Source organism: Lithobates pipiens, unplaced genomic scaffold, assembly GCF_037356315.1.
Source record: "Lithobates pipiens isolate NorthernLeopardFrog02 unplaced genomic scaffold, aLitPip1_a1.2 Scaffold_13, whole genome shotgun sequence".
Taxonomy (NCBI): Eukaryota; Metazoa; Chordata; class Amphibia; order Anura; family Ranidae; genus Lithobates; species Lithobates pipiens.
Window position 1 is genome coordinate 34,099,586 of NW_027507718.1, and position 125,036 is coordinate 34,224,621.

Consider the following 125,036-nt stretch of genomic DNA (forward strand, 5'->3'; position numbering starts at 1 on the left):
ATGTGTCCGGGTTTCAGTCCACCTGAAACCTGGACACATTATTCAAACAGGAATGTGGCTTGGAACAGGGCTTGACAGGTGAGGGGTCACTGTGTGCACCACAGTACTATTCTCTTTGGAGTGCCCAAAGGTGTCCCAGGTCTGCTACAATCCCATAGTGTATACTAAAGCAAAAAAAAAATGTACTGTGCGCTTCTAAAGTGTTTGGGTTTGGCTTGAAGAAAAAGTGGCAACCCTAGTTCGGAGACCCTCAGGAGCTAGTATACAGTGCCATCTTTATGGCTCCACTGTAGGGTCTACATTTGTCTGTCACTGGATACTAGGCAACGTGCATGACGGTACCAACAAGTTCTTCCTGAATCATTTTACACTATCAGACATTACTACAGTACATATCAGTACAGTACAGTATGACTGCTTCTATTTTCTAATGATGGGTCACTCTACTTTGTCTCCCTCTAGTGGCTTTGTCTGTATCATTAAGTATAGCCACGAGAACATTTAATGATTTGCAAACTGTATTTTATTTATGTATTTGGATTTTTTTTTAGCAATTCTGCCCACTGTATTTTCCATACCCTAGCAAGTCTATATATATATATATATATATATATATATATATATATATATATATATATATATATATATATATATATATAAATAAAATAATAGTTTCATTTTCTCATTTTGATAGTTATGAGGCTATATAGTTTGCTAGGTAAAGTGACACTAAACTCTGGTTTAAGAAAAAATATTCTATTCATTATTCTTAACTCAGCCTTAAAGAGTAACAATATGGCTTATGTCTCAATTGCATATGCTATATTATTTTTTATTTACTATTTTTTTCCCATTAACTCTCTGTTGCCTTCAGCCTGCTCCAAATTCTTTTTTCTTGCTGCTGTAATCCGACTTGCTGTTCCATGATCCCACTATATGTAGGAATATAACCACCCTTTCTTGCTTGCTCCTGTGGACTATGAGAATTGTAGTGTGCATAGAGCAATACACATGATCACAACTAATGTCGCGTACACACGGGCGGACTGTATGGCCTACTTAGTCCGCCGAAACACATTTCAGCGGACAGTCCGCTCGTGTGTGGGCTTCAGCGGACCTTTTCAGCGTGCAGTCCGGCGTACTAAGTATTTCGGATTTTTCGAAATACTGTCCGTCGTACTCGCATTTCGGCGGACAATCCGCCCGTGTGTATGCCAGTCCGTCGTACTTTTGAAATGAGCGGACTTTTCCCGCCCGGAGAAAAGTCCGCTCATTTAGAGCGGGTATCCAGGTAGGCGGGGCCCGCGAAGGAGACGTCGCTGGCCCCGCCGCCTGGTATGGACTTAAAGGGGAACCCCAACGCCGAAAAAAATCGGCGTGGGGGTCCCCCCCAAGTCCACAACAGAACCTTGTCCGAGCACGTGTGACATAAAGCCATGTGACACCGCCCCTTGTCCCTATATAAGTGGCCGCGCAGTGCGTCCCTGGCATTCCGGCCGGAGAGATCGTCGAGGCAACATCTACTGGAGAAGAAGAAGAAGAAGAAGAAGAAGAACGGAAGACGGCGGTGGCGGCAACAGAAGACCGGGCCACCGCCTGTAAAAGAGCTATAAGAAGGCGCGGTGGCCCGGCAGAAGAACCGAAGAGGGGGACAAGACCCCCGAAGTCGGGAGAAGAGGCCGGCGGCGAGGAAGAAAGCCGGACTCCTCCGCTAGCAAAAGAGCTACAAGAAGATAGTGGAGGAGTCCGGCGAGAAGACCCCCGAAGACGGAAGACCCCCGGAGCTGTGCAATAAAGTATTTTATCTCGTGTGTTGTGTTTTTTTTTTGTACTTTTATTTTACAGGTGAATGGGTAGGGGTACATTGTACCCCATACTCATTCACATAGGGTGGGGGGCCGGTATCCGGGGGCCCCCTTATTAAAGGGGGCTCCCGGATTCCGATAAGCCCCCCGCCCGCAGACCCCGACAACCAATGGCCAGGGTTGTCGGGAAGAGGCCCTTGTCCTCATCAACATGGGGACAAGGTGCTTTGGGGTGGGGGGGCCGCGCGGCCCCCCCTTGCCCAAGGCACCCCCCCATGTTGAGGGCACGCGGCCTGGTACGGTTTAGGAGGGGGGGGGGGCGCTCGCTCGCCCCCCTTTCCTGGCCGGCCGGGTAGCGTGCTCGGACAAGGGTCTGTTGTGGACTTGGGGGGAACCCCCACGCCGATTTTTTTCGGCGTTGGGGTTCCCCTTTAAGTCCATACCAGGCGGCGGGGTCAGCGACGTCTCCTTCGCGGGCCCCGCCTACCTGGAGACGCGCTCGAAATGAGCGGACTTTCCTCCGCGTGTGTGGGCGAGTCCGTTCATTTCAAAAGTAGGGCGGATAGTATGGCGGACTTAGTACGCCGTAATAGTCCGCTCAAAAAGTGGTGTGTGTGGTCAAGTCCGTTCATTCGAAAGTATGACAGACTGTCCGTCGGATTGTATGACGGACTAAGTAGGCCATACAGTCCGCCCGTGTGTACGCGGCTTAACATGCACTGCTCGCTTCCACACAAATGGAAGTGAGGGGGGAAAGGAGAGCTTCTGAATCTCATGAAGAATGTTACAAGGAGGCAAAAAAACACAATTGGAAATGATTTCATGAAAAATAGATTACAAGTCCAATAAATAGTGTATGTGTGTGGATCGTTTTTGGAGCATAAGGATATTGTTTAGTTCTACTTTAAGACCACAGTACACATGATGCTAGTGACGCTACAAATCTCTTACATCTCCGATAAAATTTAGACTTGATAAAGGATGGGGGCCAACAAAACAAAACCCCTGACACCCAGAAGTATCCAGGGCCATCTTTAACGCAGGGCAAAAGGGGCAACTGCCCTGGGCCCTGTCATTGTGGGGGGCCCGCCAAAGCAGCTGTCCCTTGTGCCTGTGCTGCCTGCAAATTGGGGCCCCAACCATGCCATGATAACCCCGCCGAGCGCAGAAATAAATTGCTGTATTCCCCGGCCAGAGATGGGGGCGGGGCCGGGAGCTCCACTGCCGCTCTGACCCCGCTCATGCAGCCTATATGCTCGGAGGCTTGGAGCTGACATCGGAGTAGGAGAGATGAGAGCCCCGCCTCCGGACCTCTTTGAGCCCCGCCTCCGGACCTTTGAGCCCTGCCCCCGGACCTTTGAGTCCCGCCCCCGGAACTTTCCAAGCTCTGCCTCCAGACCCCTGAGGGCCCCGCATCTGGACCCCTGAAGGCCCTATCCCTGAATCAATGAGAGCGGGTGGTGAGCCTGACTGGCTAGGTAGGTCATTCTCCCCATAGACTGCTTGATGACTGTTATATTAACCCTAACCTGTTTTTTATGAACAGTATAGCTGTACACTGCTATGAAAATTTTTAAAATGGTTACTTAGTTTATCACCTCCTGTACTCTGGTCATCTCATGTATTAGATTTGCAGTCTCTGCTCATCTCCTGTATTATATCCGCAGTCTCTGCTCATCTCCTGTATTATATCCGCAGTCTCTACTCATCTCCTATATTAGAGCCGCAGTCTCTGCTCATCTCCTGTATTAGAGCCACAGTCTCTGGTCATCTCCTGTATTAGATCCGCAGTCTCTGGTCATCTCCTGTATTAGATCCGCAGTCTCTGGTCATCTCCTGTATTAGAGCCGTAGTCTCTGGTCATCTCCTGTATTAGAGCTGCAGTCTCTGGTCATCTCCTATATTAGAGCCGCAGTCTCTGCTCATCTCCTGTATTAGAGCCGCAGTCTCTGCTCATCTCCTGTATTAGAGCCGCAGTCTCTGGTCATCTCCTGTATTATATCCGCAGTCTCTGCTCATCTCCTGTATTAGAGCCGCAGTCTCTGCTCATCTCCTGTATTAGAGCCGCAGTCTCTGCTCATCTCCTGTATTAGAGCCGCAGTCTCTGCTCATCTCCTGTATTATATCCGCAGTCTCTACTCATCTCCTGTATTAGAGCCGCAGTCTCTGCTCATCTCCTGTATTAGAGCCGCAGTCTCTGCTCATCTCCTGTATTAGAGCCACAGTCTCTGGTCATCTCCTGTATTAGATCCGCAGTCTCTGGTCATCTCCTGTATTAGATCCGCAGTCTATGGTCATCTCCTGTATTAGAGCCGTAGTCTCTGGTCATCTCCTGTATTAGAGCCGCAGTCTCTGGTCATCTCCTGTATTAGAGCCGCAGTCTCTGCTCATCTCCTGTATTAGAGCCGCAGTCTCTGCTCATCTCCTGTATTATATCCGCAGTCTCTGCTCATCTCCTGTATTAGAGCCGCAGTCTCTGCTCATCTCCTGTATTAGAGCCGCAGTCTCTGCTCATCTCCTGTATTAGATCTGCAGTCTCTGGTCATCTCCTGTATTATATCCGCAGTCTCTGGTCATCTCCTGTATTAGATCCGCAGTCTCTGGTCATTTCCTGTATTAGATCCGCAGTCTCTGGTCATCCCCTGTATTAGATCTGCAGTCTCTGGTCATCTCCTGTATTAGATCCGCAGTCTCTGGTCATCTCCTGTATTAGATCCGCAGTCTCTGGTCATCTCCTGTATTAGATCCGCAGTCTCTGGTCATCTCCTGTATTCGATCCACAGTCTCTGGTCATCTCCTGTATTAGATTTGCAGTCCCTGGCTATCTCCTGTATTAGATCCGCAGTCTCTGGTCATCTCCTGTATTAGATCCGCAGTCTCTGGTCATCTCCTGTATTATACCCGCAGTCTCAGGTCATCTCCTGTATTAGATCCGCAGTCTCTGGTCATCTCCTGTATTAGATCCACAGTCTCTGGTCATCTCCTGTATTATATCCACAGTCTCTGATCATCTCCTGTCTTACGTTTCTCAGTGAGCAGTAATGATGTGCAGTAACCTCTAGCAATGAATGAGGAAGCAGAAATTATGTGTTGTAACCTATAGCAACCAGTCAGTGATCGGTAAAAATATGCTGTATCATCTGGCAACCAATTGCAATTGCTGCCTGATCTGCTGCAGTAAACTGATTTGGGTCTTGCTGCTATTTGTTATATGTCTAATAGCGGTTGGGGGCCCCCAAGAAAATGTTTGCCCAGGGCCCAATCAACATTAAAGAGGGCCCTGGAAGTATCTTCCACACACATGTAGGGGAGTTCCACACATGTGCACACTGCTGGTATCTGAGACCTTGCTACTTGAGCATGTGTAGATGTGTCCTTCTAGGTCCCAAAATCCTTTGCCGTATCTGCTGCATACATGCATGCACTCATTATTAGCCCTTGGTTCACACCTATGCTTTTTTTGTGTGTTTTGCAGAAACACACTTTAGTCCATTTAACATGGCTTCCTATGGATCTAGTTCACATCTGAGCATTTTTTGTAAAGAGTCAGGGACATTTTTCTGCCAGCAGATTGTGTTTGCCTGTAATAAACTTCAGGACCTGCACCCAAAATGCAATTGTTTAGTTTTTTTAATGCATTTTTTTTTTGTTGGGCTATATGAAGGTATGACAGTTTTGTTCATGTAGTGCGAGTTTGATGAGACTTTACACTCTCTGGCACTCATGAAGCTTCAAAGTCACATCAAAGTAGTGCAAGAACCTTTATGTGTCCAAAGTTGCATGTTAAGGTTAGGGTTGTGGGTTAGGGTTAAATGCTAGGATTAGAGTTAAATCTTAGGGTTAGAGGTAATTGTTAGAGTTAGAACGCTAGAAATTACCATTAACCCTAACCCTATTGATTACTGCTAACCCTAAACCTAACTCTAACCCTAAACCTTTAACCCTTACAGTGCCAGAGAGTGTAAAGTTGCATCAGGGTCGCACTACAGAAAAAAATCTCTCATATTTTCCAATAATCAAAATAAAAAGCAAAACGCATCAAAAACACATCAATAATACATCGATAACACATGTTCAAAAGAGAAAAACAGACTGAAAAACGCATTAAAGTGATTGTAAAGACTCGTTTTTTTTTTTAAATAACAAACATGGTATACTTACCTGCACTGTACAAGGGTGCTGCACAGACATTGACACAGACGGCAGGACTCAGCCCCACCGCCCCCACTCCCGTGTCACTGGATTTGATTGACAACGGCGGGAGCCAATGTCTCCTGCAGCTATCAATCTATCCAATGAGGACGGAGACATCGGCTGGAGTCGCTGGGCTTGCACACATTGCTCGAACGGACGAGGTCAGGTAAGAAGGGGGGGGGGCTCTCAGGGCAGCTGCAGCACAGAAGGTTTTTTACCTTAATGCAAAAAATGCATTAAGGTGAAAAACCTGGAGACTTTACAACCCCTTTAACTGCAGCCTGCATAGATGTGAACCCAGCCAAAAACTGCTTCCTGGGATGTGATGTGGGCAGTGGTTCTATGTTCTATATTCTCGCCTAGGCAAAAAGCAGAAAGTACTGGGATTCAGTGCTAAAAGGGTTAGAAACCTTTCTAAAAATTAGGAAAGATTATGCAATTGTGGAAGAGGGAGGAATTACGATCAAAAAGGCTGTTTTAAATGGGTGAAGTCCACTTTAAAGTGGGGTGCCCCCTAAAAAAAAAAAAAATTAAAAGTCAGAAGCTACAAATACTGCAGCTGCTGACTTTTAATAATCGGAAACACTTGTCCCAGGGTCCAGCGATGCGGGGGAAAGAAGCACCCCCTCGTTCCCCGTTCCGCCGGCATTCTTACTGTGGGCACCCGGCTGTGGTTTCACAGCTGGGCACCCACTGCCCATGCGCGAGCGGCACCGCGCGCCGTGATACGCCGCACAGTCATCTGGGACACGTGACAGGTCCCAGATGACTGTGTGGCGCCGAGGGGAAGTGATGTCACCAGCCCAGGCAAGGAAGAAGGCAGACTAAGAGGGACCCCCTAGCAACAGGCATTTAGAGGTGAGTAAACATTTTTTACAATTATTTATTTTTTATGAATTTTGAGCTATTTTCTTTTTTTTTTGGTGGCAACACCACTTTAAGGATACTTGTGAGTGCGGTGTTGTTTTAGCCTTATTAAAGAGTACCTGTTTTAATGCACACCCTTTCTCTGATTGATTTCAGCACCGGAGACTAGTTAGGTAGGTCATGGCAAAATCTTTGTTTATTTGAAAAAAAATGATAGCATTTATATTGCTGATTTAATGAGTGTACTAGGTTTGTTAAAATATAAATTTATTATGAAATTGCCCTTTAAAACAGAGGAGGGCTCAGGTAATGTGCATTCAGGATCGGGGAGCTACTTGCCACCAAAAGAAAGCATATATGTCATAAATATAACATAGCATAACATACAATGAGAAGTAAGCATAAATCAAATGACATGTTCTTCATGTTTTTCAGCGCAATGTTTTGCTTATTGTTGAAACATGACAAAAATATATGAACTGTAAAAGGTTGTAAGTAACCCTGTTAAGCCCCATACACACTATCAGATTTTCTGCTGGTTTTTGTCTTCAGAACCATGTAGTGCAAGGGCCTGCCTGATTGCATACACATTGAAACTCCTAAGGTTAGTCCTCATATTATATGGTTTTGGTAAGTCTGAAGAAAAAGAAAAGTAAAAGAAAATCTGATAGTGTGTATAGGGCTGTAATATAACCCTGGCGGTACATCAATATCAATAATTACGTAGCAAATATTATTTTTGTAATAGTTTAAGGGAATGTTTGCTATTTTAAGCCCTGTTTTATTCTTAGTGGAGTTGACTGGTTGCATTCTTTGTATGCAAGTAATGAGAAAAGACGCACACAATTGCTTTCACCACATAATTGACAGTTGTTCCCCTCTTTACACTATGCGTGAGAATGTAACACCTCGAACAAATGTACACATTGCCCAGATTCAATAAGGATCTACAAGGTGTCAATGTGGTCCTAAAGAACCTTTAATGCTTTTTTAATGCAAATAGCTCATCACAGGACATGGATTCCTATAATTTATCTCTGTCATTAATAAAGAATAATGGTTCCATAAGCAATTGCATATTATTTATGAAGTTTGAATTTTATGAGTTATTATTTCTCAGAACTTTCATTGGCAGAGGGGCATTTATTACTCCCACTGGCTATGGATATAGGAACATTTTATATTTCCACTGATCACCGACCTTGGGGCTTTGTTAAAGGAGAAGAATGGCCAAAGCTTTAGCACTGGCCATTAAGGCATGGGCACCTTTAACTCTCATTGACCAACAACACAGGAGCATTTTATACTCTCACTGATATATATATATTTCTCTCATTGAATACCAATCTAGGGGCATTTTTTACACCCACTGATCAGTTCACATTGTTTTACATTTCTATAACCCTTTTACTACAGAGCTTAAAACGGTTGTAAACCCAGTCTAGCAAGTTTCTTTTAAATGAATCCATGCAGCCTACAGTTTTGTGTGCTCTGTGTTTATGTCTTCTTACCTGCTTGTTTTTTGTGTAATTTGTAAGTTTTCTTTTTAATGATGTCACTGGCACATGCGCTTTTAGTCCCATTTTTCTGGCAAGCTTTTCGTGATGGAAAAATGCTGTGTATATGCCGGGGCTGCGCCTTATCCCTAGGCCGACGCCAGCCCCGATATCCCGTGATATCGCCCATTCCCCATTCAGATGCTGAGCCTTAACCCCATGTGACTCACTACGTCACACGGGTTGTGGAGATGAACAGATGGAGAGACAGGAAGCGGAGCCGAAGACAGATGCGCATAGGTGGGATTATGGCCATGGAGACATAGTGAGGGTGGAAATACATTACTGCTGGGATGCGGAAGACAGGACTTAAAATGGTAGCGGTAATATGCCAGCTGGAGCACTCATAAAAAGTTTATCTGAGCAAGTATGAACGTTTTATTTGCATAATGTATGCAGCACAATGATTATAAAGAGCAACATGAAGTTACATATTGCAGATTTGGAGTTAGATCTGAGTTTGCTACCGCTTTAATCCTTAAAGCAGTGGTAAAAAAAAAAAAAAGCTTTTCCCCTGCAAGGAAACGCATACTAGCACATTATGTGAAACTTACCTTAAAACGATGCGTTCTAGCAGCATGCTATCACTGCTGACAGGGCTTCCATCTTTACCCTGTCTTCCTTTTGGGTTTGCGGGCTCTGGTCCTTTGAATGAATGAGCCGCAATGATGTCACTCCCGCACATGCGTGCAGGAGTCACTGTTTGTGACACAGGGTTTTGAAGGTTATGGTACGGGTTTGGCTTTGTGGCTTCACAAGTAAATATCTCCTAAACGGTGCACATTTAGGAGATATTTACAGTACCTACAGGTAAACCTTATTATAGCCATACCTGTAGGTTAAACATAACCAAAGGCCTTTACTTCTACTTTAATAAATACCTAAATCTGCAATAATTTGCCTTTTACAGCTGTGTTCCTTAATTATATTTCTTAAAGAATTCCCTATCATTAAAAGAAAAACACTTTAGGAACTTTCATATACAGTATGTTTTGTTGCCAGCAGTTTAGACAATAACGGCTGTGTGTTGAGTTATTTTGAGGGGACAGCAAATTTACACTGTTATACAAGATGTACACTCACTGCTTGACATTGTAAAAAAGTGTCATTTCTTCAGTGTCGTCACATGAAATGATAGAATACAATATTTTCACAAATCTGAGGGGTGTACTCACTTTTGGGAGATACTGTATATAAATTCAAATGTAATTTATCCCACTCCACCCTTATTTGAAACTCCTAGTATGCTTTAAGCTTATAAATATGTTTGGGATTTTAAATGGCAGCTATTTGGCTGAAGGAAAATCTATATTTCCTGCACATATGCTAGACATTGACAGTCCAAGAATATGTGTTTTAAATTATTTTTTTTGCTTGTTAATAATTTGTAATAAAGGATTTATGTGCATACAACTAGCGATATCTTCATTTTTAAGGACACGCATAAAATTATATTTGTTTGGTATTGAGACCAGTTGATTTTAGCATTAAACAGTACCATAGTAGTCCCATTACACAGTACCTCATGTCTCCAGGATTTTACTGTATGTGAAATTGACTAAGGGACCATTATACCTTTTGTTTACTCTAACTTTCTCAATTCTTTTAAACTCTTTTTTATTGTAGAGTCACATCTAGTGATTTTAGATGTATCCATCCAACAATTCCACCCAAAACAAATTCCCTTTAATTATAACTCCACCTTTAACTGAATCCCCAAAGTTCACCCACAACTACCTAATGTATTTATTCATGTTAATAAGTATCTTAAATGTGTTGGCTGTTGAGAATTTTCTTCAGTGCAAACCTGAAACTGAGATCTAAAACTGTTGCTTCATTTTTTTATATTTTATTTTTGGGGAAGACTGATGTTAACTTTTAACTCTTGTGAAGCTTATTATATTTGGACCATGAAAATTACAAAATATTTTTAAGAAAATAAAGCACCTCTAAAAGTGGTAGTAGGGATCTATTGTTTCAAAGCTTTTAAATTTAACACCAAACTTGCTGCGTTGATCAATGGCAGTTTGCTACCATCATGAAGAATCTATATAAAGTAGTTAGCAGAAAGTAATGGAAAGTACCTTCCCCTTCTAGTTATGTATTAGAGACCCAGGTCTTGACATTAAGTCAGGTAATAGGACATACAGTGAAGTCCTGGAGACATGAAGCACTCATTCTATTCCTCATTACAGCAGAGGCATCCAGGGGAGGATAATGTGCAAGGACTGTTCATGTATCAGCTCTACTGACTGTTCTTGAAAATCCATGTGGATAAGTAGAGTTCATAATTTTTCAATAGTGAAAAGATAGGGAATCAGTGTTTTAGTATAGTTTGCTTTGAAAATCGTTAAGGGCCCCCTCTCACATGTTCGCATTGGTGTGTAGCATTAACACACGTTATAATACATGTTTACATGTGTTTCAGTGGCCCAGTGGGACAGATAAAAAAAAAAAGTACCTGCAGCACATCACAATGACAAGTAATGCAACATTCTGGGGTTGATTTAATAACTGGTACTAAAGAGTGCAAAATATGATTTAGTTGTACGTGGTAGCCAGTCAGTTTCTTAAAAATTACGTTTTAGTAAATTCCTATGGCTGGCCATACATACTCAATTTTCTTGTACCATTTTCCTTTAGATTTACCTTAAACTATGTAGTGCAAGGGCCTGCCTTGGATACAATTGAAAGTTTTTGTAGTTTGGACCTCATATTATGTGTTTTTTGGTAAATCTAAAGGAAAATTGTACAAGAGAATTGAACATGTATGAACATGTATGGGCAGCAGTTTTGTGATGTACTGCAACAGCTGTGCAACAGCTGTGTTGTGGAGGTGCACTGAAGTGAAATCACAAATGACTGGCAGTTCAATGCACCAACATGCATAAGGTGTTTTACTGCAATGCATAGGTGTATAGCCAGAAAACCATACAGATTTCAAAACTTCTATCAAGTCAAAAGAATGGAAAAATTAAAATGTTCACCAGCATAGTCAGTCTGGGTAGCTTTTCAGTTACTGTTCAGTTACTGATATCAATACCAAAGGAAAATATCAAGCACTGTTTAACATTGTGCCAGGCACCATTAATACTAATATGCTATGATTGTTACTGCTATTTTTGGTTGAGTTAAATATGGTATTTTCCAATGGTTTTATTTTTATAAATGAAAAAACCCTATTTTCTCTACTATAGGTTTCTTCGGAAGGCTCATTTGCTAAAGGAGTACATTTTACCCAGCCTCGGCTCCCAGGGATGGGGATAGAACTAACCCTGATTGACTATATTTTCAGTGATGGGATACTTATATATTTTAGAGGCATACCCCACTTTTAAGTACACAATGGGGTTTATTTACTAAAGCTGGAAAGTGCAAAATCAGGCTCACTTCTGCCTAGAAACCAATGAGCTTCCAGGTTTTATTACCAAAGCTTAATTGAACAAGCTGGAGTTAGAAGCTCATTGGTTTCTATGCAGAAGTGAGTCTGGTTTTGCACTTTCCAGCTTTAGTAAATAAACCTCATTGTGTACTTAAAAGTGGGGTATGCCTGCACATGAGGAACATAGCAGCATATCAGCCAAGCACATGTGAGAAATGTAATCAGTGAATCGCCAGTATGTGATATGTCAAGTGAACAAATAATACAAGTATATCAAGGTATTTTTTTGTAAATCAAATTTTTTGTAAATGGACCATCTGGATCCACAATTGCTACAGTGGATCGCCAGTTTATCAATTAATAGATATTAACAGCTCTCTTATAAAAAAATTATTTACCTCTAGTATAGTTTTGTTTGCAGTTTGTATCAAATGATAAATACTAATGTTAAGTACCTGGTCTTAGATAAACCGCATTTCCTGCTACACATTACATTGAAAACTCTCATAATATGGAACATTGCTCTAACCTCCTAGGTCATTTTTGTTTTATAGTGTTAAATATAATTATAGGTCTGTACTCTTATTTTGCAAGGCATATTTATAAAACAGAAAGTAAATGATATAATAGTTCTGTTTCCTCAAATAAAAGAATACAAACATCTATTTTAAATTAAAAAGGACTAAAGGAAACCACCCATTTGTATAACTATTAGAAGGTTTAATTGTATGGACTTACCACACATGTTATTATTCTCTGACAATAAATACTTTATAGCTATGTACATTTCAATAAGCAATGAAACATCAAAGAAAACATGACAGCCATGCAAACATTTAAATACAACACTGTACCCACAGAGAGTCAAAAAACAAAACAAAACAAATATAGAAAAACACACAGCAACCACGAATATCCATCCCTTCCTCACCAACTGTGTATTTTAAGTCCTGATTATACAATGCGGTGAGGAAAAATGTGGGGTTTTATACAGAACAGTACATTAATAAATTATTTTCTCTAGATCAGACATTGGTCCATTAAATACAAGCCAAAAGCAGCGCAGTAAGTGTGATTGCTCAGGTTTCGTTGTGGTTAATTCTAGGACAGTATATACATATATATTTCAGAAGCTAGTAGGGAACCTCATATGGCAATACTGCCGGGCTCCATAGGATGATACCAGAGGTCCAGCATTTATGTTAAGTATAGCTGGCAGCATGGAAGCTGACCTTTGCTGAAAATGACTATAGTTCCAGGACTGGTGGAGGTCTGGGACAGAAATTTCTGGCTCCTTGGTTTTCTTCATAATGCTCTCTATGCTGAAGGAGCATTTGTTTGGAGGATGTTGGTTGCCCAAAGCCTGAGGTTTGAGCTGTATATTTAGTCCTTGGATGTTGCTGGGGAGTTTCCCCTGAGGTATATCCTGGTAAGGGACCTGCTGGTGTGCAGGGATCACTAGTCTTTCAGTTATGGGCATCGGGGTTACGACATGAGGATGAACATATGTCTGAGGGTGAAGAGCCCTGTAAGGTCTGTAGTAATGAAAGGGAGGGTAGACCATCAAGCTATCTTTGATGAATTCGTTGTGGTGTCTTTTAAATCGTTTCCTCCTCCTGAGGAAACTTCCATTATCGAACATATCTTCTGAAGCTGGGTCCAGGGTCCAATAGTTTCCTTTGCCTGGGTTGCCCGGTTCCCTGGGGATCTTGATAAAGCAGTCATTGAGGGACAAGTTGTGCCTAATGGAGTTTTGCCAGGCTGGGAATTTGTCCTTATAATAGGGGAATTTATTGCTGATGAAGTCACAGATTCCGCTGAGGGTCAGTTTTTTGTTTGGACTCTGTAGAATAGCCATGGTGATCAAGGCGATGTATGAATATGGAGGTTTTACCAAGGTCCTTTTTGATTTACCTCCAGTGTTCATGGTCTGTTCTGTAGATTCACTCTCTCCAGAAGAGTCACTCTCTGACTCTCCACAGCTGGATTTGGTGGGAGACATCTCAGTATCCATGTCTGAAGATTGAGGCTTTAGGCAGAAATGTTGCTGGAAGCCACAACTGTCATCTTCTCCCAGAATATCAATTTCATCTTCCTCATCTGAAATCCTTGAGAAGAACTGCTCCTCTGAGTTATTAGTCTGTTGGAAGAAGCTCATGGCCACAGGTGACCGTCCAAAACAGCTATGGGGAACTGTCTGGATGGTAATCTCTGCGTTGTCTTGTGGCTGACCAGGATCTCTGAAGGAATTCCCTCACAGCCTCCTCTTATAAGCAGAGCTGCGCTGAATTCCTGGTCACTGGTCTCTTCCCTGAAGACACCCAGCTCTGTCAGGCAGTCATCTGCAATTGAATTGGAGATAATCTGCTAGATAAGCTTTTATGAGTGGGTCCTGCACCTGGGAAGGAGGGACTAGGTCAACAAGACTGGTGGTCCAGAGGATGGGAATTAACACTTGCTGTGCACATCAATAGACTGTAGCAACTTTCATTATTTACAACACATGCAATGGTTTGTTAAGCTCACTATTGTGGATCAATGTTTGTCCAGGCTGTTTAAACTTTTTGTGGCTAAAGAACTGAGCTTTCAATGATTTTCTATGCATTAATTGTATCCTCTTCATTGAAAAGCTTTGCTTTTTTTTCGGAAACTAGGTATTCATTTAGCAGGTATACATTGCATTTATGTCGCAATCCAGTTATATTACTGGTATATTAATGCTTATTTCAGACATTTAATGAAGATTAAAATTTCCATATTTTAATGATTATATTTATATACACATGCCACATTTTGCACACATTTAAAAACAATATGCATTACACAACTGAGATATAGACCTGACTCTGTTACTATATGCCCTGAAGAATGTTATAGTAATGGAAGGGCAAATAATTGTGTTTTTTATTTTCTAGGCTTTTTTTATTTTAACAGATCAGTGCCATAACAAAATTCAATGTTTCAATTTCAATTTCAATATCAGTTTCAATTGCATAATAATACATTATATTATTCTAAAAAAAAATGTTCTAAACTATACAAAATAATGGTATATTTGTTATTATATTTGTTTTCCTCTGTTATGTATACTACTGTTTGAGCTTTTAAAAATAACTTATGAAATATCCTGGTTAGCTGTAATCACAGTATTTTTGTATAATTTTAAGTGCGGTAACAATAATAATAATACAAATCTGAATGCTACACCATGAAAAGATGTGTTCATTGTGTTTATGTACCACAAAATACATCAAAATCAGACAAACAGAAAACAAACATCCATATATTAGTACTATATGATTATATATATATATATATATATATATATATATATATATATATATATATATATATATATATATATATATTAAACATATATATTAACACATACATATACTGAATATATATATTTATATATAAAATATCCTACTTGCTGAAGAATATATAATTTATATGTATATATAAACCCTGAACCTGAAGAATCTCATAAATAATTTTCCACCATAAATATCTGGAAAAGCAGATATATACAAATCTATTTGTTTAGTTTTACAATTTTTGCTTTCAGTCTGAAAGAACATTAATATTGATAACAGTAATTTGTAGTAGTAGTAGTAATAGCATTAACAGAAGTAGTAGTAGTAGTAGTAGTAAATATGAAATGTAACCTGTTTTCTGTAAGTTTAGGTTGGAGTATGTGTGTAAGAGGTCTGGATCTGATTGGAGCAGTTACTTTGCATGTGAAGTGCCCAGTCCATGCCTGCTATTTAATGATGTGTGTTTGTAAAGTTCTAAAGTCCTGCAGGTGGTTTGGGAATGATGGCGTGAATAAAGGGATCTGCAGTGTGAAAGAAAAACATGCAACAGAGAACATTAGCCACCAAGCTCTGCATATGAAGACAGAGGAGGAAATGGTTCGGCAAGTAGGGTTTACTGATCACCACAGGAAGGCTTTCATGAACAGATAGCAATAACAACTAAAAAGAGCTTCAATCCTCTACTCGTCAATCTTAATGGGGATCACACTGATCTCAGTTATAGCCTATCCTTTTGGGGTTTCTTTTTTGTTTTTTTGTTTTTTTTCTTAAGATACAGAAAACAGCCATAGTTAAACTATATTTAATTGCTAAAGTGGCACCTTCTGGGGACTAATATCCATCTCACATTCATGGAGGAATAAAATAACCCCAACTGGACTGTTGTAAGAAGCCAATGGGCTGAGATGGATAGCTAGAACAGTTACGATAAACTGCCTGGATGGTGATGTACATTATTTTGTGGCTGGACCAGGATCTCTGAAGGAGTTCCTACACCCCCTCCTCTCATAGACAAAGCAGCACTGAATGCCTGGACACTTGTCTCTTCCTTGAAGACACCCAGCTCTGTCAGGTAGTCATTTGCAATTGAATTTAAGATACATAATAGACTGATTTAAATATAGATAGATAGATAGATAGATAGATAGATAGATAGATAGATAGATAGATAGATAGATAGATAGATAATGTGCTTCCTTGTTATATGTAATGGGTAAATATGTGTTAAACATTTAATCCTCTCTTTATAATAACTTGGTGATGAACTGATGATGATGTGTGAGAAATCTACACAATTTGTGACCTATTGGTTTCATTAAATACCCTGAAAAATGTTACATTAGTGGAAAGCAAACCATTGTCTCTAAAATAGCTTATGTTTTTCCATTTTCATTTTACAGATAAAAGATCAATTTAATATAACGTTATCTGTTTCAACTGCAATTTATATTATTGTACTAAATCTACAAATAATTTATAAATCTATTATTGCATTTGTCCTTCCTCATTATGTATATACTTTTTCTGAGCTTAAACATTTTTTTCAATTCAAATCATTGATTAGCATGGGTAGCTGTAAAACAAACAAACAAAAAAAAATGTATATATATATACACACACACACAAAATGTTGTGATTATTTGTGCAATATTAAATTACAATTGAATTACAATTAAATGTATTGAAACAAAGCAAGAAGATGTAGATATGTTTGTAGTAGTTTTACATAGTATTTGTACTCGTAGTCTAAGGTTTAGTATACAGTAGTAATGACCTATCTGTAGCCTCTCTTTGTAGCCCTGCTTTGAGTTGATGTTGATGTTTTCGGTGTACAAAGACCAGAAGCTATTCTTGAGTGTATGTGTAATAGGTCTGGATTTGAATGGAACTGCTACTTTGCATGTGAAGTGTCCAGGCCACTCCTGCTATTAAAATTTTGTGTGTCAGTAAAGTTCTAAAGTCTTGCAGGTGGTGTTGGCAATGGAAATGATAGGAAGAATGAAAGACATTGCAATGTAAAAAAATAAAAGCCTGCAATAAGAGAACATTAACCACAAGCTCTGCATATGAAGACAGAGGAGGAAATGGCTCAGCAAATAAGGTTTACTGATCACCACAGGAGAGGGCTTTCATGAGCAAATAGCTATAACAACTGAAAATAACTTCAATCCTGTACCAGCCAATCTGCATGGGACTCACACCGTTCTCAATTAGAGCAGAGCTCTATTAATTTAGGACCCAGAGAACTACAATGCTATAAAAGACATAACAAAATATATCTGCTGCAAATTAAATGAGAAACTAAAATATATGTGAGTAAAAGTGTATATGTTATTTCATTGGCTTTTAACCTTTTAGATGCCAAACCATTACTGTTGATTTTTCATAACATGCAAAAACATGCAGTTTCCCCATTGCAAAATGTCATAAAAACCCATAAAATAAAAAATATATTCAGTAGGAACCAAGGGATGTGTAGAATAAAAAGCTATTAGTGGCAATATTAATGCTTCACAATATTTGCACAAATGTTTTTAAAACCTATACTTTCAGTAAAAATATATTCAAATGAATTTTAGTGCACAAAACACAATATAATGTTTTTGTATCTATGAGTAAATAGATGCCAAATAGGTCAAAATGTTATAGATGATATGCAGTGCTATATTATACCCTCAATCTACACATTAAACGTATATGGAAATTTGCCCATTTGGGAACATTTATTTATATTATATTATATTTATTTATATTATAAATTAGACGCACATAAATTATTCAGGGATAGATTGAGGAATTAATATAGCACTGTATATCATATATGAAATCTTAGTATATATTATTGATACAGATAAAGCTGCTAAGTACGGTATTTATTTTTGTATTTATTTTATAGCATACATAGAAATATTTTTACCAAATATGTCTCACCTCAAAATTGCTTGCGTCTACAAAACAACAACAACAAAAAAAAAAAATACAATATCCAAAATGATCCATATGCAACACATCAAAAACCTTTACATGTTATTAATTTAGTGTCAACCATAAACATTGGCCATAGGTTTATTCCTCTGTCCCTGTTGTGCACAACAACACCCAATATGTGGTGAGAAATTGGTGTTTATGAATTTATGTGTGTTCTAGGAGTGCACATAATTACATGTGTAGAGTGGGGTCCTTTAATTTTTAATTATTTTTAAACAAGTTTATATGTTTAAAAAATTTTAATGTTTCAAAGGGGCTGACAAGCCCCCTATGTGAGAATATTGGGCAGTGACAGGTTCTTTTTATGGAGATAATAAACCCCTAATGCCTCCCCTTCATTTTCACAAAAAATGTCAGCTGGAGTGTAATCACTACTGATGTTTGTAGAAGTGGCTTTATGGATTTTTGCCAAGTTTTATCCAAAAAATCACATATTGCCAGCCATGACATATTTTTTGTGTATTCTTTATTTATAGAAAAAGCTCCATGACATATTTGTGTGGAAAAATTAGTCCCTTTGGTAACCCTTCCCACATAAGCACATATTAGATAGTATAGGGAAATGGTAACACCCTGTCAGGCATTATTTGCTGTCTGGGTCACCACTGGGTATATTCACTATCTCCATTTGACCTGATGACCATTTTTGCAAAGGCTGAAAATAAGGGAAAATTTCAAATGTTGAGTTGTCAATTGGCCAGGAATACCTGTTCCATTGACAACTGTCTAAAAAATGTATTTTCCTACTTTGGGGAGATTTATGCTTACTTCCTGTTGTGCATTGAAAAAGAAGTGAAGGGGAAATCTCTCCAATGGGAGACAGACAGTAAAAAAGGGGTTTTACCATTCCCTACTCTCACCAAAAAAAAATTTTTTGGGGGGGTTTTACGTACACTCCCATACAGGAATGCTAATATATACTTAGAAGGTCATCAGATCTTACAATCCAATGTGCACATTTCTAATTACACTTGTGTATTTACTGAAATGCCGTGAAATGCCTTGTACACACGGTCGGACAGTCCGACCACAAAATCCGTCTGATTTTTTCAGATGGATTTTGTCCTAAACTGGTGTTGCATACACACGGTCGGACAAAGTTGTCGGAAAATCCGATTGTTCGGAACGTGATGAGGTTCGTTCGTTACGACGGGACTACGTTGAGGCTAGTAGCCAATAGCTTTGGTCTCGTAATTTGATCTGAGCATGCGTGGCACTTTGTTCGATCGGAATTCTCTACAAATGATCAGAAAAAGTACGATTGGATTTTTTTTGTTGGAAAATTTGAGATCCTGCTCTCAAATTTTTTCCATCAGAAAATCCGAAAAAGAGCCCACACATGATCGGATTTTCCGACAATATAATCCGATCAGACCTTTCCCATCGGAATTTATGACCGTGTGTACAGGGCAAAAAAATTGGTGCTTGGACATGTAGCTGTTCACCAAACACATTAGTCAATTCACCAAAGCATAGCACATGCTGTATTTTCATCACAGTTTCATTTTTACAAGTGAAAATGTAAGGTATGGATCAGTTGAATTTAACAATATGCATATTTACTATTTTTATCAGCGTAAAAGTCACTAAAACTCCGTACATGCTTTTACTGCCTAAAACAACACTGGCAGCGGCAGCATGAATAAAAAAAGAAATAAAACAGATTTCCATATTTTTTTGTATATCTAAGCGCTATTTTATTTATTTATTTATTTTATGTGACATGATATTTCAAAACATTCAACCCACAGAGAAATGTATCAGAATACATCAGAAATATTTCCATATTAATCATGTTTAAAGTTTATGTAAAGACAAAACATTTTTTTAGTCTTGATAAAGTAATGAAGGGTTAAGCTGGCTATACATGATTTGTTATGTGTTTTGTTTTCGCGGGCTGAATAAAAAAAAAAATGATTCCTCCATCCACACAAGTGAGGTGGATAAAGGAATTTTCCCCGCTGAAACATTTTATTCTAATAGCAGGACCCTGCTGTATGATTGGCTGCATCTGTCTGATCGAGAAAAGTTTTTCAACATGCCAGTATGACAGAAGTCAATCTAACGATCAACTTTGTCGACCAGGCATGACCCCACATGGATCAAAATCCAGCCAGACCCTGCTGGACTGGCCAAATTTCAATACATATATGGCCAGCATTAGACTCTTTGTAAAGTTTTTATTGCTGCATGTCCTGGTGACCAAAGTCATGGGACAGAAAAGGATGGGAAATACAACATTTTGCAGAAAAAAACAAAACACAATAAAAACAATTGGCTATCACATTTTAAAAATAATTGTACCGTTACAGAATGTGATTAACCACTTCAGCCCCGGAAGAATTTACCCCCTTCCTGAGCAGGACATTTTTTGCAATACGGCACTGAGTCACTTTAACTGACAATTGCATGTTGTGCGACATTGTACCCAAACCAATTTTTATGTCCTTTTTTTCCCCACAAATAGAGCTTTCTTTTGGTGGTATTTGATCACCTCTGTGTTTTTTATTTTTTGCGCTGTAAACAGAAAAAGAGTGACAATTTTGAAAAAAAACACAATATTTTGTACTTTTTGCTATGATAAATATCCAAACAAAATTGTGTAAGTAATGTAAAAAAAACTAATTTCTTCATCAGTTTAGGCCGATAAATATTCTTCTACATATTTTTGGTAAAAAAAATAAAAAATCACAATAAGCGTATTTTGATTGGTTTGTGCAAAAGTTATAGCATCTACAAAATAGGGGATAGATTTATGGCATTTTTATTCTATTTTTTTTACTAATAATGGCGTTGATCTGCGATTTTTATCAGGACTGCAGCATTGCGACGGACATATCGGAACACTTTTTTGGGACCAGAGACATTTATACAGCGATCAGAGCTAAAAATAGCCACTGATTACTGTATAAATGTCACTGGCAGGGAAGAGGTTAACACTAGGGGGCGATCAAGGGGTTAACTGTGTTCCATATGTGTGTGTTCTAACTGTGGGGGGGTGGGACTGACTAGAGGAGAGAAATTGTTGTTCCTACTTAGGAAGAACACAATCTGTCTCCTCTCCCCTGACAGAACCAGGATTTGTGTGATTACACACACAGATCCCGGTTCTCGCTCTGTCATGAGCGATTGCGGGTGCCTGATGGGCAGTATAACTGCGCCGACTGGTTGGGAAGGGGTTAAGTAAAAGAGTCGTTTTTAGCTGACCCAAGAAACATGCTTATTTCAAACTCCCAATTAAACTCAGCTCAATGTGAATTTTATTAACCACTTCAGCCTCGGACCAATAAACACCTTAAGGACCAGAGGTCTTTTTACAATTTTGCACTGCGCTGCTTTAACTGGTAATTGCGCAGTCATGCAATATTGCACCCAAACGAAATTTGCGTCCTTTTCTTCCCACAAATAGAGCTTTCTTTTGATGGTATTTGATTGCCTCTGCGATTTTTATTTTTTGCGATATAAATGGAAAAATTTTGAAAAAAAATGATATTTTCTTCTTTTTGTTATAAGAAAAATCGAATAAACTAAATTTTAGTCATACATTGAGGGCAAAATTTATTCAGCCACATGTCTTTAGTAAAAAAAATGTCAATAAGCGTATATTTTTTGGTTTGCGCAAAAGTTATAGCGTCTACAGCTTTTAATTTATGACTGCCTATCTCATTTCTTGAGGTGCTAAAATGGCAGGGCAGTACAAACCCCCCCCCCCCCAAATGACCCCATTTTGGAAAGTAGACACCCCAAGGAAACTGCTGATGGGTATGTTGAGCCCATTGAATATTTATTTTTTTTGTCCTAAGGGATTGAATAATGACAAAAAATAAATAAAAAATTTACAAAAAGTTGTCACTAAATGATATATTGCTCACACATGCCATAGTTATATGTGGAATTGAACCCCAAAATATATTCCGCTACTTCTCCCGAGTATGGGACTTTTTGGGAGTCTAGTCGCGCACGGCACCCCGAAAACCAATCACCACCTTCAGGATTTCTAAGGGTGCAAATTTTTGATTTCACCCCTCACTACCTATCACAGTTTCGAAGGCCATAAAAAGCCAAAATAGCACAAAACCCCCCAAAATGACCCCATTTTGGAAAGTAGACACCCCAAGCTATTTACTGAGAGGCATGTTGAGTCCATGGAATATTTTATATTTTGCCACAAGTTGCGGGAATATTACAAACTTTTTTTTTTTGCACAAAGTTGTCACTAAATGATATATTGCTCACACATGCTATGGGCATATGTGAAATGACACCCCAAAATACATTCTGCTGCTTCTCCTGAGTATAGGGATACCACATATGTGGGACTTTTTTGGAGCCTAGCCGCGTACGGGACCCCGAAATCCAAGCACCGCCTTCAGGATTTCTAAGGGCATAATTTTTTTATTTTACTCCTCACTACCTATCACTACCTATCACAGTTTTGACGGCCATAAAATGCCAAGATGGCACAAAACCCCCCCAAATGACCCCATTTTGGAAAGTAGACACCCCAAGCTATTTACTGAGAGTCATGTTGTCTGAACGAAAAAAAAGAGATTGATCGGTGGGTATGCCCACCATTAGATACCTCCCTTCATCCACCCACTTCTAATGATGGACATACATGCACCATTTATATATGCCGAAGCATGGGGGCATCCTCCCGCAAAAAAGTTATGCCGCGTACATACGTTCAAACTTTTCCATGGGCAAGCCCTCCGTCAGAATTTTGACCGTATGTACGCGGCATTAGGAGCAAAATCGCTCCTCCACCCCTTATGCCCCCATGCTTCGGCATATATGCTCTTTTTTAACTGTGGTGGTGAAATCACCGCCTACAGCACTGGAGTCACGGCTTTATGTATCGTGGGAGCAAACGCTGTTGCTGTCAAGATAAATAAATCCACGCTGCAGCTGAATGGCGTACCTGCTAAGCAAATTATGGTTAACGTTAAAACAAAGTAACATCCCAGTATAACAGTAAAACTTTACCATACCATATCTGCAAAGCAATTGCCAAAAAAACTGTAAAAAAATAAAACATTTTTTAACACAACCTGTGCCTAAAATATATATATGCCGAAGCATGGGGGCATCCTCCCGCAAAAAAGTTATGCCGCGTACATACGTTCAAACTTTTCCACGGGCAAGCCCTCCGTCGGAATTTTGACCTCCTACAGCACTGGAGTCGCAGCTTTATGTATCGTGGGAGCAAACGCTGTTGCTGTCAAGATAAATAAATCCACGCTGCAGCTGAATGGCGTACCTGAAAACATGAAAAATGGTTAACAATAACACAGTAAACAGTAAAGTATAAAAAATTAGAGAGAAGAGAGAGAGAGAGAGAGAGAACAATAAAACGACAACTATTTTTGGTTTTTATATTTTATATATTTTTTGGTTTTTTTATTTAACTTTTTTTTTATACACTTTTTTTTTAACTGTAAACTGTAACGGTTCGGGTCTCTCAAAATGCGATGGCATCTTGGGAGACTCTGTGTTAGTGTGCCTAGCCTGTGAAATGCTGTACCCTACGCTAATACTATAGCGTTCAAAACACTCACCCTGACAAAGACCAGGATTGCCAGGACAGCGTGGACAATAAGAACGGGTGTCACGCCTAAATCCGCGCTTGCTACAGACACGACATCTTTTTTGGGGGGTTCGTTGGGTAGGGGTACTCGGGAGGACATAAGAATAATGCCTCTCATGCAGCCGGCTTACTGCATTTGGTTGGGAATGGTGAGGTGCAGAACCCTCTGGATACAGAAGCTCTGTGACAACCTCTCTTTGGAAGAAAAGAAAGGTTAATGTCCCGCCTGAAGTTTTGTATAGCACAAAAGCATTCAGCAAAGCCAATTGAAATAAGTAAGCAGACACTTTTTTGTACCAGCGTCTGGCCTTACGGGAAGCTAGATACGGCGCCAACAACTGGTCATTGAGGTCCACCCCTCCCATATTTTTGTTATATTCGTGGACACAGAGGGGTTTCTCCACAATACCAGTCGCCGTAGAAATTTGGACCGTCGTGTCTGCATGAAGGGAGGTAAGAACGAAAACATTCTTATTATCCCTCCACTTCATAGCGAGCAAATTATTACACCGATAGCAGGCTCTCTCCCCCAGCCTAAGACGGGAATCTACAAGCCGCTGGGGAAAGCCCCGGCGATTAGGTCGCACGGTGCCACATGCTCCAATCTGATGATCAAATAAATGACTAAACAGTGGCACGCTGGTGTAATAGTTGTCCACGTACAAGTGGTACCCCTTTCCGAATAAGGGTGACACCAATTTCCACACTGTCTTGCCAGCGCTTCCTATGTAATCAGGGCAGTTCCCTGGCTCTACGTAACTATCTTTACCCTCATAAACCATAAAGCTCCATGCATAGCCTGTGGCCCTGTCACAGCACTTATAGAGCTTGACCCTGTATCTGGTATGCTTGTTGGGAATGTACTGTTTGAATGACAAGCGACCAGTAAACTTAACCAGGGACTCATCAACGCAGACAACTTTTTGGGGAGTAAACAAGTCTGCAAAACGTTGAAGTGGTTTATGAGGGGCCGAATTTTGTAGAGCCGATCGTATTCAGGGTCTCCACGTGGACGACAAAGTTCATTGTCACTGAAGTGCAAGAACTGCAAGATCTGCTCGTATCGTTTCCTGGACATGGAGTTAGAGAACACGGGCATGTGGTCAGCCGGATGCGTGGACCAATAAGCCCGCATCCGCATGAATTTATGTGTGCCCATGTTGAGGGAAAGGCCCAGAAACGTCTTAAATTCGGAAACCGTAACTGGTTTCCAATCTCTGGCAAGAGACGGCAACTGGGGATTAGCGGTGATGTGTTGACCAGCATATAAATTGGTTTGGTCCACAATAGATCTATAGAGATCTTCCGTGAAATACAGAGAATAAAAATTGACTGGCGTAAAATCATCTGTATCCACCTGAATACCGGGTTGGGCAGTGAATGGGGGAAGTACTGGTGCTGCAGAAGTGGTGGGCACCCAATCAGGATTGGCGAATTCTGCAGGAAGGGCACTATGGGAACGACGGGCCTGTCTTCGTCTTCTTGGTGGCAGCGGGACACTACTTGTGCTTGCCACCTCGCCAGCTTGAACTGCACTTATGGGACTCGCCACGTCACCACGTGATACTGCAGTGCTGGATGTACGTCCAGGGTGTACTAGGCCGCTGGTGCTTGCCAGTTCACCAAAAGGATGAGCGGCGCTAGTACTGGCTCTATACTCCATACGAGGGACTTGCGGTTCCTGCACCTCAACAACATCAGAAAATCGGGGTCGGGTACGCCTGACGTTAGCAGGGACCTCTTCTTCGTCGTCAGAGCTATCTGACATGGAGGCGCTGTCCTCTACAGGTTCGTATTCTGAGCCTGAATCTGACAGATCAGTGTCTTCCTCTTCACTATCTGTCATGCTCAGAAACGTGTAGGCCTCTTCACTAGTGTACCTTCGCTTTGCCATTTTGGGCTCTAAATTTAGGGGTACAGTAGTGAGACTCACAGGTAAAAAAGCACCTAGCCTGTCAGCGACTGTATAAAACGCTACAAAAAAAACTGTTAGCGATCGCAGGGATCAGGCCTGACTCTGCGAACGCTGCAGTTATGTGTGTTGTGTTTTGTAAGTGACAGTGATCGAGCGATACTGCACTTGGGTGGGCTGGGCTGGGCTGGGCAGAGGGGCAAAACGCAGGTGCTAGCAGGTATCTGGATTGATCCTGCTAACAATGCGTTTTTTTAGAACCCTAAATTGCTGGGCACGCTAGTATAGATCTGATCAGATCAGATATTGATCTGTTCGGATACTATACCACTAAGGGAGGTGTATGCTTTGCGCGTGGGTGTTAGCGGTACTGGCACTAACCTAGCACTGCCTGGGGCGACGCAGACCCTTTCTGACCCTAAAACCAAATTTATATCACCCGCCGGGTGATCAGGGGGTTAAACCTTTATTAGGTAATAAATGGCGGGTGCCCTGATGCTATAAAAAGCGAACTACCTAACCAGCGTCACCCGTAACACTTATACGGTGATCACTGGTGAAGGGGTTAATTAAGGGCAATCAGGGGTTAAAACCTTTATTGGGTATTTATATGGGGGTACCTGAAGCTTTATAAAAACCTGTCGGGGAACCTAAATAACTAAATAACTAACTGGCTAACCAGCGTCACCAGTGACACTTATGCAGCGATCGCTGGTGAAAGGGTTAACTCTAGGGGCAATCAAAGGGTTAAAACCTTTATTAGGTTATATATCGGGTACCCAACGCTATAAAAACCTGGCGTTGAACCTAAAAAAAAAAACTAGCTTCCTAGCAGGACCAGTGACACTATTGCAGCGATCATAAAAACGATCGCTTAGTGACACTGGTAAAAGGGGGTGAAAGGGTTAACTGGGAGGGCAATCAAGGGGTTAAGCCTTTATTAGGGGGGGGTAGGGGGCTACCCTGGACCTAAAGGGGCCTAACACTAGCTGCCCTGACACTTTTTACAGTCACAACTGACACTAAATGTAGTGATCAATAAATAAATGAACACTGCATTAGTGACACTGTGACTGGGGGGGGGGGGGCGGGGGGCTGATCGGGGGGGTGATCGGGGGGTGACTGGGGTGAAATGTGTGCCTATGTGTACCTATGTGTCAGTGGACTGTTGGTGCACTTACTTGAATGTCTTCACTCCTCGCTGTCCGGTTCAAAAAGACCGCCACGAAGAGTGTGACATCACTTCCTCCTCCTGTGTTTACATTTTCACAGGGGAGGAAGTTCGTCACTGGCCAGGAGCGATCGAGAGGGGATGGCCAGAAACCAACAGCCATCCCCTCATCGCGGATCGCTCCGGCACCGAAAGGGACCGCCGTATCTAGCGGGAGGGACCCCCCACCCGCTGGAAGGCAGGCACGTACACCTACGTGATTGTGCCTGCCTGTGCCATTCTGATGACGTATAATGGCAATACGGCGGTCCTTAAGTGGTTAATCATACATTTTCCCCAGTACTGCCTGGTTGATTTTAATATTAAAGGCTTATTTAGACCAGCTTCACACTGGGGTGGTTTTCAGGCGCTTTAGCTCTAGAAATAGCCTCTGCTAAGCGCCTGAAAACAACCTCCCATACATTCCAGTGTGTCTTTTCACACTGGGGCGGTGCGCTTGCGGTACGTTTCCGAAAAGTCCCCCAAGCAGCATTTTTGGGGTGGGTTGGGAGCGCTGTATTTAGCTCTGCTAAAACGCCCTGCCCATTGGAATGAATAGGCAGCGCTTTCAAAGTGCCTGAAAAGCCCTTTCCAATCGCTGCAAAACTGGACTTTTTACCCTTTTTTGGGGTAAAAAGTCCCCCGCTAGCTGCCAAAAACCGGCGCAGAAGCGCCGTTTAAACAGCGCTGGGGCGCCGCTAAAACGAGCAGTGTGAAAGCAGCCATAGACTTTTGCCCTGCATTACCGTAAGATGCATTAGTGTGTTATGGTGCTATTCATTTGGAATGGCACCCCAATACACTAAGACAACACACATTGGGGTTGATTTATTAAAATTGGAGAGTGCAAAATCTGGTGCAGCTGGGCATGGTAGCCAATTAGCTTCTAACTTCAGCTTGTTCAATTAAGCTTTGACAATAAAACCTGGAAGCTGATTGGTTTCTATGCAGAACTGCACCAGATTTTGCACCCTCCAGTTTTAGTAAATCAACCTCATTGTGCTGCAAAAAAAAAAAAAAAATGCATTGCCAGTCCATTCATTTTAAGGGATGCAGTGCATGTTTACGAAAAAATGTAAATGGTCCCTAAAAAACGGTTTTAAATGTAGACAATACCAAAATTCGTAGAATTGGGACACATGCACACAATAAATGTAATGTTCAGTAAACAGAATGCAGAGTGAGCACTGTGCACACAAATACTGCATAAAGCATTGTTGTTCTCTAGATGTGTTTTCTTTGGAACAATCTTTGTTTTCCTTTTAAACTATAATGTAGCCTACAGAGAGGTAAGGATCAGAGTACACAGTTCTTTCAAAGGAAAGATCACTTCCCGGGAGCCACTGGTACATCCCCCTTCCTGTAGTGTTAAGGTGCAACCCCATAATGTTGTGAAACCTCATGGGTCCTTCCTGCAAACTTTCCATAAGAAAGGCCACTGTCACACAGGTTCCAGCTTTGCAAGGGTGCAGGTGCTAATCTGTGAATTTTCACATTGATGATGAGAACATTAGCCCCAGCTTGTGACTTTTTTTTCACTGGTAGGCTGAAAGTTGCATTTGTTTGTAATCTATTAGTTGCTACTTATTCTGTGCAGGGGGCTTCCTTTTTTTAGGCATAGGATTGCTAGTTGTGAAAGTGAAACCCTTTAAAAGGTATGAAAAAATACTCAATAATAATATTATTGTTATTATTATTATGAGATTTTCCATTATGTTTAGCTTGCTTCTGTTCATGTCTCTGCAATGTTTACGTATCCTAAACCTATGGGTTGCAGTAATGTGCATGTTAACACACCATGCATTTACTTTCAACTGCACCCCAATGCACAAAGGAACACAACTGTCATGCATTGTGGTCAACTGCATTACAGAAAATGGTCAAAATGTCCACTTTTCAGCCACTTCTGGTGCATTGGCAACTTATTTAAACAAATGGACTGCCCTAATGCTAAGATGTATTATTGGGTCTACATTAAATACACCACAATGGATTGAATATATGTAAGTGGGCCGTAATATAGTTGACACATAATTGTGAAACATAAAGTCCTACTTCAGCCAAAATTGGAGAAGGGTTAGATGCAGCTTTTTATTACTATTTCAGTAGGCCTGCTAGTAGACAGCTTTTCCATGATAGCCTCTGAAGTAAAGGTTACATATGCTGAGTGCTGCATGGTCGTAGCTCCTTTCCCAGGTTGCCCCGTAATCTGAGATATGTAGTTGGGTTATAAATATAATGGAGAGGGCAGTGGGTGAGTGTTATCCTTTAAACCGTTTAATTAAAATGTGACCTTTGCAAGAACTCTCTGGCAGTGTTACAGTTTATCCAAAGTCCTGGCATTGTCGCATTGTCATTTTGACTGGGCAGTGTGTTCTGCAAGTAAATGTAGGGAAAATAACAAATGGTATGTAAAGTTCATATGCTGAATATAAAAATGAAAACTGGTATCTATCAGCGTGATTACACTTGTGACCAGAAAAAAAAATTGAAAAATTAGTAGATATACTACTTAAAATATGCTACAAGCTTGGGCACCTCACTGTCATTTCACTTCACATACATAAATCAAAATGAAAGAATAATAATGGTCCAGCGCAACAAACAAAATACAATAAAAGTCCATAAATAGTCCTTTTTGGCAAATGATGGTGGGATTTCCTTCCAAAAATCACCCAGATGTGTTCATATCGCATATCACAAATTGGCAGCTCACCTCCTTGTGTGACATCACTGTTAGATTGAGGTACAGAAGCAATTTATTGTGACTAATGCTGGTATAAAAGATTCCCAAGGGATCACGTAGCACAAAGGAGAGGAAAGATATCAAACCACTCACATAGAGGAATATAAATACCACAAAAGAGCCACAAGCCTGGGTACCCTGCCAGCCGTCAAATATATAGCTCTTGTGACCCACTTAGGGTTGCCACCTCATCCCTTTAAAACTGAACACATATCAATTACTCAGGTTCTGTGGCTGATTAAGTTGGTAATTAAACTCACTCAGTGCCTTATCAGCATTAAATTAGCCCCAGAATATGTGTTCAGTTTTAAAGGGAGGAGGTGGCAACCCTAGCCCCACTCCCAACACACAATTAGACTGAGTTAAAGCATGCAATCACCACCTGCCCAAGAGTGACCACTCACCTTCTCTTTTGACCCCATTATTAGACTGAGGTAGGGATGGTCCTGATGTTCGAATTGAACGCAAGTTCGACTCGAATATCGGTGTTCCTTTGTTCGCAGACAAAGTGAATATATGAGCACCGTGGAGCGCCCCATAATGTACTGCGAGATCGCAGTGCATTGATGGCTACTGATTGGCCAAAGCATGCACCTGACCTGCATGCTTTGGCCAATCAAGGCACAATCTGCTGTGATTGGTTACTAGCCTTTGGCCAATCGTGGCTCAGGGAGCTAAGTCCACGGCCCACACTATATAAGGCAGCTTACACGGCGGTAGTGTAGTGTATGTAGTGTGATAGAGAGAACTTGAGCTACATTAGGCAGGTTAGTTACTGGAGTGCAGGCGGTTTACTATATATATATATATATATATATATATATACAGTGCAGTCAGTGTAGAATATATATACAGTTCAGGCAGTGTAATATATATATATATATATATATATATATATATATATATATATACAGTGCCATGTGTATTGAAGTTGTTAAGGGGAACCCTATGACAGAATTAAGAAAAAAACAGTGTGCCCCCCCCCCAAACTCCATACCAGGCCCTTTGGGTCTGGCATAGATTTTAAGGGGAACTCCATGCCAAAATGAAAAAAATTAATTGCCGTGGGGTCCCCCCCCCAAAATCCATACCAGACTCAACATGGGGAGGGAGGGCCCCCCCAAAGCACCTTGTCCCCATTTTGATGGGGACAAGAGCCTCTTCCCGACATCCCTGGCCATTGGTTGTCGGGATCTGTGGGCAGGGGGCTTATCGGAATCTGGAAGGGGGCCCCTAGATCCTGCCCCCCATGTGAATGGGTAGCAGGTACTTTGTACCCCTACCCATTCACCAAAAAAGTGTCAAAAAGTAAAAACCACAACAGACAGTTTTGACACTTCCTTTATTTAAAAAAAAGTGTCCCGCAATGTCCATCCATCTTTAATCACGCTGCCCGATGGACCCAAAAAGCAGAAAAAAATAAAAAAGCTCTGCCTCGATGGGAGACCTCCCGGCAACAGCTGTCACATAGGCATGGGCAGAGCCACCTGGTGATGTAACCGAGTGACCCTGCCCCCTTCTGATGTTATGTGACATCAGACAGTGATGGGGTCATCCGGTTACATCAGCGGGTGGCCCCACCCTTGCCTATATAAGCAGTGGTGGAATTATAGGGGTCGCCAAGATCGCCATGGCGACCGGGCCCCTTGCTGCAGGGGGCCCGAGGGCCCCCTGTACTCTTCGATAGGAGGGAAGGCTGAGAGGAGCTCACGATCATCAGCCGAACTGAAATCGGCACTGTGCAGGGAGCTCCTCACATTAGGCTTAGTGAAAGCAGTGTGTGCTCTTTGTCTCCCCCTAGAGTGCAGTACCCGGCAGGAAGAGCCAAGGTAAATGTCTGCCGTTTTTTTTAATAAGACTATCTACTGTATTTGTGTTTTTATGTGTGTGTGTGAGCATGCTTGTATGAGTGAACATGCTTGTATGTGTGTGTGTGTGTGTGAACATGCTTGTATGTGTGTGTGTGTGTGTGTGTGTGTGAACATGCTTGTATGTGTGTGTGTGTGTGAGCATGCTTGTATGAGTGAACATGCTTGTATGTGTGTGTGTGTGTGTGAACATGCTTGTATGTGTGTGTGAACATGCTTGTATGTGTGTGTGTGAGCATGCTTGTATGTGTGTGTGTGAGCATGCTTGTATGTGCATGTGTGTGAGCATGCTTGTATGTGCATGTGTGTGAGCATGCTTGTATGTGTGTGTGAGCATGCTGGTATGTGCATGTGTGTGAGCATGCTTGTGTGTGTGAGCATGCTTGTGTGTGCGTGTGTGTGTGAGCATGCTTGTATGTGTGTGTGTGTGTGAGCATGCTTGTATGTGCGTGTGTGTGAGCATGCTTGTGTGTGTGTGTGAGCATGCTTGTGTGTGTGTGTGTGAGCATGCTTGTGTGTGTGTGTGAGCATGCTTGTGTGTGCGTGAGCATGCTTGTATGTGTGTGTGTGTGTGAGCAAGCTTGCATGTGTGTGTGTGAGTATGCTTGTATGTGCGTGTGTGAGGATTTGTGTGAGCATGCATGTATGTGTGTGCGTGTGTGTGAGCATGCATGTATGTGTGTGCGTGTGTGTGAGCATGCATGTATGTGTGTGCATGTGTGTGAGCATGTTTGTATGTGCGTGAGCATGCTTTCATGTGTGTGTGTGAGCATGCATGTGTGTGCGTGTGTGTGAGCATGCTTGTATGTGTGTGAGCATGCATGTATGTGTGTGTGTGTGTGAGCATTAATGTATGTGTGTGAGCATGCATGTATGTGTGTGTGTGTGAGAGCATTAGTGTGTGTGTGTGTGTGTGTGTGTGTGTGTGTGTGTGTGTGTGTGTGTGTGTGTGAGCATGCTTGTATGTGTGTGAGCATGCTTGTATGTGTGTGTGTGTGAGAGCATGCATGTATGTGTGTGTGTGTGTTCATATATGTATGTGTATGTATGCATGTGTGTGTGCATGTGTTTATCAGTGGTGGTGCATCCAAAAGGGTGCACAGGTTCCACCCCCTCTATGACCAATGGATAGATTCATGCATAGCATAGCATGAATCTATCCATGGCCACCGCTGCCACCCCCATATTTAGGTGTCTGGTCCCTTTTGGGGTGCCGGGTGTCTGAATTACAGCGGCGGAGGGTGTTTTTGAAGCACCTGATTAGAGCCATGGGCTATAATAGGCTTCAAAATAGGTGAACTGCGAGCACCATGCTTGACGCTCACAGTCTACCCAGGTGTGTTAGAAAAGTGAATTAATATTCACTTTCCTAACACTGAACCGCCTCTCCACCAACACAGCTATTGGACGCCCATCAGGAGGAGAGGACGGGAGATGAGGATGGCAGTAGCTGCATGGAGGACCCCACTCATGGCCGTTACCCGCTGCCCCACCAAGACAGGGTAAGTGGTGGGCAGACAGTGAGCAGGCGGTGGGGATTCACAGTGGCAGCATTTGATGGGCACACCAACAGCATTTAGTGTGCACAGTAGCAGCATTTGATGGGCACAGTGGCAGCATTTGATGGGTACACTGGCGGCATTTGATGGGCACAGCGGCAGAGCTTGATGGGTACAGTAGTGACATTTGATGGTACAGTGGTGGCATTAGATGGTACAGTGGTGGCGTTTGATGGGCACAGTGGCTGTAATTGATGTTTTTTAAATCGTTTCCTTTATATGCAGCCACCCACTTGGGACTGGGCCCTGGTGTTCCACCATCGGGCTCGGAGAAAAGAGCCCTTTCCGGAGATCGGGGGGGGGGGGGCCGCCATGGTTTCCTGCAGCGGGGCCCTGAAGGTTCTAGTTACACCACTGTATATAAGAGCTGCCAAAGGGAAAAGATAGCAATCGCCGGGATGCCTCCCATGGAGCCAGAGTTTTTCGTTTTTTTTTTCTATTTTTCAGGTCCGTCGGGCAGCGTGATTGATGATTGATGTAAATCGTGGGACACCTTTTCTTTCTTAATAAAGGAATTGTCAAATACTGTCTATTGTGGTTTTTACTTTTTGACACTTTTTTTGTTTAATTGGTAGGGTTCCAATGTACCCAATACCAATTCACATGGGGGGGCAGGATCTGGGGGTCCCATTGTTAAAGGGGGCTTCCAGATTCCGATAAGCCCCCTGCCCGCAGACCCCAACAACCAATTGCCAGGGTTGTTGGCAAGGCAAGACTTAGGGTGGTGGGGGCCCCTGAGCTAGGGCACTTTCGGGCCCTACCTTCTATACATTACCATATTTCATATCAGCGTATAACTCGCACCCAAGTCTAGGAGGGAATTTTAAGGAAGAAAACTTTTGGGAGGGAAGTTTAAGGAAAAAACTTACATTTAAATGCCTATCAATGCAACCTTATCAGTGTCCATCTTCAGCCTTGCCCATCCATCTGCAGCCTTGCCCCAGTGTCATTTGCAACCTTGTCATTGCAGTCTTGAAGTTTAAAAATGGCGCTGGCGAGATACAGAGTCCTGTGTATCTTGGCAGCTCTCGGGTCCTCTCTGTGACTCTCGGGTCCTCTAGCAGTCCCGTGCGGAGCTGAGAGTAGCCAAGTGTACTCGGCTCAGCTCACAGTCACACCTAGTCTCTATGTTATGTCCATCATAGGGGGGGACTGGGTGTGACTGTGAGTGGAGACGAGCTGAGTACACTTGGCTATGTATCTCGACGGGGCCCATGGGCTTGAGCCCAGTCAAGCCCAATGGAAAGTCCAGCCCTGGTTGCCGGGAAGAGGCTCTTGTCCCCATCAACATGGGGGCAAGGTGCATTGGGGGAACGCAAAGCTCCCTCCCCATATTGAGGGCATGTGACCTAGTATGGTTTAGGAGGGAGGGGACCACTCGTTCGTCTTCCCCCTACCCTGACCTCAGGGCTGCATGCCCAGATAAGGGTATGTATTTTGTGGGGGACCACCACGTCAATTTTTATAAATATATTTTTTTAACATTTTGAGTTCCCTTTAATATCTATACTAGACCTGAAGGGTCCGATATGGACTGGGGGGAGGGGGCACACATTGTTTTTTTCCTCGATTTTCTATCTATGTTGCTGGGAACTGGCAATACATTACAGCTGTGAGCAAGTTTAAGAGACATTTTTCCCTTTAGAAATGTAATTTTGCTGCAGCACTGTTCCATACATTGCACAGATTTGCCACTTTACAAGCAAACTAAGGGGACCCCCAGGCATGATATTTTTTATTTTTATTGTTTCACTTTAAGCATGATTAAAATCACTGCTCCTGAAAATACAGTAGTTTTAAAAACTTTTTTTTGCATTGATACATGTCCCCTAGGGCACTACCCGGGTCCCCATAAACCTTTTATGGCAATAACTTGCATATAAGCCTTTAAAATTAGCAGTTTAATAGGGTTCGCATGTTCGTTAGACTACTACTACTGTTTGTTAGACATTCGAATACGAATCTAGCAGTGTCCTCACCCAAGCTGATTTTTCAATCGGCTTTTGGGTGCTGCCGCCACCATCTTGGGTGGGAGAACCAGCAATGAAGTCACAGCCGGTTCCCTATTGCGCATGGGCGAAGCGCACTGTGCTTTATGAATGGCCCGGCAACGGGGGAAGGTGGAAGGGGGCCGAACTTCCAGCTGAGTTTGCCACAGCCATGTAGACGCAATGTCTACGTAATGACGTAGAAGTAATGTCATATAAGGTCGGGTCACACACAGAAGCCCAAACTCCCTCAATACCAAATTCATTTAAATGTAATATTCAGTACAACCTTATTGCACATATACACCATCAAACATATATAGATCACACCAAATAAACACCCATATAAACACCACTGTACTGTACCCTCCTGCCTCCCCCCTGTACTGTGCCTCAGGGGATCAGTGGCAGTGCTTGGGGGGGGGGGGGGTGGGATCAGTGGCATTGCTGGGGGATGGGATCAGTGGCAGTGCCTGGGGGGGGGGGGGGTTGGGATCAGTGCCAGTGCTTGGGGGGAGTGGGATCAGTAACAGCGCTGGATGGAGATGGGATCAGTGACACTCACTTGCTGGCATCCTTCAGTCAGTGTCCACTCAGTTTCCCCTGCCTGCATGCGAGGGGGGGAGAGAGAGAGAGGGTGGGTGAAAAAGAGAGAGGGGGGAGAGAAAGAGAGGGGTGAGAGAGAGAGAGAGAGGGGGGGAGAGAGCAAGGGGGTGAGAGAGAGAGTCTGGGTGGGTGAAAGAGAGAGGGTCAGAGATAGAGGGCAGTAAAAGGGGGTGAGAGAGAGAAAGAGGGGTGAGAGGGGGATTAGAGAGAGAGAGAGAAAGAGAGGGTGAGCAAGGTGGTTGAGAGAGAGGGGGCTGAGAAAGGGACAGGGAGCAATGGGGTGAAAGAGAGGGGGTGAGAGAGGGTGAGGTGAGATGAGAGAGAGATAGGGGGTGAGAGAAAAGGGGTGGGTGAAAGAAAGAGGGGGAGAGAGAGAGTGGTGTTAGAGAGGGAAGTGAGAGAGATAGAGGGGTGTGTGAGAGAGAGATGAAATAGAGAGGGAGGTAAGTGAAGGAGAGAGAGGGGTGGGAGAGAGAGAGAGGGAGTGAGAGAAGGATGATGAGAGAGAGGATTAGGGATGAGAAAGAGGGGGAATGAGAGAGGGGTAATAGGCTGGGATGAAAGAGAGGAGGGTGGAGTGAGAGAGAAGGGTAAGAGAGAGAGGGAGGTAAGAAAAAGGGAGGTGATGAGAGAAGGGGGATGAGAAAGAGAGAGGGAATAGGAGGTGAGACAGAGAGGGGGTGGTGATAGGCTGGGATGAGAGAGGGAGGGTGAGAGAGAGGGGGTAAGAGAGAGAGGGGAGAGCGAGAGAGGGGGTGAGAGAGAGAGGGGTGAGAGAGGGGGTCAAGAGAGAGAATGGGGTGGAAGAGAGAGAGGGGTGAGAAAGAGGGAAGTGAGAGAGGGGGTGAGAGAGATAGGTGCGAGAGAAAGAGATGGGTGAGAGGTGGGGTTAAGAGAGAGAATGGGGGTGAGAGAGGGGGTAAGAGAACTAGAGGGGTGAGAGAGAGGAATTAAGAGAGTGAGGGGGTAAGAGAGAGGTGGTGAGAGGGGAGGATGAGATGGAGACCCCTAGCCCTGTCTGCAGTCCCTTCTGTGCACCCTCTGTCCCAGTACCTGTTTGTAGGTAAGTATGTGTGATGCCCAGTACCTTCCATAGGACGTTCATGCTGGCCAGCAGGGGGCAGGGCCCATCTCCTTCTGGGTGAGGTGCTCTGCTCCTTCCAGTGGATCCATTTAAATGCTATAGACCATAGGCTGTCCCGAGTAGCAGTCCCTGTATGCCTGCCCCTCCTGCCGATCCTCAGAGGCCCCCAGATCAGCCTGTCCCCCGGGCCACTGTCAGAGCTGGGAATGGAGAGAAGGTTGGAGGAATCCAGGCTCTGGGTGGGGCCACCACATCGGGTATGCTGTACCTGCTGCTCCTTACCTCTTCAGTGGTCAGGGAGCTCGTCTTCCTCCCGGGCTCTCACTTCTCCCTGCTAACGCCGCCACCGCCTCGGGGGTTCCCCATGACAAGGGGCTTCAGGGGCAGCTGCTTTGGGCCCCTCAACAATGACTGGGCTCTGCGCAGCTACCCCTTTTGTCCCACGTTAAAGACAGCCCTGTAGTGGTGTAAGGGATTAACTAAGGAGGCTGATATTTTATGTTGATAATCAGGGAGGTGATGTGAAATATAGTATTCCCTCTACTGGCTAACCTATAATAAAAGGAAAAAAAAACCTGCAGTACATCTCTGTAATACATGCACATTTACCCATGTTTATTACTTTAAAAACCCTGCAAGTACAGAAAAATAGGTAGAAATGCACTCAGATCCCAAATCCTGTTGTGGGCTTAAAGCACACAGCATTTTTTCAGTGGTGGTGTCAGGCCTGCCCAATGTTTTTTTCTTAACTACTCAATCACTACTAATCTCAGATCTCTACAACACAAAGGGGTTTATTTACTAAAGGCAGATCCACTTTGCACTACAAGTGCACTGCAAGTGCACTTGGAAGTGCAATAGCTGTAGATCTGAAGGGGACATGTAAGGAAAATAAAAAAAAAACAGCATTTTGCTTCTACATGGTTGCATAATAAAATCAGCAGAGCTTCCCCTGGTTTCAGATCTTCCCCTCAGATTTACAGTGACTGCACTTGCAGTGCACTTCTAGTGCAGAGTGGATTTGCCTTTAGTAAATTAACCCCTACGGCTAATCATTCTGCACTCAACAGGTATATTTAACAGACTATAAAGGAGCAAATAAGAGAAGTTCTTTGTTAGAGTTCACATCCACTTTAAATTTATAACAGAAATTTGAAGATTCCATCCAAAAAGTAATACTTTACACTGCAATAATAACACAAAATATGTGCTCAATGACAATACATACTTTCCTTTTGACTCTGACTAAAGCCTCATACACACGGTCGGACTTTGTACAAACTTTTCCGTGGACTTTTGTACAAAGGGCGTGGTCCACAAGTTTGTATTGCATACACACGGTCGGACTTTTTGACAACAAACACGAACGTAGTGACGTCACAACGTACTGACGCCACTTCAAAAGAGGACGTTCAATTACTCCAGCGCCACCTTTGGTCAACTTCTGTATTGTAGTCTGATATTTTGCATTGGTTCTGAGCATGCGTGTTTGTACATTGTACAAAAGTCCGATGCTTTTGCGTACACACGGTCGGACTTTGCTCCATCGGACTTTTGTTGCCAGAAAGTTTGTCCGTTCGCACAGCCAACAAAAGTCCGATGAAAACAGAAAAAGTTTGTCCGATGGAGCGTACACACAGTCGGATGTTGCTCCAAAACAGCTAATTTGCATGTTTGTTGTCAAAAAGTCTGACCGTGTGTACGGGCCTTAAGAATAGCATTAGAAACATGGCTGTTTAATATTATACATAGCAATTTTGAATGAAACACATTTGTCTCTAAGGCAAACACATGACAATTTCAAGCATTTTCAGTAAAAAATTTGAACGTTTAATAATGAAATCATAAAGGATTAGAATATAAAGCTGACCGTGGTCAAACATTGGAATAAAATGATGTCCATCACAGAAAAATATTGTAAAATTGCGATGATTGCTTGTTGCTAATAAGACAGCCTGTTTGGAAACTTTTGGACAATTTCACTATGTAGTTGCTTTTTGCTTATTTTATATATATATATATATGCTGGTCTGCTGGGCTCTTTAGCAATCAGATAGTCTTCTATGGCTAACATTGCACCTATATTTCCAAAGCCTATCGAGGTATAGCACAAATCTTGTATGGGTGAGGCTGTAGGGTCAACTTAAAGACATATTTGGTGTTCACCTCTGTTACTCCTTTTGGAAGATGAAAGCTGAAAGATCGCATAAGAGTGGTAAAAATGATAAAAAGCTCATACCGGGCAAGCTGCTCCCCGAGACATACCCGGGCACCTGTAAATGAGAAAAAAAGGACTTACCAAGATTCTACAGTTTAGTAGTGTACGTTACTAGATAATTCACACTTCAATTCTGCACTGGTGCAAGTATCAGTCTAAACCTCTTGGATACCTAGAATTTTGGTTCTGGCAGGTTTGACATATTAGAACATTCATGTGGTCTGTCTTGTGTCAGAAAGGAGTTTGGTAATGCAAGGCTGTGCAGGGAAGCCTGATGTGAATTTTTTTTCCCTAATATACTCATGTCTCTTGCAGAGCGGTACAAGAGCATTTGTGCAGAGTGCTGGACAGGGTAGGGGCCTGTCTGTGTGTGTCATGGGTTGTGCATTGCTATACAAGTCTACAGGAATGCAAAGCCTGCTTGAACCAGGTCAAATGCAGATCAGAAGGAGATCTACTGAGGTGCAATTTCTCTAATGTTGACAGCCTTGGCACCATGCACACTGGGCATTTAGCCTCTGTGCATGTGGCTCTGGTGTTTAGCCGCTAGTGAAGGATGCAGGTGCGCCATCCAGCCCCGATGGCAATAGCCTGTCGAACTCTATGAGAGGATGATAGCTGCTGCAGCTGGAAAGAGCTGGGAGGTGCTCTTAGCTGTACTTACGTGTAGTGCAGTATGTGGCCAGGGATAAATGCCCAAAATGCAAGTAGTGTGTGTTCTGGGGATTCATCTCTTGGAAAATACTGTACTAAAAATGGAAAGTACCACTGAGTGTGCAACCCAGACATGTTCAGTTATAGCAGCTGTCATCCTCTCATAGAGTCTGACAGGCTGTTGACAGTGGGGTTGGATGTCACACTTGTGCCCTCTGCCAGTGGCTAAACACCAGATCCACATGCATCGATGCGAAATGGCTAGTGTGCATGGGGTCTTAGGCTGTCAACATTAAAGAAACTGCCCTGCTTTGGGCTTGTGTTGACGACATTGCTTAAGGCTGACAGCCTAGAGAACTAGTCTATAGGCTTAAAGCCCAACTCAAGAAAATGAACAAAATCCACACTAGCAGTGGGACCCCCCTATACTGCAAGGGTTAAATGCTCATTATGTCTAGAGGACATTAGAAGAGACTCTATCACTTACCTCATATCCAGCTGGCTCAAGCATTTTCCTCCTCTGTGGGCAGAGCCTTGGCATCACCACATACAACGCAGGGAAATTAACCCTGTATAGCATGCTGAAGAAGCTGAACTGGCCAGTCACAGCTTACAGAGCATGCTACTGGGGGATGGTCACAGAACTAGAGGGAACCTGCTGGAGTGAGGAGTAAGGTAAGTGTTTACTCTATAAAAGTGGTTCTAGAGCCTAAAGTTATTTTACTTTAAAGCATTCTATGGGGGGGGGGGGGGGGCAGAGCCAGGAGTGCCAGAGTGAGGGACCAGAGTAGAGGAGGATCTGGGCTGCTCTGTGCAAGCATGTCATACTGCAGCTGCTCCAGCGTAAGCTCCCCCATATCCCAAGAGGTTCAATTGGATGCTTTCCTAATTGGTTTTGAACCTGTTTGTTTTCCTGCCTTGAACCAAGTGCACCTGATTGTTTAAAGCAGAACCCCACACAAAAGGTGAAGTTCCTGGTTTTGACAGGTACCCGCTCTCACTTACGCTTGGATCGCCAAGGTGATATGAGCAGAAGTTCCCCTTCCCTCTCCCTTCCCACAGTCTTCTGGGACATGACACAGGTCCCAGAAGACTGCAGGACCATTCACAAATCACAGTGCGAGCCACACATGTGCAGTGGTCATGCATCTTAACTGTGGGCACCTGGCTGTGACAACTTGCGGCTTCACAGCCAGGTGCCCACAGTTAAGATGCTGACACAAGGACCGAAGACAGTCCCCAGTGCCCTCTTGGGTAAGCACAGCGCTATATCTTGGTAAGTGTCTGTTTATTAAGTGTCTGCAGTTTTTGTAGTGACTGATTTTCATTTTGCAGAAAACCGGCTGGAGCTCCTCTTTAAGTTCTAGGCTTTCTGTTGTTTTTAGTACACTGTGTAAGTTTGATGTACTGCACAAATCAGGGTATGCCCAATAAGCTCTGCTTTCCACAGGTATCTAAGAAAATAACATAAACAGAAGTTTTTTTATTTTACTATTTCACCTGGAGCCATGTCTACTGCAATGGTCCACTACTGCATAACAACAACATTTGAATTATTGTAGCTGTAGTAGTTTTAATTGCATTTACTACTGTTATAGTTATAGCAGCTGAATTCTGTGTTAGAATGTTAGTGCACCAAGCTTTTGAGTTTAAAATGTTTTCAGCAAGACCGTTTAAACATTTTGCTAGTCATCTATCTACCACTGGCCTTGCTGCTGATATCTGAATAGTGAAATGCAGAGATAATGGGAATATATGTATCTCCCTACCTACTGTTGTACCTACCAGCTGCAAATACCATAGGTAGTCATGCACACTCATGCAGGTTTTACAAGAAAGAATTTGGTTGCAACAAAAGTATATCAAAATAAAAATGTTTTTTTATTAGTTAGGGATAGAGTGGTGAGGGGTTAACCCCCTGTCAGATTTTTACTGATGTATGTGTCCCTGCTGGGATTACTTACTCTTCTATTTGTCCTTGTGACCACTGTCAGCTGCACTGAAAGCAAGGGGAAAAAGCAAACATTTGAGCTATTATCAGAACAGGAATAGAGTGGAAATCTCCCAGTTAGGATATTTTTCGAGTTTTAACTCACTACACATGTTTCTGTCTGATTGTAGAATCTGTTTAATTTCTACAAAAACTTTGTAGTGTGAGGGCTTGCCTGATTCAATGTAGAACAAATGTATAGATTAGGTAGGTCCCCATATTACATAGTATTGGGTAAATTGACAAAGATTATATGGTCAGATTGGCTTTAGATATACTTTAAATGTCACCCATTATTTGAATTATGGCAAGAAGGGCAGCTCTTCTACTACAAGACTTTGGTGCTGTAGAAAAAGAACATAAAGACACCTTATACATGTCTGTATGTCAGAGGAGGCCCTTTCTAGAGAAAGTGTAGAATAAACCACTTAACATTTTTTAGTGATCTGCCCCTTAAAAAGAGGTGGAAAACTGATGCAAAGAGAGTTTTGCACACTTTGGCATTTGGACACTATATGGGATTACAGAACATAAACTAGGGATTTACAATCTGTAACACTGAAAAGAAGGGCTATTTTGTAACAACTAGATTAAATGAAATAAAATGCTTGCCCAACGCAATCTATCAGGTGCCTTTATTTGCTAACCTGCAATGGTAAAACATGCCTTCTGCTCAGCCAGTTGGGGCTTAAAGTATATGTAAACATCCAGAATTTTTTTATTATTATAAAGCAGCTTTCTTTAGACATTGTGACTGCAGTTGTTTTTTAAGGCTTTTTCTCCCTTTTATGTTCACTGGATAGTCCTAACTGTAGCACACTTCCTGTCTACTTCTCCAATACACTGTTGGGAAGTGTTCCATAGTTTACAGAAGATACCTGGCAATGTCAATACCATTGTTTCAGAAATAAATTCTGTGCACAGAGATTTACAAAGACATTGGAATTCTGGTGCAGTCAACAGGTGGTTTGCCTACTTGTGCATAAAATGTTCTTAGCCTGAAAAAAAGAATATAGGACACTACACTCCTGCTTAAAAATGTGTGGGCTCCTACCTGCAGAAAAAGGCAAAAATGCCTCATTTATTGAAAACTTCCCATCTTTGTCCAGAAAGTGATGAGGGTTGAAATGATGAGGAGTATCCCAGTATTCAGAATCATACAGCACAGTATCCAGGTTGGGCAGAACCATTGTATTCTTGAAGGATGAAATTATAAAAATAAAAAATTACAATCATTGCTTCAAAATGTATTATGGTATAAAAGATTTGTATACTAAAAAAAACTGCCTGTGATGATATAACACAGAATACTAATTCAAATTTACCAAGCTCTCACCTTGGGCAAAGAGTAACCACAGACATTCACATTTCTTATGCAGGTTCTTGCAATTCCCACAGCTATTATATTCCCATAACGTTGAATCTCATGAATGACCGCATTGGTGTAATGAAGCCGCTTTCTGTCTTCATAGTAAATTACAGATCCATTAAGAACAGCATCCAGCTCCTTGTGCACCTTCTCTGTGACAATAATTATTTTACTTACACAATAATATAATCAGCATACAGTAGGCATATTAAACATAATGTATTTCACCTCAATTGTAACAATGTTTTACATAAGGGGATTTGTTTGTGTCCACAGCCCATCAAACAGATTCAGCCTTTTGGTTAGAAAAGAGTATCCTTACCATTTAGGTCTCAATAGATGTAACCCAAAGTGGTGCCTATTATGCCGCGTACACACGGGCGGACTGTATGGCGTACTTAGTCCGTCTAAACACATTTCAGCGGACAATCCGCTCGTGTGTGGGCTTCAGCGGACTTTTTCAGCGTACAGTCTGGCGTACTAAGTATTTCGGATTTTTCGAAATTCTGTCCGTCGTACTTTGGTTTCAGCGGACAATCCGCTCGTCAGTATGCTAGTTCGACGGACTAAGAATGGCGCATGCCCAGAAAGGATTTACACGGCGGAAGGGTGCTTTGCTGTGTCTTGGACTTCCTATTTCTAGTCCCGTCGTACGTGCTGTACACGTCATCGCGCAAGCTTTCGACGGACTGTTTGTGCATCCGTGTGTGGTCAAGTCCGTTCAGTCGAAAGTACGACGGACTGTCCGTCGGATTGTATGACGAACTAAGTACGCCATACAGTCCGCCCGTGTGTACGCGGCATTAGGTGTATTTGGTGATATAGATCTTGGAAGTTCTCAAAATACCTTTCTGGGACTATTGTGTTTGATGCTAGGAAGGTTGTAGTATTGCACTGGATTTCCACAGTATCCTTGGATATTAATGCCTAAAAAGAAAAGACTGATGAATACTGTCCTCCCTCTCTATAGGATATAGGAAGTCAGAGGTTGCCTTTCGAATATAAAAAGATTTGTAGGGACAACAACATCTACAACCTGTTTGTATTGATCATACCATTCATAGCACTTATTTTCCTGTCATATGATTTCTGTTAGGGTAGTGGTTCTCACCTCCTGCCCTCAGGATCCACTAGCAGGCCAGGTTTGCAAGATACCTGAAATATATCACAGGTGATATCATTTGCTGCTCAGTGATTGTAGTGTTCTAGACTGCATCTCCCCAAGGTAATACTTACTGTAAATTCTGACCTGTTAGTGGGTCCTGAAGACAGGAGTGGAGAAACACTGTTAGCCCTTGTACACACGGCCGGAGAATCCGTCGGAATGTGTCCTATCGGACCGTGTTGTCGGATAATCCGACTGTGTGTGGTATGCATCAGACTGATTCCGTCGGAATATCCGTCGGACCCAATTTTCCAACTTGTTGGAAATATTTCCCGACCAACTGGGCCGATCGGACATACTCCGATCATGTGTAGAGAATTTTGATCGGACCAAGTGCCACGCATGCTCAGATCAAATTCCTACATCAAAGCTATTGGCTACTAGCCTGAATGTAGTCCCATCGTAACTAAATCACGTCATCACGTTCTGAAAGATCGGATTTTTCGACAACTTTGTCCGACCGTGTGTATGCAACAGTTTCGGACAAGATCCGACGGACAAAATCCGACGGACAAAATTAGACGGATTTGGTTGTCGAAATCTCCGACCGTGTGTACAGGGGCTTAGACTATCAAGACATTCATTTAGAAGAGAGAAGGCTGTTACTCCTTTAGTCAATTACTATAGTGGATTAAGAACACCTTCACAACTGCACACTTGTGTGATGCTCTTTTTGTAAAGTTGGCAATAGATGGTTAATTGTTTTTTCATTTAGCCAGCAAGCTGAACAAAAAAAAATGAACACATTCCTCCATCTACACAAGCAAGGTGAATGTAGGAATCCTCCTTGCTGGGACATTATATTCTGACAATTGCTCTTGCCACTGCCTCTCTGTCCTGTTAGGAGCTAATGGGGTTCTGAGGGTTAATTATGTAGGTTAACTTTGACATCAGTTTGGCTGGGCTGTGTTAGAGTTCTGCCTGGTCATGTGTACGGTGAGGTGCACATGACAGGCCAGAACTAGGCCTGGTTGGACATATTGGGTATCAGCTTCCTCGGAACCAATCAGTGGGTGTGCCAAGCCCCACTGAGGAGTCTGGGGAGGGGTACTTAAGATGTTGAGGTCACCTGTTACGGGTTGTTCGTTCATGAGGTCCTAGCGGTCTGTTCCTGCTTCCTGGCCCGGGAGTAGACCCGCAAGGGGTCCCGGTCATGGAGCGTTCGACGCTCCTCAACATGCTTCTGTTGGTTACCGCCAATAGACCTGCCTGGTCTGGGGTAGGGATCCGTCTGTTCCCAAGTCTCAGGATCGGCTGGTCCGAGGCGCAGTAACTGAGGGAGGATTCAAGGCGTCCGGGTGTGCTCTCGGCTTGGAGAGGCACCACAGCTTGTGAAAGTGACCCGGGGAGGACTCTTTGGAGGAGGGCCAACAAGCTGTCATCCTCAGAAGTGCCTGGTTCCTGAGTTGGGAAGCACATTGATGAATCCACGCTTTTTCCAGTACTCTCAAGGAGACAGAGAACATTCCAGGTACTGAGGAAAAGGTTCCTGTTCACTTTCAGTTACAACTTGTTCAAGGTCAGAGATTTTACAAGTTCTGAATCAAAGTGCTGACTGCCATAATCTCTGGCTAGAGATTTGTTCAGCCTTGAAGCGCCCAGCTGCGAGTGGCTACTCTCTAGGTGGTACTAGAGACTTTGTTATGTCTGCAGTTCAAGGTACCTGAGTTCTTCACCCTTGCCCTCTGTTCCCATGTCAGTGTCCAAAGTTGTTGGTTATCAACCCTGGGAACCCCTATATGTGGAAGAACAAAAACCAAGCGGAGGTAACCAGTAAGCCCAAAAGTTAAGGTCGCCCTGCAAAGAGTTATGGCCGCTACAAAAAAATAAAATAAGCCTTTAGAACCAACTTAATGCTATTTCTAAAAAATATTGTTAAATTGTTATAGCAACAGCTAGCTTATCACCCCAGTGTTGCATAAGCTGTAGATCTGAAAATTATTTCAGGGGTTTCCCGAGAGCTAAACTTTTTTGCTAAAGATACTTTCAAGGTAAAAATGTTTAGAAACCCTGATTTAGAGACTTGTGTTTACAATCTTGTTCGAAGTAATATAGCAACAGCGCTGTATTTGGAAGGGGGGTACACTCCTTTACAATTTCCTTTTAAATCTGAAGTTGATAATAAAGCAGCAGTTGTACACTTTTTTAAAGTGTTTTTAGTTCAGTTGTAAAAACAAGAATTATATACAGTATATCACAATATTAAGATTTATTAGTTACTATTAGAAACGATCATAAGTACAAAGTTGGGTTGAATTATTATTATGGCCACGTTTTTATTGTTATATCTACAGTTCTTAATCTTTTTTTTCTAAACTTGTGAATTCTGTCCTCATATGTCGCCATTACATATATCTATTGTTTTCCACAATGTGGATAAATGTGCCATTTAAGGGCAAATTTGCATTTGCTAATAACAATGTACTATTTATTAGTAATACCAATATCATAATTCTATGGAAATCAGAAGCTTTTGTATTATTAGTGGAGCGCTATCCCCGCAAGAGCCACTGTAGACTTGGCAGGGTCTTTCCCAAGCCAGTGCTGAGGCAGTCAGGCACACAGCAACAGTTCATTCACTCTGGCTTATTGAACAGTCTAGGAGTTTGTCTTTTTGTATTGTATTGCTTGTAGAAACTTGAGAGGGGATTAGGGGTTGTGTGAGATACTCCAAAAGCACTTGAGCACATTTCTACAGAGGACAGTTCTCTCTCTCTCTCTCTCTCTCTCTCTCTCTCTCTCTCTCTCTCTCTCTCTCTCTCTCTCTCTCTCTCTCTCTCTCTCTCCAGCAGCAACACAGTGGGGTTGATTTACTAAAGGCAAATGCACTTTGCAATAGAAGTGCAGTTGCTGTAGATCTGAGGGGAAGATCTGAAATGAGGGGAAGCTCTGCTTATTTTATCATCCAATATCTATAATGAGTGCACATAGTGCAAACTGGATTTGCCTTTAGTAAATAACCCCCAGTCTTTCACTCACAGCTGGGAGCCATCAGATAGTTTTGTAGAATAAGTGTAGCTAGACTGGAACAGTCTATGAGTTCATGGCTGGGGACCACAAAGTAGGTTTGAGAACAAGTAATGGTAAACTGGAACAGTGTAAAGGTGCATGGCTGGGGACTATGAGTTGAGGTGCAGGTTTACTTTTTTGTCTTCTAATTTTTAGATGAAATTTCCATGTTTCCCACAAATAGACTTAGCAGTTCCAATGCAAAAATTTCTAACCCCCATCCTCAGCTCCCACTGTCCCTGGAAATGTTCCTGTTCCTCTATGCCTGTCCTAGATGACTACAAAAAAGGGCAGGCTGCAGAGGCTTTACCAAATATCTATTATGTTTATTATGGGTATGCACTGCATCTAGATGAACCAACAATGCTATTAGATCATTGAGTATGCATATTAAGGACAATATTGAAAAAATGAAATAAACAATAATAACACAATGGTATGACAGAGCATTATGGGTTGTCCAAAGACTGAACACAGCAGAGACTATTTACCTTCATATTCTCTCTGTCTTATTGAAAGTCTGTACAGCCCTGTTAAATCTGTAAGCTCTTTGGTGGGACAGGGACTGATGTGAATTTACAATATAGTATATACAGTATAAAGAACTGCATAAATTGTTGACGCTATATAAATACTTTTACTAAAATAAATACATGCATTTGCCTGAATAATGAAATAATAATACAAAAAAAAATTGTATATATGTATAAAGTATTTTTTAATTCTGATCATGATAAAAAAAGATGTATACCAAACAAGATACATTCCCTTTGATGAGGCGAAAGGTGAAAAGTGAACAAAAACAGAGACACTTGAATGTGTTTGACTGCAAAACACATGTCTGGAAGTCAAGCATTCTGAAATTGTATTTTATTTTTTTTATTCAACAAAATATGTGACTTTTGCAAAACTGTATTCTATTTTTTTTTTTACTCACTTTGTACATCAGGATAAGCTACCATGTATAATAAAGCCCACTGCAAGGTGGTGGCTGTGGTTTCAATCCCCGCCATAAAGAGATCAGTGGCCAGTATAATCAGACTGTTCTCATCAAAGGTGGATTTTTTTTCCCCTGCCATCTAGGAAGATACAATTGAGATTTCATAAAAAAATCTTACCCTTTAAAATGTATATAAAGACACTCAGAAAGAACATTACAGAAAATATATTGTGCTAAACAGTCATCAACTTCACCTTAAATTATTTTATAGATCAAAGCAATACATATTTTATTTTTAACTTTATAAAAATAGACATGTAAGGCAAGCATGCAATTTAAAGTTCAACTCCAGTTTAAAATTCGTTATTACTGTCTATGCCTTCCTGTCCTGGTCACTGCTGTGAGGATGTTCACTTAGCAAAGTCAATGTTCACTTTGAAAGTTATATGTGCAAGGGAAATAAAAAACAGGGTTTTTTTCCTAACACATTTTTAGTTGATTGAAGTGAACACATCCTCAACTTATTTCCTAAAGTTAGTTAACATTCACTCTGCAAAGTGAACATTTACATTGCTAAATGAACATTCTCTATGTCTTTAGTAAGTCACCCACAATATCAGTACTTCAGTACATTCTGAGGCAATGACCTGGAATAAGTATTCAGGTCAAGAGTTCTGACTTCACTATGGCTGTCTAATCTCCTTGTTTGTTGCAGGTCATTAACTCTGAAAGTACCAAAGCTACAGACAGCCAGGCAATTAGTGTTCCTGGAAGGAGGTCAGCAATGGCAGCTTCCATTTTACCAGCAGTATAGATTTCTTTTCATAGATACCGCAAGAGTAATTTACAGGTACCAGTGTCAAAACACCACAATTCTTTGACACATACATTCTCACAACACGACAAGATGTACTTTATAAAGGATGTATTATACACTAAATCCTTACATAACTGATCTAAAGTCATGTACATATTGCCCTCCTCTGGGCCATGTTGCGGCCCTGACCACTGCTCTTAACTCTCATTTGCACTACATGAGTTGTATTTGACAGCTGCAACATGCCAAAATTCCCCTTCAAATAATTCCCTACTCAAGTAATCATTACTATATTTATTGGGCATCTTACAGAAATATTTCAAGCATGCATTGGGATAATATTTTGCACATCAAAATAAATATTTTTCACTGTCTGAGTAAATAAATAAATAACAGTGGCTAATTTTCTACAGTACTTTTTGAATGTGGGCCAGGTAATAGTCGATGACATCTTGAGGTTCCTCTAATGATCCGTTTTCTTTATGCATTTGGATTTCATTGTTGGTAAACTGATGTAAGCATTCCATAATTGCAAAGGCTTTCTGATGAGGGCCAGGTAGATGTTTCATCAGCCATGGAAAAGAATCATATAGCTGGGTAAAAAGTAAGCATTATTATTATTATCAGAATGTGCACATCAGTCAATTAATTCATACCCAGAATAAAATCAAGACCCAACTTTATTTATACTTACCCTTGCCCATGCTGACCCAATGCTTTCAAGAAGATCATGACTGCATTGCACCAATTTCTGGAAAATCCCATCATCAATAGAAAAACGGTGTCCAAACACCACAGCAGAAATTACATTTGCCACAGAATAAATGATCATCATTGAAGGATCAAATGGTTCTCCTAAATCAGATGAAAAACGTTACATTTTTACAGTTACTTCTCAGCACTAAAATGCACTAGCCAATAGCAGATATAGAAAAAGTGTGGTTCCCTCACGCTATCAAAGTGAAAAATATCTGAATGTGGTATGTCGGTTAGATTGCTGCTAGACCTAAAGTGTATACGATGCACTTGAACAAAAATAAATAAAAAAGGTGATCAGCGCAAACTATATACCATATATTACTACAAAGATGGAATGTCCTTGTTTGATATGTATTCTACCTCATAGATAAAGTGCAATAAATCAATAATTATACCAATACTAATGGTGAGTCCTAGTGCAAATTGCTGCTATGCAAATAAATTATTTGCTGTGCATGCAACTATTTAGCTGCTGTGCAAACTGCTACTTTGCAAACTAAGCAAATCAATTATTTTAAAAAAATGCGCAACACATTACCATAGATTCATAAAGTAAATAAAATAGCTGCTGCTATGCAGATTATTTAAAACAAACAATGAATATAGTGCAAAATCGTGAAAATCATCATCAGGTGCTAAATATTAAATAATAATTGAACGAACACGAAATAGTGCAAAATGGTGCAAGATTATCATAAAGTGCAGATTATAAAATGATCTTTTGTGTACACCTTTAAGTGTGTAGGTGTACCAATACAGTCCTATTTATATTGAGTAGTGATACCCATAAAAGTTCATCCATTACCAGTAAACATGCAAATTAGTGAAAAAAGTGCTGGTGTGCAGCAATGTGACAGGCAAACTGTTCAGGTGACATCCACTGTGTACTCTTCGTGTGCTCCACTCAGTGCTCTCTATGCGCTTACCTCTAAATGGGTAAGAAATGCCACTCAGATATTTCTAATGATGAGCCCTCCTGAGTGTGGTAACCAGGGATGATGTCCTTAAGAGTGCTGCATTGCAATAATGGCTCCCAGTTGGTTAGTTCGCCCGTTCATGCACGGCAAATGAAAGCGGGGAATAAGCAGGAAGATCCCTTAGCGTAATATGTCTCAAATAGGTTTATTTATGTTTAAAAAATGGCTACTTAAAAAAAACCTGGCTGAAAACAGCAGGCAGATCAAACAATGTGCGGTGTTACAAACGTCTCTATGCGTCACTTCCGGTTGCTCCTTAATCCAGTAACTTCCCTATGCATTACGTCACAGGTCGTGACTTCATCAGGGGATCCGGATTGGTCAAAAACCTTGTCAATTTAAGTACCAGAACAGGAAGTGTTTGATTGGCTACTTGTTGGAGACTTGTCTCCAACATGTGCGTGGCCATTTTGTTGGTTAGTAAAACTTTTAATATCACAGAATATAGTGAGTAAAGTGGCAATTATAATTATGGTGGAAGTGGGTCTCATACAAGCACACTGTCCACTTTGATCTGGCACAAAACTATATTAAAAACTTCCTATGGTTAAATTCACAAACCTAAAAAATATTTTTATTTATGAATAAATTATATGAAATGTATTATAAAAAATAAATAAAATAAAGATAGTAAAATTAATTACGAAAAGGTGGAGAGATATGTCCCGTTCATGAAAATACAAAAATAATTCAATTATACTGCTATTATTTAATGTTATACCCCCAATGGGTCACTTATTGTGGCACTAATAAAAAAAGCCACTTACTAAATATGAAATTTATATAAAAAAATTATAAAAATATATACATATAAAATTTATATATATAGTATATATTGAAAAAATGAAATCAATTCATCTAGAAATTAACCTGTATATATGAAAACCGGAAATTATGTATGGACGGTATTAATACACAGATATTTAAAAGTTACTTAAAAAACAATTTAAGTCGAATTCCACGTTTAACCCATGTGGAACTAGAGTATGTAAGGAGTGGATCCATATTGATTCCTTTTGGCTAATAGATCTAATTTTATGAGATCCTCTCCATTTTTTTTATATTTTTCTATGCCCCAAAATATTAATTGTGACGGGTCTTTGTTGTGTACCTCTGAAAAATGTCTGCTCACATTATGTTTGGGGAAACCTTTATATATATTTTGGACATGTTCCCTCATTCTAACCATTAGGCCGCGTACACACGGGCGGACTGTTCGCCCAACCTTGTCCGCTGAACAGTGTTTGGGCGGACAGTCCGCTCGTGTGTGGGCTTTCAGCGGACAGTTTCAGCGGACAGTTGGACGGACAAAGTCTTTCGGAAATTCCGAAAAACTGTCCGCTGAAACTGTGTTTGAGCGAACAGTCCGCCCGTGTGTGGGCTTGTCCGCTGTACTTTCGAAATGAGCGGACTGTTCCCGCTCGGAAAGTCCGCCTATTTCGAGCGCGTGTACAGGTAGGCGGGGCCCGCGAAGGAGACGTCGCGGGCTCCGCCGCCTGGAATGGGCTTAAAGGGGAACCCCAACGCCGAAAAAAATCGGCGTGGGGGTTCCCCCAAAGTCCACACCAGACCCTTGTCCGAGCACCCTACCCGGCCGGCCAGGAAAGGGGGGCGAGCGAGCGCGCCCCCCTCCTGAGCCGTACCAGGCCGCGTGCCCTCAACATGGGGGGTGCCTTGGGGAAGGGGGGGCCGCGCGGCCCCCCCACCCCAAAGCACCTTGTCCCCATGTTGATGAGGACAAGGGCCTCTTCCCGACAACCCTGGCCGTTGGTTGTCGGGGTCTGCGGGCGGGGGGCTTATCGGAATCCGGGAGCCCCCTTTAAGAAGGGGGCCCCCGGATACCGGCCCCCCACCCTATGTGAATGAGTATGGGGTACAATGTACCCCTACCCATTCACCTGTGAAATAAAGTACAAAAAAAAACACAACACACGAGAAAAAATATTTTATTGCACAGCTCCGGGGGTCTTCCGTCTTCGGGGGTCTTCTCGCCGGACTCCTCCGCTATCTGTGTGTAGCTCTTTTACTAGCGGAGGAGTCCGGATTTCTTCCTCCCCGCCGCCGGCCTCTTCTCCCGACTTCGGGGGTCTTGTCCCCCTCTTCGGTTCTTCTGCCGGGCCACCGCGCCTTCTTGTAGCTCTTTTACAGGCGGTGGCCCAGTCTTCTGTCGCCGCTGTCGCCGCCGCCGCCGCCGCCTTCCGTTCTTGTTCTTCTTCTTGTTCTTCTTCTTCTTCTCCTGGAGATGTTGACTCGACGATCTCTCCGGCCGGAATGCCAGAGCCGCGCTGTGCGGTCACTTATATAGTGACAATGGGGCGGTGTCACATGGTATATGTCACATGGGTTGGTCACATGGGTTGATGTCACATGGGGACTATGACATCGTAAGGGGGCGGGGTCACCATGTGACCAACCCATGTGACATATACCATGTGACACCGCCCCATTGTCACTATATAAGTGACCGCACAGCGCGGCTCTGGCATTCCGGCCAGAGAGCTCGTCGAGTCAACATCTCCAGGAGAAGAAGAAGAAGAACAAGAAGAAGAACAAGAACGGAAGGCGGCGGCGGCGGCGACGACAGCGGCGACAGAAGACCGGGCCACCGCCTGTAAAAGAGCTACAAGAAGGCGCGGTGGCCCGGCAGAAGAACCGAAGAGGGGGACAAGACCCCCGAAGTCGGGAGAAGAGGCCGGCTGCGGGGAGGAAGAAAGCCGGACTCCTCCGCTAGTAAAAGAGCTACACACAGATAGCGGAGGAGTCCGGCGAGAAGACCCCCGAAGACGGAAGACCCCCGGAGCTGTGCAATAAAATATTTTTTCCCTGTGTTGTGTTTTTTTTTGTACTTTATTTCACAGGTGAATGGGTAGGGGTACATTGTACCCCATACTCATTCACATAGGGTGGGGGGCCGGTATCCGGGGGCCCCCTTCTTAAAGGGGGCTCCCGGATTCCGATAAGCCCCCCGCCCGCAGACCCCGACAACCAACGGCCAGGGTTGTCGGGAAGAGGCCCTTGTCCTCATCAACATGGGGACAAGGTGCTTTGGGGTGGGGGGGCCGCGCGGCCCCCCCTTCCCCAAGGCACCCCCCCATGTTGAGGGCACGCGGCCTGGTACGGCTCAGGAGGGGGGGCGCGCTCGCTCGCCCCCCTTTCCTGGCCGGCCGGGTAGCGTGCTCGGACAAGGGTCTGGTGTGGACTTTGGGGGAACCCCCACGCCGATTTTTTTCGGCGTTGGGGTTCCCCTTTAAGCCCATTCCAGGCGGCGGAGCCCGCGACGTCTCCTTCGCGGGCCCCGCCTACCTGTACACGCGCTCGAAATGGGCGGATTTGCCTCCTCCTTACATGGGCGAGTCCGTTCATTTCAAAAGTTGAGCGAACTGTTTGCCCAACCTTGTTCGTCAAACAGTCCGCTCGTGTGTGGGCAAGTCCGCTCATGCAAATTTTGAGCGGACTGTTTGCCGAAACTGTTTGACGAACAAGGTTGGGCAAACAGTCCGCGCGTGTGTACGCGGCCTTAGAGTTCTCTTAGTTCTGCCTACATACTGTAGGTTGCAACTGCATTGTATACATAACATAACATATACAACCCCCTCCGTGTGGCAACTAATGAAATCTCTAATACTATATTTTTGTCCAGTGTGTGTAGATATAAATTCATTTACTTTATGTTGTGTTTTTTTTTTTTGAATGACGGCATGCAAAGCATTGTTTGCAGGGATAGAATCCTTTCACTGAAAAAACAGTATACCCACTTGCCTTTGGTGGTTCTACTACGTTTTTAACAATAATATACCTCAACATAGGGGCTCTCTTTTATACCACATTGGGTACGTCTGGTAAGATCTGTTTTAAATGTCTGTCATACTTCAATATATGCCAATGTTTTTTATTAGTTTCTCCACTTCCTTATGTTGGATGTTGTAGTCCAAAACTATAAATGGGGCATCTGTAGAGCGTTGATTTGGATTTGTGCCCTGTAGTTTGAGGTTTGATCACCTTTTTTATTTAATAGCCAATAGAAGTCTTTTTTTAAATAATGTCATGCATGTATTATAGCATTAACGTACAGTATTACCTACTGGTAATATATGAACAGTAAAAACTATAGGCTATTCTAGACCAACACCATTGGACTAACCATTCTTGGCTTTAAATGACTCCATCAGACAGAAAGCTTCTTCTTGTATACGTGACTCCAGGCCACATTTTCCAAGTCCTAAGTTTCTCAGGGTCATTAGCCCAAAACGTCTATGTTGTTTCCACGTGTGTCCATTAGAGGTAACTATACCTATTAAGAAAGGGGAAATTTATTGATAACCTGAGGTGAAAAGTGATACTCTAGTTATATATGAAGAGAGCTTTATAGACAGGATAGTTGCAGTATTTTAGCATGCTTAATTTCCATTGATAATACGTGCAAACCTTTATCCTGTAGGCAAAATAAAGTTTTCAATATGAGAAGTAGACAAGAAGTTTTGCACAGAGGATAGTCTGTACTTGAGGAACTTTAGGTCTATAGTTCTGTAATCATAAATAGTGTTACATGTCCCATGATGCACCAGGGCCTCCAAGTTTCTTGCTTGTATCTCATAAAGGCTGTATAGCAGCACTCCACAATGTTTAATGTATGAATCTTATACCTTGCAAATGTATGCATCAATATATGCTGATGGCCTTTTTCCTTCCTTCCATTTGTCTTTCCAGTTACATTCAATAAAGTATATTTTTATACTCTTTACTGTATATATGCTTTTTCATCAAAATGAACACTCATTGCCATGGTTTTAAACCTTCAATATACTGCAGACTACGTATGTATACTGGGAAATACATTTTTACCTTTACCCCCAAGGAGAGCCCCTAAAAATCCAGCCACAGGGCGTCCTGACAGCTCCTCAGAATGAGACACAATGCCATCTTTTACAGCTTTGCAGCCACTCAGCACCACCAGTGGAGTCTCACCAAGCCACACTGTATAGATGCTTCCATGAAGTTTAGCAAGCTGTGAATGAGAATAACATGTTTCATTATTTAACTTTCAGAAACCTATACAACCCATATGGTCTCATAACAACATTCATCTTGCCCTCACCAAAAACACATAAAAAAACTATTTACAAGATATTAAAATTCTCATATATAAGCTGAACAGGTAACTAATAAAGCAGTGATATTGCTATTGTTATTGACAAGGTGACGTTTCAATGTAGGAACCCTATGGAGAGTACTCTGTCCAAGCACTATATGTTGGCATGTATAAATAAGGACACTGGAGAAGACATAGCTATTAGTTGTGCAATTATAGTAATATGTATGTAATTAAACTTATATATAAATAAATGGCATGTGACTTTTAGTAGTGTTTAAGACTTTATGTGCATTATGATATGAAAACATCACATCATACTAATAATTTGACCTTCAGAGCTATGACCAGACTTGAAGGAAAATTGTGAACAAATTGCAATTTTTTTCCCCTCCATTCAAAGAACATAAATAATCCTAAATCGAATGTTAAACTCTGCAAATCTGCAACAAATACAGGATCTTTTGAGGCTGTGATCAGTTCTAATGGAATGATAGGGGCACCTTTAACTAAAGGTTTGATAAACAGATGATGTTTGTGCAATATTTGTGATTACAAAGAAATACCTGGACACATTAAAGTGTATCACAAGGGAAAAAAATGTATGCAGTATATCCTGGAGCATGCATACTTCACATGTTTTATCCCCTTTAGTAACTTGCAAATACAGAATGTTGATCTGCCAGAAATTGACTCAGCCCTTTAAGCACAACTCCGGAAAATTACAAATCTACCCTTGCAGTAAGGTCCCTTCGAACTGCAAGGGTTAAATGCTCGTTCAGTCTAGGGGCAGAGGAAGAAAATACTTACTCCACTCCCTGCTCCAGCCTCCCCAACGGACAATATTGTTGTATAATATTTGTTGTATACAATAATGCTGTATAATATTTGATGACACAAAGATCAATGCTTTGGACAGGGCAGGAGTATGCCAAGGTGTGTAAGGTAAATGACAGAGCTTCTTCCTCTCTCCCCTCATTAAACCCTTACAGTGTGGTGTGTGTTTGTGTGTGTTGGGGCAAACTGCAAGGGTGGATTTTTTAATCTTCCCGGAGTTTGTCCTTAAGCTCTGTTTTAGAATGACAACAAATATTTTGGTGGACTAAAGCTGCTCATTTTTGGCACCTCACTAAAGTGTCCCTCATTCTCAAGTTCCAAAGTTGGGAGGTATGTAAGGCCTTTAAGTAGCTTTTTGAGCTACATGCAGTCACCAGCTTATTACTGTTGCCAACCCCTCAGCTGGACTGCTTTTGGATGTTCCAAATAGCTGAATCTTGTGTCCCTTAATGAAGTAGAAGGAAATAGGTTTGTTGTATTTGTTGTAAAATCATTTTTTGGAGTTTATTAAGGGGTATTAAAGGGTACGGGTCCCATCCCTTGGTATTTGTGAGCTTATTCCTAGTATATCTTTTCTACCAAACTGAAGAATAATAGGAGTGTGAGGGGTTACACCAGGCTGGAAACTGCTTTTTTCAAAGTTTGCTAGTATCTAAATCCCCCTGCAGGCGGCAATAGAACCCAATTGCCTTTGAATTCTGTTTTAGTACAAAACACCTATTTTTTGTACCTAAAGGACTAATGATCTATGTCTAGTCTAATCTCTGTTGAAAACATGTGTAGAGAGAACTGGTCAAAATCATACTTGTTAGAATTGAATGTTCTATACTATATACTCTACTATAGTGAAATGCAACCATTTAACAATACTCTCATAACAGGAACGCACATGAACCCAAAAACACAATGGCCTCCATTTTCACATGCTTAGATTTAAGGCTTTTCAAATGATAAGAATTCTGATAAATATATGGATTTAGCTAACCAGACAACTTGGCGCAAAAGATGAATGATAAATATTAAAGCCACTCTTCAGGTAAGCCTCGTCTTGTGAATCATTCTAACTATGCCTGCTCTCCATTTGGGTGTGCTGCAGTGGGGTTTTATATCTTCCTGGAACTCACCATTTGTCAGGACCTCATTGGGGAATCGCATCTCAAGCATGGCAAGCTGAAAGACGTTGAAAGCTTGAACTTTCAACTGAGCTACATATTTTATATGTTGCTATTGATAATCCACCAGAAGCACTAGAAGGGACCACAGATTGTTTAGGTGAAAAGCTAGTGCAAGTCATAGCTCTACATGGGATAAGGAATTGTCCTACAGGGGTCTTGAGCTGTAAGAACGGGGTGAAGGATTACATTGTTTTTCATATCACCCCAAAAAAAAGCAACATACTTCATAGAATGTTTTTTAGAGTGTTCCACATATTCATAGAGTGTTCCACATGTGCATCCCTATATTTTATAGCAAAGTGAAATTAGCTGAGTACAACAAAGTCTCAAAGTCAAAAGTAGTTAAAACATGGACTGTTACAGAAATACAGATGGAGAACTTGATTTATTAAGAATATCATAGTGTACTTTACCAATGGATCTACACTTGCCTTCAGATAGAACTAAATTTCATATTTTTTATGCATTAAACACAGTACAATATGAAAAAAATGCCATTTATTTTGATAGATATACAAACGGAGAAGTTGAATAATTAGAAATATCATAGTGTACCTTTCCAATGGGTCAACACTTGCTTTCTTATATTACCACGTGTCATATTTATATGTATATGAAAAAAATGCCATTTATTTTGATAGAAATACAGATGGAAAACTCGATTAATTAAGAATATCATAGTATACTTTAACAATTGATCTACACTTGCTTTTAGGTAGAACCAAATTTCATATTTATATGTATTAAACACAGTGCAATATGCAACTTATTGCATATTGCAATTTATTTATTTTTATAGAAATACAGATGGAGAAGTAGGAATATCATAGTGTACCTTTCCAGTGGATCTACACTTGCTTTCATATAAAACCATACGTCATATTTATATGTATTAAACACAGTGCAATATGAAAAAAACTTCTATTTATTTTTACAGAAATACAGAGAACTTTAATAAATTAATTAAGAATATCATATCTTACCAATGGATTTAAACTTGCTTTCAGATAGAACCAAATGTCATATTTATATATATTAAGCACAGTGAAATGTAAAAAAAAAAAATGGTATTTATTTTTAATAAAAAAAACTTTTAAAAAAAACGTTTACCTCCAACACATGCATCTGTACTGTTTCTTTAAACTCACGTATAAGATGAAATCTTTTGGTTACCTCTTAATAGATTAATTCAGTAATGGCACATACCTGTCTAAGTGTCTCTGGTAGGAGCTGGAAATTCAGTGCCCACAAATTTCCAATAAAGGGTAAAGGAATGGGTCCAGGAGGAAGGTTTCTTGCTGCCCATATCACTTTCAGATATTTGATAATTATGATACACCCCAAAAAGAGTAATAACAACTGACAGAGATTCCACATTTCTGGCAGCTACTGACAGTCTAGCATGGACTGTAGATCTGGTTACAAACAGGTTGCTGTGCACTATTTCCTTTAAATCAAATATTCCCACCTGTCTCTACGTACCTGTTTTTCACTGTAATCTATACACATGCAAGCCCTTCCCACTGTTTGCTTATTTGGATGTCATTCATTTAACTCGTACAAAAGGAAAATATGCACTATGAACTTAAGTATATACAAGAGGCTTCAGAATAGTTTTACATCCCTATAATAGCATTGGTTTCATTAAACAGTATAGAAAGTGAGTTTTTAAACAATGTATACATTTTTTCCTGAAGTACCTCCATTGACAATTAAATAAGAGATTTGCTATAAGTCACTGACATTAAAAAGATCATCGCTCGCTAATTAGTAAGGATTACATATATAATTTAGCATGGTTGTGTTACTCTTAGCAGACTACATTTTTATTACAATCCTTTTTTTATAATAACTGTAAGATATTATATCTCATTTAAGGGGATGGATACATTTTAGGTAGCTATATGATAGAATGGTGAAGGGGTACAGTCTCTGTTAGGCTTTTATTGCTGTCTGATCAGATTTCCCCTCCCTTCCTGTACAACTTACTACAAAGCATGTAAAGGAAAATCTCTTAACTGACACAAAGAAAGACATAAACAAACATGGTAAAGTGTCTAACCCTACCTCTCTGACGTGGGCTGGGCGGGGGCTATCAACATGCTGCACATCAACATTACGCCCATTCCTCCACACGTGCCACGTCTTATCCAGGGCGCCATTGCATGGGAGGTCTCTTTCCATCTGCGTGCGGCACAAAGGGTTGGTTTTGGCAACCACCGGGTGTCTCAGACGCTCAGGTGGTGGCGCCTCCTTCCCCACATGCAAGCAGCGTGACGATGGGGGGTGTGCCTTGGCTGTGCCCTTATAGGACTGTCCCTTGTTGGCCTCTGTGTTGCTATGATCATTTGTATTGTCTTGATAGCAATAATATAGAATTAGATTTAGTAGGGGCATATGTTTACAGAGGATCTTCCCCCTCCATTGATATGTAAATAAACCAGCTGGATAGATTTGGAGCTGAGCAGAGGAAGTTGGTGTATGCAGGAAGTTGGTGGGAGGGGCTTGGGGAGCTTTTGAAAGAAACATGTGTTCAGACAAGAGATGTGTTTTGGAAGGACGATGGAGTAACACATGGCTGCTGGAAGCCGGATAACTTTGGAGACATTTTAAGTTGGACTGAGCAAGGAACCATGAAGGACATTACATCTTAAACCCTAAAATGAGTAATTGTTTTGTTTACTTAATGTGTACATATTGTACATGCTTATATTTGTAGGCATATTTTTGTAAGCTATGATTTGTGTTGTATTGTGCTTCCTATAGTTGTATGTGCAGTTTTTCCTGTTTAGTAAAGCATTGATACACTACAGAAGTCTAAGGCCGCGTACACACGGGCGGACTGTTCGCCCAACTTAGTTTGTCAAACAATCCGACAAACAGTCCGCTCAAAATTTGCATGATCGGACTTGACCACACACGATGAACGAACAGTCCGCTGAAAGCGTGCGCAATGACATGAACGGCACGTACGACGGGACGAGAAATTTGACGTCCAATACACTGCAATGCAACCTTCGCCGTGTAAATCCTTTCTGAGCATGCGCGAAACTTAGTTTGTCGAACAAGCCTACACACGAGCGGACTGTCCGCTGAAACCAAGTTACCGGTCTTACGGAAATTCCGAAAAACTTTGTTCGACAGACTGTCCGCTGAAACTGTCCGCTGAAGCCCACACACGAGCGGACTGTCCGCTGAAACACTGTTCAGCGGACAAAGTTGGGCGAACAGTCCGCCCGTGTGTACGCGGCCTAAGTTTCCTTGGTTTTAGCGCAAAAACTTTAATAGATAGATGCAAATCATAATAGCCTTATGTCCTGTTTGCGTTTTCTTGCATATAGTGTACTCCAACGGATCTTGGTACCTATGCTCTGCTATGAGATAAATTGATCTATCTTTGGTTTCTACATTCCTCTGCCATGAGAGTTCTGTCATATTTATCAATACATCTCAATTCCCGTATTCTTATTTTGAATATGAGATACTCTGTGTGCCATGGAGTTTTATATATTTGCTATTATTGTTATGTTTTACAGAAGCCCTCAACAGACGTCGTTATGTATATACAGGTATCCCCACCCCCTGGGATCTAGCAAATATGTATGTCTGTCGCTCTGTGGTGGGTTGCGGTTGTGGCACATGCTCCCTCAGTCTCCGCAGCTGACACTACTGGTGGGCCTCTGGTTGAATTAGCCACGCCATACCTACTATACACAGCAGACCTGTTTGTAAGTATTACTTTGGTATTGGTTCCATCCTAATATGTGCATCGTTCCCTTTGCTATATGCTAATAACTTTGACAATTTTGTACCTTGTTTTAGATTTATACCACGTGTCTGCTCCTGAAGAGTGGCAATAACAAACCACAAAATGCATTGAGCTAGTTTTAAACTGTTTGTACTTATATTTTTTACAATTTATGTTACATCTTATACAGTTTTATGGTTATTGGATTGAGATACCACCACCCCAGGGTCTCTTCCTACCACACCCAGGTAGTTTGAAGGTCATTTATATCATTGTAGTCATTGCTGCAATATGCCAACAATATACATGCACGTGTATACCTATGAAATTCTATGGGTTATATATTAACACTATCATTTATTGTTTTTATCATGTATCTTTGGTCTTATTGTACCTATACTGCCCAAGGGCCTTAATGGCGACTATGTTAGGCCTAGACTGATTGGATATGCGCTGACCATAGAAGTGAAAGAAAGCAGAAAAGGGAACAAAGCAGAGGTGTACCTAGAAACTTCAGGGCCCCAGTGCAAGAAACCATGAAGGGCACCACTGACCTCCTCCAGTGCCCCTGTTCATCCATCCTGGGGCTCTTCTCTCTGAGCCTGGGGCACTTCCCACTGATCCTGGGGCTCTTTACTCCAGGCCATTTATTAAAAAAAATAAACAGGGGCGCAGGTTCCTATTAAAAATGGATAGTATTTATTGGTACTAAATGCATAGTACACTTACAAATAAGCAGCTCTATATCAGCATGGATGAAAGGGACCAAGATGTGCACACAGGCAAGCAGGGCTGTATGAAGCAGAAGCAGCTGGCAATCTAGCATAGGGGGACCAACTCAGTGTACCAGTGTCCGCCTTAAGAAGCGTTACCTGCCACCGCCCCACCTCGTTGCCATGTTCTACGTTCATCCAGGGGGCGGTAAAGTGATTTGAAGGTGTTTCTTCTTTTTCAAAGCCCTTCATTACGGTCCTGCAGCCAGACCTTTCCTGCTGTCAAGGCCCCCCCCACAGGGATGCAAAACCAGGGCTCAGTTGCAGGTAGTTAGCAAGGCAGAACTACCTTTGCGACCCTGCTAGTTCCACCACAGTTTACTATGCTTCAATTATGAATGGTACAATCACTCACTGCACTGTGCTCTTTCAGAAAAGGAATGGGCCAGTAAATTACATATTTCCCTGCTATCCATCCTGACACATCCCACAAAGCAGCTGGCAGGAGAGGAGAGGGAAGCCAGCAGCAATGCAGGGTGTACCAGGTGAGCACACAGGGAGCCTGGCCATCATTCATCCTTCATTTACATGAATTGATTCCCTCAATTTTCCTTCTACAGCCACTGAATGCAGGTGGGAAGGAGAGGAGGAGAACTAGGCATTTCAGCCAGCTGCAGGCAGAAAATGGAGGGGATTGGTTTGTGTATATGCTGCCCTCCTGTCCAGATGTGAACAGGAAAGCCACACATGGGCCTCTTGGAACATGGAGCTAGGTCACAATTGTGATCCCTGCGACCCCTAATGGTATGCCTCTGGAACAAAGGGGACTTATGGGGGAGGCAGTCCATTTCATGCTGTACTTCTACCAGCTACTGTTGGGGCCCCTAAGAAGTGTTGATACATCGACACAGCTTTAATAAACCAGCATGCAGTATAGGTGCAGAAAAAGTGCAGCTTAGTTGTTGTATACTTAATGTCCTGCCTCCAGAAACTCAGTCCCTGCTAACAGTGTGAACAGTGTGCAGTACTATCTCACCATTCCCTATGGTGTGGCTGTGAACTCTCCCTGTAGAAAGGGGCCCCCCTCAGACTCTCTACAGCATGCCTCTGAAGATTAAGCAGTGGGAAGTAGAGAGTGAGAGGATGCTTTGGTCTACCTGTGACAACAGTTCAGATGCAATTGCTGTGGTATGTCCCCACCCCAGATGACGTCTTTTATGACGAAACGCGTCGGGACTCCACTGCAGCCGTGTTTTATACTGATAAGCGCTTAACCTATTGTACACATGTGAGTTTATTACTTTTATATTTAATTTTTTATATAAAATGGAATTACACTATTTTTGGTCCCTGTTTTCCTTTATATGTGCTCAACTACTCCTATGGATTTGTATGGCTGGAGATAAAGTACTTCCCAACACGCGAAAGGATTAGCTATATTTGAAATCCCCCTGGAAAATGCACTGCTGAAGGAATCTGCATATATATGCATGAGTTTATGCGATCCTCCAAATGTAAATTTGTGTGGATCCAATAAATCTGGTAAGCGTCCAATTCGCTTGGTGACAGGAACATCACGTGGTGAATGCATGAGTTTTTATGAAGGAGGTATAAGATATTTCCTGCACACTTGTGGACCATACACGGATATTATACACAAGAGACTTTGTATTTTCCTGTTGGGACTTTCTTTTTTGATTTTTTTCTTTTATTTTGAACTTCTTTTTAGAATCACTTTATAGTCACAGCTATATGCATACATAGCAATTAATGTTTATATGAGATTTATAGTAAAGTCTTATATGTTACGTGCACTATTCCACATTGTGAATTTTCACTGAATGTATAGGTATAAGTTTATACATATATGATGTTTTTGGAAGGATGGCATAAACATGCCTAGTTTTTGAAGCGCTACACTTTTATACAGCATCGATTACTTTACACTTTTTACCCTAGTGGTGTGTTAGCAGCTCTTTTTTATGTTATATTTTTATAAGAATAGCGCAGTGTTTGGTTGAAAGTTTTTGCTGTGGTATGTGCTGTGATGACTCGGGTGCCTCTGCTGGTCTGGCTTCTCAGCAGTCTGGTTAGTATGCAGCAGATGTGCTATTATCAGTACCCTCAGCACTAAGAGAGAGTCTAGCTGAACAGTCTTAGAAAAGCATCTCCACACCTCCTTCTTCCCCCGTGTCTCTTTAGAATGATAGTGCAAAAGGTCCATAAGTTTCACAATATGGTTTACTTCCTGGACTTCAAATCCCATGATCCTCAGCATTATGCATAGGAATCCATAGGCTTTTCTGGCTATAGTTCTCCCTCTGATGACTGGAGGAGATACTGCAACACAACATTTAGCATAATGGCAGAAAGTGAAAGTAAACTGATTGGAAAGGAGGAAATGTCTCCATTTTTCAGGTTTCTGTAGTCCAGAACCTGGCTACAAATGTAATATGTAGATGCCAAAAAGGAAACCATTGTACCTTAGCAACTTGCACACTGAACCAAGTGAAGAAAGCTGCAAAACGGTCAAAAGTGCCACACTAGAATTAAAATCTTACTGGTGGACTTTCTTGTAACTTTACAGGTCTGGATTACATTCATGGCATGTCACAATATACAGCAAGAGTATAATTTTTCAAAAGAACTCTGCCTTTTCACATTAAAATCAGTTAAAAAGCTACAGACAAGGGAGTAATGTAATCTCTCTGAATAGTTATATAAACACTTAGACTGGGTTCACACTAGTGTGAATTGGATGTGGGTTTTTCCACATCCAATTTGCATGTAAGGAGACTGTGACTGGCTCTCAATGGAGAGCGGCTGCGGAGCGGTTTGCATAAGAGTTCTGTGCGTCTTCTGGTCCGTTTCAGGTCTGAATCCAGCAAAAAATGCAGGCCTGATTTGTCCCTAAAACAGGGAGAACAGGGATGCACTGGACCCCTGCTGGAAGCCAGCAGTGTGAATCCAGCCTTATATAATACTTAGCAAACATGCACCTAACATGACAAAATATATCCAATGCCAGGTCCACTTTCTCAAGGCAATGTGAAAAACAAAGTGACAGGGTATGTAAGTTGTATCAATCAATAAATCACATTTTACCTGTTATCAGTTTAATAGGTTCATGTTCAAAATGCTGAAAAAAAAATCTGATTGGGTGCTGTGATTTGCTGCAATTTACACATCTCGGTCTTTATAAAAAAACTACTTATATATTGCATAAGGCCAACAGTGTTAAGTAGGGAACAATAAACCTATTTGTCTTTACACCAAAGCTTTTCAGGGCAATTTTTTTTACTGGCAAAATGGCTTGTTCTCATAACTGGTACACCCTTTCAATTCATCATTCAATCAATTTGTATACCTATAGATAGAGTGAAATAGGAGTCTACAGACTGGTTTCTGGTAAGGGTCATGTTTTTTTCTGCATTGAAATGTAATATGTAGAAAGTGAATTACTTTACAGAGCTTAATTTAACACTGTAATCTGGTAAATCCCATTTATTAAAGCACAGGTGCAAAGTACATAGGCTTCTGAAAAGACGTTTTCATATTTATCTAATTGCCTATTATATATTGTTGTAAACAATGATTATTATGCTTTGTAAAATAGCACAAATTCAGCTGTTTGGGAGATTCATTCAAGCATGTAACTACAAGGAATGCAGAAGGTACAATCATCCAAGTTGTATGAGGTTATTGGCCCAAGCTGTTGCTTCCGGCTATATGGCTAAAGTAAAGACTCTTATCCATATGTTAAAGCATTGCAAATCATGCACAAAAGCAAAATTAGGGGGCGCACGCCACATAGATCAACTACGTCCAAACTAACAGAGGCTTCAGCTACAATCCCCGAATATTGTAATAAAAAAATCAACCAGCGCTAAAAATAACAGTGAAAAAAATTATATATATAAGATGCAGCTAGAATACTGTAGGTCAAATTACCAAATCCCACATTAAAATTAAAATATCTCAGTACAGCGCAAATACAAAAATTCTTTAAAGTGCAATACTAAATAAATAAATAAATGGAAAGTCCAAATATTAAATGATAGAATATACAGTGATCAAGGAAGATCAAAAAAAGAAGAAGAGTCCACTTGTGCAGTGTGTCTTCAATCAGTATATCCAGTGACGATGTGATCCCTTCACCAATGAACTAGTTGGACTCTCACCTCATCATATGGACCCCTGATAAATCAGATAGGTCAAAAACGCATGTTCCCATCAAGGGTGAAGTGTAGGGCTACAGCAGACCAAACGGAAGCGTTTCCAGATACAATCTCCTCAATGTCATCGAATCAACGTGATATCATGTATGAAAAAGAACAGGCAAATCTAGTGCTCTCCGTTTATGCCAATTTATTAAAACAGACGAATAAAAAACAAATTTCCACTCACATTTTCAAGCACTGATCTCCAGTGCTGAGTGTAAAGCAGGAAGTAACATGCATGGATCAGTGTGTCAGCTGGCGGATGACGTCACGACGCGAGTCACGTGGTCCGTACGCGTTGCGTCCCAGGGAGTAGGCGGGACTTCATCAGCGGTGACGGAATAACGTCGGACGGCCGCTTTATACCAACACACTAAATTTAAACCAATAAAAAACGGAGTTGTGCGCAAGACAAGTACCGCTAACAGCACGTAACGAACGTGACACCGGAACATACATCTGCGCTCACTCCAGACACAGAGAAAAGAGAGAGAATATATAAAATATATTATATGCGCTACAAAGAGCTAAAAAAAGAAGGATAAAAATCAAACCAGGGGGAAGTATACATTAAGTCTGCTAATTGGCAAAGAAATAAATCCCGGTAATTTTCGCATAAAATATGCAAAGAAAAAACGGGATATTGCCTATGAGAGCAGTACATAATAATGAAACTAAATGAATCTCCCGGTAAGTCAAATATGACCAACATTAAAAACTAACAAATATACCCGCAAATGCCGCTGACGTCATCAGAAAGCTACACTGATCCACACATGAAATAATAATAATAAACAAACAAAAATAAGTACATACAAATAAAAAATATATAAAATATAAAAAATATATGTGAAAATAAAAATAATAATAATGAAATGAATAATAATAATAATAAATGAATTAATAAATGAATAATAATGTAATTCATTTATTATTATTATTATTCATTTCATTATTATTATTTTTATTTTCACATATATTTTTTATATTTTATATATTTTTTATTTGTATGTACTTATTTTTGTTTGTTTATTATTATTATTTCATGTGTGGATCAGTGTAGCTTTCTGATGACGTCAGCGGCATTTGCGGGTATATTTGTTAGTTTTTAATGTTGGTCATATTTGACTTACCGGGAGATTCATTTAGTTTCATTATTATGTACTGCTCTCATAGGCAATATCCCGTTTTTTCTTTGCATATTTTATGCGAAAATTACCGGGATTTATTTCTTTGCCAATTAGCAGACTTAATGTATACTTCCCCCTGGTTTGATTTTTATCCTTCTTTTTTTAGCTCTTTGTAGCGCATATAATATATTTTATATATTCTCTCTCTTTTCTCTGTGTCTGGAGTGAGCGCAGATGTATGTTCCGGTGTCACGTTCGTTACGTGCTGTTAGCGGTACTTGTCTTGCGCACAACTCCGTTTTTTATTGGTTTAAATTTAGTGTGTTGGTATAAAGCGGCCGTCCGACGTTATTCCGTCACCGCTGATGAAGTCCCGCCTACTCCCTGGGACGCAACGCGTACGGACCACGTGACTCGCGTCGTGACGTCATCCGCCAGCTGACACACTGATCCATGCATGTTACTTCCTGCTTTACACTCAGCACTGGAGATCAGTGCTTGAAAATGTGAGTGGAAATTTGTTTTTTATTCGTCTGTTTTAATAAATTGGCATAAACGGAGAGCACTAGATTTGCCTGTTCTTTTTCATACATGATATCACGTTGATTCGATGACATTGAGGAGATTGTATCTGGAAACGCTTCCGTTTGGTCTGCTGTAGCCCTACACTTCACCCTTGATGGGAACATGCGTTTTTGACCTATCTGATTTATCAGGGGTCCATATGATGAGGTGAGAGTCCAACTAGTTCATTGGTGAAGGGATCACATCGTCACTGGATATACTGATTGAAGACACACTGCACAAGTGGACTCTTCTTCTTTTTTTGATCTTCCTTGATCACTGTATATTCTATCATTTAATATTTGGACTTTCCATTTATTTATTTATTTAGTATTGCACTTTAAAGAATTTTTGTATTTGCGCTGTACTGAGATATTTTAATCCCCGAATATTGGCCATGCCCCACTGATACATTCTACCCAGATTTGACATACAGTGTCTTGCGAAAGTATTCGGCCCCCTTGAACTTTTCAACCTTTTGCCACATTTCAGGCTTCAAACATAAAGATATAAAATTTTTATTTTTTGTGAAGAATCACCAACAAGTGGGACACAATTGTGAAGTGGAACGAAATCTATTGGATTTTTGAAACTTTTTTAACTAATAAAAAAATGAAAAGTGGGGCGTGCAAAATTATTCGGCCCCCTTGCGTTAATACTTTGTAGAGCAACCTTTTGCTGCGATTACAGCTGCAAGTCGCTTGGGGTATGTCTCTATCAGTTTTGCATATCGAGAGACTGAAATTCTTGCCCATTCTTCCTTACAAAACAGCTCGAGCTCAGTGAGGTTGGATGGAGAGCATTTGTGAACAGCAGTTTTCAGCTCTTTCCACAGATTCTCCATTGGATTCAGGTCTGGACTTTGACTTGGCCATTCTAAGACCTGGATACGTTTATTTGTGAACCATTCCTTTGTAGATTTTGCTGTATTTTTGGGATCATTGTCTTGTTGGAAGATAAATCTCCATCCCAGTTTCAGGTCTTTTGCAGACTCCAACAGGTTTTCATCCAGGTCCTGTATTTGGCTGCATCCATCTTCTCCTCAATTTTAACCATCTTCCCTGTCCCTGCTGAAGAAAAGCAGGCCCAAACCATGATGTTGCCACCACCATGTTTGACAGTGGGTATGGTGTGTTGAGGGTGATGAGCTGTGTTGCTTTTACGCCAAACATATCGTTTTGCATTGTGGGCAAAAAGTTCGATTTTGGTTTCATCTGACCAGAGCACCGTCTTCCACATGTTTGGTGTGTCTCCCAGGTGGCTTGTGGCAAACTTTAGACAAGACTTTTTATGGATATCTTTGAGAAATGGCTTTCTTCTTGCCACTCTTCCATAATGGCCAGATTTGTGCAGTGTACGACGATGATTGTTGTCCTATGGACAGACTCTCCCACCTCAGCTGTAGTTCTCTGCAGTTCATCCAGAGTGATCATGGGCCTCTTGGCTGCATCTCTGATCAGTCTTCTCCTTGTCTGAGCTGAAAGTTTAGAGGGACGGCCAGGTCTTGGTAGATTTGCAGTGGTCTGATACTCCTTCCATTTCAAAATGATCGCTTGCACAGTGCTCCTTGGGATGTTTAAAGCTTGGGAAATCTTTTTGTATCCAAATCCAGCTTTAAACATCTCCACAACAGTATTACGGACCTGCCTGGTGTGTTCCTTGGTCTTCATGATGCTCTCTGCGCTTTCAACAGAACCCTGAGACTATCACAGAGTAGGTGCATTTATACAGAGACTTTATTACACACAGGTGGATTCTATTTATCACCATCAGTCATTTAGGACAACATTGGATCATTCAGAGAGATCCTCGCTGAACTTCTGGAGTGAGTTTGCTGCACTGAAAGTAAAGGGGCCGAATAATTTTGCACGCACCACTTTTCAGTTTTTTATTTGCTAAAAAAGTTTAAAATATCCAATAGATTTCTTTCCACTTCACAATTGTGTCCCACTTGTTGGTGATTCTTCACAAAAAAATAAAATGTTATATCTTTATGTTTGAAGCCTGAAATGTGGCAAAAGGTTGAAAAGTTCAAGGGGGCCGAATACTTTCGCAAGGCACTGTAGTAGTAGAGGTGAATCAAGCCTTATGCATTGGAGTAATGCATGCAAGTTAATGCATTAAGTTATTATGCATTAAGACCCACTTGTCTAAGCTGGGAGACCACCTTCCTGCAGTGAAAAAAGGGCCTGACTCTATTTTTAAATACAGTGCATGGCACTTGTGTTGCGATCTGCAGTGCAGGTGCGTTGCCTGATCCTTTAGTAGTGAATTGGGGTGGCATTCAAAATGAATTGCCCTATAACACAGCACAACTTGCGCATTGCAGTAAAGTGTGGTATAATGTGCATATTGCCACGTTACCACAATGAGAAGATATGAATGGACCTTCATGATCTTTGTTATTGGTGCTGCCTATGCTGAGGAGATTTCCTTACCTCTTCTTGTTTCTCCAGATAGAAAGTAGTAGGAAATCTGTCCTGTTGAAAAGCTTGCAGAAGTTCTAATGCTTTGACAAATTATTCATTTTTTATGTCTGAAGTGATACTTTAAGGCTAGCCAGAAATTGGCAAATGTCTTTCCTAGATCACCAATGGAGACTACCTGTCCATTGTAAGGGACATTTTCTGAAAGCAGTGGGCCTCTGTGCAAGATTAGAAGTTGGGCCACCCATCGCAGCAAAAAGTGGGCTGTTTCTAGGTGCTGTGAATACTAGGTGTGGCTTAAAGAGGTGTGGTAAAAATAGAGTCTGGACTAACATAGTATAGAATGAGACGCTGTTGAATAGGGAATGTACAGTATAGTATTTGTAGAGATACATTGCAAGGGCCAGAGCCAAACATTAGATGTTGGGGCACCTGTTCATGGGTCAGTACTAAGTGTCTGACCTTTCCGTCACTTACTTTTCACATATGATTTACTGCTAACCCCTAAATTCTGCACCACTTGCTATTGACCTCTAAGGCCGCGTACACACGCGGGGACTGTTCGGCCAACTTTGTCCGCTGAACAGTGTTTCAGCGGACAGTCCGGCCGTGTGTGGGCTTTCAACGGACAGTTTCAGCGAACAGTCCGCTGAACAAGGTTTTTCGGAATTTCCGAAAAACTGTCCGCTGAAACTTTGTTTCAGCGAACAGTTCCCTCGTGTGTAGGCTTGTTCGACAAACTAAGTTCCGCGCATGCTCAGAAAGGATTTACACGCCGAAAGTTATAATGCAGTGTATAGGACGCCGTATTTTTCGTCCCGTCGTACGTGCCGTTCACGTCATCGCGCACGGTTTCAGCAAACTGTTCGTTCGTCGTGTGTGGCCATGTCCGTCCATGCTAATTTTGAGCGGACTGTTTGCCGAAACTGTTTGACGGACAAAGTTGGGCGAACAGTCCCCGCGTGTGTACGCGGCCTCAGTCACCACTGACCTCTAAGCAATACATAATTTATTGCTAAACCCTGACCTCTGCATCACTTGGTACTGACCTCAGAACTCTGCATCACTTGCTACTGACATCTAAACTCTGCTTTATTTTCATAAACCACGAATCAGACCAAGACAGAAGTACAGTTAAATCACACTTGTTTAATAATAAAAGTAAAAAGAACAAACGTAGTCAAAACATAGCCAAAATTCAGTAACCGGAATGGATAGTCAGCCAAGCCAGAAGTCAGGGATCAATGTGGTGGACGTAGTGCCCCAGTAGAAGTCCCCTGGGACGAAATGCATAGGGCCTGGTTTCTATGTTCCCTATATTGCTTTTAACATTGTGATCACTATTTTATTTTTATTTTTGTATGCTGGTTTTATGCCAATAAACAGCTAACTTGTTTTTTGACCTACACCATGGGAGGCTGTTGTCCCTTTTTGTTTTATATATGATTTGCTCTGTGAGCCTCTTCTATACCAACCGGTGACTCATTGTTTGGTGGCTACTCCCCCATCCTTGGATTCCATTAAGAGAGGTCTGGAGCTCCTGTGGACATTGTGGATCGCTCCCTTTTGGCTAAAGGGCTATCTGTGACCTGCTGCATCATCCCTGAATGATCGAGGATTTACCTGTTCATGCTCAGTAGACCTGGTATTGTCCACATGCAGGTCCATTGGCTCTGGTAAGAGTATCCATCTTTTACATACCTGTTTGATGTCACAGTCTTCAGATGCCCATCGGATCTTCCTCTGTCTTTCCATAATATGAACCACTGTATCTGTGATTGACTCATCGACCTTTGGGATTAAACTATTTTTCATTTTTTATATTTGTATTTAGTCTCCATGGACATTTACTGTGCTTCACATGTTTGGGTGTTAAACTGTTTAACAGTTTAACACAGTGTTTTTCAGGAACACATTTTTTGCACTTATTGTTGTTTACGGCATATCAGTACTGTTTTTATTGTTATTGCTACATTGTTATTCTCCTAATGTAGTGGAACAGCAAGCAGGATCTGAAGCCAGAAGGGATGTCAGCAAAACAATTCTTTTAACAGAAATGCAGGAAATTGTCTCTGTGATGTTGATCAAGGCAAAGGCAGAGATCTTCTGGACTGGACAGCTTAAGTAGGCAGGACTGACATGCAGGATATCAACAGTAACTTTGAAGAGAGATGGGAGATGGCAATTAGCCAACAGCTGAGCGGCCAGCTCAGAGAAGGAAGGGCTAAGCCCAGCCCTGACACTCGGTCCCTGGCTTGGCACGCAATAATGCTCTGCATGTGTCACCTCCACTGGCTGGGTCCCTGGCTTGACCTCTGCTGAAGTTTCCCAATTCTTCACTATCTCTGATACTATCTCAGATACTTGCTTCAGCTACTCACAGTGGTCCCTGGTAAAAAGGTGGATGGTCCCTTAGTGGCGACAGCTTCGCCTCTACCTCCGACCATGACAGGTTCTCTGGCCGGAAGAACTGTTACTTCTGGTTGGACTGCAAGCCACAATCCCAACCCTACGCTGCTCTCTTGCTTCTGAATAGGCCCTCAGATAGCCTAGCAGCCAGATGTCCCAGGGATAGGCCCTAGGTCTCTGGCCTAGCAGCCCAGGGCAATACGACACACGTCCACCTAGACAGCCGTCCAGGTGGCACACAACCCCGGATCACCTGACTCCACCCAAATAAATGGTTTTCCCAGCAGGCCAAGGGACAGAAGAAAATCTCTGCTCATTGGCTGAGATACCCCATTCATTCCTAATCTGTCCTTGCAATGCCCTTGTCTTATCTAATGTCACCAGATACCCGGCCACCTAGAGACAGAAGAGAGAAGTGCAGCAATTCCAGAATTAGGGTGAAATCAATTGACCTCCTAGCAATTGACCAAGGTAACTATCACTTGGCTGATAAATTTAAGAGAAACCATGCCTAAACATCAGGGTGCTACATATGTATTAATAAAATATATTTGTTTTTCTCTATATGATGTGCGACTAATTATTTCAAGAGGAAGTCTTCAGCACCTTTAAAGTCCCAATCTTCTTTACCTTTTGTATACATCTTTAATCCGGAATGTATTCAACTGAATACATTCAAATATAGAAAACTTCTATCGTCCGTGACCTGATCCTGTGCTTGCTTCTGCGTTTACCTGTTTTGGACTCTGCTTGTTCCTGAATCCTGATAAGCCATTGCTGACTCTGGCTAGTGATCTGGCCTTGCCTTCTGCCTGCTGTTTTGGACTTTCTCTGCTCGCTCAATATCGACCCCGGCTCTGACTCTGCTTTGGTTCATGATTCTGCACCTCCGCTTCCTGGCTAATACTGACTCTTGCTTGGCACCTGCTCCTGCACCTGCCTGCTTGCCAGCTTTCCTGCAACCTGCTGTTCTATGCTTTCACATCTTCCAGAGTATCTTTCATCTGCTTGTTTACCAGCCTGCTTGTTGTCCGCTGTTCTACACCTGCTACTGTGTCTTCGCATCAGCCAGCTCTTCTGTCTGTCTGCTCCTTGGCACCTGCTGCATGAATCTCCTGGACAGGATCTCCTACAGGGCACCTGTGCTACCCCTTGCCCTGTTATATCCTGTTATCACGTTTAGGAGAAACAAGACAGGAAGTGTAAGGGGAAGCACTCTCATCAGCCTGGACCAGGTGCGTGACACACACTGAGGGGTTGATTTTCTATAGGCAAATAGACTGTGCACTTTGCAAAGTGCATTTGCTCCAAAGCTTAATACATGAGCAGAAGCTCTGCTGACTTCCATCATCCAATCATGTGCAAACAAAAATGCTGTATTTATATTTTCCTTTCATGTGATGAAAGGACTCCTTTCAGATACCTTAGAGGTCCTGGGTTCAGATCTGGACCCTGACATATTATTCCATTCCTCCTTCTACACATTTATTTTCTGTAGAGTACTTTTTCCTCTTCTGTTTGCAGCCTCAATGTTTTGGATTTTTTTTCTGTAAATTCAAATTCATTGCCCCTCCTATGATCTTCTAGTAATCCACTTTCTTTCTCACTATCTGGGCTCCTGACTGCTTAGTACCCCAAACCCTACCTTCAATTCAGTCCCATAAACCCTTATTTGATTTAAAATCTGCTCCAACTGTCCTCTACCCCTGTCCCATTAAGAAATCGTATCTCTGCCTTCCTTTATGCTGCTTCTTCTAGCTATCTGGCAGCTTTGAACCTGTTTGTACAAAAAAAAGCCTCAACAAATAAACAATACTTGTGTTTGTCATTAAACATTTTTGGGAGACAATTAGATCAAAATAAAATAACAAAGATCAAAAAATTTATTTTAGGGAATTGTTCAAAATTTAAACATATTACACTGTAATACAAACTAACTGTAAATCAATCTGCAAAAGCATATTGTACATTCAGGCAGTAAGGCTAAGCTGTGTGATTTTGGTGAACTTGATTTAACAGTGAAATCAGTGATTTTTTATTTGTTGCCATTTCATGACAAGTGGCTTCTAATTCCACCAAGCACTCCTAGCATTAAGGCCACTTTGCTTTATGTGTGTTATTTATTACTCGTCAATAAATCAGCCTGCTGTCCCTAACTGAAACTTTTTCGGGAGCCATCCATAAACATGAACAGGGCAGAAGAGTGAATAGGGGGAGATATAAGTATACTTGGGTGGACATTTTAACTTGAGTTATTGAGCTAGGTTGACAACAGCCACAAAGAAGAACCTAGAAAACAAGCAAAAAGCAGCCCAGAAATTCCCATAAAAAATATAACATTTCCTTATGTATCTTTCATATATTTAAAGCGGGATTCCACCCTAAAGTGGAACCTCCGCTGATCGGATCCCTCCCCCCCTCCGGTGTCACAATTGACACCTTTCAGGGGGGAGGGGGGTGGAGATACCTGTCAAAGACAGGTATTTTCACCCACTTCCGGGCATAGACTCCCGTGGGAGTCTACGCCATTTCCTGCCCTGCCGCGCTGTCTGCTGGGACACACACGGGTCCCAGTGACAGCGCGGAGATTTCCTATTGCGCGGCGCGGCTCGCGCATGCGCAGTAGGGAACTGGGAAGTGAAGCCGATTCGCTTCACTTCCTGATTCCCTCACCTAGAATGGTGGCGACAGCAGCCGAGAGCCGAGAGATCGATCGGCCTCAGCTGCCGGCATCGCTGGAACCCGGGACAGGTGAGTGTCCATTTATTAAAAGTCAGCAGCTGTAGTATTTATAGCTGCTGGCTTTTAATATATATTTTTTTTGGTGGAATCCCTCTTTAAATTAAAATTTTTTTTTTAAAGCATCCATAACTGGAATTTGTGTTTTTTATGTCTGCCTGAAGTTTAGGTTAATGCTCACCAGAAATAATCCTGGTAAATACGGCTGATAGTTTTCTAACCAAAAATACATATAAGGCCATATATAACCGTTTTGCTGAAGAAGGGTAAACCTTTTAGAAAAACATACAAAATTCTCTAGCATTTCTATTAAAATTACAATGCTTATTAAAGAAACATTTAAGAATGTAAATTTGATCATGCTCATAGATGGAAAGATATTTTTATCTAATGCTTTACAAAAATGTTAAAGTTTACATTATTGAAAAGTTTGTAGTTAGTCACTCACATTGTTTGGAAACTTTTAGACAAATTCACAAATTACTATTTACTGGTCTTGTATACTAAATAAATGTTTCTCAACTTTTTTTTAATCAAGGCACCCTTTAAAATCCTGCACAATCTTAAGGCACACCATTCTAAAATATTAAAAAACTAAACTGATAGGTTTACATTAGGGTTGCACTGATGCCATTTTTTTACCGCCAAGTACAAGTATTGATACTTTCGGTCAAGTACTCACCGATACCAAATACTGATGATACCTTTGCGGTGCAATTTGTGCCTATAGAAAATTAATGGGCTCAAATCACACTGCAAAGAAGCGCATGCAATTTGAATAGGAATGCGGTGTGATTCCTGTCTAAATCGCATGTGGATTCCCCCACCACTCCTGTTTGAACTCAGGCTGAAATCACTATAAAAGCCTAGGTTCACACAGGAGCATTGTGGAAAACCGCATGTGATTTGGACAGGAATCGTACCACATCCCTGTTCAATTCGCATGTGATACTTTGCAGTGCGATTTGAGTCCATATCTTTTGTATGGGCTCAGATTGCACCACTAAGGTATTGGTTTCAGGTATTGGAGCATTTTCACAAGTATGAGTACTCATGAAAATACTCAGCATTGGCACTGATACCGGTATCGGTGCAACCTTAGTTTACATAATGCAGCAACATCCACACATATAGGACACCCAACATTAGATAATTTATTCCTCCACATTTACATACTGGTACTGACTAGTATTCCAATGTTTCTCTTGTTCCTCAGATTCACTCCCTCACTCAGCTAATGTCATACCAGTGTTAATGGAGAGGGGCAAACAAGGATGCTCAAGCAGGAGCTCAAGATCCCCCTTATAAACCAATGTCATTGGTTGTTAGGATGCCGGTGGCTAAAAGGTTGTAATGGTGCACAATAAAAACCTGTGGCTTTGTGTAACTAAAGGGCAGGCTTCATCCACCCACTGGCTTCTTTGAAGCTTTTGGGCATTTTTTAGGCATTTTGCCAAGGCCACCCTGAGGAAACCTGAAGGCACCCTGGTTGAAGAAGGCTGTACTAAATGATACACACAATAAAAGTCACAATAAAAGTTTTGCTTTTCTAAAACAATAACTAAAAATGTTGCTGCCATAGTAAACTGAAAGATAATTAAACTATACATGCAGTAATGTTTAGCAAGTTGTATTTGCCTGGGTAGATCATTATGCAGACATATAATTATCAATATTCAGTCTGCGGAACCCTATAGCAGTCAAACAATCTTCCATATCTAAAGTTGCATCCTTATTTGGCAGATACTATCGAGGTAAAGCACAAATCTCATAAGGATGGGGCTGCAGGTTTGTCTTAAAGACATATTGGGTGTTTACTTCTGTAACTCCTTCTGGTAGATGAAAGCTGAATGATCGCATTAGGATAGTGAAAAATATAAATAGCTCATAGCGGGCAAGCTGCTCTCCGATACATACTCGGGCACCTGTAGACAAAGAAAAGCAATAACCTATTACCTTTACAAATATGAAGATTATGCCATGAAATCACAATTAAATGTACTAAATATAGAGGGAGATTTACTAAAGTTGCAGAGAGCAAAATCTGGTGCAGCTCTGCACAGAAACCAGCTTCCATGTTTTATTGTCAAAGCTTTAGTTCACACTGGGATGACTTGTCAGGCGACTTAGCCGCCTGACAAGTCGCATCCTGTTCTGTACAATGGAACCGTTCTAATCGGAGCGACACAAGTCGCTCCAAATTAGAAAAAGGTTCCTGTACGACTTTCGGGGAAACTTGAGGCAACTTGCATTGACTTCTATAGAGAAGTCGTTTTGCAAGTCGCCGCAGCAGTCGTGTCCAGGTCGTCTGAGGCAGTGGCGCTGCAAGACGTGCTGCCTCAGTGTGAAACGACACTAATTGAACAACCTGAAGTTTGAAGCTGATTGGCTACCATGCACAGCTGCACCAGATTCTGAGTGCTCCGGTTTTAGTAAATCTGCCCCACTCATGCTTAACAAAATAACAAGATCAATTTTATTCACTTAAAGATTTGGTCGTGATATTGCATAATCAGCTACAGTAAATTATATCCACATGATTTAATCTTAAATCCTGGCTCAACACAGCAGTACAACACCATTGAAATAACTATTTTTTTGTTCTATAGCAGACAATCTTGGCACTTGTTATGATCAAAATTACCACAGAGGTGGCACTTAACACATGTAGCCTACTCCGCATTTAAATGCAGCTGTTTACGTAAGTCAGTGTCTGGCACGGCACCACTCTGTGCTAAGCGCGTGCATCAGCAAACACAGGAGTAATTTCCTCCCATGAAAATAAGTCTGAGTACAATAGAATGTAGTCAAGATCTATGATTACTAGGGTCAGGTTTTCTGCTACCATGGACTTGAGATGAATCTTATGACGCGTACAGACAACCGGACTTTCCGGCAGACTAGATCCGACTGTCTACCCGACGGACTTTTGTCAGAGTTCCGACGGACCTTCCGAATGAATGGACTTGGCCACACGCGAACGGACTAAGTCCATTCGAAAGTCCGTTCGTTTTGAACGTGATGACGTAAGACGTGACTAAAAAAAGGAAGTTCAATAGCCAGTAGCCAATAGCTTCCCTTGCATCATATTTGGTCTGTCGGACCAGCATACAGACGAACAGCTTTCCAGATAGGAATTGAGTCCATCGGACAGATTTGAAACATGTTCTATTTCTAGGTCCGTTGGATTTTTTATGTGAAAAATGATTGGATTAGCCCACACATGATCGGATTGTCCGACAGACTGATTCTGTCGGACCTAGTCTGCCGGAAAGTCATGTTTACGCGGCATTACAGGTTTGAAATGAGCAGCCCTAGCAGATTGCCCTGGAAGATGTTCAGTCACAATGCAATGCATGGACAGCGGGCTTAGAAAGGCCAATCAGAGGACCTTTAGTTAATCCAGCCCCCTCATTATAAAAAGGGAGCACATGGAGCAGCCATAGTGTCAGTGTATTCAAAGCTGTTGTGGGGAAAATATAAGGAAGTTTATGCACTGCTTAGGGAGAGATCATGGTCAGTTAGAAAACTGTACTTTAATTCTGATTGCTAGCTCTTTGGGCAATCAACAATAGGGCATGGTGAAAAAATATAAACTGAATGTCTTAATGAGGGCACACGTATTATCTTGCAGCAAAAAACAGGGAAAATACCTGTAGGCTAAATAAAATATAATTGAAAAAATGACAATGAATATAAGGACAAGGAGATGCTAACTAAACCAAATTTCAAGGGTTTACTAGTGCATCATGGCAAAACACAAGGATGACAGTGGTGTGCTTTTATAGTCAAAGGACTAAATTTAAGTAATATGATCTCTATATAGGGGTGACTTCACAATGAGTAGGCAAAAAATGGCAATCCTGACAATACATGGACCTCATAAGGGGCAACTGTATACAACATACAGACATACAGGCAGCAGTTACAATACAGTTACAATAAACAGGCAGTAAATAGGCCATCTTGTGCATAAAAAAGCCTACATGACAGTATGCTGCAACCAATGTGCAACTGTGACTATATGGGGGCAACAAACCGGTAATCATTGCTATATGCAGATGACAAACCAGCAATTGTGACAACGTGTAGCCAAAAATTCCGCCTCCTTCGTTCCACAGCAAACATTCCTACTTCACTCCCAACTTCCAGCAATAGTTCCCCCCATCCATCCCCAAAGCCTAACTTATAATAAGCAAATAAAATCCTTCCATCAGTAAAAACCTTTTCCATCAAAAATCCCCCTTCCCCATGCAAACCTTCCACCAGAAAATCCACTCTTCTAGAGCAGCACCCAACAGCAAACTCCACCACCCCCGAAAAATCCAACAGCAGCAATCTTCCCCCTTCAACTAAAACACTCATCTGAGCTCAGGTACAGTGACACCTGGCAAAGTAAGAGACATCCTTCTAAACTTTTCCTTCTCAGTGTCATGGAAAACAACAGTGCCAAGGAGGAGCTTGGGAGAGCTTTCTTTAGCTTGTACCACCTCTGTGTCTGAAGTCTACCAGGGCTGCCCCCCTCCCCTTTCCCAGGTATGCCACCGGTCCTGTTCACGCAAACTTTTTTTCCTTTGCAGCAAGGCAGGTCAAACTGCCTTTTAAAAGTGAGCTTTTGTTTGAAGAGTGGTTGATAAGACTTTTTTGCATATACAGTATGTCACAAAAGTGAGTACACCCCTCAAATTTTTGTAAATATTTTATTATATCTTTTCATAGGACAACCCTGAAGAAATGCCACTTTGCTACAATGTAAAGTAGTTAATGTGCAGCTTGTATAACAGTGTACATTTTCTGTCCCCTCAAAATAACTCAATACACAGCCATTAATGTCTAAACCGCTGGCAACAAATGTGAAAATGTCCAAATTGGGTCCAAAGTGTCAATATTTTGTGTGGCCACCATTATTTTCCAGCACTGCCTTAACCCTCTTGGCATGGAGTTCACCAAATCTTCACAGGTTGCCAATGAACTCCTCTTCCACTCCTCCATGATGACATCACGGAGCTGGTGGATGTTAGAGACCTTGAGCTCCTCCACCTTCCATTTGCGGATGCCCCACAGATGCTCAATAGGGTTTAGGTCTGGAGACATGCTTGGCCAGTTCATCACCTTTACCCTCAGCTTCTTTATCAAGGTAGTGGTCCTCTTGGATGTGTGTTTGAGGTCATTATCATGTTGGAAAACTGTCCTGTGGCCCAGTCTACAAAAAGATTATGCTGTGCTTCAGTATGTCACATTACATGTTGGCATTCATGGTTCCCTCAATGAACTGTAGCTCCCCAGTGTCGGTAGCACTCATGCAGTACCAGGCTATGACACTCCCACCACCATGCTTGACTGTAGGCAAGGCAAACTTGTCACTGTACTCCTCACCCGGTTGCCGCCAAACACGCTTGACACCATCTGAACCAAATAAGGTTAATCTTGGTCTCATCAGAGGACATGGTTCCAGTAATCCATGTCCTTAGTCTGCTTGTCTTCAGCAAACTGTTTGCAGGCTTTCTTGTGCATCATCTTTAAAAGAGGCTTATTTCTGTGACGACAGCCATGCAGACCAATTTAATGCAGTGTGCGGTGTTTGGTATGAGCACTGACAGGTTGACCTCCCACCCCTTCAACCTCTGCAGCAATGCTGGCAGCACTCATACGTCTATTTCCGAAAGACAACCTCTGTATATGACGCTGAGCATGTGCACTCAATTTCTTTGGTCGACCATGGTGAGGCCTGTTCTGAGTGGAACCTGTTCTTTTAAACCACTGTATGACATTGTTGCAAAAAAGGGGTCCATTACCCCCACCTATGACTGCCCATTACAGTAAGCAGCATTAGAGGGCAAATAGATTTAAACAAGGACAAGGATAAATCCAAGGAAAAAATCCAAGCTTTCTTACTGACCAGCCCACTGACAACTGAATCAATCTATTAGTATGCATTAAAAACAGGGTTTTAGTCTGCACACATTTGCAAATACATGCGTAAGCTACAGGCCCTGTCAAGGCACCTTGGTATCTGTAGTTCCTATCCCTGACTGATGAATGACTCCACAGTGGAAGCACATGCATTCTGATGAGTAGGTGGAGGGTAGATGGACTGAAGGGTGCCCACCCCTTCTTAAAGGTACAGGAGCACCCAGCAAATCACACAATGGCCGCAAAGGTTTCAGTGCATTGCCTGACCAATATAACATTGTTGCAAAAAAGGGGTCCACTACCCCCACCTATGACTGGCCATTAGACATGTGCATTCGATTTCGTCCGAATGCATTTTCGTCCGAATTTCAGCTATTTTCGTTTTCATTTTGACAAACGATAACGAAAGCACAAAATCCGAAAAACGAAAGATCCGACATAAATAAATGCTTTTTCGTTTTCATTGTTACAACAGTTCGATATAGAATAGGAGATTCCACATGACTCTGACAACAATCTGTGTCTATAGAACCCGTGGTCGAATGTGCTTAACCTTACCTCTATTAGTCCAAGATTATATAGAGAAAATATTCGACAGAGAAAAAAGATTTGACAGAGAGAAAAGATTCTGCAAGTTACTGTCCTAAAAAGTGTTTGGGGACCCGGGTCCTGCCCCAGGGGACATGTATCAATGCAAAAAAAAGTTTTAAAAACGGCCGTTTTTTCGGGAGCAGTGATTTTAATAATGATTAAAGTGAAACAATAAAAGTGTAATATTCCTTTAAATTTCGTAGGGGGGGGTTGTCTATAGTATGCCTGTGAAGGGGCGCATGTTTCCCGTGCTTAGAACTGTCCCAGCACAAAGTGTCATTTATGCAGGAAAAAAAGTCCTTTAAAATCACTTGCAGCTATTATGAATTGTCGGCTCCGTAATACAGAGAACACTCATTGAAAGTCATTGATAAAAAAATAAATAAATAAATAAATAAAAAAGCGTGGGGGTCCCCCAAATTCAATTACCAGGCCCTTCAGGTCTGGTATGGATATTAAGGGGAACCCTGCCTCAAATTTAAGAAAAAATTTGACGTGGGGTTCCCCCTAAATATCCATAACCAGACCCTTCAGGTCTGGTATGGATATTAAGGGGAACCCCGCATCAAATTAAAAAAAAAATTGACGTGGGGTTCCCCCTAAAAATCCATACCAGACCCTTTATCCGAGCACGCAACCTGGCAGGCCGCAGGAAAAGAGGGGGGGACGAGAGAGCGCCCCCCCCTCCCTCCTGAACCGTACCAGGCCACATGCCCTCAACATTGGGAGGATGCTTTGGGGGTCTGTGACCCCTCAAAGCACCTTGTCCCCATGTTGATGAGGACAAGGGCCTCATCCCCACAACCCTGGCCAGTGGTTGTGGAGGTCTGCGGGCGGGGGGCTTATCAGAATCTGGAAGCCCCCTTTAACAAGGGGACCCCCAGATCCCGGCCTCCCCCCTGTTTGAAATGGTAAGGGGGTACAAAAGTACCCCTACCATTTCACAAAGAAAGTGTAAAAAATGGTTGAATAAAACAAACACACTTTTGAAAAATTCCTTTATTAAAAAAAAAAAAAAAAAAAAAAGATTCCAGCGGCGGTAATCCACTCTTGCTATCCAGCGACGGACGGTCATCTCTCCAGCGATGTCTCATGTCATCCAGCGCAGCGATCCATCCTTCTTCTGTCTCCCTAACGGAGACACTGCAGGCATTCCGGCGGCTGACGTTTCTTATATACGGAGGGCGGGGCCACCCGTCACCTGACCCCGCCCCCTCTGACGCAAGGGGAAACCCGGGGTTCCCTGTGACGTAGGGGTGACCCGCACCCCTCTGATGTAACACAGGCAGGTTTCCGTTACATCAGAGGGGGGCGGGGTCACCCATATGTCACGGGGAACCCCGGGTTTCCCCTTGCGTCAGAGGGGGGCGGGGTCAGGTGACAGGTGGCCCCGCCCTCCGTATATAAGAAACGTCAGCCGCCGGAATGCCTGCAGTGTCTCCGTGGAGGAGACAGAAGAAGGATGTATTCGCTGCGCTGGATGAGATGAGACATCGCTGGAGAGATGATCGTCTGTCGCTGGATAGCAAGAGTGGATTACCGCCGCTGGAATCTTTTTTTTATTTTTAATAAAGGAATTTTTCAAAAGTGTGTTTGTTTTATTTAACCATTTTTTACACTTTCTTTGTGAAATGGTAGGGGTACTTTTGTACCCCCTTACCATTTCAAACAGGGGGGGGGGGGCGGGATCTGGGGGTCCCCTTGTTAAAGGGGGCTTCCAGATTCTGATAAGCCCCCCGCCCGCAGACCTCCACAACCACCGGCCAGGGTTGTGGGGATGAGGCCCTTGTCCTCATCAACATGGGGACAAGGTGCTTTGAGGGGTCACGGACCCCCAAAGCATCCTCCCAATGTTGAGGGCATGTGGCCTGGTACGGTTCAGGAGGGAGGGGGGGCCGCTCTCTCGTCCCCCCCTCTTTTCCTGCGGCCTGCCAGGTTGCGTGCTCGGATAAAGGGTCTGGTATGGATTTTTAGGGGGAACCCCACATCAATTTTTTTTTTAATTTGACGCGGGGTTCCCCTTAATATCCATACCAGACCTGAAGGGTCTGGTTATGGATATTTAGGGGGAACCCCACGTCAAATTTTTTCTTAAATTTGAGGCAGGGTTCCCCTTAATATCCATACCAGACCTGAAGGGCCTGGTAATTGAATTTGGGGGACCCCCACGCTTTTTTATTTATTTATTTATTTATTTTTTATCAATGACTTTCAATGAGTGTTCTCTGTATTACGGAGCCGACAATTCATAATAGCTGCGAGTGATTTTAAAGGACTTTTTTTCCTGCATAAATGACACTTTGTGCTGGGACAGTTCTAAGCACGGGAAACATGCGCCCCTTCACAGGCACACTATAGACAACCCCCCCCCTACGAAATTTAAAGGAATATTACACTTTTATTGTTTCACTTTAATCATTATTAAAATCACTGCTCCCGAAAAAACGGCCGTTTTTAAAACTTTTTTTTGCATTGATACATGTCCCCTGGGGCAGGACCCGGGTCCCCAAACACTTTTTAGGACAGTAACTTGCAAATTAGCCTTTAAAATTAGCACTTTAGATTTTGAATGTTGGAGTCCCATAGACTTTAATAGGGTTCTAAAGTATGCTATATAGTTAGCTCCGTCGAATCTTCTTTATACATTCGACAGACACCATAAGCCTTCCAAGACAGATTCGACCGTAATTCATGTGGATTTTCGGACGAATGCAATTTTTGAACGAAAAACGAAATAAATAAAAACGAATTTCGGGAGTAACTAAATAAATTAAGTTTTCGGACGAAAACGAAATTCCGAAATGAAATATTTTACTCTGCACATGTCTACTGGCCATTACAGTAAGCAGCATTGGAGGACAAATAGATATAAAGGCCAAGGATTTCTTTGACTTCTTTGGTCGATCATGGTGAGGCCTGTTCTGAGTGGAACCTGTCCTGTTAAACCGCTGCAGCTCAGTTTCTGGGTTTTGGCTATTATCTTATAGCCTAGGCCATCTTTATGTAAAACAACAATACTTTTTTTCAGATCTTCAGAGAGTTCTTTGCCATGAGGTGCCATGTTGAACTTCCAGCGACCAGTATAAGAGAGTGAGAACGATAACACCAAATTTAACACACCCGCACCCCATTCACACTTGAGACCTTGTAACACTAACGAGTCACAAGACACCATCGAGGGAAAATGGCTAATTGCCCCCAATTTGGACATTTTTACTTAGGGGTGTACTCACTTTTGCTGCCAGCAGTTTAGACATTAATTGCGATGTATGTGTGTGTGTGTATGTATATATATATATATATATATATATATATATATATATATATATATATATATATATACAATTTTTTTCACATCTGCCTAAAACCTTTGCAAAGTACTGTAGCTGTTAGGCTCTGTTCACACTACTGCGACCTGAAAGTTGTGCGACCTACGGTGTGACTTTTGCCACGTGTCCTCCTGGGGACTTGTGTACTACTTTGATGCGATTTGATGCAACTTAAGAAGCGACTTTTGGGAAGGAATGCCTGAGTAATCTTCCTGTAATGTCAAATCCCAATCACATCAATAAAGATGAGGATCTGACTTGGTGCGACTTCCACCGAAGTCTATAAGCACAAGTCAGATAGAAGTCACCTTGAAGTAGTACAGGAAACTTTTCTAAGGTCAGAGTGACTTCTTCAGTAGTGATGATTAAGACAGCTCTCATTGATTAACATAGGATTTCACATCTCACGTGACTTGGGGTCTTACAAGTTGGATCCCAAGTGGCAGCAGTGTGAACCGAACCTTACAGCCCTTGGCACTTATGGTATATTGTTTATGGTGTTATTTCTTCTTATAATAAGAAACAGAGAATAAATCAGAAAATTGGGATTTTCTCTCTCATATCTAGATAAAAAATATGTAAGAAAGGAAAAATAAGATTCTTGCAAATAACAATCAGGATTTAACTTTCTGATCTGCAGTTAGAAAAAGAAACATTGGGGGTTATTTACTAAAGGCAAATCCACTTTGCACTACAAGTGTACTGCAAGCGCACTTGAAAGTGCACTTTCAAGTGCAGTTGTAGATTTGAGGGGGACATGCAAGAAAAATAAAAAAACAGCATTTTTTTCTACATGATTGGATGATAAAATCAGCAGAGCTTCCCCTAATTTCAGAGCTTCCCCTCAGATTTACAATGATCTACAGCAACTGCACTTACAGGTGCACTTTCAAGTGCATTTGTAGTGCAGAGTGGATTTCCCTTAAAAATCAACCCCATAGTTTCCATAAATCATGCATATATATAATCTATATAGAACGGCTTTCCACCTAATATTGGTAGAACACTGCTAGTACATATCCTAGTTTACAAAATATCTAGGCACCTACCAGCAGAAAATGGCAAAAATGCCTCACTTGCTGAAAATTTCCCATTTTTGTCCAGAAAGTGATGAGGGTTGAACAGATAAGGAGTTTTCCAGTGTTGAGAATCACGCAGCACAGAATCCAGGTTAGCCAACACCATTGTATTCTTGGAGGAGATAATAGGAAAAACACGGAAAAAATATTAATTGTTCCAAAATATATAACATTATAAAGGAACTGTAAAAGGCCGAGGTTACATTAGTAGAATAGTGAGATAACACTGAAGTAATGAAAGAAATATGTGGATTGATTTTGCTGGCCTTCTACTGGAAAGGATATTTATTTCACTATGCCTGCCTTCAAGCCATAGACACTGGCTTTCCCCGTGATGTCAGAGGGGGTGGGGTCACCCCATTTACGTAAACGGGTGACCCCGCCCCCCTCTGACGCACGGGGAAAGCCACAGGGAAGTCCAGTGCGTCCGAGGGGGGCGGGGTCACCGGGTGGCTCCGCCCTTATATAAGAAGTGTCAGAAGAACAGAAGCGTCACATGGTGGAAGACTCCCACTGGCGCGGATCGTGCAGACGGAGCGGAGAAGAACCCGGAGCAAGATGCGGAACAAGAAGGGCAGAGGAAGAAGAAGATGAAGAAGAAGATGGAGGAAGAAGAAGAACACCGAAGGAAGACCGGAAGAAAGAAGATGGAAAAAGAAGCAGAAAGAAGAAGAAATTAATAAAGGGCTTGTCAAAAACCGTCTCTTGTGTTTTTTAATCCTTTTGACACTTTTTTTGTGAAATGGTAGGGATACATTTGTACCCCATTACCAATTCACATGGGGGGCGGGATCTGGGGGTCCCTTTGTTAAAGGGGGCTTCCAGATTCTGATAAGCCCCCCTCGCTCGCAGACGCCTACAACCATCAGGCAAGGGTTGTGGAGATGAAGCCCTTCTCCCCATCAACATGGGGACAAGGTGCCTTGGGGGGGGGGCGCTAGCCCAAAGCACCCTCCCAATGTTGAGGGCATGTGGCCTAGTATGGTTCAGGAGGGGGGGCGCTCTCTCGTTCCCCCTCTTTTCCTGCCGCCTGCCAGGTTGCATGCTCGGATAAGGGTCTGGTATGGATTTAAGGGGGGCCCCATGCAATTTTTTCATAAAACTCTGCGCGGGGTTCCCCTTAAAATCCATACCAAACCTGAAGGGTCTGGTATTTATTTTGAGGGGGACCCCCACGCCATTTAAAAAAAAAAATTGGCGTGGGGTTCCCCTTAATATCCATACCAGACCTGAAGGGAAATTCCATGCCATTTTTGTCAATGAACTTTTATGTGTATTGTCAGACCGACAAAATTCACTATAGCCGCAAGTAGTTTTAAATTACTTTTTTTCGTTTAGAAATGTCATGTTGCTGTCAGACTGTTCTAAACATGGGAAACATGTGCCACTTTACCGGCATACTATAGACACCCCCCAGGTATGAAATTTAAAGGAATATTACACTTTTATTGTTTCACTTTAAGCTCCCGAAAAAACTGCAGTTTTAAAACTTTTTTTTGCATTGATACATGTCCCCTGGGGCAAGACCCAGGTCCCCAAAGACTTTTTATGACAATACCATGCATATAAGCCTTTAAAATTAGCACTTTTGATTTCTCCCATAGACTTTTAAAGGGTGTTCCGCAGCTTTCGAATTTGCCCACCCAAAATTGTTCACTGTTAGGCAGCCAATGTTCGAGTCAAATTCATGTTCGACTCGAACATAAAGCCCATCCCTAATCAGGAATATGAAAGGTTGGGGTAATACACGCTTTAAGGCGGCTTCTTTCAAGTTTCCTGGATCTGTTCTGTGCCACAAGCCTCATAATTAGAAAATTTTACACAGTAGGAAATAATTACAAAGAACACTTTGAGGGGTCACACAATTTCACACAAATTTTACCTAATGCCGCGTACACACGAGCGGATTGTATGGCGTACTTAGTCCGTCATACAATCCGACGGACAATCCGTCGTAGTTTCCACTGAACGGACTTGACCACACACGGATACACAAACAGTCCGTCGAAAGCTTGCGCGATGACGTGTACAGCACGTACGACGGGACTAGAAATAGGAAGTCCAAGACACAGCAAAGCACCCTTCCGCCGTGTAAATCCTTTCTGGGCATGCGCCATTCTTAGTCCGTCGAACTAGCATACTGACGACCGTATTGTCCGCTGAAACCAAAGTACGACGGACAGATTTTTGGAAAATCCGAAATTCTTAGTACTCCGGACTGCACGCTGAAAAAGTCAGCTGAAGCCCCCACACGAGCGGATTGTCCGCTGAAATGTGTTTCAACGGACTAAGTACGTCAAACAGTTCGACCGTGTGTACGCGGCATAAGTTTCAGGCGTTTTTTCTAACTACATTAAAGGAGCCCCGCATAGCTGCTGGAGTGGGAACAGGTTAAATGCTCCATCCTAAAAATTGGTAGAACATGTAACATGTTCCCAAAAGTGAACTTATTCTTTAATTTTGACACAAAATACACTTTGCTGAAATCCATCTGCTCATCTGATTAAGCAATTAAGGCCCAGGATCAGCATGAAAGGGAACCAGTACTTTCAAGATCCACAGTGGCAGCCCACATATTTTCTTATTTGAGGTAGATTTTAAAATGACTGGATAAGTTCTCACCTTGTGCAAAGAGTACCCGCTGATACTGACATCTCTTATACAGGTTCTTGCAAGTCCTACAGCTGCTACACTCCCAAAACGCTGGATCTCATGAATGACTGCATTAGTGTAATGGAGCCGCTTTCTGTCTTCATAGTAAATTATTGGCCCGTTAAGGACAGCATCTAGCTCTTCATGCACATTTTCTGTAACATGAAAAACATTTTATTATATAATTCTATTTTTAGCATGTACGTATTAAAATATAGACATACTACTATACGACACCCTTCTTTTTCAAAAGTGTCTAAATTAAGAACTGTCTCTTTCTGCACATATTTTTCTTACACAATTTTTTCAAGAAACAGAAATTTCTGTGCCAGCATTAAATTTATTAACTTTATGCCTAGAAAATTCTGTGTCCCTCCACATTTTACTTAGCAGCAGTGGCAGCCCATCCATAAGGGGCACAGGGGCCCTCTTAATCTCTATGACTCCAGCCCCTAATTTACTTGCAGGGCGCCAGACATATAGAGTTCAACAGGGGATTTTTTTTGTGAAGGCTCTAATTGGCTTCAAAAAGGGTGGGCTCTGTTGCATAGAGCACTGCTTCCTGAGCCCACCCACTTGTGACAATTGTGAATCAACATTCACTATTGTTTTCAAGCTTCTCCTCCTGGCCAATCGGGGCAGGAAGTGAGTCTTGAGACTGGATTTGCCAAGAGGAGAAGCCGGGGAAGCTGCCGAAGCCACCCGGGACCTGGCTTGGGTAAGTGCTGGGTGGGCTTGGGAGGAGGGCTGGAGAGGGGAGGTATGTGGTTTGTTTGCTGCCCCCCCAAAAAATGAAGCACCAGCCGCCACTGCTTAACAGGGTCCCTTCATATACCATTACATCACTCCTAATGTCCAGCTCTGCTCCACAGTGTCACTATGCTGCCATTACTGGCTTTTTGTAGTTTGAGCTGGACATCTTTGTGTTCCTAACTCAGCAGTACTTCTGCAAATATGACAGTCTATTCATGTAAATATCTAAGCATGACTCTGTCCTTGGAAATGTCCCTGTGACATGTGCTTGCTGTTCGGAAGGTTGACTTGGGGGCCTGGATGCTGAAGCTACAAAGAGCTGACTAAGGGATCATCTGAAGTTCTAGTCTGGTATCACAAGAGAAAGGTGTAGCATGTAGAGTTGTGGAGAACAGTTCAAGCCGAGCAAAAGCTCAGCCCAAACACTGCCTGTTCGCCCATTCGGTGAGCACCCACATTTGTGGGACGCTCACCGGGATGTTCACACACCGAGCCCCCCACAAAGCACTGCACAGTGCATTCTAGGGACCTAATTGGATGAATCAATGCACCTGATCACTGTTCAGGTGCAAGGCTAAGGCTTTGCTCAATGAGGGTACAGAGTACAGTCAGAGCCATGATTGGACAAAGTCAGGATGACTTAGTGTAGCCTGAGTAGAGTGTGAGTTTAGTGTAGTGTCAGTGCAGTGTAGTGTGAGTATAGTGTAGTGTGAAAGTATAGTGGGTCAGAATAGTGTTTTAGTATAGTGTGAGTATGGGAGACTGGAGATGGTGAGACTGGAATGGCTGGATTCACTCGTCCTAACAACATTCGGGTCCAGTGAGGCCATAACATTTTGGACGCTGCCTAGGATCTAACCACAATTCTTTTGCAGAACCATAGTAGATATCACTTCTGGGATTACCTCCACACCCCATGTCCTGTCCCTGGCAGTCAGCTTCAGGGACAACAAAGGGGCCCAGTTGTTCCCAACTGAGCTTAACTGAAGCTTGTAGACATGCCAGCTATCAAAATTGTAGTATCTTCTCACTTCTGTCTAATCGCCAAATCTTTTCCACACCTTCAACTGAGGCTTTCTGTTCTTGGATCAGGGGCTGGTATGCTTGTCTCAGCATAGGGTGTATGCCCTGGGTTGAAGTAGCAGGCTCCAAGACAAGAGAAGTAAGCAACATTCTAACGAGGTCACTGTTGGTTCCTATAATCAAGGAACTCTTGTTGGCTCCTGAGGGGCGAGGATATACCAGGGGAAAGTAGGGGAAATTCTGGGTCCCAATGCTCCATGTTTCTAATTCCTCTAACTTCTTCATGGGCAAGTGTTTGAGATATTTGTCGTAGAAGTCACGGTACAGAAGAGTCACTTGTGCCCCAGTGTTCAGAAGGTCCTTTGTATAGATTCCTTCCATTTGTATAGGTACAACAGGAGAGAGTCCCACTAGGTATACAGGGAACTTGCAAGGAGAAGTAGAATTAGCCTGTCCTGTGGCCTGTATCAGTGCCCCCTTCTTGTGAGAATACTGATTCAGCTTTGGTTTTTGTTGAGCTCCAGAAGGCTGGTGTGCACCAACTTTGAGAGGCTGGGCAGCGAAGATCAAAGGGAGCGGGATACTGGGTCATTCAGAGGCAAAAGCGAGAGCTCTCTGTGAGGGTTTGGACTTCCGCAGTGGTCTGCTTATGTCATTGATTGTAGAGCTTGCCACTGTAGGTGGGCACCCGGTTGGCTGCGTTACTGGGGCCCTCTGAAGATTGCTGCCAGTTTTGGACACTGGGTTACTGCCCTACTCCTCCACATTCTAAACCAGGGGTGGGCAACACCTGGAATGGGGGCCGCAAGCAGCACACGTAGCCTCTTTTGCCGGCACTCGACTCCCTCCCCATCAGCAGAGCAGTGCAGGGAAGTGTCGCTAATGCATTCCAATTTCAGAATTCCCCACACCACACCTGCACTGAGGGGGAGACACTGTACCCCCACACATTGTAAAAGATGGGAAACAATTTTTGGTTCTCTAACTTTGCTGTAGCCGAGAACGTCAGCTTTTGTGATGGGGAAGAGATTGGGTGCAGTTCTAGTGGGGGGCGGTCCCTGTTTCCAGGAGGAGGATGACTGTCATTGGCTACTGCTAAAGCCAATCACAGTCCTGCTAGCCCCGTCCACCATCTGGAGGAAGATGACTCACTTGGTTGCTACTACCAATCTCAGAAAGAAGGGACTTCACTGTGATTGAGAAAACCATAAACAGGTGACAGTTTGTGGAATTATTGTTGACATCACATACAAGCACATGGGTTGGATGCAAGAGGTGGATCAGCAGGATGAGTGTGCCAGGACAGGTGGATGTGTCTTATCTCTGCTTCCTTACACCAATTTGCATATCACATATATCATAGATGAGAAGAGGGTACAGTGGTGGAGCAGATGATCAGGAGGGATTCAGAGGTGGGACAGAAGAACAGGAGGGTACAGCGGTGAGGCAGATGTGCAGGGAGGTACAGTGGTGGAAGAGATGAGAAGGGGGTTCGGCAGTGGGACAGAAGAGCATGGGGGTACAGACAGTGTTGGAGCAGATGAGTAGGGGGTTACAGCGGTGGGGCAGATGAGTAGAGAGGTTCAGTATTGGGGCAGATGAAACAGTGGTTACCATGGTGGAACAGATGAGCAGGGGGTTTCAGTGTTGGGGCAGATTAGAAGGGGGTTCAGTGGTGGGATAGAAAAGCAGGGGGTTTGAGAAGTGGGGCAGATGTGAAAGGAGGTGTATTGGTGGGACAGATGAGCCAAGGGTTACAGTGGTGGGGCAGGAGAGCAGGGGGGTACATAGGTGAGACGGATGTGCAGGAGGTACATTGGTAAGGCAGATGAGAAAGCGAGTTACAGTGGTGGGGCAGATGAGAAGGTGATTCAGTAGTAAGACAGAAGAGCATAGAGATACGGCAGTGGAGCAGATGAGATTACAGCATTGGGAAAGAAAAGCAAGGGAGTACAGTTGTGGTGTAGACGCGCAGGAGATTACAGTTACAGTGGTGGGAGGGATGAGAAAGAGGTTCAGCAGTGCAATAGAAAAGCCGGGGGTACAGTGATGAGACAGATGAGCAGGGGATTACAGTGGTGGGACAGATGAGCAGGGGGGGGGTCGGTGTTTGGCCAGATCAGAAGGGGGGAACAGTGGTGGGAAAGATGAGCAGGAGGGGTTCAGAGGTGGGACAGAAGAGCAGGAGGGTACAGCGGTGGGGCAGATGTGCAGGGAGGTACAGTGGTGGAAGAGATAAGAAGGGGGTTCAGCAGTGGGACAGAAAAGCATGGGGGTACATAGGTGAGACGGATGTGCAGGAGGTACATTGGTAAGGCAGATGAGAAAGCGGGTTACAGTGGTGGGGCAGATGAGAAGGTGATTCAGTAGTAAGACAGACGAGCATAGGGATACGCCAGTGGAGCAGATGAGAAAAGGGAATTACAGCATTGGGAAAGAAGAGCAAGGGAGTACAGTGGTGGTGCAGATGTGCAGGAGGTTACAGTGGTGGGAGGGGTGAGAAAGAGGTTCAGCAGTGGAATAGAAAAGCCGGGGGTACAGTGATAGGACAGATGAGCAGGTGGTTACAGTGGTGGGACAGATAAGCGGGGGGGGGGTTGGGTGTTTGGCCAGATCAGAAGGGGTAACAGTGGCGGGGAAGATGAGCAGGAGGGGTTCATTGTTGGGGCAAATGAGAAGGGGGTTCAGCGGTGGGACAGAAGAGTAGGGGGGTGCAGTGGTGGGGCAGATGTGAAAGGAGGTGCATTGGTGGGACAGATAAGCAGGGGGTTACAGTGGTTGGGCAGAAGAGCAGGGAATATAGATGTGGGGCAGATATACAGGGGGTACAGTGGCGGGGCAGAGGAGAAAGGAGGCACATTGGTGGGACAGATGAACAGGGGTTTACAGCACTGGGGCAGAGGAGCAGGGGGTACAGAGGTGGGGCAGATGTGCAGGGGGGTGCAGAGGAGAAAGGAGGTACATCGGTGGAACACATGAGCAGGGGGTTACAGTGGTGGGGCAGATGAGCAGATAAGTTCAATGTTAGGACAGATGAGAAGATGGTTCAGCAGGGAGCCAGAAGAGCATGGAGGTGGAGCAGATGTGCAGGGAGGTACAGTGGTGGGGCAGATGAGAAAGGGGGAACATTGGTGGGGCAGATGTACAGGGGGTTACAGTGGTGGGACAGATGAGCAGGGGGTGCAGAGCTGGGCCAGATGAGAAGGGTAGTACAGTGGTAGGGCAGATGTACAGAGGGTCACAGTGGTGGGACAGATGAGCGGGGGGTACAGAGGTGGGGCAGATGTGCAGGGCAGTACATTGGGGGGGCAGATGTGCAGGGAGCTACAGTGATGGGGCAGATGTGCAGGGAGTTACAGTGGTGGAGCAGACATGCAGGGGGGTACAGCTGTGGAACGATTGAGCAGAGCTTTAGAGTGGTAAAGCAGAGTTGCAGGGGGGACAGTGATCTGAGGTGTGCAGGAGTTGCAGGAATTGGGGCTGATCTGAAGTGTGGAGTTGCAGGAATTGGGGCTGATCTGAAGTGTGGAGTTGCAGGAATTGGGGCGGATCTGAGGTGTGAGAGTGCAGGATGTTAATTTCTCACTACTACTCAAGTAGTTTACAGCATTTACTTTATAAAAAATCCTTTTCGTGATTGAGAGTGTGAAGTTTACATTTTTTTGTTATAAAATTGGCACGCTCAATTTCTTTAAACACATTTTTCGGCACACTGTGCTGAAAAGGTTGCCTACCTCTTGTCTAAACAAACTCCTTGACAGGTTTCTCGGCAGAGGCAGCAGGAGGAGTCAAAGGTAAGTTAGACCTTGTGACACTCTCGCCAGACAATGTAGTGATTTTAGCTGTCAGTAGATTTATCATATACATCATTTGCGCCATCTTAGACTTAAGGATGGCTATCTATGAACTGGGGTCCATGGCCCCCACAGATCCAATGCCAGCTTGAGGTGCCAATGCTGGCCTGACTGAAATTCGCTGTCCTCAAACATGGCTTTTTCCTCCCTCACTACCTTAATGAGCTCAGGATATTTCAATGACCTAACATCTGCTGAGGTCTTCAGCTGGATCCAGACTGGATCGGAACATAGGGCACCTTTTAGGATTTGCTGCATGCTAGCTTGATCTATGGCAGAAGGTAGCATCCCTTTCTTCAACATGATTTGGTTCAGCATCTTATTCAAACGTCTTATGTATTCAGGCAGGCATTCACCTTGGCAGTGGAGAGCATGCTCGGAATAGTAAATCAAGTCTGCCGCTTTCACCATCTGTCCGAACTCTATTTGTAGCATAGCTAGGTAGTTACAGGCTGGGCAGGCTGTCTTACTGAATTTTAGATTTCCAATGGCTTCCACAGCAGCCCCCCCCCCACGCAAACTTTCACTGATGGTCTGCTTCTTTTGGGCTTCTGGCACATCCCACTCTTCCAGAGCCTGCATGGCCTGCTCCATCTATGTTTCCTACTCTTCTTCCCCAGTAGGCACTGGCTGCTTTCCTGAGAAAATTCTTAGCTTTTGATATCCAGTCCCAGAACATGTTGAGGTGTCTGTCTGACATCTTCACAAAATTTCCCAAGGCAGCAAAAATCCCCAGCCCAGTCATGGCCAGGGGTGTGTTCGAGGTGACTTCTTGCTCTGCTGACACTGCTTGGTTGGAACTTTCTGGGCACATATCTGGTACAGTCAGCTGGATTAGATGAACCTCTGATTTGTTAGCTAGTTGACAAGTACTCCCTTGGAAACTGTCAGGGATCCCTCGTCTCCATTCCACCAAAGCTTATGTGCGAGAGGTCCCACGATTGCTGGTCTGGGACTAGTGTTTTTACTGCTTGACTGCTCCTTTGTCCAGGCCTCCCCAGGAAGATCAATTACCATGCTTGACTCCTGGCAGCCATTTTCCTCTCCACACCACTGGATTGCAGTGGTAACATCCATCTTGATGCTTTCAAGCGTACTGCCTTGGAGACTTGCTAGCAGAACAAAGGTATCCCGGATGAGCCGTCACGCCCGTAGGAGCCACTTGATAATTTTAGGTTCTATGTTCTGCCCCTCAACTCCACAAACAGTCGCAGCCCTTCTGGCACACCTGGTTAAACAAATCACTGCAGACACAATGTAAAAGGACACCAGACTGTAGCAGATCAAAAGAGTATTTTACTAAGAGGCTTAGCAGCAAACAAGACAGTAATGACTGAGACAGGTAGTTAGTTACCTCCTGCTCATCTTTCCCACAAATTCTGATATTTTAAGCACAAGAAAAAAAAATTATTCAATACAAATAAATCGCAATTGAATCAACCCACAAGCCCCGAGAGAGGGGAAAAGAATTACTTCCTGTATGTCAATCTGCTCCCTTAAAATCCTGAGACCATGGGTCCAGAACATAAGTGGCACAATGTAGCATATAACAACATGCAAAGAATACAACTCTATACTTTTAAATAAGAGTCCCCCCTTAATATATGCTAATGCTTTATACTGAGTTCTTTTAAGTTGTGAAAGAAAGAAGGGGGTGGAGCCTTGCAGTGAAGATATCTGACATCTTCCGCTAGCTCAACAGGAGCCCAAAGGAATGTCTGTGCAATGATGCCCAGCAACAAAGGATAACTTATGCAAAGTGTCTTCTGTGAAAGCTCTCATGTGGGAAGAGGAGATAAAGATGTCTGCATGCAGTGTCCCTTATAAGTGCACACGGTGGGCTTCTCAGCAATCCTGGCAACACCAAGGCCCAAAGCAACTGGATATCCTGGAACTGGCTCTTGAAAGGGTCTATTAATGCTGGATGCCCATCTGGCAACCTGATAACTCAAGGGCCTGGCTATGTCTGTGACAGCTGACTTGCACTCAGGGTGGAACTTGCTGGAGAGGGAGGCTATTGCCTAGTCCCATCTCCGATATTCCCTTCACCATAGGCCAAAAGGCAAGAGCTCCTACTCTTGCCACACTAGACTCTCCAGCTGCCTCGTGGTCTCTCTCCTCTTCCTCCCCTGAAGCCTCATTTTCTTCTCTTTTACAGCACTCCCCTTCCCTACTCAGCTTGCTGGGGCTGTAGTCTACTCCCTGTAGATCATCCTAGAACCACTTGTGGCTGGGACTACAAGATCCTCCATTGCGCCTCCTCTGATTGGTCCCCCTCAGTGGCCAATTGATCGGGAGCAAAACTTTAGTCATTTGACTGATCCTGCATTGGGAGAGCATTTTCCGATTGTTTCCTTCACCACAGGCCAAAAGGCAAGAGCTCCTACTCTTGCCACACTAGACTCTCCAGCTGCCTTGTGGTCTCTCTCCTCTTCCTCCCCTGAAGCCTCATTTTCTTCTCTTTCACAGCACTCCCCTTCCCTACTCAGCTTGCTGGGGCTGTAGTCTACTTCCTGTAGATCATCCTAGAACCACTTGTGGCTGGGACTACAAGATCCTCCATTGCGCCTCCTCTGATTGGTCCCCCTCAGTGGCCAATTGATCGGGAGCAAAACTTTAGTCATTTGACTGATCCTGCATTGGGAGAGCATTTTCCGATTGTGCTTCAGCCAGATGAGCAGGAAGGATTTGATTACAAAGCTTCCATCTGCTATTAAGCACTACAATGCAGTCTTGTGAAAGCAAGGCATGGTTATGTGGTTAGTGAGTTGCTGAGCCAATTCATACCAGAATGCAATGTGAGAAAGGTGTGTTCCGTGTGCATTTCCCACACTGTACTTGAGCACACTGCCCTTTAAATCTGCTGCAGGTATCAATGTACTGTTAATGACACCCTAAATGCAGATTGCAAACATAGGGAATTTATGGACATCAAATCACATGGTACTGCAACACGTGTAGCATGTCTTTAAAAAATAGTGCATGCACTACTTTTTCTGCATTCTGGTGTGATTTGCAGCTCAACCAAATAAATGGGCTGCAAAATCGCACAGAACGGGAGCATGCAGGAATGCAGTATGCATTCCTGTGCGATCCATGTGTAAACCAGCCTACTGATCTGAGGTGAAGTTGTCCACCTTGAGAGGCTCATTTGTTTCCATACTTGGAAGAAAGACATTTGTGTTGAAACACTTTTGGGTGGATGTAGTTTTGAGCATTTATATATATTCTGCTCAGTCTTCATCTGATATAAAGTTTCACATTTTATTTTTCTTTATTGATACTGACAGGAATAGTACCAGCTGATTTGTGAAAGGCCAACGTGGTATCAATATTCAAAAAAGGGCAGAGATATATTTCTGGAAACTATAGGCCTGTAAGTCTAACATTGATAGTAGTGTAAATTGTTGGAGGGAATGATAAGGAACTATCCAAGAATTGCTGATGAAAACAGTATCATTAGTAGTAATCAGCATGGGTTTACGAAAAGGTCATTCTTGCCAAATTAATCTGTTCATATTCTAAGAGGAAGTGAGCTGTCATCTAGATAGGGGAAATCCTGTGGCTGCGGTGTACCTGGATTTTGCAAAAGCATTTGATAGTCCCCCATTGATGCTTAATCTACAAACTGTAGTCTGTAGGCATGGACCATAGGGTTTGTTCTTGGATAGAAAACTGGTTACAGGGACGTGCCCAATGGGTGGTAATAAATAACGTTACCAGACTGGTCTGGAGTGGTGAGTGGGATACCCCAAGGCTCTGTCCTGGGACCAATTCTGTTTAATTTATTCATAAATGATATAGAGGATGGTATGAATAGCTCAATCTCAGTTTTTCTGATGACATAAAAATAAGTAGGGAAATAAGTACTTCACAGCAGGATATAGAAACTTTTACCTAAGTAAAATAATGGGTTGAGCAACTACATGGCAAATGAGGTTAAATATTGAAAAATGTAAAGTAAAGCACTTGGGGGCTAAAAATATAAAGGCAAGTTACTCACTAGCGGGAGAACCCCTGGGGAAATCCAGGGTGGAGAAAAACCTGGGGGTCCTAGTTGAAGACAGACTGAGCAATGGCATGCATTAAAAAGGAATATACACCAGAGATAAAACTATAAACCATTGCGGCATTTGGTAAACGCGGCGAAATCATGTATTCCTCTATATTGGAAGCAGCGTACCCCTCCTTCGGTTACACATTGGGTTAGAAGAATTGAAGAGATCAGGAAGATGGAGGATTTGATTCTAACCTCTTTGAACAAACAAGAAACCTTTAAACAGACATGGGACGCTTGGTGTGTCTTTCGATTCTCGTTGGAGGGTCGTCGACTGTTGGTGCCCTAGCAAGATATTTCCGTCATGGAGCACTCCCATATCTCTTCCATGTCTCTTCCTATTCTTTTTTTCCTTTCTTCCCTTTTTTTTTTTTTTTTTTTTCTTTCTTCTTCTTTCCCCTCTATCTTCCCCTTTATTATTGGTAAAAAGTGAAAACTGGGCACGCTGGGCCCCCTCCCTACGGGTTATAGGTGGATGTGGGCAGGGCAGAGGGTTGAGATGACCATGGTCGGTCGGTCTCATTTTGTTTATGGGGCTGTAAGAAGGAATATTTGTATTTAGGATACTTATGTTACGTCTCTCCTTCTGCCTTATGCCTTGATGTACTTTGTTTATTATGTACTGTGGGTCCTGTGTGCCCTTTCGGTTGGAGTTGAATAAAGTTATATTTGTAAAAAAAAAAAAACTATAAACCTGCCACTTTAGAAAACTGTGGTTTGGCCACATCTGGAGTATTTTGTCGATTTATGGTCACCAGTCTTCAAAAGGGTGAGCTGAAAATGGAGGGAGTCCAGAGAAGGGCAACAATATTTTAAATGGGACTGGAGGACCTAAATTTTGAGGGACGACTACAAGCACCAAATTTATTCTCCCTGGAAAAGAGATGCTTGAGAGGAGATATGACAGCGATATACAAATACCTCAATAGTGATCCCAGCGTAGGAAGAAAACTATGCAGACTCAGAGAGTGTAGAAACACACTGGGCCACTCAAAGAGATCAGAGGAGAAGCGGTTTAACCTTAAGCTGCGTAGGGGGTTTTTCACTGTAAGGGCGATAAGAATGTGGAACACTCTTCCACAATCGGTGGTGTCGGCAGGAAGTATTGATAGTTTTAAAAGACTCTTGGATGTGCATCTTAATGAACACAATATACAGGGATGTGGGTAATTATTATTAACATGAACACACATATGCCAATACACAGGTTGGACTGGATGGACTAGTGTCTTTTTTTCAACCTTACCAGCTATGAAACGGATATCTGGTGTTTAGTTATTTAGTGTTTTTATCGCTTTCATGTTCAAAGGAGACATGTTACTTTGTTTTAACAGCACCATCGTAATCATTTATTGCTGTATTAGAGGGTTTCTGTACTTCTATATTCCTACATATTCATTTTTTTACTTACTTTGCACATCAGGATAGGCCACCATGCATAATAAGGCCCACTGCAAAGAGGTGGTTGTGGTTTCAGTTCCAGCATTAAAAAACTCAATAACTAATGCAATCAGACTGTCCTCATTAAAAATTGATTCTTTTTCACCTGCTATCTAGGAAGACAAAAATGTCATTTAGACATGAATATAACAATGTTGATTTCTATTAAATACCACCAAAAGAAGATCTAAGGAGGGAGAGAATAAGTCTTGTGACTGAAGCTAAAATATAATACAACAGTGGTAATCAATTCGGGCCAGATGAGAAAGGAGGTACATTGGTGGGACAGGTGAGCAGGGAGTTACAGCGGTGGGGAAGAGGAGCAGGGGGTACAGAGGAGAAAGAAGGTTCGTCAGTGGAACACATGAGCAGGGGGTAGTGGGATCCCCCAGGGTCCTGTGCATAGACCAATCCTGTTTAATTTGTTCATAAATGACCTGGAGGATGGGGTAAACAGAACAATCTTTGTATTTACGGACGATACTAAGCTAAGCAGGGCAATAACTTCTCCGCAGGATGTGGAAACCTTGCAAGAAGATCTGAGCAAATTAATGGGGTGGGCAACTACATGGCAAATGAGGTTTAATGTAGAAAAATGTAAAATAATGCATTTGAGTGGTGTTGTAGAATCTCATATTAGCCAATGTATTTCATATTATTCATATTGATTTGCATATATTTTTGATAATATAATTATTATTATTATTATTATTATTGTTATTATTATTATTATATAGTAGTGGTCTCAACAATATTATTATTCGATAGTAAAGCAATAGTTATTACATTTTCATTAATGTATACTATGTTATTCTAAAATAAAGAGAATGTCTTAGTTTTTAAATGTTGAACTTTAGATGACCTCTCTGCTTCTTTTTGATATTTTTTGTAAGATAGTTTACTGGGTGAAAGTTCATGAGGATACTTCATAACTTTTAAATTCACTAATTGGAACTTTTGACAGTAGTTGAAATATAGCTGATAAGATAAGCACCGTCAAAGATAAGAAGAACAGGTGGTTAAAATAATTAGGTGGAATACAGGAAAGTTATGTACAGAATATTAAATTAAATTTGACAGGGTTAAACAAAGGTCTGCTTGAGCCCTCATTAAAACTGTTAAAATACATTGAATACGAAGTATGTATGTGTATATATATATATATAATAATAATAATATTGAATAAGTAATTGGCTTGTGTAAATAAAAAAAAAAATATATATATATATATATATATATATATATATATATATATATATATATATATATATATATATACAGATATTGTAAGTAATACAGTACCTTATGTATACATACACACAGGACTGTATAGTGAAAAACAACATAACACATCTGGTGGGGTTATTGAAAGCTCATTCTTCCAGAGTCGTAAATCTGTTATTCTTGAATATAGTTAAACCTTATCAAGATGAGGAGGGTTGGATTTAACACAGCTGGGTGCTAGACGGTCTGTACACAGGTGTCTTTAATTGGACAAAAGCAGTTATAAATCATTTTTAATAAATCTATAGGAATTCTGGGAGTAATTAAGTTTATCTGGTTTTAGAACAGGTGTCAGAATTATGGTTGTTTACAGTGACGTAGATCTTAGCAACCAATCATATCTAGGACAGATGGCTGAGATAGGCTTGTAAAAGGGTATATAAATGCAAGCTCTACAATTGTTAGTCAGACAAGTCAGATAGGAGCTCATAAGGCTGAACTCTGTGTATGCAGCCCTATTGCAAGGGTCATAGAGGTCAGAACCAATGGGCAAATATCTGTCCAAAACTTGTCTCCTCGTACGACTCAGAGAAGACTTCTTAACTTGTTCCAGAGTGTGGTCTCAGGTGAATTTCCCTCACGAACTTGGTCAAGCTGGAACCCAGAACTCTGTGAGGGGACCGGACCACTGGTCGACCAGCTGGTCCCTATCAGGTGACGGGTTCCCAAGAATTGGCAGAAAAGACCCATTCTGGTTCAAAGTGAGAACAATTCACAATTGTTTAAATTTGGTTAGGGAATAAGAATACCTATATCTAATATGCTTGCATTGTAAGAAACTGTATAAATTAGACCTTTATGTTGTAATACTTTGAACATAAACCTGTGTGTTATCAGCTGTTAATAAACATGCATTGCTTAAGTTCTGCCTGGTTCGATACTTTACAATTCTACTTCAGTGGCAAAAATATGAATGCAATTTACTCATTGGGGGGAGAACCTTTAAGGGAATCTAAGATGGAAAAGTACCTGGGGGTCCTAGAAGATGATATGCTCAGCAATGGCATGCAATAAAACTTTTTTGCGGAAGGGAGTTTAATAAGACACGTGGCCACTCATTAAAATTAGAAGAAAAGAGCTTTAACCTTAAACTGCGTAGAGGGTTCTTTACTGTAAGAGTGACAAGAATGTGGAATTCCCTTCCACAGGCAGTGGTTTCAGTGGGGGGGCATCAATAGTTTCAAAAAGCTATTAGATAAGCACCTGAACGACTGCAACATACAGGGATATACAATGAAATACTGACATATAATCACAGGCAGGTTGCACTTGATGGACTTATGTCTTTTTTGAACATCACCTAATATGTAAAGTGGTTAAATGAAGATAACTAATAAAGTCGATGACTATGTAATGTGCACAGTGCAGGAACTGAAAGTATGAGTCAGTTTTTATATAAATACATATATATTTCAACTAGCTTTTGTAAATCAGGATCATTCTATAACATTTTAAGAGGGTATTGCAAAATGATATGATAGTGCTATGCAATAATAATGCAAGTAAAATACGTCAGTGAAAGGCAGTAAGTGTAATTGGTTGCCACACTTTAAACATTCGTAAGTCATTGCATCTTTTACTACTTAATTTTCTACCTTTGAAATGTGGGACAGATAGTAGTCAATGACATCTTGAGGTTCCTCTAATGATCCATTCTCCTTATGAATTCGGATCTCGTTGTCTGTAAACTGATGTAAGTGTTCCATAATTTCAAAGGCTTTCTGATGAGGGCCAGGTAGATGTTTCATTAGCCATGGAAAAGAGTCATATAGCTGGGCCACAAAAAACACCATAATTTAAAACTACTCAATGGTCAACTCATGACAAAAATTTGAAAAATAAATGTCTTGCTTAACTGGGACTTACCCTTCCCCATGCTGAGCCAATAATCTCAAGTAGACTATGATTATATTTGACCAAGTTTTGAAAAATCCCATCATGAATCGAAAAGCGATGCCCAAAAACCACAGCAGAAATTACATTTACTACAGAATTGGTGATCATCTCTGAGGGATCAAAAGATTCTCCTAAAACATAGAAGGATTATTTATGTTTGACATCTTTTTCTTGCCACCAAAATAATATTAATAGTAATATTAATACCAACCCATTCACCTTCTCTGATCTCAGTACACTGAAATATCTTTCGTTGCAAATGGATTACTGTATGTTAAAATCTTACTTATTTTCTGTATTATCTTAGGGGTTGTTCATTAAGCTTTTGTACAGCAATACATAACGACAGCAGAATTTTCTATGCAAAGACAGATCCCTTGTCCTTACTAAGCTCAGGCAGAATGGAGACAGAAGTTTACCATAAAAATGTTGTACACCCTCAGATGCCTTCCTTATCATCATTCAGCTGAAGATCAGTGAGGACAGGAGATCAGCATTCATTTTGAAATCTGTCATTCTGTTTTTTGTACAATTGACATTCTTTATATTAAGCATATTGACCCACCTCCTTAATCACTCTGTTCAGTACATACAGTATTTTAAATATAAACAGTAAAAATCATTGTCTGGATAAAACTTATCAGACTAACCATTCTTAGTTTTAAATGACTCCACCAGACAGCAAGCTTCTTCTTGTATACGTGACTCCAGGCCACATTTTCCAAGCCCAAGGTTTCTTAGGGTCATTAACGCAAAACGTCTATGCTGTTTCCACATGTGTCCATTAGATGTGATTATACCTAAGAAAACGCAAATTATCTTTTGTAACTTGGTGTGCAAAATAATACTGCAGATTTGTAAAATAAATTATTATGATTTTTTTTTTAAAAACGTAGGATTTTAGCAAGCTTTGTTGTCTGATCCTATAAAATCCATATAAAAATGTTTTAATGAGATATTGGTTCCGCAGGAAGGAATGGGTTATAAATTTAGTTCTACAGGATATGTGAAAATTGAACTACTGTATATGTTCGATGTGCCAGTGCTTTCAGACTTCATGGGACCTTATGAGTAAGCATCAAAGGTGTGAAACACGTCAAGGTGCTTGTGGGATGCTGGACTTATTGTGTATATTATGCTTTTTCTGAGTAGACAACCACTGATATTGCAAGGTACTGCTTGCTGTTTTTGTGTTAAGTGCTTTCAGACTGTCATGAGTGAGTCTTTGGCAGGCTGCTTTATAATGCTTCTTGAAGGTAAAAGTCTAATATGCTTTAGAGAAAAAACAATGTTACCCTTTACTTTTGGGCTGTGTTCTGCTTCCATGCATGTTTGAAGGTGTGGATACCTGTACTGGGTCATGGCCACTCTGTTTCATGGCATGTTTACACATGCTTACAGAGAACCAGTGCTACACAGTTTTAAGTATTGGTGATGTATCCTGCTTTCCCTTGCTTCTGCCAACTATCTGTTGACCTCATCTTCACTTTTGAAGATGCTCTGCTTTGTAATAATTATTTAACCTCTAACTGCCTGTTTCTGACATCACCTTGTTCACCTTATATTGCACCTGCTTTACTGATCTGGTACATGAATGCTTGCCTGTTGCTGACTTTGGTCATTTCACTGATACTACTTGTGTGTTTTCTACTGTGCTCACAACTAGGCCTGTTCCACTTCTTTTTGGTCACCAAAAAAAAATACATACTCAGTCATAGACCTATGCATGCATTTAGTCATGACACATACATAATAAATAGGAAATAACTGTTGGCCTTATATAACACAATTTACATACTGAAGTTTATACGTGCATAATGAGCAATATATTGTTACCTTTTCCACGAAGAATTGCCCTTAAAAATCCAGCCACAGGACGGCCAGATAACTCCTCAGAATGAGACACAATGCCATCTTTTACAGCTCTGCAGCCATTCAGCACCACCAGTGGAGTCTCACCAAGCCACAACGTATAGATATTACCATGGAGTTTAGCAAGCTGTGAATGGGAATAATATTTTTTTATTAACCACTTGACCTCCGGAAGATTTACCCTCCTTCATGGCCATTTTCTGCAATACAGCACTGCGTTACTCTAACTGACAATTGCGCAGACATGTAACGCTATACCCAAATAACATTTATGTAATTTTTTTCCCACAAATAGAGCTTTCTTTTGGTGGTATTTGATCACCACTGGGTTTTGTAATTTTTTGCGCTGTAAACTAAAAACAAGACAGAAAATTTTGAAAAAAACAAAACAATATTTTTTTACTTTCTGCTATAAAAACTATTCAATAAAAATGTACAAAATATAATTTCTTCATAAATTTAGGCCAAAATGTATTCTGCTACACAAAAGATCCCAATAAGTGTATATTAATTGGTTTGCGCAAATGTTATAGCGTTTACTAACTATGGTATATATACTATACTATACTATACTATTTTTATTTTATTGTTATTTTTTATACTAGTATTGTGCAGCCAATTGGACACTAACTGACACTTTTGACATTTTGTGAGAACCAGTGACACTAATACAGTGATCAGTGCTAAAAATACGCATTGTCACTGTACTAATGACACTGGCTGGGAAGGGGTTAAACATCTAGGGTGATCAAAGGGTTAGCTGTGTGCCCAGCCAGTGTTTTTCTGTAAACTGTGTGCTGCTTTTACTAAGGAAAGTGATGGATTTTATTTCCTGCCTTGCAGGGACACAAAATCCATCACGTTTGCACAGTCAGAATGGAGCTCTGCCTTGTTTACATAGGCAGAGCTCAGTTCTGTGTCTCTGCCCGACAATCGGTGGGTGCCGGAAGACATTTATAGACTGGCATCCACAGATTGGCTTCTACTGTAAGTAATCACAGCAGAAGCTGCCCACAGGTGGCGTGCGCCATCTAGGCGGAAGTGTACTGTAGCAGTATATCTGCTAGGGGGCAGTCAGGCAGTAGTTATATCTCTCCATTTTATACACTGGGGTTGATAACATAAAACTTGAGAGTGCAAAATCTGGTGCAGCTGTGCATAGTACCCAATCAGCTTCTAACATCAGCTTGTTCAATTAAGCTTTGACAAAAAAAACCTGGAAGCTGTAAGTTATAAAATAAATAAATAAAACTATAAAAGAAGTCAGTTACCTGACTGTGCACTAAAACAGATCTGTCATTAATGGTTATGAGTTGATCTGCACATTTATTAGAGATTTACCAAATTTCTTACGGGAGACGGCAAGCTAAAGGTACACTTAGGCTGGGAACACATATGTGCGCCTGCGGTTCACAGCATGGGGTCCGGTGCATCCTTGATCACCGGTTCAGGTGTGATTGAGGTCTGAAATTTTGCCTGTATTCATAACTGAACTGGACACAAAGACACACAGGACCCTTCTGCAAGCCAGACCGTGGCTGCCCCGAACCTGTGTGAACCGGATCCATTACACTCACCTGTCCTGCGAATTGGATGCGGGTTTTGCATATACTGTATGTGAACCCAGCCTTAGTGTTAGCATTAATGACCTGAATTGCACCTGAACCAGTGAACAGACACGCACTGGACCAAGCATGAACCAACGGCTGCACATATGTGAACCCGGCCTTACTGTACAAGTAATATTATCAGGTAATATGAACAAAGGAGGCAAAATTTAGCACCAGTTTAATTGCTTGTCTGAAAAATAATTTCCACAACTTATCTTTGACCTTCAAACTACTAAGGGATTGGTAGGAATATTATTGCTAAATATATTTCATTCTGATAACTATACGCCATATTCAGTTATATGAGTATTATAATTACTGAATATGATCATTACATGTATTATCTGCATACAGTTATCAGAAAACAATATTTTTCATTATCACACATTCTCACATCACACATTATCACATTTTTCAAATTACACATTCATGTAACAAGAAGGTAAAAGACAAATTAAAGAGAAAGGCTGACTATATAATATGCCCTCAAGTTATTGACATGTCTGAAATATATAAGTGGCATATTATAACGAGGGAGATTCAAGTGTCCTTACTTCAATTTTAAAATGCATCTGCCTGTTTGGGCATTTAACCTCTATTTTATCTGAGCTGTCATCTGCCTGCAAAAGCTTTTCTGGTGTGACTCCATCCCTGGTGACATAGGATAGATACAGGCATGTACTGGCCATCGGGACTACTGGGAGTTTCCTGGTGGGCTGATGGCTCAGTGGGCCGCTTTCAGTGACAGCAGACCGCCGCCTCCCTCCTAACTAACTCTTGAGCATCATGTTTGTATTCAAGCATGCTGTAGAACTAGCCAGGAAGAGGAGGTGAGTGCCGTGGGGGGAGGGGAGATAAGCACAGGGGAGCAGAGGAGCATGAGGGGGGAGAGATGAGCAAATGGGGGACTAGAGCAGCATGAGGGGGGTAGAAAAGAGCAGAGCATATGGGTGACCAGAGCAGCATGGGGGGTGAGGAGCATGCGGGGACCAGAGGAGCATGCGGAGGACCAGAGGAGTATGCAGGGGACCAGAGGAGCATGCGGGGGACCAGAGGAGCATGCGGGGCCAGCAGAACACATGGGTGGGACCAGAGCAGCATGGGGGGACCAGCGGAGCAAATGGAGGACCAGAGCAGCATGGGGGGAATAGAGAAGCACACAGGGGACACGAGGAGCATGCGGAGCACATGGGGGACCAGAGCAGCATGAGGGGGAATAGAGGAACATGCGGGAGACCAGAGGATCATGCAGAGCATGGGGGGACCAGGGGAGCATGGGGGGACCAGAGGAGCATGAGGGGGACCAGAGGAGCACACAGGGGACCAGAGGAGAACACGGGGGACCAGAGGAGCATGCAGAGCACAAGGGGAACCAGAGCAGCATGAGGGGGAATAGAGGAGCATGCGGGGGACCAGAGGATCATGCAGAGCATGGGGGGACCAGGGGAGCATGGGGGGACCAGAGGAGCACACGGGGACCAAAGGAGAACACGGGGGACCAGAGGAGCATGCAGAGCACAAGGGGGACCAGAGCAGCATGGGGGGAATAGAGGAGCGCACGGGGGACCAGAGGAGCACATGGGGGACCAGACGAGCCTGGGGGGACCAGAGGAGCATGCAGGGGACCAGCAGAGCACATGGGGGACCAGAGCAGCATGAGGGGGAATAGAGGAGCAGCATGGGGGGAACAGAGAAGCATGGAGGAGGACCAGAAGGAGCATGGGAGAGGGGAGAGACAGCTGACTTATCAGCTATGGCCTGGGAGTTTCTCACTTTCCTGCCTAATCTTGTCCCATTGAGGTGGGAGGCACCAAAATGATTCTTTGTACCGGGTGAAATAATGTCTAGCTTCCCCACTGGTACTGCCTATAAGAGAAATAATGTAGAACGGCTAATGGCTAGTGGGGGTAGGGGGGTTTTGCACGGCCGGCATGGGAGAGACCTGTCAAAGTGGGCCAGTCTGGATGAAGTCCAGGGCCAAATTTGTGTCCCAGTCCAGCCCTGGATAGATAGCCTGCAAAGGAAAGTGCCACTGTGCCTCAATACTATGTGGCTCCTTACCTCCAGATACATCATGACATCCTCATTTCCCTTATAGACAGTGCACTACTTACCAGTATGAAAGGCGGAATGCTAGAGAAGGTACCCTTTTTGCTCTGATACTGTATATATCAATATGTACTATATCAGAACTTAGCTTTGTGAGGCTCATTAAAGTACTGTGAGTAAACCATACATAGTGTGAAAATAGCAGTGACAAGGTGCATGAGCAGTTTTAGTAAAACAGTAAATTTTTGTTTTTAAAAAAAGACATAAACCATGGTCATAAAAGGTAATAGTTGTAAGTTCTCCTGGCAATGTTATAGTTTGTCCCAAACCCTATCACTGTTACTTTTGCATGTGAAATAGAAAATGAATTTACACGCTGAATACTATCATTAAAATATATTGATGGCATACAGAATTTAGAAAACAGTATTATTCATGACAGTTCAATCAATGAGATTCCACCTGTAACTGAAAATGCAGGGAACCTTTATGTCTTCACCATTATTTAAAAGGATACACTAGGCTGCTTACCAAATATTTAGACCTCACACGTTAAGGAAGTTGAAAAAAGCATGAGTAGAAGTAATAGCCCTAGAACATGATCAAACTCTCCAGTCGCGCCTCAATTTCCAAAACTAAGTGTTCGGTATTCTGTGTGTTCTTCTCTCACAATTCATAGCCAAGCAAGAAATTACGAAATAAAAGTTCTCTGTGTTGTGCAGGCTACTAAAAACTTCATGTTTTATATATGAAATATTCTTTTGACTTATTATAAACTATCTTAAAACACTAGGAATATATTTTTTCTGCAGTATTCTTACCTATATATGAATTTGACTTGATCCTCATTTAATGTATGTTATTTAAGCACCAATTGGATTAGGTGTCCACTGAGTGCTGCTTTTCAAAATATAATGTTATGTTTTGAATGTATATACCAGTTTCAGGTGGCTACACTTTTTGCTATGTATTAAGAGGAGCACAGAGATTTTCTTAGTTTTTTTTTTAGACATTAAAGTATTTACATATTTTTAACAGTTAATATTATTAAAAATAAGCTCTTTTTGTTAGCTGTAGCTGCAAGCATTGTGGAGTAATTCATTTTTACATTTCGAAAAAGAGACTCTGAGGTCAGTTTTTGAACAACTTAAAGCACTTGATCTTAGAAGTCGGCCAAGCTCATAAGTTACTGCTGCCTGAAGAAGCAAGGGAAAATAAGCTGCAATTTCAGTACCTTTGGTGCACACTTTGAGAATTTATTGTTCCACGGTATCTGCAGTTACAGAGATCAGTAAGTGCTTGTTTTAGGCAACTACAAGAAAGTTGAAGCTCTGTATTATATACAGTATATGGAAAAATCAGTATACAATCTCTCGGGTCAAACATAGCTGGATCAGGATGAAATCATGACTGAGGCAACCTAAAAGAAGCATTTATAAGAAAAGCATAACAGAAGATCTAGAGGGACAGAAACAATAACAACAAACGCATACTGATGACAAATACTTGTGTAGTGCTACCCCCTTAGGTGCCACTAAGTAATCTTGGTTCACTGTTCACTACTGAGCCCTGAACAGCGCACTATCCCTGCTGACACCACCAAAATACCATGGCCAGGTGGCTCCCTGGCTATTTCACAAAGGAGAAATACACACACACTGGTGAAATAAATGTTCAGTCATATTAATGCCAATAAAATGGTTAAATAGGCAAAAGAAAACAATTGGCTAAATGTATAGCAAAAAGCAAGACAATAGAGGAAGGCAATATACCAATCCAGTACCTCTTTAAGTCACACCCACCCATTCTGCAGGACTGAATATTTAAATGTTAGCTTTCAAACCGAGAAAATTTCCCCAAGTGAGTGAAAGAGAAAGGAAGAAAACACAGGGCTAGCTCTCTTGTGGGCTTTCAGTGAGAAGATTTGGGGTTTAACTCTCAGGAATTTAGGAAAAAAAAAAGAATATGTGACATAAATAAACCAATAACACTTGAAGAACTCTTCTGCCAGCTAGTTGGGGCACAATAGAACTGTAGAGTCCCCCTTTAGTAGAGGGGAGTGATGTAGAGAGTCACTTTAAAGACATCAGATAGTTGAGAATGGTTTCTTTAAAAAGAAAAACTGGACTTGAGAAGCTAATTCCTTCCTTGGATGGCCTGAGTCTGAAGTGGAATACATGCAGGGTTCTGTTTGTCACGTTTTTGGAGTTGTGTTCGATATATGCAGGGACCCATGGCATATTTTTTTGGCCTTTATTAGGAATCTGAAATATGTAATTTCCCTATAAGATTCTTCCAGCACGGAGACAAAACGGGTTATCTCTGATGGCCTGCAGGCAGTATTAGTAAAGGCAGTTAAGGGTGGTAAGCTGCCGTTCTGGTTGTGCTATAGCATCTGTGCCTAAAGATAGAGGCCTGTACTGCTACATGTCCTTAACTCAAAGCAATTGGAAACAACAAACACACTTGAAACAAGGGCAGCGTTGGGTGGGTTTGGACCCCCCTCACCCAGTCATTCAGCACAATAGGGCAAACTGAAGACCTTCCTGTTGGGGGGGGGGCCCTTTGTCCTCTGCGGATGTGGCTGTAAAGATTGTGGTGACCTTTTTAAATGCACCTGCCCCTTTGCAACCCCTCTTGGGCTGTGTAGTTCAGTCTAAGCTAATCTGGATGAAAAGGCCTGCTTATCTCATACAAGTCCCAGTGTACCCAGCACTCCTGTATTGGGCCTTGTGATAACTAAGCTGCGAGCACTGCCATCTTGTGGCTAGATAAAGTTCTGCATAACAGAAACAATACACAGTGTTACACATGATAAATGTCAGGGACATGCCAGTACTGATCAGGGGTTTGCCGAATTGTGCAACAATATTTGCCCACCAGTATGTTCCAGCGCCTCAGCTGGCACTGTTTTGTCTGCAGCCCTGTACCAGTGTTACCTGTATCCGTTTGCTGATTTTTATACCGTCCCGACTCTGTCTGACTTCTCTACCATCTCCAATCCGACCGGCCTGCCTGACTCTGCCTAAATCTCTGTTGTGACCCATTGCCAACTTCTGCTTGCCTTACCGACTCTGCTATTGTCTGCTGTACTAATCTGCCGATCCCCTGCCAACCCGGACTGTCTGACATTGCTGTTTGCCTGCTGTGACTCTGCCTACTGCCTGCTGCCTTGTGTTACTGTGTTTCCAGCCTTCTCATCCAGCTCCAGCTGCCGCTGTTCCTACATTTCCTGCCATCCAGCTCACTGATCCGCTTCTGCCTGCTGTCATCTGCAGTTCAGCCATCCCTGGAGGATCTCCACTCCGTTCCTGTGCCGGCCGCTGCAACTTTCATAAGGCACTCCTACCCACTGTGCTCACGAGACCACTGTACCATTCACAGTGGCTCCCGAACCAGCGCCGTAAGAGGGGTCTTCTCCTACAAGTCGGACTCTACTACAAGATACCTAACCGTACAAAACAGCCATGACTGAGCCTGCAGGAGAGACTTCCCCTATGAAGGAGATTTGCACGCACCTTGCGGCCCTAACTCAAGTCATGAAAACCCTGCAGGATGGTTACGCTAGACTGGAAGGACAATTCCAGAATCTTACCAGCCCTGTTAACGTGGCCTTTGCTTCCGCTGCCACCCCAGCACAGACTGTCTCCTCTCCCTCTGTTGTGATGCTCCCACCTGAGCCAAGGATTCCCATCCCAGAAAGGTTCTCTGGGGACCGAACAAAGTATCGGGCCTTTCGCAATGCTTGCCAGCTCTATTTTGCCCTGCAACACTGGACTTTCTCCCTGGAGGCCACCAAAGTGGGGTTTGTGATCTCCCAAACCTCAAACCTGGGCTCACCAACTACTTGAAGGAGACTCAGTTCAGACTCATTCCTTGCTTTCCTTCTTTGAAGCTATGGCCCAGCTTTATGAGGACCCCCAGTGAACTGCTACAGTTGACTCTGCTCTGTTTGAGCTCCAGCAAGGCCGCAGACCGGCCAAGGACTATGTCACGGACTTCAGACGCTGGAGCACAGACACTCAATGGAATGATGCAGCCTTACGTTATCAAATTCGCATGGGTCTGTCCGAAGGACTGAAAGATGAGCTTGATCGGGTTGGCATACCTGATACTCTTGAAGCTTTGATCTCCCTGGCAATCCAAATTGATCATCGTCAGAATGTTCTTCCCAGCAAAGCCGCCCAGAATGGATGACTGCAAAGGCTCCAGTTCCTGCTTCCCGGTACTTACCTCCGACCAGCTTGAACACCGCTAGCTCGGTGCCCGATACCTCCGAGCCCATGCAGCTAGGGTTGATGCAACCTACCTTGCCCCCAGAAGAACGAGTACGCCACCGTCAGCTAAATCTCTGCCTCTACTGCAGTGGAACAGGCCACTATGTGCACAACTGCCCGGCCAAGATGCGTAAGTGTTCATCTTCTGTTTCTGCCAGTCTCTCTGCCTTGTCTGCTAACACAACCCACCTTGCTCTTCCTCTTTCGTTACAGCTCCGGGGAAGGATAATTCCAGTCATCTCTATCATTGACTCCGGAGCATGCAGTTGCTTTATTGATTCCACTTTTGCCAGCCAACAAAACATCCCCTTACGAGAGAAGACACATAGACTTTCTGTTTTCTTGGCCAATGGCTCCCGCATCAGATCAGGGCAAGTTACTCGGGAGACTCTTCCTCTACCTGTCACCATTTCTTCCAAACATGAAGAGCTTCTGACTCTCTATGCCATCTCCTGCCCATTATTTCTGGTCATCCTGGGCATCCCCTGGATTTTTTGAGAGGTTACGTTTCTGTCCTCCTATTGCCAAGAGCACTGTCTGCATGAACCCTCCAAGCCTCCAGCCACTTTACTATGTATGGACACTGATCAGAACTTACTTCAATCAGTACCGGAGCCTTAGCATGAGTTCATCGACGTCTTCAGTAAAAATGGAGCAGACTCCCTTCTACCTCATCGCCCGTACGATTGTCCGATCAAACTTCTTCCTGGGGCTGAAATTCCTTTCGGGCTCATCTTCCCCTTATCAGAAAAGGAGCAGGAGGCACTAAAGGTTTACATTAACGAAAACTTGGATATATTATTCATCCGTCCCTCTACTTCCCCAGCTGGTGCTGGAATATTCTTTGTTACCAAAAAGCATCAGACCCTTCGCCCATGTGTGGACTATTGGGAGCTAAATAAAATTACGGTCAAAAACCGTTACCCATTGCCCTTGATACCTGAACTCTTTCAAAAATTAAGATCCACTGTTATCTTTACCAAGCTTGATTTAAGAGGAGCCTACAACCTGGTCCGCATTCGGGCTGGGGATGAATGGAAGATGGCCTTCCGGACTCGGTTCGGGCACTATGAATACCTGGTCATGCCCTTCGGCCTATGTAACACTCCTGCCACCTTCCAACATCTAATCAATGATGTATTCAGAGGCTTTCTAGACATCTTTGTAATTGTCTATTTAGACAATATTTTGTTATTCTCTGGGTCACTTGATCAGGCTTTGCAATTTTTTAAAGGAAATGTATCAAGGGGTTTTCCACCATAATCTCGCCCATTACACAATTGACCAAACAGAACTCTTGTTTTCAGTGGAGCCCGGAGTCCCAAGACGCCTTTGAAAAACTTAAGAGACTTTGGCCCCAATTCTCAGTCACCCTGACCCATCTTTGCCTTTCATTCTGGAAGTAGACGCTTCTGAAGTGGCCGTGGGAGCAGTCATTTCTCAACATCAGGGTACTAAAGACCTAATGAACCCCGTGGGATTTTTCTCTCAGAAACGTTCTCCTGCCGAGAGAAACTATGACGTTGGTGATCAGGAGCTCCTCGCTATCAAAGCAGCGCTGGAAGAGTCGAGGTATTTGTTAGAGGCCCCGTTCATCCGGTATTGATATATACCGATCACAAGAACTTAGAATACTTGAGATCCGCTAAACGGCTGAAACCTCGACAAGCCCGTTGGGCCTTATTCTTCACGTGCTTCTGTTTTCACATTACGTATCAGCCAGTATCAAAAAACATGTTCGACAATCCAAGACATTTATCTGTTCCCGACACCATCCTGCCCGCAAGCAACTTTTTGCTCCTACAGACGGATCTCCTGTCTCTGATCAAGGAAGCATCCACAGATTCTTCAAGTCCTCCAGGGATCACCTTAACACCTCGAGATGGTTTATTTTGGAAAGGAAGCCAAATCTTTGTCCCAGGAAGTCTCCGGGTCAAAGTACTAACCCTACTCCATGACCACACTGTAGCAGGACATTTTGGTGTCCTTAAGGCCCTTGTACTCGTGCGACGCACGTTCTGCTGGCCCAACCTAAAGGAGTTCTGTAGGAAGTATGTCAGTTCTTGCCCTGTCTGCATCCAGAACAAGACCACAAGAAACCGAGCCTGGGGGCTGCTAAAACCCCTGCCTGTACCCGACAGACCCTGGAAAATTATTACCAAAGACTTTATAGTCAAACTTCCATGTTCTGAGGGGTGTTCAGCAATTTTTGTGGTTGTGGACCGCTTATCTAAAATGGTCCATTTTCTACCGTTAAAAGGAAACCCATCTGCTGTGGAAATGGTCCGTGTATTTATTAAAGAAATTGTCAGACTACACAGAATTCCTGCAAATATAGTATCTGACAGGGAGGTGCAGTTCACCTCACGCTTCTGGAGGGTCCTGTGTGAGATCCTGAAGATCAAATTAGCCCTATCCTCAGCCTATCACCCCCAAACCAATGGGCAGACAGAGAGGACTAACCAGACTATCGAACAATGCATTAGATGTTTTACATCCTTTGTAAAGGATGATTTGGTGTCCCTGCTTCCCCTAGCAGAATTTGCATATAATAATACTAGCCATTCAGCCACTGGTCATTCCCACTTTTTTGCCAATTATGGTTTCCACTTAACTTTTTTGCCTGACTTTCTTCCAGAATCCCCAGTTCTGGCAGTTCAGGATACCGTGAAGTTTCTCAGCCACAACAACTGGGTGTTGCAAGGCACCAGGTGCCCAAGGCCCAAGCAGACAGCAAGAGAACCTTCGATCAAAAGAGAAGAGGGGAGCTGGACCTGCGGCTTGGTGATCAGGTATGGCTGTCTACGAATAATATTAAATTGGCTTGTCCTTCTAAGAAGCTGTCACCTAAATGTATGGGGCCTTGTCTGGTTAAAAGGAAGATTAATGAAGTTTCTTATGAACTATCCCTGCCTGATTCTCTCTAAATCCACCCAGTGTTCCACATATCACTATTAAAACCTGCTGTGCCTGATCCCTTTCCTGATAGAGGAACCAGGCCCCCTAAATGTTCTAGTAGATGGAAGTGAGGAGTATGAGGTGGAGGCCATCCTCGATTGTAGGAAGAGACAGGGGCAAGTACAATTCTTAATCAAGTGGAAAGGGTATGATCCAGAAAACAATTCTTGGGAGCCCAACATCGATGCTAAGAGTTTAATTTGCGCTTATTTTTTTGCCCATCCTGAAAAGAGAGGTTACTTAGGCTTCCGGAGGCTGCCCTTTGGGAGGGGGCAATGTCAGGGACGTGTCAGTACTGATCAGGGGCCCCATCCTGAATTGTGCAACAATATTTTCCCTGTCTGTAGCTCTGTACCAGTGTTACCTGTATCCATTTCCTGATTGTTATACTGACTCGGTTCCGTCTGACTTCTCTACCATCTCCAATCCGACCCGGCCTGCCTAACTCTGCCTAAATCTCTGTTGTGACCCATTGCCGACTTCTGCTTGCCTTACCGACTCTGCTATTGTCTGCTGTACTCATCTGCCTGATCACCTGCCAACCTGGACTGTCTGAATTTGCTGTTTTCCTGCTGTGTTCATCTGCCTAATTGCCTGCTGACCCAGACTGTCTGACTCTGCCTACTGCCTGCTGCCTTGTGTTGCTGTGTTCCTGGCCTTCTCATCCAGCTCCAGCTGCTGCTGTTCCAGCATTTCCTGCCATTCCGCTCGCTGATCCGCTTCTGCCTGCTGTCATCTGCAGTCCAGCCATCCCTGGAGAATCTCCACTCCGTTCCAGTGCCGGCCGCTGCAACTTTCATAAGGCACTCCTACCCACTGTGCTCACAAGACCACTGTATCATTCCAGTGGCTCCTGAACCAGCACCGTAAGAGGGGTCTTCTCCTACAAGTCGGGCTCTACTACAAGGTACCTAACAATAATGCTTCAAATAGCAGCTCCAGGCAACACATAAAACTGGTTATTTAATTAGCAAAGCTATACAGGAATTGTGCAATATAGCAATTGTGTTAAAGTCAGAAAGTCCACTTAGTTAACCTGAGTTTTATAAAGGAAAAAATAACCAGATGCAGGATTTTCCTAAAAGTTCCATTTGAAACTATGGTAGATCCTTCTCTCTCTTGGGTTGACGTGCACTTCGGGATTAGGGTAGAGCATGAACCAGAGAACACACTGGCCTACTTAGTAAATATTTCATTTTGACTTACAATCAGTCCTTTGCCGTCCCTTATAGCAGCGGTCTCTGACCTTTTTGGCACCGGAGACCAGCTGCATGGAATAAAATTGTTCCAAGACCCAGGGGTGGGGATTCATGTGGGAAGTATGCAATTTTTCATGGGCAATTTGTCCGGGCATTGGCTGGTGTTAGTGCTTCAATTAGCACATTGTTGCTTTTACCGTTTGTCAATAAAATATATATATTTTTTAAATACCACTCTAGTACTGTCCTTTTGTTTCCAATAGTAACCGCTATGCTTTCCCAATAATCCCCATTGGAACACCCTCTTTTTTGTCTATGGAAATTAGGCCTGGTTGGACAGAAATAGAAATCCTTTGGTAGGTAAAACAGTTCTCATATACTGTACTAATATATTTTTATGTAGGAACAGTATTTCATCTGTGTAGTTAGTTGTTTGCCTGGGGTTCCGGTTTAGGTCATTCAACAAGTTTCTCAATTTTGGGCTTAATGAGAACTTGATCACTACCTTGGTATTCACTATTGGCCTGGCATTATTGTGATAGTTGGTAATGTTTGCCTTTCAAATGAGCTACGTATGTTACAACCTAATATTTATATATAATATTTATATATATATATATATATATATATATATCTGTTGATAGCCCATGAAAATGAGCCCTGAATATCAACAAAAAGCCAAAATGAAAAACTCTGTTTCAGCCAAGTTTGGGGTAGGAGTTAAGAAACCTTAGGTAAAAGATCAGATAATGCCATGCTGCACAAAAAAACAGAGCAGCCTGCTTTGGGTAAAGTTTCCTAATGACTGAACAACTACAAAGATAAGCAATATCAAATTAATTCAGTAACACAAAATAATAAAGTAAAAAAATAGTGACAGCATGATTGACGGTGATAAAACACAATAAGCAAATTGATGCAGAAATATAGTATAGGAATAAAATGCCTTTCTAAATTTTCTACGGTGTACTGTACACATATTGTTATAGAACAAAGCCATATTTCTCTATTTCACATTAAATAGAAACATACATTTGTATTTTTACATATTAGACACAGAATGTGAATATTTTGGAAAATAATTCTTGTGCCTTGCAATAGGTTTAATATCGGTACATACCTTTATAAGTGTCTCTGGATGGAGTTGGAAGTTTAATGTCCACAAATTCCCTATTAAAGGTACGGGGATAGGTCCAGGAGGAAGGCTTCTTGCTGCCCATATAATTTTTAGATATTTAATAATGATGACACATACCAGCAAGATTGATAACCCCTCATAGAGATTCCACATGCCTGGCAGACCTAGTTTCTTACAATGATTTATATGCACTATTTCTTCCTATTAGGAGTTCCCACCTGTCTCAGCTAACCTGTTCTCCACTGAACTTTGTATACACTCTGATCCTTTCCACTGTTTGCTTTTACTTGGATGCCGATCATTTAACCCATACAAAGGGAACTATGTGCTTTGTTCTAAAAGTACAGCTTATTAGCTATATTAGAAGCTGCAGACAATCTCTACAATTTCACAAGGCCATTTTTAGAGGGCTTTTATACAGGCCGTGAAATTCTTCTGTGATCTCTAGCATTCATGTCATTAAACAGTCATTTTAAATTGTTCTGTGCTACACAATTTTCATTTTGAGAGAAATAAAGTTTTTAAATAGTTGATCTGACCTGAAAAATTAAAGGGACACTTAAATGATATCCTTATTCTCTAAAAAATACACATCCACTACTCAATGGCCCTGTAATTTGTTTTGCATTAAGACCTCTTTCACACTACCGATCCATTCAGGTCCGCCTGTCAGTTTTTTAGGTGGACCTGAACGGATGTTCCATAGAGGTCTATGGAGCATTGGATGTCAGCGGTGACATGTCCGATGACATCCGACCCGCTCCGATCCGAAAAAGTGTGACGGAGGAAAAAACTACTTTTCCATCCGTCATCGGATCAGGTGACGACGGACACTGCTGTCCGTCATCATCCAATCTCCCATGTGGGAGAGGGGCACTCTGACAGGTCCATCCCTGCACAGTGTGCAGAAACAGACCTGTCATCTTCCTGCTCAGCGGGGATCGACAGAGTGATCCCCGCTGAGCAATCGGATATCCACGGGGCGGATCATCACTAATACGCCCCATGTGAAAGGACCCTTAGTCTTTTCTTATTGTGTTTTTCTGCCTGCTTGCAACATCTTCCTTTCCCCCTCACTTCCTTTTCTTTGAAACAAGAGGACATTAGTTCATATAATGTGCACTGTCTCCCTCCAAATTCCAATTCCTCATTGCTTGAACCTTGACACTTTAAGGTAATGTTAGGCGAAGCCATACTGATATAGTCCCTACTCCTTTTTATTACCTTTGATGGCTGGTTGCTATTCTAACTTTTTATATGTGCATACATGATCTGTATGTTCTCCTCGTTATTACTGCTGTACGTAAAATCTCCAATAAAAAAAAAGAACTAGAAGAAAACATACTTGAAGGGACTATATTTGTTTATAACCAGAGTTTAGTGTTGTTTTAAGTCATTTGTACAAATCATTTCGCAAACCTCCAATTTGAAAAATATCATTCCATTATTAGAGGGATTCTACTTACTTCCTTTCCTAGTGGCCATACAGGAAATTAAAGGAAATCTACAAAATGGGTCATAGATAGCAATAAAGCCTGAAAGATGTTTTAACCCTTTCACACTGCCATCCAGTTCTGGTCACCAGTCCTCAAGAAGAATGTGCTGGAATTGGAGAGACTCCAGAGAAGGGCATCTAAACTAATGAGGGGGCTGGAGGATCTCATTTATGAGGAAAGGCTACAACCATTAAGCTTATTTTCCCTAGAGAAGAGATGCTTAAAAGGAGATATGATCACAATATATAAATATCTAAATGGTTATTCTAGCATAGGGAGAAAACTGTTCAGTCTCAGGTCATTCAAGAAGACACGTGGTCACTAGAAGAAGTTGGATGAGAAGAGGTTTAACCTTAAACAGTGTAATGGGTTATTTACTGTTAGAACAATAAGGATGTGGAATCCCCTTTCACAAGCACTGGTGCCAGCGGGTATCAACAATTTCAAAAAAAGTTTTAGATAGTCATCTTTGTGAACACAATATACAGGGATTTTGGAAGTGTTAGAGACATAAATACACACACACACAGGTTGAACTGGATAGACTGGTGTCTTCATTGAATCTTACCAACTATGTAACACTCTAAATCTACAAAATAACTATAGAAGAGGATGGACTTTCAAAGATGTGTACAACTATAATTAAACAGTATGGCTTTTAGTATTAGTGATTCTGCTTCCTCATGTTGCAGAAAGCCAGGCATTCCAATTAATATATTATTCTGAGATACCTGGAAAGTTGTAAATTAAAGTCAACCTGTGGCCAGGCTTTTGACATTAAAGTATTTACATATTCTTATTAGGTAGTAAATAAGCTTGAAACAAGCCCTCACTGACCTCTATAGTTGCATGAACTGTGGAGTAATTCATCCTCATCCCCCTAGATACATCCTCATCCTCCTAGATAGGCTGCTAGAAGGGGAAGGCAAATTTAGTTGTGTGGCTCTCCTGTAATCAGCAGAGCAGCATGTAATGACTGTAGGCTGCTCTGGGCTCTTCAGGCTGCAAGTTCTATTGATTTCCCCTTTCTTCTTGAAGCTTCTAGAATATAGTGGGGGAGAGATAAATGAGCATTCTGAATATTTATGTAGCTCTAGCCAATCCCTGGGGAGGTGTGCCTGCTCCAATTTTATTAAGTTTCCATCATTATGCTCCTTCCCTTTATAACAATATAAGTATATAAAAAATACCCATTGATCTGTCAAAAATAAACTAAGCTCCTGATTTGTTCTTGTAGGCTGGCAGCACACAGCCTTTATATAATTCCCGATAAGATCAACAAGTAATATTTTTGCATGTATTAAAAAGATATAACAAAGCGCTTTAATGGTACATCTAATGCCGCGTACACACGAGCGGATTGTATGGCGTACTTAGTCCATCATACAATCCGACGGACAGTCCGTCGTACTTTCCACTGAACGAACTTGACCACACACGGATACACAAACAGTCCGTCGAAAGCTTGCGCGATGACGTGTACAGCACGTACGACGGGACTAGAAATAGGAAGTCCAAGACACAGCAAAGCACCCTTCCGCCGTGTAAATCCTTTCTGGGCATGCGCCATTCTTAGTCCGTCGAACTAGCATACTGACGACCGTATTGTCCGCTGAAACCAAAGTACGACGGACAGAATTTCGAAAAAACTGAAATTCTTAGTACTCCGGACTGCACGCTGAAAAAGTCCGCTGAAGCCCACACACGAGCGGATTGTCCGCTGAAATGTGTTTCGACGGACTAAGTACGCCATACAATCCGCTCGTGTGTACGCGGCATTACTGTCCAAAAAGGAGCAAATATGAGAAGTGCGTTGTTTGGATTTATATGCACTTTAATAAACACCATTGTCACTTGTGAACCAGCTGATCTGTGTATTGATATGTGCCTGTGCTTTTCAGAATATGCATTTCGTTAATCCAAATAAAAGAGCTCACTCCCATTGTAGTACAACTTTCGAATCAAGACTTAATTTGTATAGCTTTAGATTCCATAAAAGTCTATACACATGGTTGAAACTGGTAGGTTTCAACAAAAGAGCTATGGTTTTACTGTTGTACTGACATTTAATAAAGAGAGAATTGCTCAACATGTTCCTGGTACATTTCAACAAAAGAGTCATCATTTTACTGTTGTAGTGAAATTTAATAAAGAGAGAATTGCTTTTTATAGCTTAAAAGGCAACCTTAAACCTGGCCTATAGAAGCAATTTTAAGAATATATGATATAATATATAATATATACCGATTATATACACTTGTAGGGATTATGTGCTCAAAATTACAGTAAATTAAAAAAATTCTGAGATTAAAAATGAACTCCAGAAAATCTAAAAAATGTGGGCTGCACCCACACTGCAGGGTTTAAAGTGGAAGATAAGGCTAATGCCGCGTACACACGTTCGGACTTTCCGGCAGAAAAAGTCAGACGGAATCATTTCATCGGATATTCCGTTCGTGTGTGGGCTTCAGCTGACTTTTTTTTTCAAAAATTCTGATGGACCTAGAAATAGAACACGTTTTAAATCTTTTCAACGGAATCAATTCCTATCGGGAAAACCATTCGTCTGTATGCTGTTCTGACAGACCAAAAATGACGCAAGGGCAGCTAATGGCTACTGGCTATTGAACTTCCTTTTTCTAGTCCCGTCGTAGGTGTTGTACGTCACCGCGTTCTAAACGATCGGACTTTGGTGTGATCGTGTGCAAGTCTGTTTGGCAAGTCCATTTCAGCTGAACTCCGTGGGAAAAACTGTCAATAAACTGAGTTTATTCTGATGGAAAAAACGGTCATGTGTACACAGCATAATAGTTTTAAACAAAAAGGAAGAGCAAAGAATTGGATTTTATATGAGGCATGTCACTGAATAAATATCTCACTATAGTTTATATTGATCATTAAATTGTTTGTTAATTCCAAATCAAGTAAAAAGTATCAATCTTTGGTAAAAGACACAATATACTGTTAATAACAGTTCACTTGTATACACATACAATTATTATACGGTACTGCCAATCATGTTGTATTTTACTTTGTATAATAATTGAACAAAAAATTAAACTGTATAAATGGAAAAGAGGAGGTTAATCCTGTCATTCATAGTATTCATAATTCAGTCTATTAGGAATCAGAGGGTCTAATATAAAGATCCAGAACACCTCCCTTCTGCTAAGAAGAAACATGTCAGGGGGTGTGGCCAATGGGCAGGGACTGTACCTAAACCTTTTACCTTGAGATGTGTTTGATATGCTGTGGATGGAGAGAGCAGGATGTGCTTCTTGAGGGGCCATTACCTGAAGAAGAGAAAGAACCAGCAGGATGGTATGCAAGATGCTTTGAGCATTGCCATATCTATCGAGTTATGTGGTGACAGTTATGTAGTACTTTAATTTGCTTACCAGCTTTGTCATTCACATGTCTTTTTCTACTCTGTTGTCTGCAGTTTAGGCTCCTAATAAAGTAATTCTTGAACTGTATCTATACCCAGAAACAAAAAGATAATAAATTGCAACTTACCAGTCTCTAGAATGGTGGCTTCATGAGCTTTCTTTTCTCAGATTTATTTCCATTATTTTCACCTGTGATCCTGCCAGTAACACACTTCCTGCTCTAGGGCGATGACGCTTATTCACAGTACTGTATCTATGGATGAGCACTGCTGTCACTGGATTATGTCTGGATTTTGACTACAAACATTTCCCCTTTCCTCATCCTCACATTCTACATGCATGTTATGGGCATTTACAATGACCACCTATGTAACAAGGTCTTTTCACTGGCCTCCAAAGTAATGGAGCATGTGCTCCCGTCACAAATGTAATGGGTGATTTACATTGACCAAGATGGCTCCTCTGACTGGACTTTTTGTGCATCTTTACAGGCTAATACATGTTCTTTCTCATGGACATAGGAATTTGGCACATTCTGCCTGCTCAATTTGCTTCTGTTCCACTGATCGGCTCCTGATCCAGCTTTTACCCTGGCCACATTCTTGCTTGTGCCACTGTACCTGATCTGTTCTGCCAGTGTATGACCTGGCCTGTCTGACTCTGCCATTGTTCTTGCCGTCACCGCTACCTGCCTATCCTGCTGTACCTGCTGATCTACAGTCTGCTACCAGTATATGATTCGCCTGCCTGCTGTCGCTAGTACTAGTCTGCTTCAGTCTGCTGCCCATCAGCTGTCTACCAGCTTGCCTTCTTCACTGAAGATAACAGATGACTTTGTCTGCCTGGCATGGATACCTACTCTGCTGCTAGCAAGACTTACAGGCACTTGTGCAACTCCTGCACCTTTTGCCCTGACAGTGAAGAACCCCCTGTGCAGTTTAAGGTTAAACCACTTCTCTTCCAGTCTCGATGTGTAGCCCCTTGTCCTCATACACTCACTGAGACTGAATCGTTTTTCTCTTATGCTGGGATCCCCACTGAGGTGTTTGTAGATCGCTATCATGTCCCCCCTCAAGGGTCGCAACTCGCATCTCCAGCAAGAATAAATGTAATGTTTGCAGCTGGTCCTCATATTTGAGTTCCTCCAGTCCACTTATTAATTTTGTTGCCCTTCTTTGGACTCTCTCCAGCTCCAGCACATCCCTTTTGAGGACCGGTAACCAGAACTTGACAGAATACCCAGATGTGGCCTAACCAGGGTTTTATGAAATGGCAGAATTATAGTTTTATCCCTGGAGTATATTTTCTATGCATGCTAATTTTCTGCCTGCTTTGGTAGTGGCAGCTTGACATTGCATGCTATTACTCAATCTGTCATCTATTAGGACCCCCAGATCTTTCTCCATCCTTGATTCTCCCAGAGGTTTTCCACCTAGTGAATAATTTGCATTTATGTTTTTGCCCCAAGTGTACTTTACATTTCCCCACATTAAACTTCCATTTGTCTGCCCACTCCATTATTTTATTCAGGTCATTCTGGAAAATTTCTATGTCTAGATG

General features: G+C 42.3%; 3 protein-coding genes across 5 annotated transcripts; all 3 read right to left on the bottom strand.

Moving 5' to 3' along the window:
• Positions 1-12,503: 12,503 nt before the first annotated feature.
• LOC143974016 (forkhead box protein D5-A-like) lies at positions 12,504-14,052 on the bottom strand. Its single transcript, XM_077474985.1, has one exon. It carries the CDS (start codon positions 13,960-13,962, stop codon positions 12,931-12,933), a length of 1,032 nt encoding a protein of 343 aa, XP_077331111.1. The 5' UTR covers positions 13,963-14,052; the 3' UTR covers positions 12,504-12,930.
• A 24,424-nt stretch (positions 14,053-38,476) lies between these two features.
• Positions 38,477-118,882, bottom strand: LOC143974017 (cytochrome P450 2J6-like). 3 transcript variants are annotated; one of them, XM_077474987.1, is made up of 9 exons: positions 118,574-118,882; positions 55,410-55,572; positions 54,709-54,858; positions 49,526-49,686; positions 49,248-49,424; positions 48,012-48,153; positions 42,868-43,052; positions 42,586-42,727; positions 38,477-38,942 (listed from the first exon to the last, which is right to left on the bottom strand). In XM_077474987.1, exons 1-9 carry the CDS (start codon positions 118,742-118,744, stop codon positions 38,764-38,766), a joined length of 1,470 nt encoding a protein of 489 aa, XP_077331113.1. In that variant the 5' UTR covers positions 118,745-118,882; the 3' UTR covers positions 38,477-38,763. The 3 variants fall into 3 exon arrangements, with proteins under 3 accessions (XP_077331113.1, XP_077331112.1, XP_077331114.1); XM_077474986.1 differs by lacking the exon at positions 118,574-118,882 and adding an exon at positions 58,875-59,139; XM_077474988.1 differs by lacking the exon at positions 118,574-118,882 and adding an exon at positions 58,779-58,871.
• LOC143974019 (cytochrome P450 2J6-like) lies at positions 74,744-121,140 on the bottom strand. The gene is made up of 9 exons (XM_077474989.1): positions 120,925-121,140; positions 105,325-105,487; positions 104,139-104,288; positions 103,459-103,619; positions 103,188-103,364; positions 100,280-100,421; positions 89,152-89,336; positions 86,500-86,641; positions 74,744-77,542 (listed from the first exon to the last, which is right to left on the bottom strand). The coding sequence occupies exons 1-9, from the start codon at positions 120,961-120,963 to the stop codon at positions 77,364-77,366; spliced, it is 1,338 nt and encodes a 445-aa protein (XP_077331115.1). The 5' UTR covers positions 120,964-121,140; the 3' UTR covers positions 74,744-77,363.
• Between the last annotated feature and the right edge of the window lie 3,896 nt (positions 121,141-125,036).

What these genes read in the sequence shown, in the direction of transcription:
- LOC143974016 (XM_077474985.1), bottom strand. Translation starts at nt 13,962, where the DNA reads ATGAGCTTCTTCCAACAGACTAATAACTCAGAGGAGCAGTTCTTCTCA.
- LOC143974017 (XM_077474987.1), bottom strand. Translation starts at nt 118,744, where the DNA reads ATGTGGAATCTCTATGAGGGGTTATCAATCTTGCTGGTATGTGTCATC. An exon ending in ATCCAGAGACACTTATAAAG is followed by an intron (nt 55,573 to 118,573) that starts GTATGTACCGAT and finishes TCTCATTCACAG; the next exon opens with CTTGCTAAACTTCATGGAAG. An exon ending in GTCATTTAAAGCCAAGAATG is followed by an intron (nt 49,687 to 54,708) that starts GTTAGTCCAATG and finishes CATCTGATTTAG; the next exon opens with GAGAACCATTTGATCCTTCA.
- LOC143974019 (XM_077474989.1), bottom strand. Translation starts at nt 120,963, where the DNA reads ATGAGGATGAATTACTCCACAGTTCATGCAACTATAGAG. An exon ending in GGCCTATCCTGATGTGCAAA is followed by an intron (nt 89,337 to 100,279) that starts GTAAGTAAAAAA and finishes TTCATGTTACAG; the next exon opens with AAAATGTGCATGAAGAGCTA. An exon ending in GCGGGTACTCTTTGCACAAG is followed by an intron (nt 86,642 to 89,151) that starts GTGAGAACTTAT and finishes ATCTCCTCCAAG; the next exon opens with AATACAATGGTGTTGGCTAA.